General features: G+C 40.6%; 3 protein-coding genes across 3 annotated transcripts in view; all 3 read left to right on the top strand.

The window, feature by feature from the left end:
• The window catches only part of LOC117317528, a 14364-nt gene extending 13857 nt beyond the window's left edge, over positions 1-507 (top strand). Inside the window, exon 2 of the mRNA XM_033872343.1 lies at positions 1-507. This exon is cut by the window's left edge and continues 526 nt beyond it. Coding sequence (XP_033728234.1) covers positions 1-507 — 507 coding nt within the window.
• Positions 508-13844: 13337 nt separating this feature from the next.
• Positions 13845-31345, top strand: LOC117317527 (aspartic and glutamic acid-rich protein-like). Its single transcript, XM_033872342.1, has 4 exons — positions 13845-13861; positions 28830-30084; positions 30180-30728; positions 31061-31345. Exons 1-4 carry the CDS (start codon positions 13845-13847, stop codon positions 31343-31345), a joined length of 2106 nt encoding a protein of 701 aa, XP_033728233.1.
• A 29294-nt stretch (positions 31346-60639) lies between these two features.
• LOC117317327 (homeobox protein Mohawk-like) lies at positions 60640-130083 on the top strand. Its single transcript, XM_033872124.1, has 5 exons — positions 60640-61058; positions 107546-107868; positions 120966-121388; positions 124989-125046; positions 129442-130083. Exons 1-5 carry the CDS (start codon positions 60850-60852, stop codon positions 129533-129535), a joined length of 1107 nt encoding a protein of 368 aa, XP_033728015.1. The 5' UTR covers positions 60640-60849; the 3' UTR covers positions 129536-130083.
• Positions 130084-144179: the final 14096 nt, after the last annotated feature.

Below are 144179 nucleotides of genomic sequence, written 5' to 3'. Positions count from 1 at the left end.
AGTTCGCTAGACAACAAAGATGGCAGACTGGCGATTAGAGGGACGAGTTCGCTAGATAACAAAGATGGCAGACTCACGTTTAGAGGGACGAGTTCGCTTTACAACAAAGATGGCAGACTGACGATTAGAGGGCCAAGTTCGCTAGACAACAAAGATGGCAGACTGACGTTTAGAGGGACGAGGTCGCTAGACAACAAAGATGGTAGACTGGCGATTAGAGGGACGAGTTCGCTAGACAGCAAAGATGGCAGACTGACGATTAGCGGGACGAGTTCGCTAGATAACAAAGATGGCAGACTGACGATTAGCGGCACGTGTTCGCTAGATAACAAAGATGGCAGACTGGCGATTAGAGAGACGAGTTCGCTAGACAACAATGCTGGCAGACTGACGATTAGCGGGACGAGTTCGCTAGACAGCAAAGATGGCAGACTGACGATTAGCGGGACGAGTTCGCTAGACAACAAAGATGGCAGACTGACGATTAAAGCGGGACGAGTTTGCTAGAAAACAATGCTGGCAGATTGACGACTAGAGGGACGAGTTCGCTAGACAACAAAGATGGCAGACTGACGATTAGCGGGACGAGTTCGCTAGATAACAATGATGGCAGACTGACGATTAGACGGACGAGTTCGCTAGACAACAAAGATAGCAGACCGACGATTAGAGGGACGAGTTCGCTAGACAATGACTTTGTTGTGTCGTTATAATATTCAAGTTTTTTTTATTATTTCATTTTTGTCGCTGTGAAAAGACAACATTTTTATCGGAGAAATAAGGACATGGTATCTATCTTATCATCGGCTACTGACTATCACAGGGACTTGGGAATTTGTTAGACTGTAACCAATTCTTAAGTCCCTGTGCTGACTTGAGTCAGGTCCGTCGAGAATATGTTGACCAAAAGTGATGTTTACATGTAAATTAAATGGTCCTGATTTTCTATAGTGTTGAATAAAGGAAAGGTTCAATGATGATGCATTGTATTAAAGAGGCTTACCCGCAGACGGACCGGTAAACGGCACATCTCCGATCACTAAATAAACTTTAGTACACGTTTCTATGTGACAAAATTAGAGGCTTTCCGACTTTATTTCTTGAAAACAATTACAGAATATGTATTTAAAAGACGTTTTAAAACTCAACCTGAGAGGGAAATGTATGGAATATAACGGCAAATCTTCTTTGTAAATCGCCGCTGCCTTTGAAGTTATCACTGTGCGGCACTGTGCACGTGCTTGTTTCTTTGATGTGTCAATCAAATTAGACTTATTGCGGGTTGCGATTAAATAAATAATATTTAAAAATGAGGTTTTAATATCACTTTTCAGCGTTTTATAAGGAAAATAAAATGAAAAACTCAACAATTCCAACAATCTGTCACGTGTAAAAAATCTTTTTCTATTAGCCATTTTTTCTGATCTCTCTGCGGGCAAGCCTCTTTAATTAGTAAATACTGTGTCCTTGTTAGGGAATTGTTGATAACAAACGGTGGTTTGATTTTGTAAAATAAATAAGGTAATGAGGTAATTTCCGGATCATACCCAAATGTAGGTCTCTGTCAATGTATGAATAATGTGACATCTGGTCCACATACAAATTTAAATGTCATATTTAATTGACAATAAAATGTTAATATAACTTCTAATATACAATATAATGTTTACATTATTTCTTAATTAGCGATGAAATGTAGATATCATATCCGATACATTAAAAATTGTATTCGTCATGTCTAACCGAAAATGAGAAACATGATACAGAATGTTTTAGCATTTTTAATTAACAAGACACATCTGTGAGACTATAAGGAATTATAATTAAATGGTAAGGTCATTTGGCTTACAATAATTGGAGGTGGCTGAGGGGGTTACTAATGTACGAGTCAATTCGAAAAATCTTATTAGAGATTTGAGAGAGAATATAGACCCCCTCGTCTCGATTCAGGACAAACCCGTTGCGGCGTATCCAGATGGCATCCTTACCTAACATTTAGAGGTTTCATTTTGTATCGATCACTTTGAAATTTCCCTAGTCAAAGACAGGATTTTGTTGATCGGCATGATCTTCCGATTTTCTAAAGGCTTGTCTTGAGCTCGTATTGTTTCCCGTCCGACCGGGTACATTCCCTGACCTATACATAATGTTTAATAACCAAGTGTAATATACATGTGTGTCCGGGAATGGTGAGAACGAAAGGAGAGACACGTGTGCTCGGACATGGTAAGTACGAAATGAAAGACACGTGTGGTCGGATAGGCAAGTACGACATGAGAGACACGTGTGCTCGGACATGGTGAGTACAAAAGGAGAGACACGTGTGCTCGGGCATGGTGAGTACGAAAGGAGAGACACGTGTGCTCGGACATGGTGAATACGACAGCAGAGACAAGTGTACTCGGACATGATAAGTACGAAACGGGAGACACGTGCGCTCGGACATCGTGAGAGCGAAAAAGTATGACACGTGTGCCTTGGCATGATAAGTACTAAAGGAGAGTCACGTGTGCTCGACATGATTAGCACGAAATGAAAGACACGTGTGGTCGGACATGGTAAGTACGACATGAAAGACACGTGTGCTCGGACATGGTGAGTACAAAAGGAGAGACACGTGTGCTCGGGCATGGTGAGTACGAAAGGAGAGACACCTGTGCTCGGACATGGTGAATACGACAGCAGAGACAAGTGTACTCGGACATGATAAGTACGAAACGGGAGACACGTGCGCTCGGACATCGTGAGAGCGAAAAAGTATGACACGTGTGCCTTGGCATGATAAGTACGAAAGGAGAGTCACGTGTGCTCGACATGATTAGTACGACAGGATAGCAATGTGTGCTCGGACATGGTAAGTACGAAAGGAGAGACACGTGTGCTCGGACATGCTAAGTACGAAAGGAGAGACACGTGTGCCTGGACATGAAAATTAAGACAGTACAGACACGAGTGGTCTGACATGGCAAGTACGACATGAGAGTCACGTGTGGTCGGACATGGTAAGTACGAAAGGAGAGACACGTGCGCTCGGACATGCTTAGTACGACATGAGAGACACGTGTGCTCGGACATGATAAGTACGAAAGGAGAGTCACGTGTGGTCGAACATGATAAGTTAACAATGAGAGACACGTGTGCTCGGACATGGTAAGTATGACAGGAGAGACACGTGTGCTCGGACATGATAATACGACAGGAGAGACACGTGTGCTCGGACATGCTAAGTACGAAAGGAGAGACACGTGTCCTCGGACATGATAAGTACGAAATGAGAGACACGTGTGCTCGGACATGATAAGTACGACAGGAGAGACACGTGTGCTCGGGCATGGTGAGTACGAAATGAGAGACACGTGTGTTCGGACATGATAAGTACGAAATGAGAGACACGTGTGCTCGGATATGATAAGTACGACAGGAGACACGTGTGCTCGGACATGATAAGTACGACATGAGAGTCACGTGGTGGACATGGGAAGTATGACATGAGAGTCACGTGTGCTCGGACATGGTAAGTACAAAAGGAGAGACACGTGTGCTCGGACATGATAAGTATGACATGAGAGACACGTGTGCTCGGACATGATAAGTACGACATGAGAGACACGTGTGCTCGGAGATAGTAAGTATGACAGGAGAGTCACGTGAGCTCGGACATAATAAGTATGACAGGAGAGTCACGTGTGGTCGGATATGGTGATTACCAAAGAAGGGTCACGTGCTCGGCCTTGGTAAGTACGAAAGTACATTTAACCCAATGCGATATAATATTTTATGTAAACAGACGGACAATGAGTCAATGTTGAGTTCGAGTGGTTCACCAGGTTATTGAAATATTAGTGGACCACTGATAGGACTAAAGGTCTGTAGGTAACACATCTATTTATAACAATGATATCAAAAACATGATTACAGGTATGTATCTACATATTCATTCAGCTAAGTGTTGTTATTATACATATTATATAAATCCACGTGTTAGATGATACCACTAAACATATTTGTAAGTTATGTCTATAGGGCTGCTGACAGTAATGCTGCGGAATTCTTAATTAATAACGTATAATTAAGTTGCATACTTGTTCTTCAAACGACATGTAATTTGAATAAAATGAGCAGAAATCAGTAAATATAGGCTGACGTAATTATAGGGTACCAATTTACAGTATTGCACATTTCAATCCATGATCATTACTTTCGATACTGGAAAAATATAAATTAGTAATATCGACCTCCAGATACCACCAACATGAGGTCACCCAACCAGAGCCCAGGACTACATATCCTTGTCCACAGGCACAAGATGGCGATTCTGTCAGCTCACACGGTTCAAATCCTGATACATGGGGTAGAATTGAGTCTAGTAGATGTATGTGAAGAGAGTAAGTACTATTTTGTAGAGTGAATGATGAATTATGTAAGAGCGGATGCCTTTGTCCTTTAATGTATGTATACTATGTTATCCAATAAGTTGTAAAACTTACGGAATAAAGTTGAATTGAAGTTAAGATACTAAAAAGTCAAGGCGACGGTGGGAGATGGTGTTCTTAAGTTATGAAGTTTTGGATTTACTGTAATCTGAGTCTAAAAGATGTTTGTCAGAGGTCAGTTTGTCCTAATCGTAGTCTAAAAGATGTTTGTCAGAGGTCAGTTTGTCCTAATCGTAGTCTAAAAGATGTTTGTCAGAGGTCAGTTTGTCCTAATCTGAGTCTTAAAGATGTTTGTCAGAAGTCAGTTTGTCCTAATCTGAGTCTAAAAGATGTTTGTCAGAGGTCAGTTTGTCCTAATCTGAGTCTAAAAGATGTTTGTCAGAGGTCAGTTTGTCCTAATCTGAGTCTTAAAGATGTTTGTCAGAGGTCAGTTTGTCCTAATCTGAGTCTAAAAGATGTTTGTCAGAGGTCAGTTTGTCCTAATCTCAGTCCTAAAGATGTTTGTCAGAGGTCAGTTTGTCCTAATCTAAGTCTTAAAGATGTTTGTCAGAGGTCAGTTTGTCCTAATCTGAGTCTTAAAGATGTTTGTCAGAAGTCAGTTTGTCCTAATCTGAGTCTAAAAGATGTTTGTCAGAAGTCAGTTTGTCCTTATCTAAGTCTAAAAGATGTTTGTCAGAAGTCAGTTTGTCCTAATCTGAGTCTAAAAGATGTTTGTCAGAGGTCAGTTTGTCCTAATCTCAGTCTTAAAGATGTTTGTCAGAAGTCAGTTTGTCCTAATCTGAGTATAAAAGATGTTTGTCAGAGGTCAGTTTGTCCTAATCTGAGTCTAAAAGATGTTTGTCAGAAGTCAGTTTGTCCTTATCTAAGTCTAAAAGATGTTTGTCAGAGATCAGTTTGTCCTAATCTCAGTCTTAAAGATGTTTGTCAGAAGTCAGTTTGTCCTAATCTGAGTATAATAGATGTTTGTCAGAGGTCAGTTTGTCCTAATCTGAGTCTAAAAGATGTTTGTCAGAGGTCAGTTTGTCCTAATCTCAGTCTTAAAGATGTTTGTCAGAAGTCAGTTTACCCCGACAAAGAACAAAGAGCATCATAATGACGTCATTCTCACTGAAGTCATCGCTAATAAGATTTTCTTCTCACATATTATACATCGTTCGATTTCCTTACATCGACATCGTACACACAAAAATAATCCATACAGAGGAAAGATACTTACAAATCAGTTAATTAGATTACAAACAAAAACGGGAGATGGTTTCTGTTGTTGTTTAATTATAATTATGAAGTTTATGTGACTGTAGCGACCAGAATACAGCTGTACAGTATCTAGTGTTTATTTATCACAGTTACAGGGACATTAAACGGACATTAATATTCCTTCGTTTGGACATCAGAAACATATCTCCGAACAATGATTATATGAGTGTTTGTATCTACAAGTAATATTTGGTTTGGTTTATTTTGTTTAACGTCCTATTAACAGCTAAGGTCATTTAAGGACGGCCTCCAGTGTTTGCGACATGCATGCGTGTGGCGAGTGCGTATGTGTGTTTTGGGAGGCGGCGATATGTTCGTGTTAAGTCTCCTTGTGATAGGCCGGACCTTTTTGCCGATTTATAGTGCTACCTCACTGAAGCATACTGCCGAAGACACCCGGTAGCACACTACAAGTAATAAAATTAACGCCGAAATGTACAGGAAAAAGGCGTATCGTATACTAATACCGAATGTCACTGTGGTAATTAGTGATACTTCAGGGCGAATTAAGAATTTTCATGACTTAATACTCGAGGAACTCAGGTTTTTCTTGAGAGTAAAACCGTTGTATCAGTGTAAAGAATATAACTTTTACTATTTGGAAAAATGCAAATTTTCAAGTAAGTTTAATTTTGACGATCTAAACTTTCTTTAAACGGAGAAATAGCCCTTAAGTATCTCGATACTGTATTATAATATTTGGACATTAATTCTTCACCTGGGGTACACAGGTGAACATTATAACTATTTATAGAATATTCTATAAATGTTTGTCTGATAATCACGTGACAAGGAGAAGCCTGTCTGTCAACAGGTAAAGCATCTGGCACATTTCCGAGGATTTCAATTACACAAAGAAAATATTTCCATAAGTAATAACTATCATTGACCTTGAACTAGAGGTCTGACATACTGGACATTGACATAGAACTTCCATATAGGTATTATACAACGGAAACTCTTTTCTAAGCCATTTCTACGAGTTATTTGTAGCTTTACTTATCAATCGTATATTTAAAATTCGATGTTCAGTGTATAGGAACAATGACATCATATCGAGGTTTTACTGTAAATAAACAATGGCATTATATCAAAGTTATACTGTATATAAACAAGGGCCATTATATCAAAGTTATATAGTATATAAACGAGGGGCGTTATATCGAGGTTTTACTGTATATAAACGAGGGACATTATATCAAAGTTATATAGTATATAAACGAGGGGCGTTATATCGAGGTTTTACTGTATATAAACGAGGGGCATTATATCAAAGTTATATAGTATATAAACGAGGGGGGTATATATCGAGGTTTTATTGAATATATATGAAGGGCATTATATCAAAGTTTTACTGTATATAAACAAGGGCCATTATATCAAGGTTTTACTGTATATAAACGAGGGGCGTTATATCGAGATTTTACTGTATACAAACGAGAGACGTTATATTCAGGTTTTACTATATATAAAGAAGGGACATTATGTAAAAGGTATATATTTACTTTAAATCGACAGATATTGTACACATGTATCGAGCTTCTGCCATATATCAGCTGATTACATATGTTATTTAAAAGCCCTGAAAGTCACTGTGCATGGTAAACGTATCATGCCGGAAAGATAATTAGAAAAGATGTACATAAACGACAGCGAATCTCACAGCCAATCAATGGCGTGTTCTGCTACAACAAGATCATGTTAAAAGCCTTTGTTATTGAAACAGTGGATTCTATTACTGCGACTTTCTAACGGTGTTTCTGAGTGATAAACTTCATAATGACAGGATTTCCCAAATGAAAATTGCTTTTCTAATTAGTTCAACGCAAGTTTTTAGTATACTACATAAACTTTACACCTCCTCCGGGATTTAAACACAATAGGGTTACATCCGGGCAATCACACGTGCCGACGGTATTGTTAGCCTTTGTTCTGTGTACTGTATACTATAATAGATACAGTTGTATGTCCCAAGGAGTATATAAATACATACACGCATTCTTTATTGATGAAACTACAAAATGGTTCAGGACGTTATCTATTTTAAAAACGAATATTACTTTATTCTATCAAAACAATATTAACATACAGGTGCTTAACTTATATGTTACATCATTTGAATTTGTTTAAAACCCGTTTTTGTTTCATTCATTTAATCCTGGTTTCTTTCTCTGAGTGATAAATTGAAAAACCAAGCGAATGTTCTGGTGCCGTAATTTACAAATGGATATTTTTCACAAAATGCATTGGTTTGACATGTGGGCACTGGCTAAAAAAATCGTATTCCTGAAATATTCATTAACAAGATCTAGTAATCTGGTTGGTACCGTAGAAAATGGCTACGGAAAATCTGACCAATCAGAAACGTCCCCTTATATATATGTTCTTTGGGTTGTTTGGCAAAATGGCAGATAACAAACATGCCGACACATGCACGCATCAATCTTGGTACACCATTTCTGTTTTCCAGACGAAGAAGAGCTGAATTAATAAGAAGTGTTTTGTTTGGTTGATAAAGATATGAATAATAACGCCAAACCGAAAGGTTTCAAATCATTGTTTCTCTCGCTGGTCAACCACAAAAGTCACAGACCCCTGTGTTCAAGGCCACCTCAGTGTTTTTGAGACAAATCCACGTGTCTCTGTGTTAACGCTCATATTAGTGTTGTTAAAGCGACTTCATATGTCCCTTTGTCCAAGCCTACAGACTGTACCTGATCAGTATCTATTACGTGATCGATAGCTGGCAATTACACGTGTCTCTGTGTTCAAATTCACGCGCCTTTGTGTCAACGCCCAATGCAATGTTGTGGGGCAAATTCACATGTTAGAGATACTTTAGATTCTCTGTGTTCCGTCCCTCCTAGTACTGATGGGGCGAAATCACAAGTACCTTAGCACTAATTTCACACGCCATTGGGTTGACACATAAACTCCATGTCGTATGGCGGATTCACACGTCCCTGTCTCGATGCCCCTCCTCCCCTCCTCCCCACTCCTCCCCTCTCCTCCCTCTCCTCCCCACTCCTCCACTCCTCCCCTCTCCTCCACTCCTCCCCTCCCCTCTCCTCTCCTCCCCACTCCTCCACTCCTCCACTCTCCTCCACTCCTCCACTCCTCCCCTCCTCCCTCTCCTCCCCTCCTCCACTCCCCTCTCCTCTCCTCCCCTCTCCTCCCCTCTCCTCCCCTCTCCTCCTCCTCCCTCTCCTCCACTCCTCCCCTCTCCTCCACTCCTCCTCCCCCCCTCCTCCCTCCCTCCCCCCTCCTCCCCTCCTCCACTCCTCCCCTCCCCTCCCCCCTCCTCCCCTCTCCTCCACTCCTCCACTCTCCTCCACTCCTCCCCTCTCCCCCTCCTCCCCTCTCCTCCCCTCCTCCCACTCCTCCCTCTCCTCCCCTCTCCCTCCCTCCTCCCCTCCTCCTCCCCTCTCCTCCCCTCTCCTCCCCTCCTCCCCTCTCCTCCTCCTCCCCTCCTCCCCCTCCCCCCTCCTCCCTTTTCCTCCCCTCTCCTCCCTCCCCTCCCCTCCTTTCCCCCATCCCCCTCCTCCCCTTCCTCCCTTCCCCCTCCCTTCCCTCCCCTCCCTCCCTTTTCCCCTCCTCCCCCTCCTCCCTCCTCCCCTGAAAACCCTCCCCTCCCCCCCCCGGGTCCCCTCCTCCCCTCTTCCCCCCTTCCCCCCCCTCCCCTCCCCCCCTCTCCTCCCCTCCCCCCTCCCTTCCCCCCCTCCCCTCTTGTCTTCCCCCCCCTTCCTTTCCCTCTCCTCCTCCCCCCTCCTCCCCTCCTCCCCTCCCCCCTCTTCCCCCCCTCCTCCCCTCTCCTGCCCCCCCCCTCCCCCCCCCTCCTCCCCTCCCCCTCCCTCCCCCCTCCCCCCTTCCTCCCCCCCCCCCTTCCTCCCCTCCTCCCCCCCCTTCCTCCCCCCTTCCTCCCCTCCTTTCCCCCCTTTCTCCTCCCCCCGCTCCCCCCTCCCCCCCCACCCTCTCCCTCCCCCCCCCTCCCTTCCTCCCCCTCCTTTTCCCCCTTCCTCCCCCCCTCCTCCCCTTCCCGGTTCCCCTCCCCCCTGGGGCCCCCCCCCCCCCCCCTCCCCCCCTCCCCTCTCCCCTCCCCCCCTCCCCTCTTCCTCCCCTCCTTCCCCTCCTCCCCTCCCTCCACTCCTCCCCTCCCCTCTCCTCTCCTCCCCCCTCCTCCCCTCTCCCCTCTCCCCTCTCCTCCCCTCCTCCCCCTCCCCTCCTCCTCTCCTCCAGCCCCTCCTCCCCTCTCCTCTCGCTCCCCTCTCGCTCCACTCCTCCCTCCGGTCCTCCCCTCCCCATCTCCTGTCCCACTACTCCTCGCTCTCCTCCCCTCCCCCCTCCTCCACCCTGCTCCTCCCACTCCTCCACTCTCCTCCCGCCTCCTCTCCTCCCCTCCCCTCCTCTCCTCTCCCTATCCTCCCCTCTCCTCCCCTCCTCCCCTCTCCTCCACTCCTACCCTCTCGCCCACTCCTCCCCTCCCCTCCCCTCCTCATTGTTAGGGCTAATTCTGTTGCGCCCACCTTGGTGTCGTTTGGGTAAACCTGATATTTTAACATGAATTTATTTGGTTTATGATTAATAAGACTTTGGATTTGATGTAGTGGTGTAATCTGCTGGAATGTCTGCCTAGGACTCCGTATGAAAGTCTATTCCTTTATGACTTGTGTTAATATGTTGTATGTATGTATTTGCAGTATATGTTTTCGATCCGAAGATTAAATATTTGAATATGCTGTCGTGATTGGACCTTGTTATATGTATGGTTTATGATATATAAACGTGCCTGATGAGTCAGACTGTCGGCTAACATCAAAGGACATCGTTGATGTAGATAAGTAGACAAATATATATTTACAGCAGATGACGTCATACACCGCTAATAATCGATACCTACACAATTTACACTTTGAAGGTATAAACGTTAAATATCATCATCATCGCCCTATCATCTTGATTATAATTATATGTTTAGAAACATTTAACAAAATATTCACAACTCACCAATATTACATTTTAATGTATAGTACTTCCGGGTAAAAAAAATCAGATAGTGTATTATCGCACTACAATGTAAATACACAATATTCTGTTTGAATAATACAAAGTCCCAAATTGATAAGGTGACCGAGATTTTTAATATCGATCGATATACATTTAAATTAATCCTAGTTAACGTCTGGACATATCTACATGTATCACAGATGTATTTTCCCCAATGTTCCATGTATCGTTAATGTCAGTGTGGAGTTTAGGCTGTCTAGGGCCATTGGTATAATTAGATAGTAGGTAAACTAGATGATATAAGAAGGGTATGACCTTATGATACTAAACAAGGAGAAAGTAAGGAATCCGTCACGGCCCATCAACACTACCAAGGCTATTACGACTTAGATGTTGTGAATAAAAATGACAAAATAGCAATCACGCAACAGCTAATTCTTGATTTCAACTGATCAGAACTGCTCTTTGTTGGTGTATCATCTCAAAGTTTTCATCACCCTATCGATTTCCAGGTTTTCCTATTAAGGTCGGGTTTATGTCTGAATATTAACTAATAAATATTGCATGTTCAGCTTTCAGTTAAAATATTGAACTTTTAAGACTTTATCAAAATAATCAATGGATTAGCTACTTCATTATTAAGTTGAATGAGAACGGAACACTTAGACCTTGGATGGCCTGATGATGACAGAACAGCCCGCCCTGGGATGACCAGATGATGACGGAACAGCCCGCCCTGGGATGATCAGATGATGACAGAACAGCCCGCCCTGGGATGACCAGATGATGACGGAACAGCCCGCCCTGGGATGACCAGATGATGACAGAACAGCCCGCCCTGGGATGGCCAGATGATGACGGAACAGCCCGCCCTGTGATGGCCAGATGATGACAGAACAGCCCGCCCTGGGATGACCAGATGATGACAGAACAGCCCGCCCTGGGATGACCAGATGATGACAGAACAGCCCGCCCTGGGATGACCAGATGTTGACAGAACAGCCAGCCCTGGGATGACCAGATGATGACAGAACAGCCAGCCCTGGGATGACCAGATGATGACAGAACAGCCCGCCCTGGGATGACCAGATGTTGACAGAACAGCCCGCCCTGGGATGACCAGATGATGACAGAACAGCCCGCCCTGGGATGGCCAGATGAAAACGGAACAGCCCGCCCTGGGATGGCCGGATGAAGATGATGACAGAACAGCCCGCCCTGGGATGGCCAGATGATGACGGAACATCCCGCCCTGGGATGGTCAGATGATGACGGAACAGCCCGCCATGGGATGGTCAGATGATGACAGAACAGCCCGCCCTGGGATGACCAGATGATGACGGAACAGCCCGCCCTGGGATGGCAAGATGAAGACGGAACAGCCCGCCCTGGGATGACCAGATGATGACAGAACAGCCCGCCCTAGGATGGTCAGATGATGACAAGACAGCCCGCCCTGGGATGGCCAGATGATGACAGAACAGCCCGCCCTGGGATGGTCAGATGATGACAGAACAGCCCGCCCTGGGATGACCAGATGAGGACAGAACAGCCTGCCTTGGGATGACCAGATGATGACAGAACAGCCCGCCCTGGGATGGTCAGATGATGACAGAACAGCCCGCCCTGGGATGATCAGATGATGACAAGACAGCCCGCCCTGGGATGGCCAGATGATGACAGAACAGCCCGCCCTGGGATGGTCAGATGATGACAGAACAGCCCGCCCTGGGATGACCAGATGAGGACAGAACAGCCTGCCTTGGGATGACCAGATGATGACAGAACAGCCCGCCCTGGGATGGTCAGATGATGACAGAACAGCCCGCCCTGGGATGGCCAGATGATGACAGAACAGCCCGCCCTGGGATGGTCAGATGATGACAGAACAGCCCGCCGTGGGAAGTCCAGATGATGACGGAACAGCCCGCCCTGGGATGACCAGATGATGACAGAACAGCCCGCCCTGGGATGTCCAGATGATGACGAAACAGCCCGCCTTGGGATGGCCAGATGATGACAGAACAGCCCGCCCTGGGATGTCCAGATGATGACGAAACACCCCGTCCTGTGATGGCCAGTTTGAGACAGAACACTCCGCCCTGGGATGGCAAGATGGAGACAGAACAGCCCGCCCTGGGATGGCCAGATGAAGACGCAACAGCCCGCCCTGGGATGGCCAAATGGAGACAGAAAAACCCGCCCTGGGATGGCCAGACTGATGACAGAACAGCCCGCCCTGGGATGACCAGATGATGACAGAACAGCCCTCCCTGGGATGGCCAGATGATGACAGAACAGCCCGCCCTGGGATGACCAGATGATGACAGAACAGCCCGCCCTAGGATGGTCAGATGATGACAGAACAGCCCGCCCTGGGATGACCAGATGATGACAGAACAGCCCGCCCTGGGATGACCAGATGATGACAGAACAGCCCGCCCTGGGATGACCAGATGATGACAGAACAGCCCACCCTGGGATGGCCAGATGATGACAGAACAGCCCGCCCTGGGATGACCAGATGATGACAGAACAGCCCGCCCTGGGATGACCAGATGATAAGGGAACAGCCCGCCCTGGGATGACCAGATGATGACAGAACAGCCCGCCCTGGGATGACCAGATGATGACAGAACAGCCCGCCCTATGATGGCCAGATGATGACAGAACAGCCCGCCCTGGGATGGTCAGATGATGACGGAACAGCCCACCCTGGGATGGCCAGATGATGACAGAACAGCCCGCCCTGGGATGGTCAGATGATGACAGAACAGCCCGCCCTGGGATGGCCAGATGATGACAGAACAGCCCGCCCTGGGATGGCCAGATGATGACAGAACAGCCCGCCCTGGGATGGCCATATAGTGATTGAACTACATTTGTATATTGACTACTGTAACTACGCATTCTCTACCGAAAACAAAATCGTAAGATGACAGGATCTGCAATTTAACGGGCACTGGGTTCAGCTAATGTGGAAAACATGCGGAATGTCTGTCTTTCACATGATAATTGACTACTTGAAAATCGTATACACACCACATTTGTATCATCTAGTAAACGGTTTGTCATTATATTCATGTCAGGATATGAGTCTGTTTAGATTATCACGAACATTTCAAAACTTCTTTTTATAGGGATTTCGACATGGCGGAATGGTTCATGTAAGATGATCAGTTGTAAGATGTCGTCGATTGCAAGTTCGGGTCATGGCGATTCAAGAGTCGAGAACACCATGGTCCAGACATCGAGACAAACTCTATATACAACATGGTCCAGACATCAGGACAAACTCTATATACAACATGGTCCAGACATCAGGACAAACTCTATATACAACATGGTCCAGACATCAGGACAAACTCTATATACAACATGGTCCAGACATCAGGACAAACTCTATATACAACATGGTCCAGACATCAGGACAAACTCTATATACAACATGGTCCAGACATCAGGACAAACTCTATATACAACATGGTCCAGACATCAGGACAAACTCTATATACAACATGGTCCAGACATCAGGACAAACTCTATATACAACATGGTCCAGACATCAGGACAAACTCTATATACAACATGGTCCAGACATCAGGACAAACTCTATATACAACATGGTCCAGACATCAGGACAAACTCTATATACAACATGGTCCAGACATCAGGACAAACTCTATATACAACATGGTCCAGACATCAGGACAAACTCTATATACAACGTGGTCCAGACATCAGGACAAACTCTATACACAACATGGTCCAGACATCAGGACAACTCTATACACAACATGGTCCAGACATCAGGACAAACTCTATATACAACATGGTCCAGACATCAGGACAAACTCTATATACAACATGGTCCAGACATCAGGACAAACTCTATATACAACATGGTCCAGACATCAGGACAAACTCTATACACAACATGGTCCAGACATCAGGACAAACTCTATATACAACATGGTCCAGACATCAGGACAAACTCTATACAACATGGTCCAGACATCAGGACAAACTCTATATACAACATGGTCCAGACATCAGGACAAACTCTATATACAACATGGTCCAGACATCAGGACAAACTCTATATACAACATGGTCCAGACATCAGGACAAACTCTATATACAACATGGTCCAGACATCAGGACAAACTCTATATACAACATGGTCCAGACATCAGGACAAACTCTATATACAACATGGTCCAGACATCAGGACAAACTCTATATACAACATGGTCCAGACATCAGGACAAACTCTATATACAACATGGTCCAGACATCAGGACAAACTCTATATACAACATGGTCCAGACATCAGGACAAACTCTATATACAACATGGTCCAGACATCAGGACAAACTCTATATACAACATGGTCCAGACATCAGGACAAACTCTATATACAACATGGTCCAGACATCAGGACAAACTCTATATACAACAGTGGTCCAGACATCAGGACAAACTCTATATACAACATGGTCCAGACATCAGGACAAACTCTATATACAACATGGTCCAGACATCAGGACAAACTCTATATACAACATGGTCCAGACATCAGGACAAACTCTATATACAACATGGTCCAGACATCAGGACAACTCTATATACAACATGGTCCAGACATCAGGACAAACTCTATATACAACATGGTCCAGACATCAGGACAAACTCTATATACAACATGGTCCAGACATCAGGACAAACTCTATATACACATGGTCCAGACATCAGGACAAACTCTATATACAACATGGTCCAGACATCAGGACAAACTCTATACACAACATGGTCCAGACATCAGGACAACTCTATATACAACATGGTCCAGACATCAGGACAAACTCTATATACAACATGGTCCAGACATCAGGACAAACTCTATATACAACATGGTCCAGACATCAGGACAAACTCTATATACAACATGGTCCAGACATCAGGACAAACTCTATATACAACATGGTCCAGACATCAGGACAAACTCTATATACAACATGGTCCAGACATCAGGACAAACTCTATATACAACATGGTCCAGACATCAGGACAAACTCTATACACAACATGGTCCAGACATCAGGACAAACTCTATATACAACGTGGTCCAGACATCAGGACAAACTCTATATACAACATGGTCCAGACATCAGGACAAACTCTATATACAACATGGTCCAGACATCAGGACAAACTCTATATACAACATGGTCCAGACATCAGGACAAACTCTATATACAACATGGTCCAGACATCAGGACAAACTCTATATACAACATGGTCCAGACATCAGGACAAACTCTATATACAACATGGTCCAGACATCAGGACAAACTCTATATACAACATGGTCCAGACATCAGGACAAACTCTATATACAACGTGGTCCAGACATCAGGACAAACTCTATATACAACATGGTCCAGACATCAGGACAAACTCTATACACAACATGGTCCAGACATCAGGACAAACTCTATATACAACATGGTCCAGACATCAGGACAAACTCTATATACAACATGGTCCAGACATCAGGACAAACTCTATATACAACGTGGTCCAGACCATCAGGACAAACTCTATATACAACATGGTCCAGACATCAGGACAAACTCTATATACAACATGGTCCAGACATCAGGACAAACTCTATATACAACATGGTCCAGACATCAGGACAAACTCTATATACAACATGGTCCAGACATCAGGACAAACTCTATATACAACGTGGTCCAGACATCAGGACAAACTCTATATACAACATGGTCCAGACATCAGGACAACTCTATATACAACATGGTCCAGACATCAGGACAAACTCTATATACAACATGGTCCAGACATCAGGACAAACTCTATATACAACATGGTCCAGACCATCAGGACAAACTCTATATACAACATGGTCCAGACATCAGGACAAACTCTATATACAACAGTGGTCCAGACATCAGGACAAAACTCTATATACAACATGGTCCAGACATCAGGACAAACTCTATATACAACATGGTCCAGACATCAGGAACAAACTCTATATACAACATGGTCCAGACATCAGGACAAACTCTATATACAACATGGTCCAGACATCAGGACAAACTCTATATACAACATGGTCCAGACGTCAGGACAAACTCTCTATATATAACATGGTCCAGATATCAGGACAAACTCTGTATACAACATGGTCCAGATATCAGGACAAACTCTATATACAACATGGTCTAGACATCAGGACAAACTCTATATACAACATGGTCCAGACATCAGGACAAACACTGTATACAACATGGTCCAGACATTAGGACAAAATCTATATACAACATGGTCCAGACATCAGGACAAACTCTATACACAACATGGTCCAGACATCAGGACAAACTCTATATACAACGTGGTCCAGACATCAGGACAAACTCTATATACAACATGGTCCAGACGTCAGGACAAACTCTATATACAACATGGTCCAGACATCAGGACAAACTCTATACACACCATGTTCCAGACATCCGGAATTTTTTTGTCTCCATAATAAACTATTGTATTAAAATTAACACTATTTAGATGTCAAAAATGTGGTTTAGATGACAACAATCTGATATACTTAGAAATAACATTTCGTATGTAGTGCACAAGGGCCATAACACGTATCATGCACGCGCTGCCGACAATATAACGACATTCCTAGTTTGTATAGTTAATAGCACGATATCAGCTATATTACCACATAAGAAAGTTGTGGATATAAGACCTCGGTTGAACTCGTTGTGAAAGCCGTCCAGCATAACATGCTGACAGTCATAACGAGTACAGACCAAGCCTAATCGTATGCATACCCGCACGGGGAGTTCGGCAAGTCTCACATCAAAGTCTACTGAATAATTTACTGCTGTAGTTATTTTAATTTCAATTGGTAAAATGATGATGTGTATACCCTGTGATCTGGTAACTTGTTATTTGTGTATTCGGTAGGAAGGACACATCATGTTTTTATGTTGCTTTACGTGTCTCCAAATATTGTTGTCAAACACACTCGGGGGTCGGAAGTAGGCATTGGACCGTCAAATCCGCCAGAACATAGCAAGCTTGGTTATCTGCTTGAAAACGAGATTGATCTAAGGTGCTACTTTCTTGGTACAATCAAACCAGACAGATATCATATGTTCAATAAACAACGAAGTAACCCGTTCTTATTTTGTACCAAAATTTTTTTGTTTAGCTTTAAAGATGTATTTATTATTATTATTTGATATCTTAACGTTAAGCTGACCATACTTGAAGCGTATATAAACGCAATTTTATTGCTTCGACTGTAGTTCTATGAAGGGCTGTATTTAGAATTGATGTTTTAACATACAAGTATGAAACAATCGGTTCCGGTGAATGATTTCCTATATTACATTATAGATCTGCTTTTTTTCAAATTACTTTTCATTATATAGGACCCAGTAGATCACAGAATGTCATATACCGACATGATATCAAATATAGCATGGAAAATGGCCTCAAACATTCCCGATAGTTATTGTGTTTCAGTTTCCTAGAAACCCATTATGATACAAATTACGTCATGGAATGATTGTCAGCTTGAAATTTCATAAGTATTTTATTATCATTTTTTATTTAATGGTAAATATATTGTTTATTAAGGACGTATGTCATATTTGTGATCTGTTTTAGAGTTAACTCCCTTTAAGAGTTTTTAGTGTAGCATTCGTTGTACATAAATGCACAATAAACTCTTTATATAATTACGTATAAGGTAATATTAAAACGTTATAAAATCGCATTCTCATACAATCAATACATAAAGTCACGGTTTGTTTGCCGGATTAATCGACCAGGGAACAGCCAGGGTCATATTGAGGCGGGGTGTCCTTGTAGTAGTTGGTGACTACGTCACTTAACAACATCCGGGAGGCCCGTCGAATGCCATTCAGAGCAATTCGTGTAAAGTGTTTTGCCAAAGGACACAACCACGACAGCACAGACTGGACTGTTTATCGGCTTCCCGAGAAATAAACCAACACGGGGAGGGACAATATTCGAATGACGTCACGCTGTCGTGTCCTTGACATCCTCATTGATGTGCAGACTTATGCCAATCTCTGATAGTCCAATATGGTCCCTCATTCGCTATGTTCACATTGATAATTACTAGGTTTAGTCATTATTTTCTGATATCAACAGTTTTCATTCTTTTATATCAGATTTTGATTTTTTTTTTTTTTTAATATCAGAAATCAAGAATTCATTTTGATGTCTTGATATCAGAAAATATCTGCTTATTATCAGAAAAGTCGATTTTTACGAGTTCAAGACCATGTTTTGATATATAAAAAATCATTACATGTATCTGAAATATGTTGATATCAGAAAACGGAAACGCAATATTTTAATCTATTCTGAAACCGAGCACAACATTGAAATTATAACGAGATGTGGAGCTATACCCATTTACACATACATGTGGGGACCTGTTTTCAGCGCTGATTATGACACCAGCTGCATGTACCAGCTAAAGAATGTCTATGATCTAGTTGGCGACCAGGTCGATATGATCGACTTGGAGACGTATACCTGTATACCATGGTTTACTCAAATTCGATTGGTCAGTTATTCGGTGTGGGTTAAACTCTTTTACAAAATTAGTTTGCTTTCTTGATTTTGTGGTCCGTAAAATCTAAAGATTTCTGAAATGTATTCCGTTGTTTAAGTTTAAGGCTAGATAATTGTTTACATTAGTATGCGCCACGTAATTAAACTGTACTATGTAACTGTAAATGCGCGTAGTGCATGTTGTCCAGTCATCCGTATGTAAGTTTCGTAAATAAAAACCGCAATACATACCACTCAATTAGATCTCCGAATGTCGTATGTCGTATGTCGAGGTGTACAATATTCGATTTCTGAATGTCGTATGTCGTATATCGAGGTGTACAATATTCGATATCAGAATGTCGTATATCGTATGTCGAGGTGTACAATATTCGATTTCTGATTGTCGTATGTCGTATATCGAGGTGTACAATATTCGATTTCTGAATGTCGTATGTCGAGGTGTACAATATTCGTTTTCTGAATGTCGTATATCGAGGTGTACAATATTCGATTTCTGAATGTCGAATGTCGTATATCGAGGTGTACAATATTCGATTTCTGAATGTCGTATGTCGTATATCGAGGTGTACAATATTCGATTTCTGAATGTCGTATATCGAGGTGTACAATATTCGATTTCTGAATGTCGTATGTCGAAGTGTACAATATTCGATTTCTGAATGTCGTATATCGAGGTGTACAATATTCGATTTCTGAATGTCGTATATCGAGGTGTACAATATTCGATTTCTGAATGTCGTATATCGAGGTGTACAATATTCGATTTCTGAATGTCGTATATCGAGGTGTACAATATTCGATTTCTGAATGTCGTATGTCGTATGTCGAGGTGTACAATATTCGATTTCTGAATGTCGAATGTCGTATATCGAGGTGTACAATATTCGATTTCTGAATGTCGTATGTCGTATATCGACGTGTACAATATTCGATTTCTGAATGTCGTATATCGAGGTGTACATTATTCGATTTCCGAATGTCGCAAGCCGTTTGTCGAGGTTAACAATATTCGATTTCTGATTGTCGCATGTCGTATATCGAGGTGTACAATATTCGATATCTGAATGTCGTATGTCGTATGTCGAGGTGTCCAATATTCGATTTCTGAATGTCGTATGTCGTATATCGAGGTGTACAATATTCGATTTCTGAATGTCGTATGTCGTATATCGAGGTGTACAATATTCGATATCTGAATGTCGTATGTCGTATATCGAGGTGTACAATATTCGATATCAGAATGTCGTATATCGTATATCGAAGTGTACAATATTCGATTTCTGAATGTCGTATATCGTACATATCGAGGTGTACAATATTCGATTTCTGATTGTCGTATATCGTATATCGAGGTGTACAATATTCGATATCTGAATGTCGCATGTCGTATGTCGAGGTGCTCAATATTCGATATCTGAATGTCGTATGTCGTATATTGAGGTGTACAATATTCGATTTCTGAATGTCGTATATCGAGGTGTACAATATTCGATTTCCGAATGTCGCAAGCCGTTTGTCGAGGTTAACAATATTCGATTTCTGATTGTCGCATGTCGTATATCGAGGTGTACAATATTCGATATCTGAATGTCGCATGTCGTATGTCGAGGTGTACAATATTCGATATCTGAATGTCGTATGTCGTATATCGAGGTGTACAATATTCGATTTCTGAATGTCGTATATCGTGTATCGAGGTGTACAATATTCGATATCTGAATGTCGCATGTCGTATGTCGAGGTGTACAATATTCGATATCTGAATGTCGTATATCGTGTATCGAGGTGTACAATATTCCATTTCTGAATGTCGTATATCGAGGTGTACAATATTCGATTTCTGAATGTCGTATATCGTACATATCGAGGTGTACAATATTCGATTTCTGATTGTCGTATGTCGTATATCGAGGTGTACAATATTCGATATCTGAATGTCGCATGTCGTATGTCGAGGTGTACAATATTCGATATCTGAATGTCGTATGTCGTATATCGAGGTGTACAATATTCGATTTCTGAATGTCGTATATCGTGTATCGAGGTATACAATATTCCATTTCTGAATGTCGTATATCGAGGTGTACAATATTCGATTTCTGAATGTCGTATGTCGTATATCGAGGTGTACAATATTCGATTTCTGAATGACGTATATCGAGGTGTACAATATTCGATTTCTGAATGTCGTATGTCGTATATCGAGGTGTACAATATTCGATTTCCGAATGTCGCAAGCCGTTTGTCGAGGTTAACAATATTCGATTTCTGATTGTCGCATGTCGTATATCGAGGTGTACAATATTCGATATCTGAATGTCGTATGTCGTATGTCGAGGTGTACAATATTCGATTTCTGAATGTCGTATGTCGTATATCGAGGTGTACAATATTCGATTTCTGAATGTCGTATGTCGTATATCGAGGTGTAAAATATTCGATATCTGAATGTCGTATGTCGTATATCGAGGTGTACAATATTCGATATCAGAATGTCGTATATCGTATATCGAGGTGTACAATATTCGATTTCTGAATGTCGTATATCGTACATATCGAGGTGTACAATATTCGATTTCTGATTGTCGTATGTCGTATATCGAGGTATACAATATTCGATATCTGAATGTCGCATGTCGTATGTCGAGGTGTACAATATTCGATATCTGAATGTCGTATGTCGTATATCGAGGTGTACAATATTCGATTTCTGAATGTCGTATATCGTGTATCGAGGTGTACAATATTCGTTTTCTGAATGTCGTATATCGTATATCGATGTGTACAATATTCGATTCCTGAATGTCGTATGTCGTATATCGACATGTACAATATTTGATTTCTGATTGTCGTATATCGTATATCGAGGTGTACAATATTCGATATCTGAATGTCGTATGTCGTATATCGAGGTGTACAATATTCGATATCTGATTGTCGTATATCGTATGTCGGGCTACCCGACATAAAAAGTTCCCTCGTTGACAAGTGAAAACATCTTGATCATGCTTTACGAAAGGGAAATCAATAAATGAATAACTCATCGCTTGACCTTGAACTTTGACCTGGGGTCCTTGGCATTAAGTGTGTTCGAATCAGCCAGTCGACAAGGCGGGTTTAGTTAGACATAATAAGTCATTTGTAATTTGGTCAGTTTTTAACGGGATCCAGATTCCACGTGTCGAAGTGAAGAATGCGATGATGGTTCAATTTTCAACGGCATTCAGGGTCGATATTCTTAATTTTGTTTGTTTTTTTGTTTGTTTTTTGTTTGTTTTTTTGTTTGTTTGTTGTTTTTTGTGTTATTTTTTTAATGTTTTGTTTTTTATTCGGCATAGCCGTATAATATTCTTTTGGCCTCGGATATGACGCGACAGGTGGCGTTACTGGTCAAGATGAAGAATGTGATTGGTCAATGTAGCGGTAAATGAAAAATGCAAATATGCAGTTAAAAACGAAACAAAGTTAAGATTGAATGCAAGCTGAATAAGTGGATGTACCTTTCAAAATTATATTCCTGATTCAAATGCAGTCTTATTATCACCAAAAATCATTCAAACTGATATAATTTTATCATCTGTACTAAAACGCATTAGTTCGTTGATTTATTTCACCAGCAGTTTTTCATTAAAACCACCAGCATTAAAACTATGCCGTTTATCTTTTTTTAAAGATATTTCTTGTTTTTTTTTTTTTGTTGTTGTTTTGTTTTTCTTTTTGAAACAGGCAGACAGAACATTAAGCTCAGTTTTAAATGAACATGATATAAAGAGATAATTTCCAATCACGTTCATTCACACTCTGTCATATCTCACCATTTCGAGGTTTTTAACACCAGGTATTGGACGCCAGATTATCGATGTAGTAAAATAAATGTTCTTTTTTTTCAATACAGTGTGTAATAGAAATGTAGGTATTTTCTTCAGGCTTAAAAGTAACACCAAGGGAAAAACAAGTAAACTATCGTTACTGGAGATTAAGTAGTACTTGACATTGAATGAAATGTGATATTTAGATACATGTAGATTTGCGTATCGGCCGTTCAGTACATTATGTATCACAGGGGCTCGGTTTCGAGATATATGACATCATTAAACAACCACAGCACTAGATAGATTAAGTACCATCTACATTCTAAAACCTTTTTTTTATACATCGATAAACATTATTTCAATCGTTTGAGCAGAGACATATATACAGAGAGATTAGTAACATCGCTATTTCCCCGTACACGTATACGTAGTGGCTCCCTTTATTCGTGACCACTCAAGCATATCCCTTATCGAGAGCGTCTTGTCTCCTATCAAACACACGCGAGCGCAGGTAAATCGGGCTATGCGCATGTGTGTATCGTAGTATTGGAACTTATTCGACATGTTCTGGTTAATCCGCCATTACGTCAGACCAAAACATCGTCATTTTAAATACACACAGAAAGCACATCGTTTCATTTTGGCCACTACAAAAGTTACCACATTAACCAAAAAGTATCATACTTATGGGATATAGTCTTATTGGTCATGCACATTGTTGCCATTTATCCGTATTTTCTAAAATCCATTTGGTCCTATTCGACATGTCCAAGTTTGTAAATAGCCGCCATTACGTCAGACCAAAACATCGTCAATTTTAAACGCACACAAAAAGCACATCGTTTTATTTAGGCCACTACAAAAGTTACCACATCAACCAAAAACTATCATACTTATGGGATATAGTCTTATTGATCATGCACATTGTTGCCATTTATCCGTATTTTCGAAAATCCATTGGGTCCTATTCGACATGTCCAAGTTTGTAATTAAGCCGCCATTACGTCAGACCAAAACATCGTCAATTTTAAACGCACACAAAAAGGACATCGTTTTATTTAGGCCACTACAAAAGTTACCACATTAACCAAAAACTATCATACTTATGGGATATAGTCTTATTGATCATGCACATTGTTGCCATTTATCCGTATTTTCAAAAATCCATTGGGTCCTTTTCGACATGTCCAAGTTTTGTAATTAAGCAGCCATTACGTCCGACCAAAACATCGTCAATTTTAAACGCACACAAAAAGCACATTGTTTTATCTAGGCCACTACAAAAGTTACCACATTAACCAAAAACTATCATACTTATGGAATGTGGTCTTGATTATCATGCACATTGTTGTCATTTATCCGTAATCTCGAAAACCCCATAGGGACTTTTCGAAAATTGGAGATTCCCGCCGTTCTTTCCTGCGTTGTGCTTGACTTTCACACTCAAAATACAAACACTTAGACAGCAAATTGTGATATATTTCATATTGATGACACTTCTGCACTTTGATATTAATAAAATTAAAGCACATAATTGGATCTTGGTGATGATTTCAAATAGAAATTATCGATAATTATGTTTCTAGTTTTCAAGTTTTCTCCAATATGGCGTCTAGTGAAGACTGAACCGAGCTACCGCAAAGGATTGTGGGAAGGTCAGGGACCACTATGTAAACACAAGGGCAAATAGAGAGCTGCCAATCTCTGTATATATGTCTCTGGTTTGAGGGACGAATCAGAATGATATTATTTTCTCCTATGGCTAATGCGTGCCGCTAGGTGGCGCGGCTGTAGTCCGAATTTGCAAGTGCTGTAGCACGGTATGGTCATTCAGAGCGACCACGGTCAACACGTATAAATACAATGTTAGGTATTAGTGAGGGCAGTGTTTGTAAATACATGTATATCATAATGTTAATAAACTCAGTCCGGGCGTGGTCAGTCCGGGCGTGATCCCGCCTTAGTCCGGGCGTGATCCCGCCTTAGTCCGGGCGTGGTCCCGCCTTAGTCCGGCGTGGTCCCGCCTTAGTCCGGGCGTGGTCCCGCCTTAGTCCGGGCGTGGTCCCGCCTTAGTCCGGGCGTGGTCCCGCCTTAGTCCGGCGTGGTCCCGCCTTAGTCCGGGCGTGGTCCCGCCTTGCTCAGTCCGGGCGTGGTCCCGCCTTGTTCAGTCCGGGCGTGGTCCCGCCTTGTTCAGTCCGGGCGTGGTCCCGCCTTAGTCCGGGCGTGGTCCCGCCTTAGTCCGGTCGTGATCCCGCCTTAGTCCGGGCGTGATCCCGCCTTAGTCCGGGCGTGATCCCGCCTTAGTCCGGGCGTGGTCCTGCCTTAGTCCGGCGTGGTCCCGCCTTAATCCGGGCGTGGTCCCGCCTTAGTCCGGGCGTGGTCCCGCCTTGCTCAGTCCGGGCGTGGTCCCGCCTTGCTCAGTCCGGGCGTGGTCCCGCCTTGTTCAGTCCGGGCGTGGTCCCGCCTTGTTCAGTCCGGGCGTGGTCCCGCCTTGTTCAGTCCGGGCGTGATCCCGCCTTAGTCCGGGCGTGGTCCCGCCTTAGTCCGGCGTGGTCCCGCCTTAGTCCGGGCGTGGTCCCGCCTTAGTCCGGGCGTGGTCCCGCCTTGCTCAGTCCGGGCGTGGTCCCGCCTTGTTCAGTCCGGGCGTGGTCCCGCCGGGTTCAGTCCGGGCGTGGTCCCGCCGTGGTCCCGCCTTAGTCCGGGCGTGGTCCCGCCTTGCAATTTATATCATTGTTGAGTTATTATTGTGTTCTATAGGAGAACCCCGATTTTTATAAGGTTTTAGAATGTATACGAATACTCAATGTATAGTGTTGTGGTTGTTTACTGATGTCATGTGTTACTCTGAATCCCGACACCGATCCCCTGTGATATGTATAACACGTTGAACGCCGATTGTGTATACCGGGGGCGATGAGTAGGATTCAGTTCCCGGTGACTGGAAACCTCGTTTCTGACCTCTGTAAGTTAATGGAACATCTGTAAGTTTATTTGGTGAGCACGAAACAACATCGATCGTCCGCTTCAGTATAAAGATGAAAAATTATAACGATCCATTTCCTGAGAAATTCGTGATTAATTACAAACATCAGGTATACAAATAAACCCGATTTAATTGTTAACCGACTCTACTATCCTACAGAGTACGCGTGCCCTTTTCTTATCAAAAATGGCCGCCTCTGTGACCTTGTCCACCAACAGTCCATGTCTGAGTTATGCGTGCGTTTGTAATCTACTACCAGATAAACAGCGTGCCAATGACCTTGGACTTTGGTTATGAAGGATTCTCACACCGAAGTTTATAGATTTATGCTCATTATGAAATTAAAATCCGTGACACAACCTCTATTTTTTATTCCTATGTTTGTTTTGATTATTACGTTTTTTTCTGATGATATATAATTTTCCTCGACGTTACTTTGAATCTAATTATGTAGTTCTAAGTTCTGATATCTTTAAACATGTAAATTTTCTAATTGTTTATTAATCCTGATATTTTCAAAATGTTTATAATTTGTTTTGTTTTGATTGCTTATGCTTCATGGTGATTTTTAATTGTTTAAGATTCATGTTGTTTTTCTAATTGTTTATGATTCATGATGTTTTTTAATTGTTTAATGTTTATGTTTTTTTAAAAGTAGTTATAATTCATGTTGTTTTTTTGTTTACCTGTTTATGATTCATGTTGTTTTTCTGATCGTTTATGATTCATGTGGGTTTTTTTTAATTATTATTTATGATTCATGTTTTGTTTTAATTGTTTTTGCTTCATGATGTTTTTTTTTAGTTGTTTAATGTTCATGTTTTTTGTAAAGAAAGTATGATTCATGTTGGGTTTTTTTTATTGTTTATGATTCGTTTTTTTTTAATTGTTTATGATTCATGCTTGTTTTTTTTAATATTTTATGATCAATGTTTTTTTTTAATTGCTAATGTTTCATAGTGTTGTTTTAAATGTTTATTGTTCATGTTGTTTTTTTAAGTATTTATGATCCATATTGTTTTTTAACTGTTTATGTTTCATGATGTTTTTTTAATGTTTCTGATTCTGTGGTTTATAATTTTGGATGGTTCTTGGGTTTTTTTATTGTTTACAATTAATGTCTTTTTAATTGTTCATGATAAATGTTGCTTTTTAAGCTGTTTATGATTCATGATTTTTTATAAAGATTTTTTTGTTTATATGTGTGGGTTTTTTTTGTTTTTGTTTTTGTCATGATTTGGTTCAGTTTTATGTTTATCATCTTTAACTGTATCGTCTTGTTTCTCGTAAACAGATTGTATAAACCTCGCAACAGTGGGCGCCTGTTTTATCATAAGGTACAAAGTCCATCCGTCATCGGTAGAAAATTTCCTCACACATGACGGAAGAGATAGAGAATTCACAATCCAAACACAGAGACTTACTTTGTATATATATATATATATATATATATATCCTCCATACATTTATGTGAGGATCCAGTGTTATCTGGATTATACTGTTTATATTACTTCTTTGACCCATATACATATATATATATATATCAATGTGTCTTTAAGTCCCGTTAAATGACAATTTTCCTAAAAAAAAAAAAAAAACATTTGTCATAATGTCTACCATCACACTGGAGGCTAAATCTTATATACATGTACAATGCATTGGGCATCATATTAGTTATTTTACAGATAGTTGATCAATTATTTTTAAAAAATCTTACATAAATCATTCAAAGGTTGCTTTTATCACCGTAGACACTTTAAACATCGCCATACTAATGAGCATCTATATTTTATCAGCAGTAATGATAAGTGTACATTTGTGACCTTGACCTTCACGAGCTGATGAGTCTGATACGTGAAGGACCACTCAACCATCGCTATGTTTGTATCCGATTACATGTCAGTTACCACCTGTCATTTCATTCTCATCAAAACATGAAATCGACATGTACATGTTTACAGAATCGGCAAGGTCGAATATAGCAAAGATAAGTCAGCTTTTTTATTACAAAGTAAGATGTGTATGTTATACAAAGTCGTGTTAGCTTGATATTATATAAGTTATGTAAGCTTAATGTTATACAAAGTCTTGTTAGCTTGATGTTATACAAGTTATGTAAGCTTAATGTTATACAAAGTCTTGTTAGTTTGATAATATACAAGTTATGTAATCTTAATGTTATATAAAGTCTTGTTAGTTTGATAATATACAAGTTATGTAATCTAAATGTTATACAAAGTCTTGTTAGCTTGATATTATACTTAGTCTTGTTAGCTTGATGTTATACAAAGTCTTGTTAGTTTGATAATATACAAGTTATGTAATCTTCATGTTATACAAAGTCATGTTAGCTTGATGTTATACAAGTAAGGTTAGCTTGATGTTATACAAGTTAGGTTAGCTTAATGTTATGCAAGTCATGTTAACTTGATGTTATACAAAGTCTTGTTAGCTTGATGTTATACAAAGACATGTTAGCTTGGTGTTATACAAAGTCATGTTCGCTTAATGTTATAAGAGGTCTTGTTAGCTTGATGTTTGACAAATCATGTTCGTTTGGGTCACTACGACGAGTGAGTGGGGCGGGGATGGCAAGGATTTGTAAAAGTGAGATTTGTGGATGGTTAGAAGAGAGAATGGAAGGAGTGAGTGAGGAAGGATGACTTTTACTGATCGATAATGTAGAAGACAGCATGTAGAGGACGATCATGTAGAGGACGATCATGTAGATAACAATCATGTAGAGGACGATCATGTAGAGGACGATCATGTAGAGGACTATCATGTAGATAACAATCATGTAGAGGACGATCATGTAGAGGACGATCATGTAGATAACAATCATGTAGAGGACGATCATATAGAGGACGATAATGTAGAGGACTATCATGTAGAGGAATATCATGTAGAGGAATATCATGTAGAGGACGATCATGTAGAGGACGATCATGTAGAGGACTATCATGTAGAGGACGATCATGTAGAGGACGACCATGTAGAGGACTATCATGTAGAGGACTATCATGTAGAGGACGATCATGTAGAGGACGATCATGTAGAGGACTATCATGTAGAGGACTATAATGTAGAGGACGACCATGTAGAGGACTATCATGTAGAGGACTATCATGTAGAGGACGATCATGTAGAGGACGATCATGTAGAGGACGATCATGTAGAGGACGATCATGTAGAGGACGATCATGTAGAGGACGATCATGTAGAGGACGATCATGTAGAGGACTATCATGTAGAGGACGATCATGTAGAGGACGATCATGTAGAGGACGATCATGTAGAGGACGATCATGTAGAGGACGATCATGTAGAGGACGATCATGTAGAGGACTATCATGTAGAGGACGATCATGTAGAGGACGATCATGTAGAGGACGATCATGTAGAGGACTATCATGTAGAGGACGATCATGTAGAGGACGATCATGTAGAGGACGATCATGTAGAGGACGATCATGTAGAGGACGATCATGTAGAGGACGATCATGTAGAGGACGATCATGTAGAGGACGATCATGTAGAGGACTATCATGTAGAGGACGATCATGTAGAGGACGATCATGTAGAGGACTATCATGTAGAGGACGATCATGTAGAGGACGATCATGTAGAGGACTATCATGTAGAGGACTATCATGTAGAGGACGATCATGTAGAGGACGATCATGTAGAGGACTATCATGTAGAGGACGACCATGTAGAGGACGATCATGTAGAGGACTATCATGTAGAGGACTATCATGTAGAGGACTATCATGTAGAGGACGATCATGTAGAGGACGATCATGTAGAGGACGATCATGTAGAGGACGATCATGTAGAGGACGATCATGTAGAGGACTATCATGTAGAGGACGATCATGTAGAGGACGATCATGTAGAGGACGATCATGTAGAGGACGATCATGTAGAGGACTATCATGTAGAGGACGATCATGTAGAGGACATCATGTAGAGGACGATCATGTAGAGGACGATCATGTAGAGGACGATCATGTAGAGGACTATCATGTAGAGGACGATCATGTAGAGGACGATCATGTAGAGGACGATCATGTAGAGGACTATCATGTAGAGGACGATCATGTAGAGGACGATCATGTAGAGGACGATCATGTAGAGGACGATCATGTAGAGGACTATCATGTAGAGGACTATCATGTAGAGGACGATCATGTAGAGGACTATCATGTAGAGGACGATCATGTAGAGGACGATCATGTAGAGGACGATCATGTAGAGGACGATCATGTAGAGGACTATCATGTAGAGGACGATCATGTAGAGGACGATCATGTAGAGGACGATCATGTAGAGGACTATCATGTAGAGGACGATCATGTAGAGGACGATCATGTAGAGGACGATCATGTAGAGGACGATCATGTAGAGGACTATCATGTAGAGGACGATCATGTAGAGGACGATCATGTAGAGGACGATCATGTAGAGGACGATCATGTAGAGGACTATCATGTAGAGGACGATCATGTAGAGGACGATCATGTAGAGGACGATCATGTAGAGGACGATCATGTAGAGGACGATCATGTAGAGGACGATCATGTAGGACGATCATGTAGAGGACGATCATGTAGAGGACTATCATGTAGAGGACTATCATGTAGAGGACGATCATGTAGAGGACTATCATGTAGAGGACGATCATGTAGAGGACTATCATGTAGAGGACGATCATGTAGAGGACTATCATGTAGAGGACGATCATGTAGAGGACGATCATGTAGAGGACGATCATGTAGAGGACGATCATGTAGAGGACGATCAAGTAGAAGACGATCATGTAGAGGATTATCATGTAGAGGACGATCATGTAGAGGACTATCATGTAGAGGACGATCATGTAGAGAACTACCCTGTAGAGGACGATGATGTAGAGGACTCATGTAGAGGACGACCCTGTAGAGGACTATCATGTAGAGGACGATCATGTAGAGGACTATCATGTAGAGGACGATCATGTAGAGGACTATCATGTAGAGGACGATCATGTAGAGGACTATCATGTAGAGGACGATCATGTAGAAGACGATCATGTAGAGGACGATCAAGTAGAAGACGATCATGTAGAGGGCGATCATGTAGAAGACGATCATGTAGAGGACGATCATGTAGAGGACGATCATGTAGAGAATGATGGTGATGAAGAAGTTGATGAATAACACGATGATGTAGAGGACACTGATATAGAGGACGATGGTGATGAGAAACATGGTGATAAAAATGGAAACATTTATTATTCATAGTTGAATATGGTGAAAAGAGCTTGGACGGATGAGAGATATCGTAAATCACGTACAAAAAGTAGGACAGAAATCAAAGTTTGATCTATTATATTTTACTCGCCTTTAAATTCATTTCAAAATCTTGTATTAAATAACTCGTTTTACTTGTCCTGTGTATAAGGTAGAAATGACTCATACCTTTATCAAAATCATTGTTGTCAGACATGAATTGGTTTTTTACGATGATTTGATGACTAGATTTAAAGTCACTTTAAAGTCTAAATGAATATGTAATGAACCCTAAAGAGTCATACATAAATTCTTCAAAGTATAGATTTATTTTTTTATTTTATTTATTTGGATATTCGTGAATAACACACAAAGATCAGTAAAACATTTCATGAGCAAATTGAAAGGCTGGCCATCATTTTGGCAATTTGGTCGTTTTCTTAAAATTTGATGTTTTTAAGTTCTTTATACAAGTGACGATAGCCGTCCAATAAACGCTTACATACAATTATGGCATCCAGGGTAATTGCAGTAATGTGCTTTAATGTATTTACAGCCATTTGGTCGAGTGTTATTACATCTTATTTCATTCTCTGCCTTGCATGTGTAACATATCGGCAAATGTCGTCATTTTCCGGAAAGGAGATCGTTTACGAAAATTGACGACGGTTCCCGAATAAAATGATTCCCTTTGCTTAAGATTGTCTCGAATTCTCAGTCATCATAATTATATTTAAGGATTTGCGAGTACAATGTACATAATTAATAGATTCTCTGTAGACAGGATAATATATTAACATGTATATTTGGCATACATAATGCGTATGTTCACATTGTGAAGATGTCATTTCCGGTTATGGTATTTTTTTTACGATATTTTCGCACAGGGGCTAAAATGACAATTACATGCATTAAGAAAACATCAAATAACACGAGAGAAATATAATCGCAAATTTGAATCCAGAAGGAAATAGATGATACTCGTACTTGGCAGAAAGAATATCATTATCAGGATGGTTGGACAACGAACAGGTAGTAAAATTAGAGAGAAACAAGAAATATCTTTTAAAAAGATAAACGGCATAGTTTTAATGCTGGTGGTTACAATGTAAAACTGCTCGTGAAATAAATTAACGAAGTCATTATACGTTTCAGCACGGATAGCAAACTTATATCAGTTTGAATCAATTTTGGTGATAAGAAGACTGCATTTGAATAGGAATATACTTTTATTAATGTTTCTCATTTGAAAAGATACATCCACTTATTTAGCTTGTATTCAATCTCAACTCTGTTTCGTTTTTAACTGCATATCTGTATTTTGCATTTACCGCTACATTGACCAATCACATACTGCATCTTGACCAATAACGCCACCTGTCGCGTCATATCCGGGGCCAAAAGAATAGTATATGGCTATGCTGAAAAATCAAGAACGGGAACAAGTTGGTCAGGGGGTTCTACATGTACCACTGATATACTCCGACGAGTATTCACAATTATTTTTTACAAAGCCTTAAAAGCTATGCAAGAAACAGTAAATATTTGTCAGAGTAGATTGACGGGTCTGTGATATAGCTGACTAGTAAACTGAACCATCTAGTCAATATTTCCGGATATACCGTGGCACGTCAATTGATTGAATGATTTAATAAACAGATATTCTATGGTGAAGAGCATGAAATTTTAAATGAAATTCTCGTCGTTTTGTCTAAAATAACTGTGAATATCTTCTTCTCATTAATAAACATTTATTTGATTTTCTTATCGCGATTCAAATTTCCTTTGACTGAAAATATAAACACTCAGTAACAGTAAATCCTCCAACGCTATTTTCAGAACTTAAGAATGAAACCAGCATACGGATTTGTTTATCTTATTTAACGTCCTATTCACGGCCAGGGTCATTTAAGGACGTGCCTGGTTTTGGAGGTGGAGGAAAGCCGGAGTACCAGAAGAAAAACCACCAGCCGAGTACCAAGTACCGAGTAACTGCCCCACGTAGGTTTCGAACTCGCGACCTAGAGATTGAGGGCTAGCGATAATGTGTTGGGAGGACCTTAACTACTCGGCCCCATGGGACTCCGCGAAAATAAAGTTTTCTCTAAAATCAACTACTGCAAAGAATGACTTTCTGACAGAAATAAAATATCTTTATTGAAATACAATTAATACATTAATACTGTAGGGTATTTTAATCAGATAACACGTGTAATGAAAGAAATGCTGACAGTTGTTTAGTTTAAAGAAATACTTCCTTGAACACATTAGTCACAAGTGAGAGAAGTTTAATGTCATGTATCCTAATTCTTCACTCGGGAAATAGATACTGGAAACCTCCGACCAGGACACACGTATCTCAGTATCATCTCAATCACATATTGTGTCATATTTTATTTTAAGGGGAAATACTTGTGAATTATTTCCTGTTGGTGGTCGTTATATCACAAAGATAATTTAGAGAAAAATATTTTGAACATATTCATATCGCTGATATAAATATTTAATTAAGATTATGATGCCTGGTGCAAAATATGTTAAGTTAGATTTGTTTATGACGATCCCTATCTACAGAAAAGAAAACAAAGCTTTTTTTTGAAAAGTCATTACGGAATCTTTTAGTTAATAGTGGAACACTTCGCTTCCTTGACGACATTATCAGTTGAGATGCCCGGATGTGTTGGCAAGCACGTTTGCAATTACTATATCCAGTATCAAGTATTTCTTCGGTTATTGACGTCAACTATAATCTGATATGTATTTGGACAGATATTGGAAAACATGTCTACAAATAAGAAGAAATTGTACAGGTATCTTGTTTGACGGATTTCTTTTCAGGCAGGCTATTTTCAAACTTTTTAGTTATAAAATATTCACAGATATATAGGTACTGCCTACTGCCAGCTATACTGCCTACTTCGTCTTGCCAGCTATACTGCCTACTTCGTCCTGCCAGCTATACTGCCTACTTCGTCCTGCCAGATACAGTGTGTATACTGCCTACTGCCAGCTATACTGCCTTCTGCCAGCTATACTGCTTACTGCCTACTGTCAGCTATACTGCTTACTGTCAGCTATACTGCTTACTGTCAGCTATACTGCTTACTGCCAGCTATACTGCTTACAGTCAGCTATACTGCTTACTGCGTATTGCCAGCTATACTGCTTACTGTAGACTGTCAGCTATACTGCCTACTGCCAGCTATATTGCTTACTGCGTATTGCCAGCAATACTGCTTACTGTCAGCTATACTGCTTACTGTAGACTGTCAGCTATACTGCTTACTGTAGACTGTCAGCTATACTGCTTACTGTAGACTGCCAGCTATACTGCTTACTGTGTACTGCCAGCTATACTGCTTACTGTCAGCTATACTGCTTACTGTAGACTGTCAGCTATACTGCTTACTGTAGACTGTCAGCTATACTGCTTACTGTAGACTGTCAGCTATACTGCTTACTGTCAGCTATACTGCTTACTGTAGACTGTCAGCTATACTGCTTACTGTAGACTGTCAGCTATACTGCTTACTGTAGACTGTCAGCTATACTGCTTACTGTAGACTGTCAGCTATACTGCTTACTGTAGACTGTCAGCTATACTGCTTACTGTAGACTGTCAGCTATACTGCTTACTGTAGACTGTCAGCTAGACTGCTTACTGTGTACTGGTAGCTATACTGCTTACAGTCAACTTTGCTTATTGCTTACTGCCAGCTGTACTGCCTATTGCCAGCTATACTGCTTACTGCCTACTGCCAGCTATACTACTTACTGCCTTTTACGTGATGCCAGCTTTACTTCTCATTTGCTATTTACTACCTACTGCTCGCGAGGTTACGTGGTCAGCGCTCTAACCGACTGAGCTATCACGGCCTCCTCACCTGAGGTTACGTGACCGGCGCTCTAACCGACTGAGCTATCACGGCCCCCTCACCTTAGGTTACGTGATCAGCACTCTAACCGACTGAGCTATCACGGCCCCCTCACCTGAGGTTACGTGGTCAGCGCTCTAACCGACTGAGCTATCACGGCCCCCTCACCTTAGGTTACGTGATCAGCACTCTAACCGACAGAGCTATCGCGGCCTCCTCACCTGAGGTTATGTGGTCAGCGCTCTAACCGACTGAGCTATCGCGGCCCCCTCACCTGAGGTTACGTGACCAACGCTCTAACCGACTGAGCTATCGCGGCCCCCTCACCTGAGGTTACATCGCCGACACTCTAACCGACTGAGCTATCGCGGCCCCCTCACCTGAGGTTACGTGGTCAGCGCTCTAACCGACTGAGCTATCGCGGCCCCCTCACCTGAGGTTACGTGGTCAGCGCCCTAACCGACTGAGCTATCGCGGCCCCCTCACCTGAGGTTACGTGACCAACGCTCTAACCGACTGAGCTATCGCGGCCCATTCACCTGAGGTTACGTGACCAAAGCTCTAACCGACTGAGCTATCACGGCCCCCTCACCTGAGGTTACGTGACCGGCGCTCTAACCGACTGAGCTATCGCGGCCCCCTCACCTGAGGTTACGTGACCGGCGCTCTAACCGACTGAGCTATCGCGGCCCATTCACCTGAGGTTACGTGACCAAAGCTCTAACCGACTGAGCTATCGCGGCCCCCTCACTCGAGGTTACGTGGTTAGGTCTCTGAGCTAGCGTGGCGGTACTAGGGGCAGTTAGCAGTGGAGTTAAAGCTGTGAGTACACAGTATGTACAATGTAGTTAGCAGTGGAGATATAGCTGTGAGTACACAGTAGGTACAATGTAGTTAGCGGTGGAGTTATAGCTGTGAGTACACAGTAGGTACAATGTAGTTAGCGGTGGAGTTATAGCTGTGAGTACACAGTAGGTACAATGTAGTAAGCAGTGGTACAATGTAGTTAGCAGTGGAGTTATAGCTGTGAGTACACAGTAGGTACAATGTAGTTAGCAGTAGAGTTATAGCTGTGAGTACACAGTAGGTACAATGTAGTTAGCAGTGGAGTTATAGCTGTGAGTACACAGTAGGTACAATGTAGTTAGCAGTGGAGTTATAGCTGTGAGTACACAGTAGGTACAATGTAGTTAGCAGTAGAGTTATAGCTGTGAGTACACAGTAGGTACAATGTAGTTAGCAGTGGAGTTATAGCTGTGAGTACACAGTAGGTACAATGTAGTTAGCAGTGGAGTTATAGCTGTGAGTACACAGTAGGTACAATGTAGTTAGTAGTGGAGTTATAGCTGTGAGTACACAGTAGGTACAATGTAGTTAGCAGTGGAGTTATAGCTGTGAGTACACAGTAGGTACAATGTAGTTAGTAGTGGAGTTATAGCTGTGAGTACACAGTAGGTACAATGTAGTTAGCAGTGGAGTTATAGCTGTGAGTACACAGTAGGTACAATGTAGTAAGCAGTGGTACAATGTAGTTAGTAGTTGTACAATGTAGTTAGCAATGGTACAATGTAGTTAGCAGTGGTACAATGTAGTTAGCAGTGGTACAATGTAGTTAGCAATGGTACAATGTAGTTAGCAATGGTACAATGTAGTTAGCAGTGGTACAATGTAGTTAGCAGTGGTACAATGTAGTTAGCAGTGGTACAATGTAGTTAGCAGTGGTGCAATGTAGTTAGCAGAACGCTGTCGCCGATGGAATTCCATACAAAGGGAAGACGAATTCATATACTTTTTATTCTGGTTTTCTGTTGAGAAATCTCGTTCCATATTTCAAATCTCTTATATAAACAAGATGAGATTCAATCACGGGTTGTACCATACATTAAATACATGTACAGTGTAATTAAGATCCACTCTCATGATTTCCGTTCTCATTTGACCTTGACATTGCCAGGTCTTTAACCCAAATAAACAAATCTATTACAAATTACACATGAATGCAATCCACGTTATGGTCTCAGCGGGGCGTTTTCTATTTCCTGGGGTTATATACACCGTAAGGCGTGGCTGATGCTCGCTAATATGTCTGACGGGCCCGTTGTCATCAAAATGTTTCTTTTCATATGTTAGGACATTGCCAGAGAGCTACGAGGTTCCGAATTCAAGAAACCATTTTCATTCACGAGCATAAGATTTGTGCCCAATCCTACTTTTTTAAACTGGCTTCAGTCAGAAAACAACCATCTACAAGAAAACTTTAAACATTGGAAATAATATCTCACTTGGAGTCAATCCCTAATTCCCTCCAAAACATTAATCAGATATCAGGTTTTATGACAAAAAGTATTTGAACCTGAGCTTAAAATGTTTTTTTAATGAGTAATAATTCATGAATGCGGGTCGCGGATTCGACCACAGAATTGGAAGACGGTTACCCTTCCAAAACTCGTAGTCCAGTTCCAAGGGTCTTCATGTGTTATTGATTTTGAATAATTAGAATTTTCATTTTCTGTTCGCGTTCGAATTAAGTGAGTGAAAACAAAGGTTATCATTAAAGACTATTATTGTATGACGTAACTGGGCATGCGCACTTGAATCGATTAACAAGCCGTATAAATGTTGTCGATGGAATTTTAAAATCTCCAAAAAATAACAACAACAAAAATCAGAGAATATCGAAATTATAATCAAACCGTAATCATAACACAGAATCGATAAAACGCGGGCTAATATGAACAAAAATAAGATTTATATTTGCACGAGACCATAGGAAAGGTTCACGGATAATAGGACCAGGTGTCCCAGGGGTGTTAGCGTCCCCAGTTCTATGGACCACACCCGCCATACATATCATTCTCAAAATTACCGCTTACATGGTGACACCCACACCACAAAGCATGAAAAACATCGAGCACGGCTGACTGCATATCGCATAAGGAAATATAATATTTCAAATGATATCATGATGTCAACCAGTTCATTTCCCTAAGGTCGTCATCAAGCTATGAATATTTAAAGTTTTCAGTAATAGGCCGTATGATACCGTGTAAATATATTGTATCGGTGAATGCACGCAAAAAAAAGTGTTACGGAGCAAAGATAGGTTTTTATCATCGACTCTGCATTACTTTACGTCACGAAATATTATTATTCATTTGATAGCCATTTTTGCTGATGTCAAGCTGTTTATGTGTTTCGCGAAACTCGCGGCTACGCCCAAATACTTTAAACGGCAGAGGAGAATTTAAAATTTGACGGAGAGGATAAACGTCAGCTGACGTGTGTTATGTCGGCTTAACATTATTTAAAATGAAAATCCTTCCAAACAAAGTACTCAGCGAGGCTACTCAAGTGTTTCATGAAGCTAATACGTAAACGTTATTGATAAGGGGATCCTTATACGTTCTGTGAGGTCAGACCGTACATAGAACGGTCCCTACTTCAGACTTATACGCTTGCAAGTTCGTCTGAAATAAACAACAATTAATAGACAATATCTTAAAAAATCAACAATAACATCAAATTAAAAAAAAATCTGAATTAAAATTATTTCACGAAAATTATTAGAAAATTTATTATTGATTATTAACGAAACGTTTTCCTAATTTGCTTGAAGTTTGATATCTCAATAAAAATCGGGGAAACTAACCAGACTTTACACGCTTCATACAAAGACGCCTTACTTCTCCAATAACACCGTGTTATTGAAAAGGCAAAAGGCAACACTTTTTTAGAGTTAAAAGATATTTTTCCAAGTACATATAACTTGTTGATGTGTTTGTGGTGTATGTGAGGATTCCGTGTCGTGCGTTATTGCGTTGTGATCAGAACTTATAACAAGCTTCGTGATGTGTATTGAGTCTTTGTTGTCTATAAATATACATGTTTACTCATCAGTATAAGTGTAAACAGGTACTTGTAGGTATACGATAGGTACAAGCTATTGACCAATAAGAACTGTTTGATATATAGACTGTGTACTCATCATCTCCTATTGAAGTATTACGAATTGTCTATGTTGATAAATATACACAGAATGAGGTAAAGAAGAAAACAAGGAAGAAGACAAAAGATATCACACAAGTTAATGACTTTTATGCACCAAATGAATTATGAGGAATTTTGTTGATTTCGAAATACCTTCTCTGTTTCCCGAATGGCCCCGAAGGCCACGTAATGTAATTAAGCGGCTATAACTGTACAAAATTACTGTTGGGAAATATAAAAAAGAAATATATATCTAATCAAACAAAGACTTTCCCAATTTGATGAAAGAAACCGCAACCGTGTTTTGTAAGAATGGAAATGTTACCGCTAATACGCAGAAGGCTGCGCGGACTGATACTCGCACCACGTGACTTCATTCGGCCTTTTCCGTGTAGCACCAACCGAGGTGAATAGTATTATAAAACTAGTAAACATATATTTACAGTACTTTTTTAATGTATATGCTCGTGTATCTATAAGAAGAAATCAACGTTTAATGATTATGGAATTTACAATCATATTCGCTTCAAGTGTTATCGCTTTGGGGTAAAATGGTGTTATGGTGGCAAGAATGTTTAACGATAACGAGAATTGATGCCAAAGTTGTATTATCGAATATCAGGGCAGCTCTATCAAACGCTGCGCTAACGATTATTCAACATAAGATATCTAGTATGGCATTGCTATTTTTTTCGATCATGAACTTTCCGTTTCTTGGTTGTAAAATCCCTGTTGCGCAACATACCTATCGGAATATTACGATTTCTAAACCAGATGTCGAACACTGACAGATTTATATTAACATAAAGTATTAAGAGGCATGGTTGCCCTCAATGAATCAATATTTTTTTGTAAGAGCGCTCCCATCCCTTATCCATGTTCATGGTTCACGTGTAAATATTTCCTCTCCCATGGTTCACGTATAAATATTCCCTCTCCCATGGTCCACGTGAAAAAATTCCCTCTCCCATGGTCCACGTGAAAATATTTTGTCTCCCATGGTCCAAGTGTAAATATTTCCTCTCCCATGGTTCACGTGTAAATATTTCCTCTCCCATGGTTCACGTATAAATATATTCTCTCCCATGGTGCACGTGTAAATATTTCCTCCCATTGTGCACGTGTAAATATTTCCTCTCCTATGTTCCACGTGTAAATATTTCCTCCCATGGTGCACGTGTAAATATTTCCTCTCTCATGGTCCACGTGTAAATATTTCCTCTCTCATGGTGCACGTGTAAATATTTCCTCTCCCATGGTTCACGTGTAAATATTTTCTCTCCCATGGTTCACGTGTAAATATTTCCTCTCCCATGCTCCACGTGTAAATATTTCCTCTCTCATGGTCCAAGTGTAAATATTTCCTCTCCCTTGGTGCACGTGTAAATATTTCCTCTCCCATGGTCCACGTGTAAATATTTTCTCTCCCATGGTGCACGTGTAAATATTTCCTCTCCCATGGTGCACGTGTAAATATTTCCTCTCTCATGGTCCAAGTGTAAATATTTCCTCTCCCTTGGTGCACGTGTAAATATTTCCTCTCCCATGCTCCACGTGTAAATATTTTCTTGGAACATTTTTTTTGTCCATGACACTTTCAATTCGGCCTTGTTTATCTATTTATTTATTTTTTATTTATTTATTTTTTTATTTTTTTTTATATAGCCCTATCTTCCACAAGAATACAAATCTAAGCTGGCTTTCAAATTTTGATAAGTTTATATACCAAAACCAGAATGTTTTATGTTAAAATGATATTGATAATTCCCAATTAGGTATTTGGATATGATCATACCATCGACAGTGTACAACTCTGTGTATATAAACCCAGGGCAGACAAGATACACGATCACAGTGATGTATCCCCGTATTTCAACAGCTGTCACTCACAGACGGTAATCACTGATTTCATAATTCCTTTAAAGATAAATAGCTTAATTCCAGGGATTATTTTATGTTGATATTCATCAAATTACCAAGATATCTAGGTTATCTACAGAGTTAAGGAAATTACAATAATGGCCATGGTTATCATATTAATCTGTCTAACTAACGATTCTATCTATATGAAATAACTATTTTTATTACTAAGTGAAATGATCAGGCGGAAAATAACTGTTTTTAGATAGGAAAAAATTGGACATTAACAAGAATTTAAAAATCAGATGTAACAAACTGAAACTTGACCACAGTCGTTGAGGACTGCTATTAAATGTTGAAAAAAATATTTAATGAAAATTAGGTGGTTCAGATTAATGTTATTGATGGTGTGATTCAATTAAGTTTAGGAAATATAAGTGCGCGTGTTTTTAGGGACCTGTCATTCAACCAGTCGAGATGTTAAAGGCACATGTCTGACTCACGAACGTCGAACTCACAAAGGTCGAAAACATCTTTAGGACCTCAAAAACATGGCATCTGTCTAATTGATTCTACTATCAGCAGATACATGTAGCTCTAACGATTTATCCAGAAGTTCATTTCTCCCGTGAAGTATGCACGTGAATGCACGTGCTAACACACTCCCGCATTTAACGTATATAAAAATTCGACAAATGACAGACGGAAATAAACTTTATGACCATCTACACTTGGACCTTATTTATTTGCTGCTAAACCGAAAAAAAAGCGATATTATCCGATAAGTACTCCAAAAACTAAAACTGCGGAACTGGAGACAAGTAAACTAAAAACTGCCGAACTGGAGACCAAGAAACTAAGAACTGCCGAACGGGAGACCAGTAAACTAAAAACTACTCAACTGGAGACCAGGAAACTAAAAACTGCCGAACTGGAGACCAAGAAACTGAGAACTGCCGAACTGGAGACCAGTAAACTAAAAACTGCCGAACTGGAGACCAAGAAATTGAGAACTGCCAAACTGGACACCGGTAAAGTAAAGATTACTCAACTGGAGACCAGGAAACTAAAAACTGCCGAACTGGAGCCCAGTATAGTAAAAACTGCCGAACTGGAGACCGGTATAGTAAAAACTGCCGAACTGGAGACCGGTCAAGTAAAACTGCCGAACTGGAGACCGGTAAAGTCAAAACTGCCGAACTGGATACCGGTAAAGTAAAAACTGCCGAACTGGAGACCGGTATAGTAAAAACTGCCGAACTGGAGCCGGTAAAGTAAAAACTGCCGAACTGGAGACCGGTATAGTAAAAACTGCCGAACTGGAGACCGGTAAAGTAAAAACTGCCGAACTGGAGACCGGTAAAGTAAAAACTGCCGAACTAGAGACCGGTATAGTAAAAACTGCCGAACTGGAGACCGGTAAAGTAAAAACTGCCGAACTGGAGACCGGTAAAGTAAAAACTGCCGAACTGGAGACAGGTAAAGTAAAAACTGCCGAACTGGAGACCGGTTAAGTAAAAACTGCCGAACTGGAGACCGGTATAGTAAAAACTGCCGAACTGGAGACCGGTAAAGTAAAAACTGCCGAACTGGAGACCGGTAAAGTAAAAACTGCCGAACTGGAGACCGGTAAAGTAAAAACTGCCGAACTGGAGACCGGTAAAGTAAAAACTGCCGAACTGGAGACCGGTATAGTCAAAACTGCCGAACTGGAGACCGGTAAAGTCAAAACTGCCGAACTGGAGACCGGTATAGTAAAAACTGCCGAACTGGAGACCGGTAAAGTCAAAACTGCCGAACTGGATACCGGTATAGTCAAAACTGCCGAACTGGAGACCGGTAAAGTAAAAACTGCCGAACTGGAGACCGGTAAAGTAAAAACTGCCGAAGTGGAGACCGGTAGAGTAAAAACTGCCGAACTGGAGACCGGTAAAGTAAAAACTACTCAACTGGAGATCGAGAAACTGTTCACTTTCCTTTTTTGACGCATTGACATGACATCATTTACGTATGAGGGCAAGCAGGCTGTGTCAAGAGGAGTTAGGTGGAGGTTTGGTTGGTTTGGAGGTGGGAGAGGGGGTATTCGGAGAGAAAATGTGTGAAGAAAGAGGAAAGAGAGAAGAAGACAGCATACTAAATGTTGTCGCCTCTTCCGAATACACCCCGTGGAAACGTTTTGGGCTAGTACTATAAACAGGATAGCTCATAACTCGCAGTAAATAGCCAATTACAAATATAATATGTACATTTGCTTTGAAATCATCTAAATAACAATGAAATAGTTTTTCATTGATACAGGCGCCTTAATTTCAAAGTGTGTTTTTTTCTTCTACGTGAAAGTATTTAAAACATTGTACTCAGACTTGAACCACCTGCTACTTACACTTTGTAATGTGAGACACGAAATATTCTTTCTCTTTTTCGTATTCACATCAGAAATAGCGTATAGTACTTTACATAATTCTATTATAAATCACAATAGTACAAGGGTATAGAATCTCCCTCGACACCGGGATCAAATTACCGTTGTCACCGGGTTCACGAACTCTCTTTATTCAACAGAACACTACCGAGAAAGGTCGGAAATTGAGAGCTTTTTGTCAGTGATTCACACTTTTCAATAAATTCGTTTAGAATAACATTCTATAGAAATATCTTTTTCTTCCTTTTCAACTAACATAGATGTAAATCATAATCTTTTTGTGTGCCAAACATTATTGTATGCGTGTGTCAATCAGCGTCAGAAGAGATTATTTTATTTACAGTGTGGTCCTCATTTAATCAGCGAGAGGCCTATAGGAGAGACGCTAAATGGTCGTAACTGACAGGAGTTGTAAGTCAATTACTCTAAATAACATAATAAAAACCCGGTATATCTTTTTCCATGTCACCATCGCCCGTCACATTGTTGAGTGAATCCTATGACTTCTGATGTTTTACTGGCATTTCAGAAATCGAATATGGCCGACTAACGTTAGAACTCCTTCCATGGTGCAAATACCGTGATCTAGATGGAAATCACACATATATGGAAACATCGATCATTTTTCGAATTAAATACAGGTCCTGCATTTATTCAATAATCCATCATTGGCAATATAAAACAACTAGTAACCACACTTATTTACAGCACCACAGAATAAAACCATCTTCCACAGCATCATACCCGAAACAGCTATTACCCCAAAATATAGACTGAAGGAAAGTAACCAGCCGATGACTTCTCTTACGTGTAGGGAGAGTGTGGAAGGGAAAAGGGAAAGTACAGAAGGAAGTAAACAACCAACTTCTTTTTTTAAGTTTCATAAAATTTTATTCAATATTTACAGATAAAAACGTCATGTGACATTCTCCCAAGACCCCTTGTTTCACTGGACAGCCGGTAAACAACCAACTTAAGTAATAAAGTACCAGTCAATGGCTTCTATATCTTCATACAACTTCCCACACATACTCGCTACATTCACACATATACACTAGCACACTTTTCCATTCACAATGGTGCACATAGATTAGCATAAACTGTTTTCAATACAAAATACACAACCGTATAATTACCTGCAATCATTCCCAAACTAAATACATACTCCCATACTACATATATTTTATATTCTGAGTATATATATTCACATTCACAATTAATAATTCAACTATAATCCAACAAAATACTCTCATACATACACAAATATATACTTCGGCTAGGGGACACAACTCTCAAACAAAGGTACATACATTATGTATCTCAAAATCCATTGCCGTTACACATGAAAACTTTTTATAAATAGGTTAAAACAATACACTCTGAGTTCCAAAACATTGTGCTGCCTCTGATTTTCTCGTCCTTCACATCGTTGGACTTGAGCCTGTCTCGTCCTTCACATTGTTGGACTTGAACCTGTGATCTTTTCGTCCTTCACATTGTTGGACTTGAGTCTGTGATCTTCTCGTCCTTCACATTGTTGGACTTGAACCTGTGATCTTTTCGTCCTTCACATTGTTGGACTTGAACTTGTGATCTTTTCGTCCTTCACATTGTTGGACTTGAGTCTGTGATCTTCTCGTCCTTCACATTGTTGGACTTGAACCTGTGATCTTTTCGTCCTTCACATTGTTGGACTTGAACCTGTGATCTTCTCGTCCTTCACATTGTTGGACTTGAGTCTGTGATCTTCTCGTCCTTCACATTGTTGGACTTGAGTCTGTCCCGTCCTTCACATCGTTGGACTTGAGCCTGTGATCTTCTCGTCCTTCACATTGTTGGTCTTGAGTCTGTCTCGTCCTTCACATTGTTGGACTTGAGCCTGTGATCTTCTCGTCCTTCACATTGTTGGACTTGAGTCTGTCTCGTCCTTCACATTGTTGGACTTGAGTCTGTGATCTTCTCGTCCTTCACATTGTTGGACTTGAACCTGTGATCTTTTCGTCCTTCACATTGTTGGACTTGTGTCTGTGATCTTCTCGTCCTTCACATTGTTGGACTTGAGTATGTGATCTTCTCGTCCTTCACATTGTTGGACTTGAGTCTGTGATCTTCTCGTCCTTCACATTGTTGGACTTGAGCCTGTGATCTTCTCGTCCTTCACATTGTTGGACTTGAGTCTGTCTCGTCCTTCACATTGTTGGACTTGAGCCTGTGATCTTCTCGTCCTTCACATTGTTGGACTTGAACCTGTGATCTTCTCGTCCTTCACATTGTTGGACTTGTGTCTGTGATCTTCCCGTCCTTCACATTGTTAGACTTGAATCTGTGATCTTCTCGTCCTTCACATTGTTGGACTTGAGCCTGTGATCTTCTCGTCCTTCACATTGTTGGACTTGAGTCTGCGATCTTCTCGCCCTTCACATTGTTGGACTTGAGTCTGTGATCTTCTCGTCCTTCACATTGTTGGACTTGAGTCTGTGATCTTCTCGTCCTTCACATTGTTTGACTTGAACCTGTGATCTTCTCGTCCTTCACATTGTTGGACTTGAGTCTGTCTCGTCCTTCACATTGTTGGACTTGATCATGTGATCTTCTCGTCCTTCACATCGTTGGACTTGTGCCTGTGATCCTCTCGTCCTTCACATTGTTGGACTTGTGCCTGTGATCCTCTCGTCCTTCACATTGTTGGACTTGAGTCTGTGATCCTCTCGTCCTTCACATTGTTGGACTTGAGCCTGTGATCTTCTCGTCCTTCACATTGTTGGACTTGAGTCTGTGATCTTCTCGTCCTTCACATTGTTGGACTTGAGTCTGTGATCTTCTCGTCCTTCACATTGTTGGACTTGTGCCTGTGATCCTCTCGTCCTTCACATTGTTGGACTTGAGTCTGTGATCCTCTCGTCCTTCACATTGTTGGACTTGAGCCTGTGATCTTTTCGTCCTTCACATTGTTGGACTTGAGTTTGTGATCTTCTCGTCCTTCACATTGTTGGACTTGAGCCTGTCATCTTCTCGTCCTTCACATTGTTGGACTTGAGCCTGTGATCTTCTCGTCCTTCACATTGTTGGTCTTGAGTCTGTCTCGTCCTTCACATTGTTGGACTTGAGTCTGTGATCTTCTCGTCCTTCACATTGTTGGACTTGAGTCTGTGATCTTCTCGTCCTTCACATTGTTGGACTTGAACCTGTGATCTTCTCGTCCTTCACATTGTTGGACTTGAGTCTGTCTCGTCCTTCACATTGTTGGACTTGATCATGTGATCTTCTCGTCCTTCACATCGTTGGACTTGAGTCTGTGATCTTCTCGTCCTTCACATTGTTGGACTTGAGTCTGTGATCTTCTCGTCCTTCACATTGTTGGACTTGAACCTGTGATCTTCTCGTCCTTCACATTGTTGGACTTGAGTCTGTCTCGTCCTTCACATTGTTGGACTTGATCATGTGATCTTCTCGTCCTTCACATCGTTGGACTTGAGTCTGTGATCCTCTCGTCCTTCACATTGTTGGAGTTGAGTCTGTGATCTTCTCGTCCTTCACATTGTTGGAGTTGAGTCTGTGATCTTCTCGTCCTTCACATTGTTGGACTTGAGTCTGTGATCCTCTCGTCCTTCACATTGTTGGACTTGAGTCTGTGATCTTCTCGTCCTTCACATTGTTGGACTTGAGTCTGTGATCCTCTCGTCCTTCACATCGTTGGACTTGAGCCTGTGATCTTCTCGTCCTTCACATTGTTGGACTTGAGTCTGTGATCTTCTCGTCCTTCACATTGTTGGACTTGATTCTGTGATCTTCTCGTCCTTCACATTGTTGGACTTGAGCCTGTGATCTTCTCGTCCTTCACATTGTTGGACTTGAGTCTGTGATCTTCTCGTCCTTCACATTGTTGGACTTGAGTCTGTGATCTTCTCGTCCTTCACATTGTTGGACTTGAGTCTGTGATCCTCTCGTCCTTCACATTGTTGGACTTGAGCCTGTGATCTTTTCGTCCTTCACATTGTTGGACTTGAGTCTGTGATCTTCTCGTCCTTCACATTTTTGGACTTGAGTCTGATCTTTTCGTCCTTCACATTGTTGGACTTGTGAAATATTCTGTGTGAAGTAATGATGAGTTTTGATCTATGGCCATATGACTATTATTACTGTATATGATCTGAAGCTTCTTAATAGTTGGACACAATACTGCATTATATCCCTAAGTAGATTACAGAGTGACGTCACCAGTTCTACAGCGAGTGATTAGAGAAAGGTCACGTGACCAAATTGGATCATAGTTCGGCCGTAGTGTGGTGTTGTATATTATTGAATGCTATTAAATTATCATTTTGAGAATGTGACTGACATAACACGGCACGTTTTGCTGCTGAAGCGGGAGACGTTTACCATTCCGGGACGCCTAGTTTTATTCTTCCTGTCCTTGATAATGCACTCTATGCAAATGTAACATTTGGTCATATCTTGCCCTCGTTTTGACGATATCTAGTCAGAATTACGATTTCCGTTTATACTCGTTAGTATGCATCTATGATTTTTTTTTTATTCTATAATTTTTTCTGATTCTATAATTTTTTTCTGATTTTATATTTTTTTCTGATTCTATAATTTTTTCTGATTCTATAATTTTTTTCTGATTTTATAATTTTTTCTGATTCTATGATTTTCTTGATGATGATCCAAACAGTGCTGAAATACAGTCGAGTATATGAAGATCGGTTCTAAAATCCTACTGAACCTGAAATTAGAGGTTTCTCGTTCACCAATTACCAATACTCATCGTGAATGTTTTCTCTGTTAAAAAATCGGGTATAGAGACCATCACAGCTGTATTTCTATATGAAATTTATACTAGTATGTCTATCAATATCTTTTTTTATAAAACCCAAGGTAAAATAATACCGGGTCAGTATGAAATATATATGTGTACATGTATCGAGGTCCTCGTGACCTTGAACTTATCGATTACTTGTACTATAAATAGAACAAATGTGGATATACATATTGTATAAGCCTTGTCGCTACGTCACAATCAATACACAAAAACAAAGAGGTTACCTGTTTGTGTTGCAGGTGTAGAGGATAAAAAGTGTAATGCATTACATAAAATGATTTTAGAGTGAGCAGATTATTCGTCACGGTCGACAGGACAGGGTGATACAGGAGCTGTCTGTGATTACACGTCACGGTCGACAGGACAGGGTGATACAGAAGCTGTCTGTGATTACACGTCACGGTCGACAGGACAGGGTGATACAGAAGCTGTCTGTGATTACAGGTCACGGTCGACAGGACAGGGAGATACAGAAGCTGTCTGTGATTACACGCCACGGTCGACAGGACAAGGAGATACATGAGCTCTCTATGATTACACGTCACGGTCGACAGGACAGGGTGATACAGAAGCTGTCTGTGAGGACACGTCACGGTCGACAGGACAGGGAGATAAGGAGCTCTCTTTGATGACACGTCACGGTCGACAGGACAGGGAGATAAGGAGCTCTCTTTGATTACACGTCACGGTCGACAGGACAGGGTGATACAGAAGCTATCTATGATTACTCGTCACGGTCGACAGGACAGGGTGATACAGAAGCTGTCTGTGATTACACGTCACGGTCGACAGGACAGGGAGATACAGAAGCTGTCTGTGATTACACGTCACGGTCGACAGGACAGGGAGATACAGAAGCTGTCTGTGATTACACGTCACGGTCGACAGGACAGGGTGATACAGGAGCTCTCTCTGATTACACGTTACGGTCGACAGGACAGGGTGATACAGGAGCTCTCTATGATTACACGTCACGGTCGACAGGACATGGAGATAGATAAGCTTTTATTTAGAACTACTTCATACTTACTTTTTTTTAAATTATGTCAAACAATATTAAAAAATTATACATGGCAAAATCTTATTTCGACGTTATCAATTAAACGAAACAATAAAGAGATACTGATCTAGGTCATTTGGTCAAATTTTGAAATCTAGGTCAAAATTGGTCAAATCTAGGTCAAATCCGGGTTAAAGCTAGACAAATGTAGCTCAATTGGTCAAATCTCGGTCAAATCCGGGTTAAATCATACACTGAAAATGAAAACAAGGGAGATCCCATCGGAACTCCAAAGAGAAATAAAAAGGGGGGGGGGGGGGGGGGGGGGGGGGGGGGGGGGCATGTAAGATTGCATCGAACGTTTGAAGTTCATTTTTAATTACTGCTGGATACAAAAAGCCAAGACGTTCTGTTGTTTCGGCCGGTAGTATATTATACACTCCGTCCAGCTCCCCCTTCACCAACTATAGGAATCGGTAACAGCATAATGTTTATAACGTAACGCTTTTAAAACGCTTTTAAAACAGAGAGAGAAACATTTCACTTCATTTTCATTGCGCTATTGCAATGGTTGTAGATATTGAATATCCAATGGGTTTTCATTTCATTTTCTTTTTGTTTTACAGATTTTTTTCAATTATTTATTTTTTAATCAGTGATAGGTTAAATTCAAATTTTGAGCCCTGGCGAGTTTCATAAAATATCCGATGAAATAAAACTTATCTAAGATACTTTATCCCATACGTAAAAGAACTTACATCTTGACAGGTTTTAATGTCGGAAGAACCTGCGACATTTTGGATTCAGGACGTAATTTTATTGTCCATATTCTGACCATCACAATCGATTACTGAATACAGCAACTAAAAAACTCCAGGGCCCAGTTGTTCAAAAGTTGATTAGCTTAATCACTTGATCAGTGAAAATTTTATTTCGCCTTTACTTCAGAACCTCCTTGTGTGTGTTCCTTAAAATAGGCAAATAGGAAGAAACTGAGGTGTGTTATAGTTTCACAAAATTTTGTGATGTTAGTTGTACCAGAAATTATTCTATCACAATTTTAAGATTGTTGTTAAATTGTGATTAGCTTAATCACCTTTTGAACAACTGGGCCCTGATAGTTAACATTAATGACGGAGTGAAAATATTACATGGACGAATTCATAAAACAGCAGGCCGATTATAATATAAAACCTTTCTACGGCAATACTTTGGATACGACGATCATTGAGTCCAGGAAAAAAGGGACGTTTATATGATACACTTTGTGACAGAACACTTTATCTGAAGATTAAGCGCTGACCATTCTGTGAAAGTAATTGCCCGTAAAAATGTTGAAAGTCGATTAAGTGCACGTGTACTACTGGGCAGTATAAACTTTTGACCTACAGCTGTCGAGCAATGTCCAGAATCTATCATTACTAGCCACATGCTGCTGGGGAATCGGCCATTTAAGGGGCTGTTTATCACATTGAAGATTAATATCATCGTATTTAATGTCCGCTTGGAACACACTAGTGATAGCGTAGTTAATTTTGATATTTCACATTATAGAGAGTTTAGTTAATTTTGATATTTCACATTACAGAAAAGTGAGATTTAGTAATCATAGGTGATATTATAGAGTTTAGTTAATTTTGATATTTCACATTATAATATCACCTATGCTAACTAAATCTCACTTTTCTGTAATGTGAAATATCAAAATTAACTAAACTCTATAATATCACCTATGCTAACTAAATCTCACTTTTCTGTAGAGTTTAGTTAATTTTGATATTTCACATTACAGAAAAGTGAGATTTAGTTAGCAAAGGTGATAGTATAGAGAGTTTAGTTAATTTTGATATTTCACATTACAGAAAAGTGAGATTTAGTAATCATAGGTGATATTATAGAGAGTTTAGTTAATTTTGATATTTCACATTACAGAAAAGTGAGATTTAGTTATCATAGGTGATATTATAGAGAGTTTAGTTAATTTTGATATTTCACATTACAGAAAAGTGAGATTTAGTAATCATAGGTGATATTATAGAGTGTAGTTAATTTTGATATTTCACATTATAATATCACCTATGCTAACTAAATCTCACTTTTCTGTAATGTGAAATATCAAAATTAACTAAACTCTATAATATCACCTATGCTAACTAAATCTCACTTTTCTGTAGTGTTTAGTTAATTTTGATATTTCACATTACAGAAAAGTGAGATTTAGTTAGCAAAGGTGATAGTATAGAGAGTTTAGTTAATTTTGATATTTCACATTACAGAAAAGTGAGATTTAGTAATCATAGGTGATATTATAGAGAGTTTAGTTAATTTTGATATTTCACATTACAGAAAAGTGAGATTTAGTTATCATAGGTGATATTATAGAGAGTTTAGTTAATTTTGATATTTCACATTACAGAAAAGTGAGATTTAGTAATCATAGGTGATATTATAGAGAGTTTAGTTAATTTTGATATTTCACATTACAGAAAAGTGAGATTTAGTAATCATAGGTGATATTATAGAGTTTAGTTAATTTTGATATTTCACATTACAGAAAAGTGAGATTTAGTTATCATAGGTGCATGATATTATAGAGTTTAGATAATTTCAGTTAGTTTACTGTATAAAGTGATATCAGAGATTTTGTGTATATTAATATTATAAGATTTTGATTTTAGCAATATTATCAGAAATTTTGTGTATAGTAATATTATAAGATTTTGATTTTAGTATTATTATAAGAGATTTTGTGTATAGTAATATTATCAGAGATTTTGTGTATAGTAATATTATGAGAGATTTTGTGTATAGCAATATTATGAGAGATTTTGTGTATAGTAATATTATAAGAGATTTTTTGTATAGTAATATTATCAGATATTTTTTGTATAGTAATATTATCAGAGATTTTGTGTATAGTAATATTATAAGAGATTGTGTGTATAGTAATATTATAAGAGATTTTGTGTATAGTAATATTATCAGAGATTATGTGTATAGTAATATTATCAGAGATTTTGATTTTAGAAGTATTATCAGAGATTTTGTGTATAGTAATATTAGAAGAATTGCTGCGTTAAGTAATTTCATATTTTTTGTATAGCATTATGTTTTAATAGATTTCGAGTTTACTAATAATATAAGAGATTTGGTATATAGAAATATTGTCAGAGAATTAGTGTATATTTATACATTTATTGTAAGAGAACTTGTGTATAGTTATATTATAAGAGAATTTTTGTTTAGTAATATCAATAGATATTTTGTGTATTGTTTTGAATTTGTGTATAATTGTATCGTAAGAGAATATGTGTATAATTAAAATATAGGAGATTTTGTGTACAGTCATACTGTAAACGATTATGTGAATAGTGATATTATAAGAGAATTTTGTGTATACATGTAGTTATATCATCAGAGATTTTATGTATAGTGATGTTATGAGATTTTGTGTATAGTTGTATTATAAGAATTTTAACATTAAAGTTCTTACCGTACTTTGATTATATGATAATAATCCTTTGTATAAAGCTTTATTGTAATACTTATTCAATTTTTTAAGGCACATTTCTAATAACATAAGTAATTGGATAGCAGGAACAGACATACATACTGGTTTAGCACTGTAGAGTATTAGATTATGATTGATGTAAGGTCGTTCTAGTCGGGTATAACGACTGTTCTATTTATAGAACAGTTCTTCGTATAACGTCAGTAATCAGCTGACAAAAAGGTTACAAGATTTCCATCTTCTGACTAATCTAATTTCAATTTATATAGACACATCTCTAATGCAAATGTAAATGCACATTAGAAGACTTTTAGAACTACAAACTCTCAGTACTTTGATTATTTTAGTGTGGCCGTGTGTTACACCATGCAGTGCCAAAATGTCACAACAAACCGCTTTATAAAATAGGCCACTTCTTTCTGTTCCATCGAGTGGATTCGTTTCTACCTGAATGGATAATTTAACTATCAATAAGCGAGTAAATCTGTACATTGGCAGGTGAAACTGTACTGCCGTAAACTAAGTATAATATATACATTCTGTCATAACCTGGCCCGGGCGTGCTTGCGTAACTGTAGCACTATTTACTGCCATGCACTGGTCTCTGATACAGGTGGCCTTTATGACACCTTATCTGTGTCAAGTTACTAAATATAGAACACGCTCATTATCGGATTCAAAATAATACTTATGTGATACATGATACACTACTAATGGTTTTAAAGTGTTTCAGAAAAAAAAACCGTACAAATCATGATCATATCTAAATGATTTGTAACACGTGAGCACGTGTACATGTATATACACATATACATCCCATGTATTTATACAGTATTCTTTCTGTTAATACTTGCACACCATTGTCCGTCCTTCAGACATTTAAATGTATTTTAATTTTTTTCACTTGCGTATGAAGCCGTTGCATAATTGATTTATTGCATCCGTACACAAAAATGGCGAGATGGTTCATTGCTTCAACACATGGAACGCGCGTGCAAGGGTTTTAACTGTATGGTATCCAGGACAACCCACATCGCGTAGTCTTGGACATTTGTTAGCGCCAAAACTAGTTTCGATTACAAGTTAAATGCAAATATGATTATTATGACATTTTGGACAATTGAAGTATTTCATTATAGTACTTTGTACATGAAGGATGTGATGTTTCTATTTCACTGACGAGTTTTAGAGGACGAAATAGCTGTATTATGTGGAACGAAACAGTTGTATGACATATATTGGGATGGGGTGGTAATAACGAACCTATTGGGGTACCAACTGGGGCCGGGGTGGTGATAACGGACCCTATTGGGGTACCAACTGGGGCCGGGGGTGATAACGGAACCTATTGGGGTACAAACTAGGGCCGGGGGGTGATAACGAAACCTATTGGGGTACCAACTGGGGCCAGGGTGGGATAACGGAACCTATTGGGGTACCAACTAGGGCCGGGGGTGATAACGAAACCTATTGGGGTACCAACGGGGGCCGGGGTGGGATAACGGAACCTATTGGGGTACCAACTGGGGCCAGGGTGGTGAAAACGAAACCTATTGGGGTACCAACTGGGGCCGGGGGTGGTGATAACGGAACCTATTGGGGTACCAACTGGGGCCGGGGGTGGTGAGAACGAAACCTATTGGGGTACCAAATGGGGCCGGGGTGGTGATAACGGAACCTATTGGGGTACCAACTGGGGCCGGGGTGGTGATAACGGAACCTATTGGTGTACCAACGGGGGCCGGGGTGGTAATAACGGAACCTATTGGGATACCAAATGGGGCCGGGGTGGTAATAACCGAACCTATTGGGGTACCAACTGGGGTCGGGGTGGTGATAACGGAACCTATTGGGGTACCAACTGGGGCCGGGGTGATGATAACGGAACTTATTGCGGTACCAACTAGGGCCGGGGTGGTAATAACGGAACCTATTGGGGTACCAGCTGGGGCCGGGCTGGGGATAACGGACCCTATTGGGGTACCAACTGGGGCCGGGGTGGTGATAACGGAACCTATTGGGGTACCAGCTGGGGCCGGGGTGGTGATAACGGAACCTATTGGGGTACCAACTGGGGCCGGGCTGGGGATAACGGACCCTATTGGGGTACCAACTGGGGCCGGGGTAGTGATAACGAAACCTATTGGGGTACCAACTGGGGCCGGGATGGTGATACCGGAACCTATTGGGGTACCAACTGGGGCCGGGGTGGTAATAACGGAACCTATTGGGGTACCAACTGGGGCCGGGGTGGTGATAACGGAACCTATTGGTGTACCAACGGGGGCCGGGGTGGTAATAACGGAACCTATTGGGGTACCAAATGGGGCCGGGGTGGTAATAACCGAACCTATTGGGGTACCAACTGGGGTCGGGGTGGTGATAACGGAACCTATTGGGGTACCAACTGGGGCCGGGGTGATGATAACGGAACTTATTGCGGTACCAACGGGGGCCGGGGTGGTAATAACGGAACCTATTGGGGTACCAGCTGGGGCCGGGCTGTGGATAACGGACCCTATTGGGGTACCAACTGGGGCCGGGGTGGTGATAACGGAACCTATTGGGGTACCAGCTGGGGCCGGGGTGGTGATAACGGAACCTATTGGGGTACCAACTGGGGCCAGGCTGGGGATAACGGACCCTATTGGGGTACCAACTGGGGCCGGGGTAGTGATAACGAAACCTATTGGTGTACCAACTGGGGCCGGGATGGTGATACCGGACCCTATTGGGGTACCAACTGGGGCCGGGGTGGTAATAACGGAACCTATTGGGGTACCAACTGGGGCCGGGGTGGTGATAACGGAACCTATTGGTGTACCAACGGGGGCCGGGGTGGTAATAACGGAACCTATTGGGGTACAAACTAGGGCCGGGGGTGATAACGAAACCTATTGGGGTACCAACTGGGGCCAGGGTGGGATAACGGAACCTATTGGGGTACAAACTAGGGCCGGGGGGTGATAACGAAACCTATTGGGGTACCAACGGGGGCCGGGGTGGGATAACGGAACCTATTGGGGTACCAACTGGGGCCAGGGTGGTGATAACGAAACCTATTGGGGTACCAACTGGGGCCGGGGGTGGTGATAACGGAACCTATTGGGGTACCAACTGGGGCCGGGGGTGGTGAGAACGAAACCTATTGGGGTACCAAATGGGGCCGGGGTGGTGATAACAAACCTATTGGGGTACCAACTGGGGCCGGGGTGGTGATAACGGAACCTATTGGGGTACCAACGGGGGCCGGGGGTGGTAATACGGAACCTATTGGGGGTACCAAATGGGCCGGGGTGGTAATAACCGAACCTATTGGGTACCAACTGGGGTCGGGGGGGTAAAAACCCAACCTTTTGGGGGGTCCCAAACGGGGTGGGGGGTGGTGAAAAAGGAACCTATTGGGGGCCCAAAACTGGGCCGGGGTGATGAAACGAACTTATTGCGGTCCCAAACGGGGGCCGGGGGGGGTAAAAAGGGAACCCTTTTGGGGTACCATGGGGCGGGGGGGGATAACGGCCCTTTTGGGGGTCCCAAAACTGGGGCCGGGGTGGTGATAACGGAACCTATTGGGGTACCAGCTGGGGCCGGGGTGGTGATAACGGAACCTATTGGGGTACCAACTGGGGCCGGGCTGGGGATAACGGACCCTATTGGGGTACCAACTGGGGCCGGGGTAGTGATAACGAAACCTATTGGGGTACCAACTGGGGCCGGGGTGGTGATAACGAACCTATTGGGGTACCAACTGGGGCCGGGGTAGTGATAACGAAACCTATTGGGTACCAACTGGTGTCGGGTGGTGATAACGAACCTATTGGGGTACCAAATGGGGCCGGGGTAGTGATAACGAAACCTATTGGGTACCAACTGGGGTCGGGTGGTGATAACGAACCTATTGGGGTACCAACTGGGGTCGGGTGGTGATAACGAATCTATTGGGGTACCAACTGGGGCCGGGGGCCGGGTTCGGGGGCCGGGGTTGTGATAATAGATGATTCAGAGATGGCAGCGAACTTCTAACACCATATTGTACAAGGAAGTAGAGAATATTCCGGTGAGATCATAGTAATTACAGTAAATAGAACCTTAGAGCATACAATGGCTATGTATTAATTAAAAATGACTTAATATCAATTAGAAATGAATAAGTATTCCTTAAATATGAAATTATTTAAATGCAATGCATTAATTACAAGCCAAGTTGTCGACTGCACTGAGGGTTTAGTGGCCTAGAAGTGAAATGTAACAGTTTGGTTTGTCAGACAGCTTTGTAGATGGCCATATGGACTCACTGACCTGCAGCGGTTCTATTTTCAACACCTTCAGTGCAATGACGTAATAAGTGCCAAGTAATATTGCAATATCATCAATTTGATTGTGTATCTCTCACATTTTTGTGCAAAGCCATTTAGCGTACAGTTCATGCTTGCCATACAATGCTATTTAGCGTATAGTTCATGCTTGCCATACAATGCTATTTAGCGTACAGTTCATGCTTGCTATACAATGCTATTTAGCGTACAATTTATACTTGACATACAACGCTTTTTAGCGTTAAGTTTATACTATATTTTTTATGTTTTGTTTGATGCTTTCTTTATAAATGATGATTTCTATTATTATGGGGTTTTTTATTCTCTCTTTATAAATGACTTTCTATGTTTTTGATGTGCTCTTATAATATTCTTCTCTGTGCTTTGAACGTAACGTTTGTCAGACAATATTCCGTGTTTTATATAATGTTTTTCGGCATAGTCGTATAATATTCTTTTGACGCCGGATATGACGCGACAGGTGGCGTTACTGGTCAAGATGAAGTATGTGATTGGTCAATGTAGCGGTAAATACAAAATGCAGATATGCAGTTAAAAACGAAACAAAGTAAAGATTGAATGTAAGCTGAATAAGTGGATATATCTTTTCAAATGACACATAATAAAATTATATTCCCGATTCAAATGCAGTCTTATTATCACCAAAACTGATTCTAACTGGTATTATTTTGTTATCCGTGCTGAAAAGCATTAGTTCGTTAATTTATTTCGCCAGTAGTTATACATTATAACCGCCAGCATTAAAACTATGCCGTTTATCTTTTTGAAGATATCTCTTGTTTAATGGTATTCTATGCTATGTTTATAGACTATTTTAATAAATAGCATATGCTATGAAAATTTAATGTTATTTGTAAGTAACGACATATAAATGATAAAGAAATGATGAATTTATTGTTTTTAAGTGTTAACATTTGTAAACATGTTTTTTTAAGGGTTAACTGTAATATTATTTTTACGTTATTGAGCAATAACACAAAAAACTGGGATGCACTTTGAATAAACCGCGAACGGTTTATGAAAAGAGTACACCCCAGTTTTTTTTTGTTATTGCTCAATAACGTAAAAAAATATTACCGTTAACCCTTATAATTTCATTAACAACGATAAGAAACATTTTCATTAAGTTTAACATGTTTATTTTGCTCCAGATATTTAAAAACACATCGATAAATACAAAATCCCGTGAACAACGATTACTCCGCTGACGTCACAGTATAACTGAAAGTAGTTCCTTTTATTTTTTTTATGTTATGATATGATAACATAATTTTTTTAGCCAATGAAAATGCTTGTTACATGCAAAAATTAAATTATTTTACAATATATTGATATACATGTATATTAATCACGCGTGTTGACCCTGATGCAGTAGGCTGGCCACCAGACACTAATTTTTATTCGTACAACAATTGTCAAACTAAATTCTAATATCACCTTATCTCTCCCTGGTTTGAAACGTAGATCTTCTAGAATCAGACCAAAATGATAAAGCTCAATTCTATTTATAATTTTAATATTCTCGAGACAAGGGGGGTTGCCTACAAGCATGCGAGGGTTGTCATTGTGATGGAAAACTAGGATACCCGGAGATGCTACATAATTTATATAATGGCAATACAAAACACAGTGTTAGTTTTGTGTAATGTCTTTTCGATTATAACTTATGATATATGTATATATAAGTATTATGCTATTCCTTGTTTTAGCTCGAATGCCCCGCCAGAGGCCCGGTGATAAGTCGAGCGTAGCCCAGTTCAATCAGCCGTGGGTCTCCGACGATGGCTGTGATGCTGTTTAGAATATATTACCAAGTTGAAGTCAATAATCACAATTAATATCATAGCCGAATCCAAAACATTTTTCTTTTCTGTAATAACGGTTGAAGGTGATATATATGGGGTGATTCCGTTACGATATCACCAGGCTATTGTGTTGACCTTGGGACTATTGTGTTGACCTTGGGACTATTGTGTTGACCTTGGGACTATTGTGTTGACCTTGGTAGGGGACACTTCCAGGACTACTGTGCTGACCTGTAATAATTCGTTAAGGATGTTTGGTCTGGTGTAAATACAGAAAAATTATCAGCTTTATTGGTAATGATATATATTACTTATGATTCCATATATCCTAGTCATACATGCTCACAATATCCTAATGTTCTGTGAGTCCATATCTTAATTCTTACGGATTTGCGGTAAACCGACACTGTAAATAGAAAGAGTATGAGACACGTGTTTACGTGCGTGACCCTTTGTGACCTCACTAGGATGATTTCTAAAGTTACTGTAAACATTTAGTAGTGTGTCGATAAGTAATTGTTTAACAATTCATTGCCATGCAGCTTTTTGTCTGAAAGATGTTCTGCTTTATCATCAAGACAGAGAAAATTGCTGTTTGGAATCTTGCAGAAAATTCAAATATAGTAACATGATTTGATTATAATGAAAGATACATCCACCAGCCATGTTCGCCATGCTTGTGTGTTTTTCCCTCGTCCTTGTACTTCACGTGTTCTAATTAACGCGGACTTGTATCTAATATACATCCGGGTATTCACGACACGATGACAATAATGATGGCCAAGTCTACATTATTTTAAGTTTGTTTAAAGTGATTCCGTTTTTACCACTTTTGGTTTCCTACATCACCGAACACTCGTAAAGGAGGAACTATCCGTACGAAACCGTTACACAACTGTTCAACATTCGCTGTATATCAACATGTGCTTGGCATGCTTGTTATAGAGACATACTGTTATCGATTTTCTATTATAAAAAAAAAGAACATTAAAGTAAATTAAAATTTCGACGCGACTGTTTAAAATGACAAGCACTTGGCCCGCTCGTGCTCTCGAGGCAACCTGTAGTTATATATGATATCTATCTAGCAATCGCTCTGTGCTTATACACACATGGAGACCAGTTAGCACATCTACGCGGGTTCCCTCGGAACGTGTGTACTAGAAAAGCCAGCAACTGATTGATTTATACAGGCGAACTGTGCTAGATGTTGATAAATAAGCCGAGTGGCCTGTGTTTCTCTAGCACGGTATCATAGCTATCGATGTCTCCAGATCGCTGATGGATGGACCAGTAGGGACCATAGAGACCATACAACCTTAAACCTTTAAATAAAACGGGGCAGATTTCAACAATTCAGGATGAACACGTTCTGCTACGCAATAAAGCTTGGCGTTAAAAGGGCAAGGTCATTTTTCTGTTGAGCTTACGATCGCTATTTCTGTGTATTGCCACGTTCCAGGGGTGAATGTGCACCAATCGAATTTGCCGTCGCATACAGCAGCTCGTTCTCTTTGTTCTCCGCCGACAGTCAGATGAAACAGGCCCGGTGATTGGCTGTTAATGCATACTGTAGGTTATATTTAAACTAACACATGCGAAAGATCTGGGCTGGTGTAGTGCCGGCAAAAGTGTATATGTATACACACAGTAAACATGTCCGTACGGTCTGACAGTGTCGTGTTGGAATAAACAAACCGCACCTTTACTATGCTCTTTACAAATGTTCAATTTTCGTGTTGAGTGATCTAATTGTGCAGGGTAATCTGCATATGATATTCTTTGGAATTGGGAACATATACAAGGAACCATGGCCGATCCAAGATCAGATTTTGGGAAATGTGTGTCGTTGGATTCGGAAAGTATCCCTTTAAGACCCGGATTAAAATCCAACAATCAAATGGCTAATACCGATTATTCCGCCTCTGACCCCCCGGGTCGACGGCCAGAGGCTTTTTCCGTCCCGGGGGTGGATGCACCACCCCTATCTAGATTAAACCTCAGGACAAGATCCCGCAGGTAAGTTGTGACGTCACTGATGTACATATGTAAACCTGTAACACATTAAAACCAAGTTTTAAACATGAAGGTATATATTGAGACACTGAACATTTCCCTTTGATGAAGTAACTTAAACAGACATATATATATATACGTACATCTATCGTGTAAACACCGCTATCCATGCCTTTATGTTATCCAAATTGTAGGTCAAACTAATTTATAGCTGTCCAGCGGTCTAGAACCATTGTACGTCTTATAACCGGCACACAAAGCGTATAGGTCTCCGATTAATATGTTTATGTTGGTGAATAGGTCTGACACTTAAAAATATTGTAACGAAAAGGACAAATATTGATGTCGTCTTTGGTAGGGACGACGTTACTTATGTATACGAGGTATGAACATGATCTAGTACTCGGGGAAACATCGGGGTCATACAGACAAGTTCTACCACCAAAACATTGATATGTTAACACAGTTTGATTGTTCTAATTGATAATGCAATTACTATTGTTCTCTGTGAGCTTTGTGAAATATAGAAGGTTAAGGTAAATTAATATTACCCTGTCTGTGTGAACCTTTAGGTACAGTAACATTACCCTGTCTGTGTGAACCTTTAGATACAGTAACATTACTGATGTCTGTGTGAACCTTAAGGTACAGTAATATTACCCTGTCTGTGTGAACCTTTAGATACAGTAACATTACCCTGTCTGTGTGAACCTTTAGGTACAGTAACATTACTGATGTCTGTGTGAACCTTTAGGTACAGTAACATTACCCTGTCTGTGTGAACCTTTAGATACAGTAACATTACCCTGTCTGTGTGAACCTTTAGGTACAGTAACATTACCCTGTCTGTGTGAACCTTTAGATACAGTAACATTACCCTGTCTGTGTGAACCTTTAGGTACAGTAACATTACTGATGTCTGTGTGAACCTTTAGGTACAGTAACATCACCCCTGTCTGTGTGAACCTTTAGATACAGTAACATTACCCTGTCTGTGTGAACCTTTAGGTACAGTAACATTACCCCTGTCTGTGTGAACCTTTAGGTACAGTAATATTACCCTGTCTGTGTGAACCTTTAGGTACAGTAACATTACTGATGTCTGTGTGAACCTTTAGATACAGTAACATTACCCTGTCTGTGTGAACCTTTAGGTACAGTAATATTACTGATGTCTGTGTGAACCTTTAGATACAGTAACATTACTGATGTCTGTGTGAACCTTTAGGTACAGTAACATTACCCTGTCTGTGTGAACCTTTAGGTACAGTAACATTACCCTGTCTGTGTGAACCTTTAGGTACCGTAACATTACCCTGTCTGTGTGAACCTTTAGATACAGTAATATTACTGATGTCTGTGTGAACCTTTAGATACAGTAACATTACCCTGTCTGTGTGAACCTTTAGGTACAGTAACATTACCCTGTCTGTGTGAACCTTTAGGTACAGTAACATTGCCCTGTCTGTGTGATGTCTGTGTGAACCTTTAGGTACAGTAACATTACTGATGTCTGTGTGAACCTTTAGGTACAGTAACATTACCCTGTCTGTGTGAACCTTTAGGTACAGTAATATTACCCTGTCTGTGTGAACCTTTAGGTACAGTAACATTACCCTGTCTGTGTGAACCTTTAGATACAGTAACATTACCCTGTCTGTGTGAACCTTTAGGTACAGTAACATTACTGATGTCTGTGTGAACCTTTAGGTACAGTAACATTACTGATGTCTGTGTGAACCTTTAGATACAGTAACATTACCCTGTCTGTGTGAACCTTTAGGTACAGTAACATTACCCTGTCTGTGTGAACCTTTAGATACAGTAACATTACCCTGTCTGTGTGAACCTTTAGGTACAGTAACATTACCCTGTCTGTGTGAACCTTTAGATACAGTAACATTACCCTGTCTGTGTGAACCTTTAGGTACAGTAACATTACCCTGTCTGTGTGAACCTTTAGGTACAGTAACATTACCCTGTCTGTGTGAACCTTTAGGTACAGTAACATTACTGATGTCTGTGTGAACCTTTAGGTACAGTAACATTACTGATGTCTGTGTGAACCTTTAGATACAGTAACATTACCCTGTCTGTGTGAACCTTTAGGTACAGTAACATTACCCTGTCTGTGTGAACCTTTAGGTACAGTAACATTACCCTATCTGTGTGAACCTTTAGGTACAGTAATATTACCCTGTCTGTGTGAACCTTTAGATACAGTAACATTACCCCTGTCTGTGTGAACCTTTAGGTACAGTAACATTACCCTGTCTGTGTGAACCTTTAGATACAGTAACATTACCCTGTCTGTGTGAACCTTTAGGTACAGTAACATTACCCTGTCTGTGTGAACCTTTAGGTACAGTAACATTACCCTGTCTGTGTGAACCTTTAGGTACAGTAACATTACTGATGTCTGTGTGAACCTTTAGGTACAGTAATATTACCCTGTCTGTGTGAACCTTTAGATACAGTAACATTACCCCTGTCTGTGTGAACCTTTAGATACAGTAACATTACTGATGTCTGTGTGAACCTTTAGATACAGTAACATTACCCTGTCTGTGTGAACCTTTAGATACAGTAACATTACCCCTGTCTGTGTGAACCTTTAGGTACAGTAACATTACCCTGTCTGTGTGAACCTTTAGGTACAGTAACATTACCCTGTCTGTGTGAACCTTTAGATACAGTAACATTACCCTGTCTGTGTGAACCTTTAGGTACCGTAACATTACCCTGTCTGTGTGAACCTTTAGATACAGTAACATTACCCTGTCTGTGTGAACCTTTAGGTACAGTAACATTACTGATGTCTGTGTGAACCTTTAGATACAGTAACATTACCCTGTCTGTGTGAACCTTTAGGTACAGTAACATTACCCTGTCTGTGTGAACCTTTAGGTACAGTAATATTACCCGTCTGTGTGAACCTTTAGATACAGTAACATTACTGATGTCTGTGTGAACCTTTAGGTACAGTAACATTACCCCTGTCTGTGTGAACCTCTGTCTGAGCCTAAGATAACCAGCCCCTTTTAAATAAAATACCGTGGTACCTTTGCAATAGTTCATTAGTTGCATTGGTGTTCACCTGTTAGAGTTAAATTTGGTTGAGTGCAGTTTAACTGTCGATATATTGTTTTCGAAACATTGACAACTCTAGAGGAAGAGTTTTATCGTGCCACATAGTTGTGTGGTTTTCCTGTGTGATAGTGTGTCCGGGGATATCCGGCTCTACACGTCTCAAACTTATTTTCACCTCAGGACAAGGACGTTTATAAGTGTGTTCTTTTGTTTTTTGCGCATGGTCTATCCAGTAAACTAAATGTAGTGTTTAGTATTTTATATTTAGCTGATAGCGACAGTTTTGTTAGAACTTGGACGGTTCCGAATGAGAGTAGATTCACAAGACCGTCTTGGAGATCATTCATGGAATTGTAAATAATGAGATGCCGGTCTTTCTTCATTTCGGACAATTGTTTGAAGTTTTACTGAAGATGGTGACAAAAATGTGACAATGATGAGAACCCCAGGATCATGGCACAAGTGCCCATCTTATGGTCCATATAATGATACATAATAAGGGCCGTGTGTTGAAACAGTTTACCTGTTTATTACTTGCTTGTTCATAAGATTCATGCACATATTATAAAAAAAACATATTTGGCGTATCAGGGGCTACTCACTTAAAAAAAAAACAAAAAAAAACTCATGGAATATGTTACAAGTCCCTGTGGCGAAAAGAGGTCCATCAATGTTCCTAGATACAGAGGTGGTAGGTCAGTATTGTAGTGTTATAGCAGGAATACGAGGGGTCGAACTTCAAGGGGAAAATACTGACACATGTGAGGTTGACATTCAGTGTCTGTGACACCTGTTTAGTAATGGTGACAGGTTGACATAGTGTCTGTGACACCTGTTTAGTAATGGTGACAGGTTGACATAGTGTCTGTGACACCTGTTTAGTAATGGTGACAGGTTGACATACAGTGTTTGTGACACCTGTTTAGTAATGGTGACAGGTTGACATAGTGTCTGTGACACCTGTTTAGTAATGGTGACAGGTTGACATACAGTGTCTGTGACACCTGTTTAGTAATGGTAACAGGTTGACATAGTGTCTGTGACACCTGTTTAGTAATGGTGACAGGTTGACACAGTGTCTGTGACACCTGTTTAGTAATGGTGACAGGTTGACATAGTGTCTGTGACACCTGTTTAGTAATGGTGACAGGTTGACATAGTGTCTGTGACACCTGTTTAGTAATGGTGACAGGTTGACATAGTGTCTGTGACACCTGTTTAATAATGGTGACAGGTTGACATAGTGTCTGTGACACCTGTTTAGTAATGGTGACAGGTTGACATAGTGTCTGTGACACCTGTTTAGTTATGGTGACAGGTTGACATAGTGTCTGTGACACCTGTTTAGTAATGGTGACAGGTTGACATACAGTGTCTGTGACACCTGTTTAGTAATGGTGACATGTTGATATACAGTGTCTGTGACACCTGTTTAGTAATGGTGACAGGTTGACATAGTGTCTGTGACACCTGTTTAGTAATGGTGACAGGTTGATATACAGTGTCTGTGACACCTGTTTAGTAATGGTGACAGGTTGACATAGTGTCTGTGACACCTGTTTAGTAATGGTGACAGGTTGACATAGTGTCTGTGACACCTGTTTAGTAATGGTGACAGGTTGACATAGTGTCTGTGACACCTGTTTAGTAATGGTGACAGGTTGACATACAGTGTGTGTGACACCTGTTTAGTAATGGTGACAGGTTGACATACAGTGTGTGTGACACCTGTTTAGTAATGGTGACAGGTTGACATAGTGTCTGTGACACGTGTTTAGTAATGGTGACAGGTTGACATACAGTGTCTGTGACACCTGTTTAGTAATGGTGACAGGTTGACATAGTGTCTGTGACACCTGTTTAGTAATGGTGACAGGTTGACATACAGTGTCTGTGACACCTGTTTAGTAATGGTGACAGGTTGACATAGTGTCTGTGACACCTGTTTAGTAATGGTGACAGGTTGACATACAGTGTCTGTGACACCTGTTTAGTAATGGTGACAGGTTGACATAGTGTCTGTGACACCTGTTTAGTAATGGTGACAGGTTGACATAGTGTCTGTGACACCTGTTTAGTAATGGTGACAGGTTGACATAGTGTCTGTGACACCTGTTTAGTAATGGTGACAGGTTGACATAGTGTCTGTGACACCTGTTTAGTAATGGTGACAGGTTGACATACAGTGTCTGTGACACCTGTTTAGTAATGGTGACAGGTTGACATACAGTGTCTGTGACACCTGTTTAGTAATGGTGACAGGTTGACATACAGTGTCTGTGACACCTGTTTAGTAATGGTGACAGGTTGACATAGTGTCTGTGACACCTGTTTAGTAATGGTGACAGGTTGACATACGTGTCTGTGACACCTGTTTAGTAATGGTGACAGGTTGACATACAGTATCTGTGACACCTGTTTAGTAATGGTGACAGGTAGACATACAGTGTCTGTGACACCTGTTTAGTAATGGTGACAGGTTGACATACAGTGTCTGTGACACCTGTTTAGTAATGGTGACAGGTTGACATAGTGTCTGTGACACCTGTTTAGTAATGGTGACAGGTTGACATAGTGTCTGTGACACCTGTTTAGTAATGGTGACAGGTTGACATACAGTGTCTGTGACACCTGTTTAGTAATGGTGACAGGTTGACATAGTGTCTGTGACACCTGTTTAGTAATGGTGACAGGTTGACATAGTGTGTGTGACACGTGTTTAGTAATGGTGACAGGTTGACATAGTGTCTGTGACACCTGTTTAGTAATGGTGACAGGTTGACATACAGTGTCTGTGACACCTGTTTAGTAATGGTGACAGGTTGACATAGTGTCTGTGACACCTGTTTAGTAATGGTGACAGGTTGACATACAGTGTCTGTGACACCTGTTTAGTAATGGTGACAGGTTGACATACAGTGTCTGTGACACCTGTTTAGTAATGGTGACAGGTTGACATAGTGTCTGTGACACCTGTTTAGTAATGGTGACAGGTTGACATAGTGTCTGTGACACTGTTTAGTAATGGTGACAGGTTGACATACAGTGTCTGTGAACACCTGTTTAGTAATGGTGACAGGTGACATAGTGTCTGTGACACCTGTTTAGTAATGGTGACAGGTTGACATACAGTGTCTGTGACACCTGTTTAGTAATGGTGACAGGTTGACATACAGTGTCTGTGACACCTGTTTAGTAATGGTGACAGGTTGATATACAGTGTCTGTGACACCTGTTTAGTAATGGTGACAGGTTGACATAAGTGTCTGTGACACCTGTTTAGTAATGGTGACAGGTTAACATACAGTGTATGTGACACCTGTTTTAGTAATAGGTGACAGGTTGACTAGTATATGGACACCTGTTTAGTAATGGTGACAGGTTGATATACAGTGTCTGTGACACCTGTTTAGTAATGGTGACAGGTTGACATAGTGTCTGTGACACGTGTTTAGTAATGGTGACAGGTTGACATAGTGTCTGTGACACCTGTTTAGTAATGGTGACAGGTTGACATAGTGTCTGTGACACGTGTTTAGTAATGGTGACAGGTTGACATACAGTGTCTGTGACACGTGTTTAGTAATGGTGACAGGTTGACATAGTGTCTGTGACACCTGTTTAGTAATGGTGACAGGTTGACATACAGTGTCTGTGACACCTGTTTAGTAATGGTGACAGGTTGACATACAGTGTTTGTGACACGTGTTTAGTAATGGTGACAGGTTGACATACAGTGTCTGTGACACCTGTTTAGTAATGGTGACAGGTTGACATAGTGTCTGTGACACCTGTTTAGTAATGGTGACAGGTTGATATACAGTGTCTGTGACACCTGTTTAGTAATGGTGACAGGTTGACATATAGTGTCTGTGACACCTGTTTAGTAATGGTAACAGGTTGATATACAGTGTCTGTGACACCTGTTTAGTAATGGTGACAGGTTGACATAGTGTCTGTGACACGTGTTTAGTAATGGTGACAGGTTGACATAGTGTCTGTGACACGTGTTTAGTAATGGTGACAGGTTGACATAGTGTCTGTGACACCTGTTTAGTAATGGTGACAGGTTGACATAGTGTCTGTGACACCTGTTTAATAATGGTGACAGGTTGACATACAGTGTCTGTGACACCTGTTTAGTAATGGTGACAGGTTGACATAGTGTCTGTGACACCTGTTTAGTAATGGTGACAGGTAGACATACAGTGTCTGTGACACCTGTTTAGTAATGGTGACAGGTTGACATACAGTGTCTGTGACACCTGTTTAGTAATGGTGACAGGTTGACATAGTGTCTGTGACACCTGTTTAGTAATGGTGATAGGTTGACATACAGTGTCTGTGACACCTGTTTAGTAATGGTGACAGGTTGACATAGTGTCTGTGACACGTGTTTAGTAATGGTGACAGGTTGACATAGTGTCTGTGACACCTGTTTAGTAATGGTGACAGGTTGACATAGTGTCTGTGACACCTGTTTAGTAATGGTGACAGGTTGACATACAGTGTCTGTGACACCTGTTTAGTAATAGTGACAGGTTGACATAGTGTCTGTGACACCTGTTTAGTAATGGTGACAGGTTGACATAGTGTCTGTGACACCTGTTTAGTAATGGTGACAGGTTGACATAGTGTCTGTGACACCTGTTTAGTAATGGTGACAGGTTGACATACAGTGTTTGTGACACCTGTTTAGTAATGGTGACAGGTAGACATACAGTGTCTGTGACACCTGTTTAGTAATGGTGACAGGTTGACATAGTGTCTGTGACACCTGTTTAGTAATGGTGACAGGTTGACATAGTGTCTGTGACACCTGTTTAGTAATGGTGACAGGTTGACATAAGTGTCTGTGACACATGTTCCTATTTCAATCTTCCTCTTGTTGATTGTATATGTTGAAGGTTTAAACTATGTAGGTTTATAAATGGATACTTTTCATCCATATTTTAATATCCGACAGACTGGAGACGTGTCACAAACTTGTTATAGATAGCCTCTCCTTCCCTTTCACTCACACCTTTCTATTCCATCTGTTCGTTTTTGTGTCAACTGTTAACTATCCCTCGATTTGGCGCCAATAACAGAGCTACTCTACCTCATTACATTTCAAATCAGGTCAACGACCCATTTTACTTACTCCGCGTTTTAAAGTACGTTTTTAACCAGAATCTATAAAAAAGATATAAAAATGGAAATTTAAACCCCTATCTATTACTTAGGACAACAAAAATGTCCGGAAAATATTTATTAGGGATCACCATGGCTTCAGATTTTATAAAGGAAGAACCCGTGGTGACACCCTTTTAACCTGCGCCGCAAGACCAATATCAATTAATTAAATGGAGGTAATTTGTTGACATTAGTTATTTCCAAAATTTCCGGAAATAAGAGTAAACTAACATATAAATTTGTATATCTTTATTATAATTTACTTTAATATCCGTTTTGTATCAATATCATATACACGAATATGTAAAACATCCATATTTTACTGGGACTATATAAACGTTATGCTTCTCTCTGTACGGGTCCGTCAAACAAGCTGTATAAAGTAATGTTATTGTGGAACACACAGGTGAAAATATAGTACGCTGTATCTTCTTGTTTGTCACTTGGATCATTACACAGTACGTCCCTACCCACGCTAGCTATTTAATTAAAAGTGTCTGATATTGTTTTTGAATGTACATGTATCCAAATAGAACGTATATTTACATACACCAACTTCGTAATCATTTGCCAACAGCTTTTATTTTTTTATAGCACGCCCATATATCAGATAGACTTTGCAATATTCTAAATTGATTACTGTTTTGTAAATCTACAAACAAAGGTAGAGTAATTACAATAGTCACGTGACGTGCACACGATAGAACACAAACAACAATAAAAGTCATATATCAACAACAATTCAGTTAGGACACTCATTGACCGTTCCCCGATCAGATTTTTTCCCTCTCATTAATCAAAATGCTTTGAGCATGAATTGTTTGTCAGCCCATCAGAATTTGTTCTTTGTTTTAAATCCTCATTTCCTAAGTTTCAGTGATTTTCAAAGGGAGTTGATTCAATATAATGATACGGTAATTGTATGACATTGCAACATACGGGTTCCATGCATTAAAAGAAAGATATTGTAGTATATTTCATAATTTCCAAAAATAGATTTTCCTCTCTGAGAAATCTTAGGCTCGCGTATTTCATCAGATGACCAAAACAAAACCCGTCCGTACAGACCCTCAAATAACAGCCCCTCTCCCTCCTTACACCCAACAAAACCCTTCCGTACATCGTAACGACTAGCTAGTCCAGACAATGTATAGCCATCAATTCCTTTCCATACACGTGTTTTTCTCCGTTGACTTTATAACACGTGAATGTTCAGATGTTTACTCAGACACACACACACGTGTGTTTAGACGTCGCACAAAAAAAGTAAAATCTTTCAAATGGCGGAATACAACAAATCATATATACTCGTTTAGACTTTTTCCAAAGTCTTTCAACAAACTTATTAACAGTTGTTGAAGTAGCGTTTCTATCAAACATCAAAGTCTGACTATAAATTCACATAACCTCTGAATAGTTTACGTAGATCGCACTCATAAAAACGCTCGTCATTGGGTGTTAGGGAGTTACCGAATGGTGTGTCAGGCTCGCTTTGTGCAATCGTTACATGTTTAAGGTCGTCTAACGATTTACAAGTTAAAGTTTAGGTCTAGATTACGACTCAAATCGACAATGACTGACTGGTACAATATGTCTGATACAACAGGCGATTGTCGTTAGCTATTCTTTGGGAGTTTTTTTTCCCTGTTGGACTTAATGACTTCAGAACGACTGTATGTGACATGCTTTAGACTTCCAGCACAATGCCTCCCGACTTTAAAGAGAATAAGACAATATACTGTTGGTATATATACACAAGTCTCTCTAAAAACCTGCTTCATAAATAGTTTAAATGCACCTTCAGTTTATTTAAGTGTCCAATGTATTCGTGAATTATTTATGAAAAGTATCTTTAAAAAGATAAACGGCATAGTTTTAATGCTGGTGGTTATAATGTAAAACTGCTGGTGAAATAAATTAACGAAGTCTACTTTTCAGCACGGATAACAACATTCAGTTTGAGGCCTTGTTGGTGATAACGAGACTGCATTTGAATCAAGAATATAATTTTATAAGGTGTTATTTGAAAATTCAACTTGCATTCAATCTTAACTTTGTTTCGTTTTAACTGCACATTGACCAATCACAGACTTTATCTTGACCAGTAACGCCACCTGTCGCGTCATATCCGGGCCCAAAAGAATGCCGAAAAATGGTACATGTATAGTTGATTTACAACAAAGATATAATCAATACCTAGATATACATCACGGTATTATTTAGATAATGTCATTATTTACGTGTGTTGATACTGACGGGTAGGATTTCCCTGTCAAGATACAGGTTATCTCAAATTCGACAAAAAAAAAAAAAAATTGTGGACGCGTTTTATGTCAAATTCGACCACGGAGATATTTTCAAGATATCTGAGATGAGACTGAATTATAATATGTAGGTGTATTAGTGTATGTAACCGAGTTATCCGTGTTATCCGGAACTAGCTGTCTGGACGGTGCTTCTATCACTTTTACAAGAGGGTTGGGAAGTCTTATCAACTTTATATGATAAGGATCCAAAATTATATTTCTCAGAAAGCTTGTTGGAATATTAATGTCAACCATTAACTGAACGATTGCGTGTAGTGGACATTAATGAGTTTATGAATATACATGTATATAAGACACAGATATTGGTTTTTGGTTGGCCGTTTAAAAATGTTGCAATTTCGTTTATAAAAAAAAATGATTTTTGAATTGTTAAGCTAACAAAACTTTAAATAAATTGTTGTTTGTGGAGCTGGGATTCTCTGATGTGTGGCGAGTATTGAAACACATATGACTGACGTAGAATCACGTTTGCAAACTTCCACATTCTAATCCGGATACCAGTAACCTGTTCCGTCTCTAATACTACAATGTACGTTATCAGGTAATGTTCGTGTAACATCCAAACTCTGAAACTTGGCACTAACCCTCAACCCACTGTACGTATGTGTGTCCGATACCTAAAATGCATAGACGGACTCTGTGGCTGGGAATTCGTCCCTGTGCATATTCCCATTTCCTATAGATAAGCATGCTGAAATGGAGATGTATCATTCAGGATGTGTAACGATAAATTTTCTCAAATTCACTTGCAACTTGTCAAAAAGAGCCGGTTGAAGCTCGTTCAGATCATTACCGTAAAAAAACCATCAAATGAGCAACCTTATATGAAACGCCATTTCCCAATGTTTTGATCTGCAGAAATAAATAATAATAATAAGTCGACATTAAACCACGCTTCCCACGACTATCAAAGAGCATGGAGAGTAATTTGCCTTTTTTACACGTGAGTAAAGGCTGGTGACGTAAACGATGTAAGTACGCCGATCATAACAGCTAACAACGAGCAGGATGTTTATGCAGGCGATAAATTGACAGAGCGGCCTTCACCCTGGGCGGATAGTATTTAGGCAGATGGTCAGTGCACGCAGACGCATATATTGTATAACACTGATAGGGATCCACACAGGCGTAACATATATATTAATGCGAAACTCGATCCACCATCACTGACAGGGATCCACACAGACACAACTCAATCCACCGTCACTAACAGGGATCCACACAGACACAACTCGATCCACCGTCACTGACAGGGATCCACACAGACACAACTCGATCCACCGTCACTGACAGGGATCCACACAGACACAACTCAATCCACCGTCACTGACAGGGATCCACACAGACACAACTCAATCCACCATCACTGACAGGGATCCACACAGACACAACTCAATCCACCATCACTGACAGGGATCCACACAGACACAACTCGATCCACCATCACTGACAGGGATCCACACAGACACAACTCAATCCACCGTCACTAACAGGGATCCACACAGACACAACTCGATCCACCGTCACTGACAGGGATCCACACAGACACAACTCAATCCACCGTCACTGACAGGGATCCACACAGACACAACTCAATCCACCGTCACTGACAGGGATCCACACAGACACAACTCAATCCACCATCACTGACAGGGATCCACACAGACACAACTCGATCCACCATCACTGACAGGGATCCACACAGACACAACTCAATCCACCGTCACTGACAAGGATCCACAAAGGCGTACCTATTCTGCATACCACCTGCCTCTAACGCAATTTGTCCTTCGAATACTTTTTCGGTTACAGCCCCCTGTCTTTACAAAATACTTTTCCTTTAAGACCTCTGCCGCTGTAGAATAGACACTTGTATTGGTCACTCGGTGTCAATGGTCAGTATGACATGCCTTACACTGACAGCGTAGTGGTCAGTTTGTGTTTGTTGGCGAATGTGAGCTGGAGGCCTAGGCAGGTTGAAGGTCGTACATGTACTTATACATTATTATCGCCTAGTTGTGCCTGCTGATAAAATCTCATGCAAGCATTATCGATTTATTGACTAGTTTTGCCGTGTTAATTAAAATTCGATAAATGACTTGACCAGTATAGCTTTCTGTACACGACTATAAAACAAATAATTGATTTCAAATTAGAAGCTTGACTTATTACATTATTGCACTCTTACATAAAACAGAGCATTGATCTCTATCCACGGCTTTTAATGAAACAACGCCAGGATATCAACCAGGGACACTAACCTTAAAATGCACGGTTACCAGTAGTCCCCTAAACCAGTCCCATGTGGTAACTAGTGGTTACCCGCCTTAGTTCCGCCTGGTTACTAGTAGTCCCTAACCCAGTCCTATGTGGTAACTAGTGGTAACCCGGCTTAGTTCCGCCTGGTTACCAGTAGTTCCCTAACCCAGTCCCATTTGGTAACTAGTGGTTACCCGCCTTAGTTCCGCCTAGTTACCAGTAGTCCGCTAACCCAGTCCTATGTGGTAACCCACGTCAGTTTCGCCTGGTTACCAGTAGTCATCTACCTTATCTGGTAACCACTAGTTACCTTCCCCAGCCCCGCCTGGTTACCAGTTGTCAGCCCACCTGTTAATACGTACATACAAGCCTCAAGCTCAGTGCGACATTATAATTATAATTTTTTTGTTTTTATTTTCTCTTTATTACTAAATCCGGTGACAGTATCGTGAACATCTCGTGTTATTCATTAGGTGCGATAGCGATATTTACAGGTAATTATAGCTCGTAAACACATTCCATGTGAACTATGAGAGTATCTTTTTGAGACAATGCTCTCTTGTTTCGATTATAAATGATATTTATTTTATCAAGTACCGCCGATTTCACCAGCATTGACATTCGTTCATCACTGAGTTTGATGGGGAAACCATGCGCAGGTACGCTGATCGATGTCGAACAGATAAAATAGCCCATATGTTCTAACTCTCAGCTGATATCGATTGCATGGTGATTAGTTACAGTTCTTTAGCTTTAGATAACTGGGAAATGGCTGTATAATCTTTAGTATGTAACTTCAGATAGCTGGGCAATGGCTGTATACTCATAAGTAAGTAACTTCGGATAACTGGGAAATGGCTGTATAATCTTTAGTTAGTAACTTCAGATACATGTAACTGGACAATGGCTGTATAATCTTTAGTACATTTGTAAGTAGCTTCAGATAACTGACCAATTGCTGTATAACCTTTAGTAAGTAACTTCAGATAACTGACAATGGCTGTATAATCTTTAGTAAGTAGCAGTCTGATTATACTATCAGGTAAACACGTGTACCAATGACACCGGATATTGTTACTTAATTGGTGTTTGTTGATCACAAGTGTAAATAACGTTGTTGACAGATTATCTGAGAATGTTTGCACGCGCTATCATCAGACCAAACGAAAATAACGACATGTTTCTTGTCATAACATTGATGGATTTGCGATACAGTCATCATGCTAAGAAAGTGATTTTTAAAAGATTTCCGTAATCCACTTTCAGGGTTTCAGTTTTCAAATTTTCGAAAATTCCATTATATAGATTTTCCTCGTTTTTTTGGTATATTGTGGTCTAAGGTTTTATTACATAATATTTACAGTCTTTTCCATACTCTATATTGAAAAAATCCGGTCTAAAAATTTCTACACTTCTGAGGTTGTGATTTGTATGTAATAAGTTGATACAGTATATTGAGTGTCCGGACTATAGAGGTTTTCTCCTATAGACAATACGCTGTGCTCTCGGCTGCAGCTTGACATGACCTGCTACACAAAACCAGTTTTCCTTGTGTCAGCAAATTTGTATAAAATGTGCACGTCGGCTAAAAGGACACATCTCATACTTGAACGTTCCGTTTGAGGTGACGCATCACCTGACAGAGTTTTTGTATGAATTTGATGTCAAGTTTCCCCTCCGAACCACCTGCTCAGCGTTTTGTTATTCTGTGGGAAGTCGCAGTACTGTCGCCCTAGTTCCTTTTATATTTTATCCTGAATAACATTTAAAGGAACACTTAACATGTTTTTTTTATTATTTTGCGATTTTTTCGTTTTTTATTAAAATTTTCTTACAACCAGAATGAAATTTGATATGTTTGTTTTCTATTAAGGAAAAGTGCGCTGGTGACAACTTTATATTGAATAGCAGTCTCGATACCGACATGATTACAAAATAGCGGATGTGCCTTTAACGTACACGTTCGGATCCAATTTGCCTTTAGTCTAAACGCCCGGAATTTAATACAAAATAGCGTATTCGCCTTTAGCCTAAACGGCCGGAATAGGATCTTCAGAATGAAGGAAACGTGTAAATGTTTCAGGGTTTCAAAGTTTGTCTTGGTTTATCAATCTAAACATTTTACAATATCATGTATAATTCTGTTGAACAAATTATTCTATTCAGAAAAAGTTAAATTATGAGGGAAAATAGAAATAAAGGGGAAAATACTGATTGATAGTATTTTTTATCGATAAAAATGCATTTAAATTTTATTTTTTTGGAACCCGAGCAGTATTTTGTCGTAATGATAAGTGAGTTAATCTAGCTGACCACGTGACTGTTTCCGAGTAGTCATTCCAAACTAGTGTCACGTGGTCTACGGAAAGGAAATAAAAAGATCAATTCTAAAATAAAAAAAAAAGAACATTGACATTTATCGCGCATTCTGCCACAGCAGATAAAAATTATTCCATGGTATAATTGATCAAAGGCAATGCCTTGGAAATCAAATTACTGCTTCAAGACAAGATTTACGATATTTGAAGTAATACGTCTCAAAAGTCATTACCAAAAACCACTAACGACGTCCCAATGCTTTAAATATGTCATGTTTGAAATTAAATTCTGTGGTGAAAAGTCGAAAATCTTCCATTAATTAAACTCTGTCCTTTGTGTAATTGTTTCCGACACGTTCCAAAGCTGGAACTAGCTCCAATGGAAACACTATAGTTGTACCAGATTTAACGACTACAGTTTAAAATTTACTAAAGCTTCCATGATTAAAATTGACTTAATGTATTTAGAGATGAATATTGTTTTTCTTTAAGTCGAGTAATCCTATTTCTTATATTACGCAATGTCCCTCAATGCGGATCGCGGATTAAAATTTCAATACTGTTGATTTCTTTATACGGATTATGATCGCATTAAAATAAAACTGTTGTGTACGAAACAATTTACCAACTCAGGTCTGATCGGTAAAACGTTAAGTATCGAGCTCATATTTCTCACGCAGCTAATGCTCAAACATAACAATTTGTATTAAAATAAGCTGAGCGTGCACTTTTAATGTTGGCAGGTTGACACAACTTAATACAAATCTATATCTCTCCCGTGGTACCAAGCCCAAGCAGACTATTACCAGAAATATCAAATCCAGATTTAAACTCAAACTTTGGAAATCGTTCAATTTGGATAACAATCAAACTCTTTATTAAATTAAGATATTGCATACACAGAAATCGATAACGCCAAATCAGGGGGGAAAATCATCATCTAGCGAGATCTAAACGAGAGGCAGCGAAGAAATAAATCCTAAACTTAAATTAGAATTCTCTGATCGGACATTTCTAAACCAAAACCGTTTCAAGAAAATTCGATCACAACAAAAGAAACAGCAACTGCAATAAAACAACACACACAAATAAAAAACAATAGATACTTCAGACAAATAGAAACAACATCTACAACAAAACAACGTACACAACTGAAAACAATAGATACTTCAGACAAATAGAAACAGTATCTACAACAAAACAACGCACACAACTGAAAACAATAGATACTTCAGACAAATAGAAACAACATCAACAACAAAACAATGCACACAGCTGAAAACAATAGATACTTCAGACAAATAGAAACAACATCTACAACAAAACAATGCACACAGCTGAAAACAATAGATACTTCAGACAAATAGAAACAACATCTACAACAAAACAATGCACACAGCTGAAAACAATAGATACTTCAGACAAATAGAAACAACATCTACAACAAAACAATGCACACAGCTGAAAACAATAGATACTTCAGACAATTAGAAACTAAGAGTGTATTGGAACCTAAGGAAAGAAGCAGATGACACCTCCCCAAAATGAATAGATTAGTAAACAATGACGTAGTAATGTTGTTTTGACAAGGTAATCATGTATTTCAAGTATTCCCCGTCAACGTGTGAAGGAGAGTAAATAAGTCATGAATATTCATAACAAAAACACAAATACGTAGGCAACAACCATTAGATAAAAAAAATGTTTATCGTGAATAATATCGCCTCTTTGTCGCCTTCATTGAACTTTTCAGCGTTTTGGGTTTATGGTGAGACTAACAAAGTTTCAAAAGCTTTCGTCATGTCTATATTTAGAGTAGTTATTGGTTTCGTCAGCTTTATAAATAGAATCAAGATCGACACAGGAAAAACTGTGTGGAATGAAATCTGACATAAAAGTACAGGCTTATCTGGCTGTTCATTCCTGTGATAAAAGTACGTCCTTTTAAAATGATTTACAGAATACGAACATTGTGTGTTTTTGGTATTATCCGTATTTATTTAAAACATATAAATAGTTTAGAAGTTCAGCGCGCGCTGTATTGTGTGACACTAATGATTTAGTTCGGATGATATTTATTGGATTGTGCCACCACAGTAGAAATTGAGATTTAGATAGAGTTTTGAACCAAACATAACACAAACTGCATCATACACCTCTCATTCTAGGCGTATGCATTTACTCTCAATTTACATCATAATGTAGGAATGAAAATACAGAATTAAGGAATATAAAAAAATACCTGTATCCTGAAATCGATGCTATAGATATTTACTGCATATGTTTATACATATTGAATGAAGGCTTGATACGTATAAGATAAAATTTGTCCATGAACCCTGAGATAGGCGGGAGATACTTGAGCGCTGACGTTCAATATCTAAGTTTGTATAATACCATGGCAATACTACTAATTAGATATCTATAACATAAACACTTTTGTTTCATGCTAAGTCATCATAACAAAACGCAGCATCGACGCTGACAGCTGTTCAATTTATAGCCATGTTTTCGCACTGTAAACAATTCAATACAGACAGCATAAACAATTAGCAATGGCAACGAATGTGAATTTTTAATGGCATACGTTCGGAAGCCGATTTTAATGACATAGGTTCGGAAGCCGATTTTAATGGAATACGTTCGGAAGCCGATTTTAATGACATACGTTCGGAAGCCGATTTTAATGACATTCGTTCGGAAGCCGATTTTAATGACATACGTTCGAAAGCCGATTTTAATGACATATGTTCGGAAGCCGATTTTAATGGAATACGTTCGGAAGCCGATTTCAATGACATGTTCGATAGTCGTTGTTGCCTTGTGTTCCCAACTTTATCAGCTTACTCGGCTAGTTTTTAATGGAATCAACAACATCCAAATCGAGACAAAACTCGTACGTTTCTGGACTGACTTGTCTCAGGCTATAAATAGTCTTTTCATCGTATAAATTAGGTCCAAAATTTTATTTGTTTCAAGCTTTTAAGTTATTGTTTGATTAACGGTAAAGCTTAAATTGTCCAAATACATTGATGTGTACAAGTAAATGCACAGACGGTTGGAACATGTCAAAATAGGTCGATCAATTCTTATAAATATTTAAAAACGCAAAAAGAAACTTTGATCAGAATCAACGTTATTTTTCGCCTGACAGATAACAATAAGATATACATATTTTGACTCGAGAGTGACTTGTCAGTATGAATTGTTAATGAACCTGTAGATAAATATTAAATGTAAGTACATAATTACGTACCTAGTATAGACAATAGAATACAAACGACACCAGTTTGTACCGGAGACTGCCACACTAACGATATTACCAGTATTATCTGACTTAATTTAATTTGTTAAAACAACGTCAGAAAACAACATCTTAATCAAAACAACGTCAGAAAACAACATCTTAATCAAAACAACGTCAGAAAACAACATCTTAATCAAAACAACGTCAGAAAACAACATCTTAATCAAAACAACGTCAGAAAACAACATCTTAATCAAAACAACGTCAAAAAAATCAAGCAAAACAATGTGAGAAAAAAAAACAATATTTTAAGCAAAACAATGTTAGAATTGTCTTTAACCAAAACAATATCAGATTTTGTTTTGTAATCAAAATAATGCCAGAAAAACAAAATAATATCATGATTAGCCATTCCTTATGGATTATAAGATATCTTGTGTGTGGAATGATAAATGGTGTCCTCGGTTTTGGCGTTGGGAATTTCTCGTTTTGGTGAAGTAGAGTATCAACGTCTGTGATACTAGTAATAGACATGTACATAGGTATAGCCAGAGTGGGAATATCACGTATACACAATTACATAAAATCATCCTGTCGGGGGATGTCAGTTTAATAGTAGACTGATAAAGTCCTTCACCTCTCAAACATGTGTTTCTTCTTTCATAAACATGCCAGTGCCCTATCAGTATGGAAAACTAGTTTTCAGATGAAAAGTTGGCACGCTTGCCAAATACCCAGCACCGTGTAAATTTGTCTACAGATATACCCTGTTCCTGTAGTCTCCGCCTACCGGGTTCCAGTTCATTTGACCCGTGCATTAATTGAGTTCACTTTTCGAAAAAGTACACGTGGTTTCACTGTAAAGCTTCTATTTGTTTCAAGCGTACATTATAGTTGCATGGCATTTTATGATTTTAAATGTCATAAATGCATTAGGAAAAGTCCAACACCCCACCTCCCTACGAATAAATAAAATAAATAAATAAAAATGAAAAAAAAAATGGAAGCTCATCATCTCTATTTGCTTTGGTGTCTCCTCAGTTCCTGTTGTTGTCTTTCCTTTAGTTTTGGTGTCTCCTCAGTTCATGTTGTTGTCTTTCCTTTAGTTTTGGTGTCTCCTCAGTTCCTGTTGTTGTCTTTCCTTTAGTTTTGGTGTCTCCTCAGTTCCTGTTGTTGTCTTTCCTTTGGTTTTGGTGTCTCCTCAGTTCCTGTTGTTGTCTTTCCTTTAGTTTTGGTGTCTCCTCAGTTCCTGTTGTTGTCTTTCCTTTTGTTTTGGTGTCTCCTCAGTTCATGTTGTTGTCTTTCCTTTAGTTTTGGTGTCTCCTCAGTTCCTGTTGTTGTCTTTCCTTTATTTTTGGTGTCTCCTCAGTTCCTGTTGTTGTCTTTCCTTTAGTTTTGATGTCTCCTCAGTTCCTGTTGTTGTATTTCCTTTTGTTTTGGTGTCTCCTGATGTCAAGTGAAGCTCATCTTCCCTAGACGGAAATTTTATCTGATCTATCATATCTTGTTTCCTTATTTCCTTAAGTAAATTTATTTCATAGCTTTTAGAACAAAGGTCACAAAACACTTATTAGTCGAGTACTCTTTACTGCCTGACGTTTATACAGTCATAAGTCAAAATTTAGTCATAACGATCATTTACTTTCAACTGTTTTACAATCCGCGTCTGCATGACTCAGCCGGTAAATATAGAAGACACAGGTCATTTCCCTCCATTATACTCGTATATTACATCTGTATGTGTGTAACTCGAGGCCCCTTTGATGTAGTCTATCTACAAAACAAGATTTAATCGTCATATTGAATACTTATTCAAACAAGTTTTTATATTTTTTGTCATCAGTCGTTGTGAGCACGTAATTATTTGTTTCGACGTAAAAAAAAAAACCAACAACAACAAAAATTGTGTAGAGAGATACATGCAACTCAACTAACTCGTTTGATTTTTAATTGATCTTTATTTTTTTAACGATTTTTAACAAGGTTGGGTTTTCCTTTTGATGTGCTCATCTCACAAAGTCAGCATATGCATTCGTTATAGAACTTGTACATCAATATCAAAATCTACATTGTTGTATGTTTCGTGTTGTATTTCGTTTTAATTGGAGTTATATGACGACAACCCTTGTACATGTCTACCACAGGAAGCTAACTGTTAAATACAAACAAGTATTAAAATTTTAAGAAATAGGGGAAATCTTTAGGAACACATTCTCATCTGATTTAGAATACATGTAACGGTTTTGTTTCAAGGCAACGTTTCTTGTGGGTAATCTTTTGTTTATTATAATAAAACAATGATTTTTTTACACATCCCTAAGTTACATTTATGGCCTAGCAAGACAACCCTGGTATTTAAGTGTAGTTAACATGGTTAAACATATACCGTCAACAGGACGCTCGTTAAATAGGATTACGGGCGTGCGTATCCCTTGCGGTTGACAGGAACGTTGTCCCTGAGCTCGCGCTGTGTGTAGAGATCAAGGTCAAGGCTCTTTCCTCTTTCCTCTCACGAACAAATCCTTAGTCATCAGTTTGGGTCGTGAACCCCTTATTATTGTCGGCTCCAAGATCTAACAAAGGACAATGGCTCTCGTGAGGAGATAAATACAAAGCGTTCTAATACCGCGAGAACACTGAAACAAGCATATAAACACTGCTACAGTACTTCCATGTCGGGCGAGCACTGTTGATGCTTTTTGTAAATATTTAAAAGTCTTTTCTAAATAAACACCGGTAATATCACAGTTTTACGTTCACTAACGATATAAGTTGGATACATACCCTTGACGATACATAATTTCTGCTCGAGAGTTTATATTATGGAAAACAGTTTGAAAGGTCGCACCAGGTCAATAATTTACACACGTCTTGAATAGTTCTCCATAATCTTATAATGATTTAATTACGGAGTTCAATGAACATTTCTATTGACATATTTGTCTATTTGTTTTTTTCTTCATTTCCCTTGGTGATTGTGTTGTTTTCTCTATTCGTTGGTCGGCTGATATAGTACTTTCGTGTACTCTGTCCAAGGTGTGTATTAGAATTATGTTTTTATTGAAATCATTGTAACGTTTTTAAATACACGATTCTAGAATATAAACTAAACAGAAGTGTTGGGAGGGAAGTAGATAGTCTTGTCTTATTACAGACACTTTTAGTAAATAATCTGAATAAGTTTCCAGTTTATCAATCCACGAATGAATATATCATGCGAATTGTTTTATATCTAAGTCCTTGATTGAACTATACTTCCGGTTACGGGCGGATGCATATCCGTGGTCGGGTGGTGGAGTGTGTATCACGTATATATCAATACGCCCTTAGTTTTCCGGACAAGTGATATCAATATGGAAGAGAAATATCGATCATACATAGGAAGTTGTCTGTCAATTTCACCGAACTTGGTGCTATCGATCATTGACCTATACTGTGTACAGTACGGGGCGTTATCACAGGGCCGTTCTAAGACAGAAAAATAACAAACATTTTGTTTATTGCCACGTTAAAATCATGTTTTTTTCTTCGTAACTCTGTTTCTATAAAGTAATATAGTGCTTTACAATTTAAAATAAGGGAAGTGTTCAAAATTGAACATCAAGGATATGTCGGTGTTGTGTGTTTCGTCTTTTGTTTGTTTGTTTGTTTGATTTACAGAAATAAACACCACCATACTTCGTCAATATAAACACATGCGTGTTCATAACCCATCTCCCTACAAAACATACAGCATATTTTTTATTCTAATTATTTTGCCCGTTCTCTCTCTTTAATACATTAGTTCTGTATTTAGTAAAGTGAAATGTATTTAGGAGATTAACTATTGTGTTAGTATATGCACGCGATGCGTTTGTTTTCGACAAATCCGTGCGGTCTGTAATTTGTAACAATCTGTATACAAAACTCGATGGGGGAAAGTCACGCGTGTTTCTCATCCTCGTGATTTCCTTTTTGGCATGGCTTAAATCTTCCACCATCAGGGCCGTTATCCAGATGTATCATACGAAACTATCGACTCTCATTCAGATGTCAGATGCGAAACTACCGACTCTCATTCAGATGTCAGATACGAAACTACCGACTCTCATTCAGATGTCAGATACGAAACTACCGACTCTCATTCAGATGTCAGATGCGAAACTATCGACTCTCATTCAGATGTCAGATGCGAAACTATCGACTCTCATTCAGATGTCAGATACGAAACTATCGACTCTCATTCAGATGTCAGATACGAAACTACCGACTCTCATTCAGATGTCAGATGCGAAACTACCGTGTTTGCTACGTTTGCACGCAGAATTAAACGGAAGTAGGTCGTTGGGTCAGTGCTATTTTTTTATACTATAATTCAATTTCTCGCCAACTAATCTATTGAAGCAAAATAGATATTGCCCCTTATCAAATTTCCGAAAATAAGTCTAAACAATAATCATCTATTTATCAAAGGTTTCTGGAATATGAACGTGCCAAAAATCCAGTACAATGCTCCATGAGGCACTTACCCGCATTTCTGAGTACAATGTATTTGATATGTTAGTCCGAGCGTACCCATCATGCGCTGTAGAATTCGCCATCAATCTCTAACAGTTTGACCTACTTTAAGTACAAGTCGGTAATCTTTTTAAAATATCGATGTACCTTTTTGTCCTCAATCTGACACGATTCGTTTAAATTACGGTGTTCCTGTTTCAAATCCGTTCACCTGTATTGTAGTTGGTACCCTGTCACGTGAGACGGTTTGTGACGTTGATGTACAAATGGACGTATACTATATATGATGTCAGACAGAAATGCAACCATCTCCGGGATATGTAGTAACACAATCGACTTAATTAATTTAATGTTATAACAAATGGTTTTTAAATTTAATTTAATGTTATAACAAATGGTTTTTAAATTTAATTTAATGTTATAACAAATGGTTTTTAAATTAATTTCTTCATTGGGTTTAATTTTTGAAATATCACAAATATACACATACAGAGCTGTATCTTTAAATTGAATAGAGTGCACGTTGTTTAGTCTGAGCTCTTGATGTAGAAGTCAGGGATTCAGCTTCAGCAATCAATTCAAATATATTTTTTTTCTACCTAAACAGATCTTCGAAAACCTTCTACAACTAACTAAACAATACAGAAACTAAATTATTAGGCACCTAGTCACTGTATCAGGGGGAAATCTCAAAGCCAGAGTTTGTTGTAAACAATAGGGGTTGTTTCAAAAGAGTATACCGTACATCAGTCCACACTAACCTTTTGAGACTATCCCTGTACTACATATAATAATTATCCTTTTGAGATCACCCCCATATTAACAGTTCTGAAATCTGGCGCCATATTTTCTGTCGCGTTCATCATATGCCGTTGCCGCTCCCCCTGGGGAACGACTGATGCCGCTCCCCCCGGGGTACAGCTGGTGCCGCTCCCCCGGGGGTACCGCTGGCGTGTGCTTTACCAAACAAGCTGACTCATCAACTTTATGTCCCGTGGCGCTAAAGATAAATCTGACTAGGTCGTGAAAAATATCGCCTTTCTGAGAGTTATTGTGTAGATAGATGTCTGCCCGGGGCGGGACGATACTGTATAGTTAAATACAATACACACAAGTGCCGGGTCGTATCTCAACGTCAAAGCAAATCTGTTTGTATCGACTCGGCCCCTTAACCTCGGTTAAAACCACCAATATTTTATAAAAGGACAAAGTTTGTATTTTTGATATTTAAATAGTGTTACTGTGAAACCTGTAATTACTGATATAACGGGGGGGGGGGGGGGGGGGGGGGGGGGGGTGATATATGTGAGGTGTGTCGGTATGTGAGGTGTGTCGGTATTCTCAGAGCTCTGTATATGTGTGTCATTAGTCGGCTGTAACATTTCGTCAATGTCACCAAGACTTTAATTATATTACAGGGTGTCGTCAAGGTTACGTGTAGTAGTTTTAAAGGCCTTTGTCATTACAAATCAGAATCGGTTAAAGTTATGTATCGTGTGAAATCATATTTGCCAAAGTATTATATTGAGAAATCACGTCTACAACGTAACTAGTACATTCAAACGAATTCCTAGAATATATCAATACATATATATATATATATAACCATCAACTGAACGCTTGTAACATGTGAATAAATCTATTATAACCGAGTTGCGCCGGCTGGGTCAGTTGATACAAACACTGAATCTGTGATATATTGACTTGTGTAAGTCTATCTACTTTGACGCGGACCTCCGGATATCAATGTACCGGGAATCACTGTAACGATAGGTTTATATCATCTTTAGAACCTTGTATAGAATCCGGGATTGTTTTGTCTAGAGTCCTCTCGTATGTAAACATGGACATCGATTTCTCGGCTCCAGGCACGAACTCTGTTAATTTCTTGTGTCATTATTTGCTAAATTCTCTGTTTAGATGTATGTCTGTGTATCGATATTAGCGAGGACCTATCAATATCGCCCCCGTTGCCTGGAGAGAGGTTGCTTAATTGCTTTGATTCACAGCAGGAAACGCTAAAGAATGCCTTCTATAATGTATTCATATTGTAACTTTATTCAAAGCGGAACCGTAAAATATATGCTTACCTGAAACTATTGTCGTGTTTTAAAAAACAAACCTTCGAAAAAAGTGAAAATATTCAAGCATCGGTTGTGCTTTGAAAAAATGTACATATTTGCATTGTTTTATGTATTCAATGATACAGTTATTCATTCTGGAAATGTGACGTCATTTCCGGATAAGCAAAACACGTTCAAAGACACAATCGCTACGTCTCGGACAATTCCGTAAACGTGCCGAGAATGAACGGAACTGACCGAGACGTGTCGATTGCACGAACAATTGCACTCGTAACACGTAATCATATATTTTTCTCATGGGCTATTTTGTGTTGGCGTATCAATTTTCTTTGTCTTACATGTTAACCTATCGCTTGACTCATTAGGGACTTGACATTTGTTGACATTTCAGAGACTGAATATTTGTCGACTTTTCAAAGTCTGAAAATTTGATATTCCAGAGGTTCGGCATTTGTGTACATATCTGAGTTTGTTTACATGTCGGAGACTGCGTGCTATCTGTTTACATATCGTAGATTGGATCTGTTTGACTTTAAAAGTTTTCTATAAATACAATGCAATTAAGAAATCATGATTTGGGATTTGGGAAATATCTATCCTAGATATTGCGCTTAACTTCATTTCTTCATACACCTTTTAATAACGCCGACCTTGTGAGTTTTCAGATACCCCTGTCCCTTGTTTACTGCGCATGCGCTTTCAGCATGTTTTTATAATCCCTCAAGCGTAGATCATGGATTTATGTCGATTCGGCTCCTTCGGCTACAAATACAGCAGAAAAGAAGTTAATGTGTGTGTATGTATAGATCTATTAGTGTGTTTCGACATGAATTATTTATAGACATGTAATCGGAATACATGTTTTATGTGTAATGTGTCACCGTGCTGCAGAGTGGAACAGACAATGCACGTGGCTTTAAACACCTTGACGTGGTATTGATAGGCCGTGATAAGTCGACGGTACACCTTTAAGTTGTAACAGCAATCAACATTTTAAAGCGACGTGTTCGCATGCATGACGAAAGTGTTTATTTTTTTAAATCGGAAAACCAGGTTTTCCCGCCTTCTTTGAATTAATATATTCGCTTTTCAGGAAAATCTGTGCTACCAAAATTAAAATTTAAGCGGTAAACCGTGAAATTAAGGCTACGAGAATGTTACTAAATCCACCAGGGCAGTGTAATTCCTATTATACGAATAGCATTGCCTGGCACAATATCTTCATACCTGACAAAGTTGCGCATAAATTTGCATAAGAATTAACGAAAAAGGTCCGGCGCTACAGTAAAAACGTTAGTTTGCCTAGATAATCTAGTTCGTTTTTTATTAAAAAAAAAGACAAGCACACATCGTGAATTGGGATACCTCTGTAAAATGTAACTGAAACGAGAAAGTTCGGAGTTTGAAAGGAGGGGGTTGATATAATATACAATTAATAGCTTTTCGTGAGGTGAATAATGAAATCCATCAAACCATATGAAATACTATTAAATACACACACACACGCACACACACACACATATATATAAATCTTTATACAATCGTTGACATTTCGGGAGGTGAACTTTAAAAATATTTAACCCAGAAACTATAACATATAGTAACCGAAACCATGTTAACAGATGAATTCTTTTTAAGTGGTTCCGGATACGATTACATGTAGTTTTCGTGATAACAATTACCTCTGCACGTGAAGAAGTAGCGTGACACGGATGTGTATACGTTTATACGTCCGGTTGATTAAAGAAGGACACTGAATGCCGTGTCTTGTATGAATTGGTATCTGCCAATAGCGTTGTCACGTGATTAAAACAAAGATAGAGTTTCTAAAATACGATAGTGATACAAGGTGGAAAGAGTCAGCCTTTTCTGTATGCCCTGTCCTGGTTTATATAAGTAGATACCCATCTAATACTGGAAGTCTTCATTCTCAGCTGACGTTTTGGTTTATTTTGGTTATTTTGTTTAATGTCCTATTAACAGCCATGGTCATTTAAGGACATGCCAGGTTTTGGAGGTGGAGGAAAGCCGGAGTACCCGGAGAAAAAAACCACCGGCCTACGGTCAGTACCAGGCAAGTGCCCCACGTGGGTTTCAAACTCGCAACCCAGAGGTGGAGGGCTAGTGATAAAGTGTCGGGACAACTTAACCACTCGGCCACCGCGTCCCCTTATCTCAGCCGACGACGATATAAACTATCACGGCCTTTTCTGAGTTCTGTTTTATTAATAACAAACTCGAATTAACGCATTGAGCGGTGTGTTATTGTGTAATGAGTGGCGCGTGCTTCATTAGACCCCGAACGTCCCTATTTTCCGGATAAAAGATTAAAACTCCACGTTCACGTATTATTTTCCAGATGACTAGAAAACAGTTTTCACATTTGTTCTGGATATTTGCGTCAAAAAATAATTAAAAAAAAATGAAATCGGAATATCAAATACTTTTCTTTTATCTTACCTTTTCGGAATGTTAATGTTTATAAAAATTTTCCGTTTTCGGATTTTTCCATTTTATCAAAACCCTTCGGTCGAAGACGCGAGCTCGGATTACGAACATATAGATTATTGAAGGTGTTCACCTCGTGTAAACTATTGGGAAACCTCTCAGAATTCGTCCAAAGTATCATCGTACAACAGTTTGAAAGTTGACTAGACTTCATAACTAGCTTGTTTGGCAATGGATCTATCCCGTGTCACAAAGTTAAAATTGTTTCATAAGCACAATGTCATCAGCAGCTATTTTTAGAATTCAATAAAATTTAAAAGGCCCATACAAAGGTCTGCTACGTCTTAACAAATAAATGTTTAACACGTCCTTGACCCACCGGCTTAGTCATACATTGTGTGTATAGCTACTTCTGACTGGTGTACGAACACGTCACTCTCAAAGAGAATAAATTGTCTCTGAAATTCTTTTGTCAGTGATATAATTATTGGTGCATGTCATTGTCTTTTCGGAAACGTGGGTAGAAAAAAAAGATATTCTTATCTTTTGGATTAAAGACACATGTCTGTTTAGCGAAACCTGACCCCTCCGTTTTGACAAATTTTGATACTTATTTTCGATCTCTGTGTTGCTTCAGTAACGTGTAATTGGAAATAAGTGGCACAGCAAGGTATTCGTTCGTTTGTTGTGGACAGTTAAAGACATGTTGTGGCGAAGTATCTTTGTAGTAGCTGGTGACCACCTCAGTGAGCAACACACAAGACCCATACTATCCAGAGTCATTGGGGCAATGTGCATCTTCAAAGTAATAAAGAATTTAACTTGAACTTCAAAGGATACAGCCGCAACAAGATGGCTTATGATCCCAGCATTTTGTGATCCACGATTCGCTTAATTGACAATAAAATTAAGATACATTGATTAAAAAAATAATTTTGATTTTCGTAAATAAAACAATAATGACATGTGGTAAAATATGTAAAAATCCTAATTTCGGCGTGGAAAAGATCTGTAGTTAGGTCTTAAATTGCATTTCTTTGTTCAACGTGACACATGCATTATTAAGGTACAATGTACATATGAAAGGTCTAGCTAGCGTATCTTTAAATTCTCACCTCAAAACTTAACAAGAATTAAAACAAGCTGTTTTTAGAGACTCTCGCAATATTCCGTCTGCTCAATTTCAGTTTGAACTCAGTTTGACCGGAGAGCAGCGTGTCAGGTAACGCCCAGTACCAACTACTTATGAATCGATTAATTGATTGGTATATAATTATTTGTAGGCGCTCTCATTACGCGGATCAGCGGTTTTTAATGCTTGTCAAGTAGGGGACTGTTATGGTAGTATGAAGATAGCACGCCTTCTATATTTTTTTAGGATAACTGCCCTGGAAGAAACTCTCCGTCCAGGGTCATTCAGTATCGAGCATTGTCACGTTTGTCCCACCCCCTCTAAAGCGACAGTGTGACAACGCGAATGTGCCGAAATCAGCTACCGTAGAATTCAAAGGCATGCTACCCGCATCTTTTGATTTCTTTTTAAATACTTGTGTAAATGAAGTAATGAAAATCAATGTGTTAACGAAAGGAAAATACCATTTGTTGTTAACATTATTGCATTTACAAGCGTTCAATATGACAAGGTTTTGTTTTCAACAACCAATATCTCTCCACTGGTTTTATCGAGTTTGGGTAAAAGTTATTTCTAAAATCCCTATTTAGTAGAATTACCTCCCTCACATGTAACTCTTTTGCTTAGTCACCAGCAATGAATCGGAAACATTTTATTAAAGATTCAAGTACATCGATATTAAAAAGATACGGTATATACAGACGTTAACAATGCATGTCCTCTTACTTTAGATCTTTTGTAGACAGAATAAACACCACATGCCTCCTTAATGAAACATAAGATAAACAAAAGTGTGTATATTTCCTCGGCAAGGTTATCATTTATTATAGCGTACATCCTTGAACTGCTGAGCATAGAGATAACAGTAGTTCATTACAGACTTCACGTTCCAAACACTTCATACGTCTAAAAAGAGAGAGAAAGTTATGTAATGTTTTGATTGCCGATTCTTGATTCTTGTGAATGTATATTCTTATTAGAATTTGAAGGTTTTTTTGAAGCAACAATTATCCAAACCCTCATACATTTGAAAAAAAACCCAACAAAGAACGGTAAATGGAAACATTGTTTATAATGGCGCCTGAACATGTGTTCCCGCTCTCTGTTCCCGCCTCGCTGTGTTCCCGCCCTGTATTCCTACTGTCTTCCCGTCCTGTACTCTCGCTGTGTTCCCGCTGTGTTCCCGTCCTGTACTTTCGCTGTGTTCCCGTCCTGTACTCCCGCTGTGTTCCCGCTCTGTATCCCTACTTTATTCCCGCCCTGCCTTCCCATCCTGTTCTCCCCTGTGTTCCCCCTGTGTTCCCGTCCTGTACTCCCGATGTCTTCCCGTCCTGTATTCCCGCCCTGTATTCCTACTGGTTTCCCCTCTGTTCCCGCCCTGTACTCCCGCTGTGTTCCCGCCCTGTACTCCCGCTGTGTTCCCGCCCTGTATTCCCGCTGTGTTCCCGCCCTGTACTCCCGATGCCTTCCCGTCCTGTATTCCCGCTGTGTTCCCGCCCTGTACTCCCGATGTGTTCCTTCCCTGTACTCCTATTGTGTTCCCCCTCTGTTCCCGCCCTCTGTTCCCGCCCTGTCTTCCCGTCTTGTATTCCCGCCCAGTGGTTCCTCTGTGTTCCCGTGCTGGTTTCTTACTATCGCCTACAGAAACATTGACGTAGTGTTACTGTAAATACAGATCGCCACAGTAAATCACTAAATCTTCAGCATTTACCTTTACTTTAAGTGTCAAATACAGATCCCCAAAGAAGATCACTAAACCTTCAATATTTTCTTCTAATCTATTTCTTTTTACCTTGCGATAATGGTATGCATTGTATTGAGTTCACCTGTTGACACTCGGCAGCGAATGCCTTAAATTGTAAACTCTGCGTGACGTTGTCCTGATGATATGAAGTGAAAGAATTTATATTCAATGGGTATCTTTAAAATCCGATCTCGTATTGCTGTAAAGTGGTAATCCTGTCTCTTACACAGGTCAATATAGTCGGTCGCTTTATACAGGTGATCGCCTATTAGCTGGTCGGTCGGTAATCTGGTCTCTTACACAGGTTATAGAAGACAATATAATTGGTCGCTTTATACAGGTGATCGCCTATTAGCTGGTCGGTCGGTAATCTGGTCTCTTACACAGGTTATAGAAGACAATATAATTGGTCGCTTTATACAGGTGATCGGCTATTAGCTGGTCGGTCGGTAATCTGGTCTCTTACACAGGTTATAGAAGACAATATAATTGGTCGCTTTATACAGGTGATCGGCTATTAGCTGGTCGGTAGATAATCTGGTCTCTTACACAGGTTATAGAAGACAATATAGTTGATCGCTTTACACAGGTAATATTACTAAGTTAAAGAAGTCGGTCGTTTAATACGGGTGGTCGGTTGATAAAGCTGGTCAGTTGATAGGACCGATCCCGGGACATCTTGCTACTGGTGTCACGCTAAACCGATCCCAGCTAATGCGGATAGTATTTTACCAGGGTTAAATACTCCCCCGCCGTGGAAAAACTCGTTCTCGACTTTGAATGAATAACGCGATGCTTCCATAAGTAAAGTTAAGTCTAATTCCCGAACCCCTACGTGGGCGCCACCCACCAACTGACAAACATTTTAATATCCAACATTGTCAGTTTCAATTAAATTGTCCTTGTCACATAGTATGCAAATTTCAAATTTATTTGAACGAACGATGTTGTGATCATAACAAAATAATAAATTAAGAAAGAAACAAATAAAGGAACGAAAAATAAAGTAAACAAATGAATGAATAAAACGAACGAATGAAATCAAGCAAGCGAACATCACAACGACAACAAGTGTAAATGTGGTTTGAGCTAATGTCGATGATAAATGTTTGCGATAACATTGATTGATTGTGATAATGTTTGATTGTCTCCCCTTGGAAGTAGATTCCATGTGTTTACCAATACCGATACCAGGTAGCAATGTCCAGTTGTGTCCTCCGCGCCGTATCAGTGCTGAATCGCGTCCCCTTTTATTAGGTGTGAAGGTCCTGATATACCGCCACTTCAATGTTTACCCTAACACTCACGGTCAGTGAACCTTTGGCCAGAGAATGTCCGGCCGAAACTGACCACGTCCAAGACTCGTGAGTGCGTCCTATTATGTTATGTCCCGATAGCAACTCGACAAAAACTTTCAAAACCTGTATTAGGAGCTATAGCTCAATTGGCCGGACATTTAACCCCGTAACTGACCAAGGTCGTGTAACTGACCATAGCTGAGAACATTGACCGCTGTGTTATAAAACTGGCCGGATTTTCCTTGGTCGCTGTCCGCTGTGGCTTACACACCACTAGTGTCTGTCACGTGACTCGCTAACTTTCTATCACTTCATGTTCGATCACCCCCAACTTTCGTAAATAATATATGTGAACATTGATTACTCCAAAATCGTCATAAATTTATGTGAACATTAATTATTGCAAATTTCGTCATCGATATATGTGTAGGTTTGTGTGATATCATCTGGGCATGGTGTGGATGATTTCAAATTCAATCCATCACAGCATTTCTCGCAGAGGAAATCTTCTGTATGAGGAGGTAGGTTATGTATCATATACACCTAAGCTATATCTTTATAATAAGAATTGGTCTATAAATATCTAGGCAAATATCCCATTAGCATCACCAGAAATAATGTAATTAAATTCTTATAAACCAATCGTGTTCATCATAGATATTCTAAGGGAAAGTGTTTCATAAATCGACAAATCGATAGAAATTCGAGCACTGAATAAACATGAATGGAAACCTCGAGTGTCATTGACCAGGGTCCAAAGGTCACAGTTGAATGGTCTGCTTGACCACTGCTGAGCAGCGTTATCGACCCAATGTGCACAGCTGTTGGCCATTACAACGCGTGTAACAAGACAAAATTGGCCGGTTATGTTAGCAACACCGTACGTGCGGAGACAATTTCATATAACTAATCTATAATGGGATCGAGATTATCTCGTAGTGATCATGTTTTCTCCGCATTTTTCTATCCAATCGTTAACAATAAATCCGCATGTTATCCTCTTCTAAAAACCTGCCTTGCACCCGTTATAAATTCCATCTGTACCAAAGTCAGTTCGTGTTCGTGTGAAGCGTGGTATCATCATAACATGTTTTATTATAAGAAACCTGCCAAGAGAAATTTCTCTGGAAACACATGTGCGAAGAGAAACAAAACCACGTGCGTATTATAATTAGATTTATGGGGTGAACGTAGAGTGTTCGCCATTAAACGTGATACGGCACGAGGAAAGGTTTCTGTCTATTTTTACTTCCTTCCTCAGCATTGTGCCAAAAGGATTAAAACTTTCTTGACCAGACAGTGACCGTTGACTGACCGTACAACCTTGGCCCGACTATCTGCTAAGCGTACACACGAGAAGATACCTGTTTTATATCCGTCCTCGCCTCGTACATCAAACAGAGATTACAGATTCCAGACTGCATGCTTTCAAAGATTAAAAACCCCGTACTATGAACTGGTCCAATAGATATTACTCGTCGGTATTGTCTCCCAAGAGACAACGGTAATTGGCCATGAACTCCCGACACCTAGTGTCAAATGAGTCTCATGATAGCTTGGAGCTGGCAAAATACGAAACTATCGTAATCGGATCGTGTTTTGATAATGTGAATTCCCATGGAAACAGCACGCATGGGTTGTTTTAATTCCGTGTAAACCTGTTGCATCGTGTAAGGGGCGAGCTAGAGCAGATACGAATCGACTGTTGTTAATTAGTGCTCAGTATTTTTCTGAAGCGTAAAAATTACAAAGGGTTTAGTTACACCCCTCTCTCAGAGTTGATCAAATGTTCAGTATATACTATAAGTAATCATCATGCTATTTTCTATTGATATTGAGAAAATGCCCAACTTTAAACCGAAGTGTTCCGAATGGAGATCAATTAAGTTTCGAAGCACTTCGAAAGCATACGTTTTCTTATTTTTGTCTTGAATTCATTTCCAACTCGGTTTCATAATGTAGCAAAATTCATTATCTTGAATTTGATCGCCGCAAAAGACTGCAGGATGCAAAAAATATTTTAGTTTATCGAATGAACAGGATTGATATACGTGTACTTTGGACCGCAGTGAAATTGTGACGTCCCGTATCTCACTTCGACAATTATAATTTATACCGTTAATTATCGATAATAAATCAAATCACGCCGACCCATTAAATCGAGAAAAACTACTTTTACATGAAGCAATTTTCGTTCATCTGTCGGTATCAAGTTTCCATACTTTGTGGAACATCTCCGCTCATTCTTTTGGGTTTGTCGATAAATTACTTTCTAGTTGGAATATTTTGCCTCCATATTTCACCATTAGAACTCTGTGTTTTTTTGGGAATTGGCAATTTGACCATAAAATCGACGAAATGATTTAGCGAAAGAGCCCTGGATATTTAAACCTTGGTGATGGATTTTACATTGGTTCTCCGTACCTGGGGAAATTTGTTATAATCAATTAGCAGCGAGCGGTCCAGTTAAATTGAGCAAATGATTACTTCAGTTGGGAGGGATTTTGGAAAAATTGTTTGCAGGGAAATTCAATAACTATCAATTAACTAGAAAAAAATCGATCGACCGGAAGGTGCCATGCTCTGACGTCAGTCGGCTCGCCGCCATCTTTGATTTTAAAGAACGTGTCTTGCAATGATATCCATTTGAATGTTCAGTTCTAATTTCATCGTTGTGGCTAAGTATCGTGACGTCACAAAACATAGTAATTATAATAGAAAACATAATAATGATAATGATGATAAAAAACAAATATTTATCTTAACGTCATAATGGTAGATTAGATGTTGATACTTTAATTATTCTTCACGTGATGTGCACGTGACTGTTTACTGTCATTTTCTATGACTATTTTTTGGTCTTTGTGAAGCACTTTCCTCGTACCGTCGACAGAACGAGGATATGTTTTGTTAGAAACACAGAATGGAACAATTCCAAAATAATAAAAATAGAGATAAAAACGTGAGCATATCCGAGTATCCTGCTACAGGTTATCAACACAGGGTGGATGTGGATATATGGATGGATGGGTGGGGGAATTAGATGGGAGGGAATCGATTGACGAAGGATATAATTTACATCTTGCGCTGTTGTAAACACTAATATCACGCCTCACCGATTTCTATACGCCGCGCAGTAACATGTACCTATATATACATAAAGATAAGTTTTTACATCTGGGTTTCCATGCATCAGTGATTTTACAGGTAAATTTACCTGGAGGAATGAGCTGAGGCGATAATGTTATTACCGCCATGAAGATTTCGCTGATTCGGCACTTTCCTGTCCACACATGTTTATGTCCGTGTTTGGACCAGAATTTAGTTATACTACATGTACATGGACGTATCCAAGAAACCGCAGCTACATGTAAGTAAGGTCGATTTTTCAAGGTCAAAATGTCAAAACCTCGTCCTGCCGGAATGCACGTGACAATTAAATGTTACATGTATAACATGGACCATGTCTCCAGGAAACATTTATAACATGAAAACGGTTACAACTGCCTCTTTGGCTTTGTTTCTGTAATTATTTCATTTCTTAAAGATGTCAGCACACCTAGGTGTTATAGAAATCTATTGACGGTAAATATAGAAACTAATTACAGTGGCGTCAGAAAAACGTTTCAATACATCTTTACAGCTGGCAAACATGACGAGATTTAATAAAAATGAAAGAGACTTATTACTCACACAAGCGTCACACGTGACGTCAGACTGGAGGTTTAAATATTTGCCAGACGTCAACATTCAGACGTGGAGTTGTATCAATATTTTCTATTTCTTTCTACACTACCTAGCTGTATAGTATTAAAGTTTCGACAGTATCGACATGATGGACCGTTGTTTTGTTTTGATTGACTAGTGTTCATGGCAACTTGGCTATTACGTCTTCGCCAATTTATATGAGTAGTGGTGCATTATGGGTAAAGAGGAAGTAGTCAACATTGACCCAGTTGACGATCTGGAGCTACGCGAGGCCCGTGATAATGAGTTGCGTAAGGCTGACTTCTGACAGATGTTCGCGATGTGATACTTACTGAGGATACTGATATACCAAGGGTAGCATGTTCTACGCGACCCAAACACAGCTGCGGGATATACACATTAGCTCTGTACGTCAATGAAAAAGTCCTTGGCTGCGTCGGAATAAAATAATAACCCCATTTTGTATGGTTTGGCAAGCAAGGTATACTATCTCACCTTAACACAACATGGACTCGTCCTGATTAAATGATGGCGGCATTTTCATTATTCAAAATAGGGAAGATAGGTATAATGCCTGGTCTGGTAACTTTTATTAATGATATACGCGGCCTTGTTTATATACTGCTGTTACATCGAAACGGCGTTTGAAGAATACATAAAACTCAAATATGTAATAAATATTTTCATTTGTAGGACGTTCAACACTGCGTTTAAAGACGAGGTATTGCCAAGATTCGGCATTAAGAAGTAAAAGGTATACTTGAAAAAGAAAACTTTAAGAAAAATATAGATCCTCAATGTAGGCAGCAGATCTATGTTAGTCTGTTCAATACCACTAAACAGAAGGCATAAACTACTGAATTCTGTACGTGATTTTCACATTAGTCGCCTCATATGAGTATTCGGACCGACAGAGGGCGCTCACATTGCTACGAGATTAACAGATGAAAAAGTGATGAGAATGTTGTCCGACGGGGCCGCTAGTGAGCATATTGCTCGATAGGGGGCGCTAGTTGGCGATGAGCATATTGCTCGATAGGGGGTCGCTAGGTGGCGGTGAGCATATTGCTCGATAGAGGGCGCTAGTTTGACAATGATCAGAGATTGCCCGATAAGACGCTAGTTGGCAGTAAGCATGTTGACCATCATGGGGGCGCTAGTTGGTAGTGAACATAGTGTCCGATAGGGGGCGCTAGTTAGCTATGACTATAAGCATGTCGCATTAGAGGATTTTGATTATAAAACTGTCCGACATCAAAAACAAACTGTTATCGCAACACAACAAATCATAACTGCACTGGTAATGCACACGTAAAGAGGTTGGGCACGTGTTTTTGATTAAAACGGAATGTATTCACACAGGTTTCTCTCCTCGCCGAATCAACTGCACGTGCTGGGAGTGTGTCTATTCCTTTGATTCATATTTGCGTTCCCCGATTGACGTAAATTATCCATAAATGAAACGTATTATACATTATTTTGTTTAATAAACATATATTAGAAGTAGGGGAGGTAATTGAGACGTTTGTCGGCCAGCTCACATCAATAGAACAAACACGCATTTATCTTCCTGATGGGAGTGATTTTACACAAGATTTTGTTGTAATCAAGACTTCAAATAATAGCGAAACATGATTCAGATGAAGGAAAATGATTAAATCAGACTTATACAATTTATTTTGAATCTAGCCAAGAAGAACGAGATTTTTAATCTGGACTTTTTTATTGAGTTTTCTGATAGAATTATGCCATCTTTTGTTTGGAATTCGGAAAGTTTTGAAACAAAACGGTTCGTACACATATTCAAACTTTAATGACGTAATGGGTAAATTGAATGCTGACAACACATAACGATACATGTTTGAACGATATGGCCGAGTGGTTAAGGTGTTCCGACACTTTATCACTAACCCGCCACCTCTGGGTTACGAGTTCGAAATCCACGAGGGGCAGTTGCCTGGTGCTGACCGTAGGCCGTTGTTTTTTCTCTGGGTAGTCCAGCTTTCCTCCACCTCCAAAACCCAGCAAGTCCTTAAATGATCCTGGCTGTTAATAGGGCGTTAAACAAAATAAAAAAATAAACCTATTGAACAATCTATTTATAGCATAGCATGCTAATATAGAAGTTAACATATGCAAACCAAATAATAATTTGACGATTTGTTCCAATATTTAGAAGTCGTATTGATTGTTAGAATTTCTTGATAAAAATAATGTTTTCCTATCTTACGTTAATACAGGTATGCCGAGATTGAACATCTGGGTCCACCTTTCTGGTTGTGACGTGCATGACGTATCATCCGTCATTTTCCCAGCCCTGATATATCACTTGAGTCGTGAATACACCAAACTGATCGGCATGCCTGAACAGTCTGATACTCTCGCACATGCGAGATTTGTACGATGTTCGCCGAGATTTGATCCGTTTGTTAGGTTTATGATATCGATGACTGGCATCTTTTCTTGTCTGAAAATGGAAGTACATGTCGGTAAAGAAAAAAAGAATACTGGTTGAGTTTTAGGTAAATTATAGTCTCGTTCATGCGAGACTTGAGGTTTTCAGACGAAATTCAAAGTACATGTACTTGCTGATTTTCAAGTAAATGTATTAGTTTTGGTTTGCACGAGATATGTGTTTGATTGACAATATTTCAGATAGTTGTCGAGCTGTATTCAAATCATATTCTCGCTGGTCTGAGATGTGATTTTTTGGCAGACGAGATCTTAGACACATGCTGAGTGGTAAATGATTGAAAGCGACAGGTACATGTTTTGATTAGAGGAAATCAAAGAAAACCACCGACATGCAGATTCATCATATCAGACTGTCGGTATGATTTATGGCGATATCGAACTTGGTGAGTTCAAAGGTCATAACTGTACATGTTATACAATAGATACCGCCTGTCGTTTGACGTTCATTCAATCTTACTATGGACACTTTGAGAAAAACGGAATCTACCCTTTCCTTTCCGTCCTACTTCTTACTTTTATTTCTACAATGTACTGTACGTATTGGTGTATATATAAGTAAGTACTAGGTACGATATTGTATGTACCTGTGTGCCTATATAGGTAATCATCCCCTGGGGTCTCATTTACACTCGATCGCCTTCAAACTTGATATACTAATCCATTATTCCATGTAAGAACACAAGACCAACATCGAATCCATTGGTAACAATCACCGAGATAGCTCTTGTAACCATGGCAACATGCCCTCTAATCAGTGGCGTTCAGGAACATAATAACCTCCGGTTCGAGATTATTCCTCCTCTTCCGGTGACTTTTAACAATGTACAGATTTCGCTATGGTATCAAGTGTACCTGTTACCGGAAGTGGTGTTTCTTTTTCTGGATGTCGCTTGCGGCTTTTTGTTCTGTTAAAGAGGCCTTATAAGGTAACCATGTATTCTCGGGCATTTGTTTGGCAATTTTGATCCTGCTGTCTTTTTGTCTAGTTGCAATATAATTAATATTTTTTCTGTACACACAAGCAACATACATATCGCCCTGGTCAGATACAGGCTGCTTCAAAATCCCAGACTGGGTATCTGGGGGACTGGGGTCTAGAATAAGCTGATCGAATGAACTAGACCCATACCCAGCTATTGTGGACAATTCCGTTTTTATATTCAATCCAGCACATGGTAAGTGAATGCTAAATTGCGCGTGGATATGATCTTATTCCGGCGTGACCTTCAGGGGTCATCAGAACTGCAACGTAAGCCACTCTACATGCGCTATTGTTAATTATTTGTGCGATACAAACAAAAATTGCGATAGGACTGCGATAACTGGTGATATAACGAAACACCGAGCGGAATTCCAATTAAGTGAAAGTGTGAACTGAATATTAATGAAAGCCAGTGTCGTTAATCGATCGTGTTCCATCAAGCCTGAATAAGTCGACGCTATCAAAATAGCATTAACGTTCAACTAAATGCGCCATATCTGCGTCAAGGTCGGCACAATAGAAATGGAGGGCTTGTCATTATTTTTCAAACAAAGAGGCCTTTCTTCGACAACATTTACTGCAAAAGTAGTTCAATTATCGTCAATCAATCATACGAAATCTTTTATTTCTAACCCGTAGTCCCGTGAGTCTTATACACAGGGGACTTATTGTAGATGTCCATCTGTCCAGCTTTATCAGTATATGAAGTCGGTCAATAGATCGTCAGCTGACTTGACCAGTGGTCAGTTAGGTCGTCCACCTCCGGGGCTTTCAACGATACACACACATGAATATATATATATACTCGCTGACTCAGCTAAAATATCCCAGTACAACCCGGTCAAAGTGTGTATTAGTAGCTGTTACAGTTGTGACGTAAGTATGTTCTAAATACGTGATAAAATATCCCGTTAAGCATGTGATCCGAAGAAAAGTGGCAAGATAATCCCGTGTATGTTTGTTTATTTGTTTGTTGTTCACTGTAGATCCTTAATTTGGATATCCAGTTTATAATTAATAAAAACATGAAAGCTATCGAGGCGTACTGAGCTACATTACCACGCGGACACTGGTATGATCTATTTTTAGACACACAGTCCGTACATGCATATGCATTGTTTTTGAATCATTCGTCAATAACGCTCTGCGTTGAAAGCGCATGCCTCAAAAAGTGATAATACAATGTAGGTGTTTCAGCGCATGTCATAACATGGCACTTCACGTGGTGGGGTCAAGCGCCATCCACACCAAGATTACCACACCGTTCACAGGTAATCGCTAAAATCGAAAGGTCAAGGATATTAAGATAAATCACCTCGCACTTATCAAAATAAATTACTTTAGAACGTGACTGTGACTGAATACCAAGCTATTTTGCGAGTCATTGTAAAACGATTTGGTCGCTTTCCTCTTATCACAACAAACAATGAACGGTTGACGAGGTTCGCTACCCGCGGAGACATGGACCTTCTGTACATAAGCCCGTGCTTTACCTGAATAAGTCTGTCGTTATATGTGATTTGGAGTTTAAGGCCAGCTTGTAACTGGAATAGAAAACACATACCGACTACGTACGGGTTGACCAAGGAGATGGCACGGGGGTATATTATTTACTTATATTGGTAGGGATATATTATTTACTTATATTAGTGGGGGTATATTATGTACTTATATTAGAGGGTGTATATCAGCGGGGATAAATAATTTACATATATGGCGATATGTTATTGAATTACATGGAGGCATCATGTATGTTTTATAGTATGGAAGGCCGAATATGGAATATCTTATGATGCCATCTTGACGACCTCTTTTGGAAAGAGCTGTATATCAGAACTTGTGTATGATACGACTCCTAAAGAGTTTCATTATCGACAATTTGACTTGTATTAAATCTAATGATAAACTAGGTATTTGGTACTGACATGTGGATAGATAACGCCGATTTTAATGAACACGAATTGATTGTACACTAAAGGGAACTAACTCCATCTGTCACTGGTACACTAAAGGGGACTAACTCCATCTGTCACTGGTACACTAATGGGGACTAACTCCATCAGTCACTGGTACACTAATGGGGACTAACCCCATCAGTCACTGGTACACTAATGGGGACTAACTCCATCTGTCACTGGTACACTAAAGGGGACTAACTCCATCAGTCACTGGTACACTAAAGGGGACTAACTCCATCAGTCACTGGTACACTAAAGGGGACTAACTCCATCAGTCACTGGTACACTAAAGGGAACTAACTCCATCAGTCACTGGTACACTAAAGGGGACTAACTCCATCAGTCACTGGTACACTAAAGGGAACTAACTCCATCTGTCACTGGTACACTAAAGGGGACTAACTCCATCAGTCACTGGTACACTAAAGGGGACTAACTCCATCTGTCACTGGTACACTAAAGGGGACTAACTCCATCAGTCACTGGTAAATCATGAAGGCACCATACAGTCTTAATTCATTAAAAAAAATCATGCATTTTGAAATATTACTCAAAAACAAAAGCTGAAAACTATGAAATTGGAATGGTGTTGTCACTGATATATTTTAATGTCTGTGTTATCCGAACTTTATTTAAAAAAATTGAAATTGTAATGTATCGTATTGTTAAGATAACTGCTGTTTAAAATGGTTCTTTCTACTGTCATCCTGTCTGATTTGTAGATAATCTTAATCCCCCCCCCCCTTCCCCCCCCCCCCCCCCCCCCCCCCCCCCCCCCCCCCCCCCCCCCCCCCCCCCCCCACACACACACACACACACACACACACACACACACAAATTAAACTAAAAAGAGGACCAACAACTTGTATTTGATGTTAATCGTAGTCCCGTTTTCTAACTCGCTATCATATTGAATGTATTGATGACAATGACAAAGCGGTTGGGATTGTACTATGTAATCTACCACTACATCAAGTTCACTGCATTCAGATGATAATGTTGTTAAATGTCGTTACCACGTGTCAAACCACGTGACTGTAATGCTTAATTCAATAACCGAAACACCAGCCAACTCTGAGTTTCCGGAATCAGGTCTGTATCTAGATTTACCTTTACTAAACTTCTATATTCAACGACACGAAACCCAGTTATTTAAATGTAGGGCGCCATCTTCATAAAACTCGTTTTATCCACAATTTTATCACACTTCGCCTGCCTCCAATACTAATCAACGATCGTCCTCTCATCTTTATGACATTCGATCCGGATTTAATTTCCCGTTTTTTGGTTCTATGTATAATAAATTACCTCTCCGTCTCCTCCCATGAGCTTGATTATAGGCCTGTGCGTGGAAACTTGTATTTAAAAGCTCGAATTCCTTAAATTCCGAATGCAATGTGTTTCGCAATTTCTTCAACCCTCCATATACGCGGCACAATTAAACAACCGCTTGCTTTTCTCTGTTTCTTTCATTTTCAAGTGTAATTAGCATTATTAACGTATTTCAACTTTTAGTGATTACAGGAGATTTATCTTACACTGAACTGATCTGATTTCCTCTCTTGAGTGAAAAAACAACCTTCTAAGGTTTACAGATAAATGAATTAATAGGTATCTGTCGCCAACATTTTTGAGGTCTGGAATGGAGACTGCTAGAATGATTTCCGGAAACAGTACGGATCAAAAATTGTAAAGCAGATGTATGTTAATACTACTGTGGACAGACTATAGTCCGAAATAACTGATGATTTTTTCCTGTTAACATGTATCACGGACATTTGTATAGACAGAACACATTATATTATCGTCCCAAAAAAATCATCCCTTGTTTGTAACGTCGCTTTTGATTGGCTGGAAGATCTGCGTAGTAATTTGTCACAGGAAACAGTCCGTGAAAGAAAGCGAAAAATCTCATATCAAGGTAGATACACTTGTAAGCATTAAGTTGAATTATGTTTTAAGTGATGTATGATGTTCCGTTAAAGCCAAATTTCCAATATCGCTTCTTCGCTCCTTCGACCTAAACGCGAAGGAGCAAAAACACGATCGAAGGAGCGAAAACACGATGACGAAGGAGCGATATTGGAAATTTGGCCCTAACGGAATACCATAGTAATGTGACTATAAACGCACACATACACAAACGAGTGTTCTCTAAGTGAACCAGATAAAATCATCAAATCAATTCGTTAAAAAGTCAGCTAAAATTTATTAGAACGTTTTAAAAAGCACACAAACAAGTGTTTACAAATCCACAATCATCTGCATACACTTATCACGTCATTAACTCGAGATGATACGCGCATGCGCAAAATTATCACTACTTGATGAACCCCTGTTCGAGTTAATTATTATACAGCTGTTTCCAGCTCAATCACAGAAACAGCTGACATTAGTATATATAGATACAGCTATCCCCGAGTACAGAAAGGTCAGTACCATATAGGTGTGAAATAAACACGCATGCGGGTTATGACTTTATGACCGATCCTAGCGATATCAAACTCAGTAGAACGTGTGGTGTGTTCTCGGCATATATTGATTCACGTGTAGATACAGCATAATTATATTTTTTATGACCATTGGGTTTTACTTTATACACCATTAAAAAAGTATGGTCCTAAAATACCAATATGACGATGTCGTAAATGTAAGAAGTTTGTTTAATCATCTACCATCAGCAAATGTAAGGAAATGGTTTAGTCGGTCCAACATCATAAATGTAAGGAACTGGTTTAGTCGGTCCGACATCATAAATGTAAGGAACTGGTTTAGTCGGTCCGACATCATAAATGTATGGAACTGGTTTAGTCGGTCCGACATCACAAATGTATGGAACTGGTTTAGTCGGTCCGACATCATAAATGTATGGAACTGGTTTAGTCGGTCCGACATCATACATGTAAGGAACTGGTTTAATCGGTCCGACATCATAATTGTACGGAACTGGTTTAATCGCCCCGGCGTCAAAAATGTAAGGAATTGGTTAAAGTGCTCCGACAACATACAAAAATGTAAATGTAAAGAGTTGAGTTTAATCGGTAGACCGGGCGGACGTACGTTGTACATGGATGTAAGGATCTGGTTTAGTCGGTCCGACATCATAAATGTAAGGAACTGGTTTAGTCGGTCCGACATCACAAATGTAAGGAACTGGTTTAGTCGGTCCGACATCATAAATGTATTGAACTGGTTTAGTCGGTCCGACATCATAAATGTATGGAACTGGTTTAGTCGGTCCGACATCATAAATGTAAGGAACTGGTTTAGTCGGTCCGACATCATACATATTATAAGGAACTGGTTTAATCGGTCCGACATCATAATTGTACGGAACTGGTTTAATCGCCCCGGCGTCAAAAATGTAAGGAACTGGTTAAAGTGCTCCGACAACATACAAAAATGTAAATGTAAAGAGTTGAGTTTAATCGGTAGACCGGGCGGACGTACGCTGTACAAGGATGTAAGAATCTGGTTTAATCGGTCGAACATTATAAATGTAAGGAACTACTTTATCGCTCTGACATCATAAATGCGAGGAGTGGGTTCAATCGGGCGGACGACGGAAATGTAAGGAGGTGTTTTGGCAGGAATTATAATTAAAGTTGCGGGTTTGTAATAAACTGATTTGAGGATTACAAGTGTATAAACCACCCCAGCACTATAATTTACGTAAACCTCATTTTCATCACAATGTAATAAAAGTAATAAGCTGCTGAGAAATGTATTGTGAAAGGATTTAACTGCGGAATAAGTTGACGTAATAACATCTCTGGGTACACGTCACCTCACGTACGTGTAAAGGACGTGCAGACAATAATCAAGTTATTTAAAGGTATACCAATGTCTCAGTACAGTGGAACGTGTGGGAGTTTGTACCGGCTAAACCAGACACCTTGGTAAATACAGTTCGATTTTAATTTTTTTTAGATTAAATATATATACATGTAACACGAGTATGATATTGTGTTCATGTCAGATCCGGCAGCCCGTCCGTCCGTCCGTCCATATCTGTATCTGTCCGGACGGTCTATGTCAATGTACAGTAATCTGTCTATTTAACCGCGTTTGACGAATTAGTTTTAAACTTCCACGCTCTTTCATTCTCCATTTAATTCGTATACACACATAATGATCTTACTTTACTGACTTGATTTTTTTAATTTATATAGTCTCGGGAAGTTGTTTACAAATAAAAATATGTATGATGAATTATAGGACTCATTTGTAACATGATGCGACATATCCTTTGAAATTTTAACAAATTAGATTTTTACACAAATCATTATACCTCAAAACTGCTCTGCACTAGGATGCCTTAAGCTAAAATTATGTATAATTTGCATATGTTGAACTGAGTACGTTGTAAGCTCTGCGTTCAAAAGGATTAAGACCGTAGTTTAGAGAGTTTCATTTCATAGCCCCACTTAAAACAACATCAATTTGACGTTACGCAGATCGCTTGCGCAACATGCAAAGATAATTATACACGAAAATGGCAAAATTCCAAGGGAAACGTTCATAAAGCCAATTTTATAAAGAGCGCGCGGATATATTTTTAACTGCAATGTTTAACAGCTTTCCGGTAAGAAAGGGCTGACGAAAACTGCACTTTTCTATGAACTTGCAGATTATGTCTTTCTTGGATATTATTTGTCGGGCAAGCCAAAGTACAAAATGTACTTTAAGCATATAGAGGAAATTTATTCAATTTTGGCTCTAATGCATTTTAAATGTCAGAGAAGAATTACATAGAACTGTGATAACCACAAACGATGCAACATCATTTTTCGATGACGTCATTTTATAAATAAAATCATTAGCAATAATATTCTGTAATTATCAGCTCTTACCTGGAAGCCAAGTTTTGCTTAAAACTGATTTGAGGTTAAACCTGTGTAAACAGAACTTTGTAAAGACCGACGAGGTTGTGAAATGTGAAACCTGTGTAAACAGAACTCAGTAAAGACCGACGACGTTGTGAAATGTGAAATATCTGTAAATAGAAAATGCAAAGACCGACAAAATCGTCTGTTACGAAGACCGTCAGTCTACACAGGTTCAAATTTACACTTGTTATTGTGGGCCCTTAAATATTGTGTTCAAACTGATACTCATGGTACAACAAGTTTTTCATTAGCTTGGAATGAGCATAGATCATTTAAGAGGGTTGCTATCGGCATCGGAATAGTTTATTGGAATAGTTTATTGGAATAGTTTACTTGAATTATTTATTCATTTGATAATCTATAGTCATAATGATTTTTTTTTAATTATATCTTCATTTATATTCATTTAACTCTCTCTCTCTCTCTCTGTCTCTGTCTCTCTCTCTCTCTCTCTCTCTCTCTCTCTCTCTCTCTCTCTCTCTCTCTCTCTCTCTCTCTCTCTGTGTCTCTCTCTCTGTCTCTCTGTCTCTCTGTCTCTCTGTCTCTCTCTCTCTCTCTCTCAAATATGTAAATAAAATATATGTCATCTTGTAAAAATAAATGTATTATATGTATGTAAAATTATATAGGGAAAGGGCTTAATATAAGTTTGATAACTTGTGCCCAATTCCCATGTATATATTAAGATACAATAAAATATGTTTAAATCAAATAAAAGAATAAATCAAAGAGTGTTGAATTAAGAAATTCACAAAGGTCGCTTTACACAGGTTATGTTGTTGTGTCGGGTTCAGTTTAAACTATGACTGATATATTCGTCTGTTTTATTTATCTTTGTTTACTTTTTCTGTCTTTTCAGTAACATCAAATTTCAAATGAAAGTGCGACAGAAGAGACAAACCATGCAAAACATGACACGCCCCTTAAAACAATGGCTATGTGATCACCGAGGGAACCCGTACCCTTCAAAACCGGAAAAGGAAATCCTAGCACGAGATTCTCGTATGTCTCTCGTACAAGTCTCGAACTGGTTTGCAAATGCGAGACGGCGATTGAAGAGTACAGTAAAAGGCGATGACGTCACATGGTCTAAACGGGTCAAGCTCTACAACAGCCGTGTCACGGGAAATGCTGAACTATTGAGTGTTAGTTCAGACGACAGTCTGTTTGATTCAGACGAAGGTGAGTATTTTCGATATGTTGATCTACGCTTTACTTCGGATTACAATTTCTGGGAAAAAAGATCAAGATTGAAAGAAAAAGAAAACATAATGTAACCAAAGATTCCCCACGAAGTACCCACTCTTCCTTTCTTATTTGAGAATCCTAAATCCTAAAAATCCTAAATCCTAATCCTAAATCCTTCTTGGTTCTTTATCCTTGTTGTAATGGCCGAAGTAATGACGAGGAAATGAAGGGTAACGTCCCGTGTTAACAAGAGGTGACGTGCTGCTCTCCTCCGGACAAGAGTCAAAATACATAGACACAGTCACGTCTTTTAAACTTACATAGATATGACGTCATATCCGCAATTTAATCGTAGCCGTCACGGTGTTGAAATATAACAACAATTTATGTATGTAGGTTTACGTGCGTGAGGTCTTGATATATAGATTGATCACGTGACTTTTTTTATGTCTGCCATTAGAGTGTCCATTAATAGCACAGCAAGGAAGTTTGGTGCTTAATCAGTTAATGAGCACATTTGTTTTTTTAAATGAGTTGAATTAAGAACCACTTTATCGTGTGTTCCAAAATATAAATACGGTTATCCGAATCTTTGAAGCAACTCTTGAATGAAATAAAGCGTGTGATATACTTAGATAAAAACATATCGTTGTATGCAAGAATTATATTGGAAATAATTTGACAAAGTAAACGTAGTATAATCATAAGTTGTTTGTAATACAATACGGTAGACTCCATTAAATCACTTTACCTGAATATTGTTTACCCGGGTTTATTGGAGTGTGTATTCGATCAAACCCGTCTGTAGGCCATAAAACTAGTGTTGTGAAACCCGCCACAGTGATAGATTGTTCAAGCTCTTCAATTAACTGCGGCGTTGAAAACGTTCTCTATTATCGCCGCGGAAGCTTATTTTTCATGGGCTGTCGTGCGTGAGGCGTCGCGGAGTGATATGATAGTGTTAAGAATAATAACATATTGATTGTGTGTTAGTGTGTTTAATATATGGTCTGTTACGACTCCGTGTCAGGGTAAAAATCATTTACCACGCTAAAAAATACCAGCAGAATCCTGTTGTTTTGACAGTAGTGGCTTCGTGATGAATGCCTAGAGGGCTTCCGAACGGTCTCTCCCGGAATCTCATGACATTCTCGCGAACTCATTTGTTTAGTTTCGGAGATTAAGAACGGACAATTTCGAAAACACTAAAGAATCAGGACGGCGAGGCCTCCATTGCTAAACGCGAATGGTTTCCAAAGGCAAAAACGTAATTCCTTCTAGAACAAAGAACTGCCATTTTAGTACGTGGTCCTAAGAATCTACTGATATATTTATATTTTTTTAAACAAATGAAATTTTTGCTGGATCTGTACTTACGATTCCACTTGTGTGTGTATCCTAAATCAAGATCTTTTTGGCGGAAATGACTTTGTGATGTGAAATGCATTTTCATTTCAATGTTTTACTGTGAAAGAACAAATCTGAAAAATATCAATAATTCTAAATCAAAATTTCAGAAGTTATAAACCGTGTAATATCTTTCACTTTTGGAGGGTGGTTAGAGTGAAAAGTATGTAACATTTGGTGGTTGTTTCTATGGTCACGTGACTTCTGCATGATGATGAAAATGTCTTAGCGCGAGATATAGATGTATAGATCTAAGGGCTAAGACATTTAAACCCGATTTTCGACACGATATGGTACATGTAGTATACATCACAGAAAACCTATCTTAATTAAAATAGCAACCCCACTGGGTCCTTCAATTAAACATGTGAATATTTATTCTGTTAAATCTGTGAAAATCGGCGAAAATGGAATCATGTTATACATGTGTAAACTTTTAAAATGAAAGAAGAATTGTGTGCATTTATGTTTAACATAGGAAAATGCCTGTGGTCGAACCTGTATATTAAAACTGAATCCGCTCACGTTTAGCATACTAATACAAAGTTTCCTGTCTTTGTTATCGGAGAGGAATTGCAATATATACCCGGGTATAAGTTATCACGCCATATTTCAACATTAAACCCCACTACAGCACGATTGGATCTGAACGCTCTGGCTTCTGTACCCAAGCCCCCTGGTTAGAGGTTTAAAGGCCAGTCTTGACATTTTGAATATAAATAGCCATGAAGAAGTAATTTAGCTTTGTAGCCCTTCCACAGCGATAATTCAAATACAACCTTATCGCAAAAAGGAATTTTAAAAATCTTAATAAAAAAGATTGATATTCAGGTAAAATTGTTGTGATTTATTCTGAGTTAATTCATTATTGAGCAAGAAAAAAAAAGGGGTTGAGATTAAGGTAAAAATGCAGAGATTTATCCTAAAATTAAATTTGTGATTGAGTAAAGAGTAATGCTAGTTTAAATCGGCTAGCCTATCAATTAAAATCCGGATAGTGGGGCCTGAGTTCGAGAGTATTTAAATCAGATGCTAGACTGCTGATCAGAGTTGTGCAAACTCTTGATGAGATTAAGTAAAGTACAAAAGTGCCTGGGTCAAGGTTATACAAACGCTTTGTTAGTTTCGTTCAACTATGCACGAGGCAGTTCAAAGCTTAATTGTAAAGATTTCAAGACGATAAATGACTCCATACAAACACAATTTTGGTTCCTCGTACTTTTAACAGAATAATGTAATTCTGTATCATTCGTACATAATAACAAGTTATAAAGAAACAGTAATAATAAAAGTTGAATTATTGATTAATAAGAAATATTGAATTACCGTTCCTATACAGTCGATAGAAATCTAATTAAAAAACGTGTGCGTAATGAATAGATTTTCAGCTGATTGCACTTATCTGAAGAATTTTTATATGTATATAGCATGCTTAGTTATCGTAATTAAAACGTATCCTTCATGTTTCTGCACTGTAACCCTGTTCTGTGTGTGATTGATATCTATAAATTACCATGACACACAATCTATGTCGTGGTACAAGACAGGTACATCGAACACTGCTTCAAATGAAATCAATATTCCATTGATAGTAATTTTCTTTTGTACTTTTTTCAATAAAATATGCAAAAACATATAAGTTCAAGTTAGATTTAAACCAAGACAAAAAAAAGGAAATAAAAAAAAAACCTCATTTATCGAAATCTTTGAAAAATTAGCTTTTTCAGCGAACAAAATATCACTGTGTTTATTGTCAGCGGCATAAAGGTTAGCGAGTCGGCTTGCGGGCCGGGGTAATCATTCCTATCCGAGCTGACATTGTGCTCTTATACAAAAACTTACCCATCTTTATAAACGTAAAAGCTTTGGATCTCAAATTATAATTGAAAAACAAGCTCAATATTGCGGAAATGGGGCGACTGAAAGGAATTCAGGTTCAGTATTGACTACAGTAGTGATTACTATGGACAGTCAACGTTTCAATAAAGCATCATCGGCCTGTATACTATACATTGGTCACCTGTACACAAAGGCCACCTGTATAAAAAGGTCACCTGTATAAAAAGGTCACCTGTATAAAAGGTCACCTGTATACAAAGGCCTACTGTAAACAAAAGCTAACTGTATGCAAAGACCATATGTACACAAAGGCCACCTGTATATAAGGGCCACTTGTATACAAAGGTCACCTGTATACAGGGGCCACCTGTACAAAAGGGCCATCTGTACACAAAGACCCCATGTATACACGGGACACATATAAACAAAGGTGGCCTGTATACAAGGGTCACGTGTAAACAAAGGTCACCTGTATACAAGGATCACGTGTAAACAAAGGTCACCTGTATACAAGGGCCACTTGAAAACAAAAGTCGCCTGTATACAAGGGCCAGCTGTCCACCTTTACACAGAAGCCGTATTTTATTAATGCTACGTCATTGTGAGCTCTATATATCGACCTTTGTAAAAAGACCACATTCATTTAAACAAGAAATAATCTGGTCTAGCACGAGTTCCACACACGACCTACTGCACGGACTGTTTTAGAACTGGAAAGTCGCAATCAAATAAATATGATAAAATAAATATGATGAGGTTCTTATGCACGGGCCTAAAAAAATAGGAGGATTAAAAACTATCAATGATAGACATGTCAAAATGTGTCACTCTGAAGTTGAACAGGAAGCAGCGTCTTGTCCCTCTGTCAGATAGACGACAGCGTGTCAACCTCAGCCACAGTCGACAAGATAAAACACGATTCGGATCCGGAATGTGAATATGATAATTCATGATTCGGATCCGGAACGAGAATGTCCGGCCGATATAACAGTCAACACAATAATACACGACCTGGACCGGAACCTGAATATCGGACAGATACTGGATAGTCGACATAATACTAGTAATGCATGACTTGGATCCGGAATGAAAGTATCCGGCCGATACCGAACAGTCGACATAATAATACACGGCTCGGATCCGGAACGTGAATATCCGGCCGATACTGAACAGTCGACATAATAATACACGGCTCGGATCCGGAACGTGAATATCCGGCAGTATTAATGCGGAAGCATGGTATGACCTGTTTTATAAGTTACCACTCCAAGAGAGAAATCTTCCCTGATGGTATTGGTTGATTTGGGTTTGTTTTTATAGGACATGCAATATAACCTACTAACACGAAAACAATGTAGATACCAAGTACATGTGAGATATACCATAACGATATCGACAAGCCGAACTAAGGCGTCTACACGTCAAAGTGGGATTCAGTATGGGTGATTTCTGTTTTGAATGGTGTTCACGGTTTGAAAACTTTGCCAATTCAGTCAAAACGTGTTGACTTTAAGTGTTTGCGTTCGACAGATTTTGTCATTATACCTGTGAGTTTTTGTTTATGAACTAGGTTTATTTTCATTGTATCAGAGGGGTTTTTTTATGAAATAGACAAGTTTGGAATTTAATTTATAATTGGAGCCTAACGCCGAGACCAGGATTGGCCTCATAATGGGATCGTATCCTAAAACGTCATCAATTGATGTTATTTCACAATTGGAACGTGTCATCAAACTTAAAGAAAAATAAACAACAATAAAAAATTAAAAAATGGCGGGAACAAGAGCAAAAAGCAAAACAAAACAAAACAAAAACAACAAACAGACATCGCTGCTGTATGATATTATAAAACATTCGACAAATAACCATCGTTGGTCATTTTCATCACTTTGAAATTCACGCGTTATGTTTCCTCTGATGGTTGTGGGCTCCTTTAACGCTGTACGTCGCTTCTAAACCCACTAAGTAGGTATTCCATCGATTAGGGATCAACGTATTCGTAATAATGTCGAAATCTATATTTCCCAGGATGAGTCACCAATTGTTTTAGAAGTAAGATGTATATCTTCGCGGAAGGATATACCAACCATATTGATCTGTGATACGGTTTTCTTCCCCAGTTCGGAGATAGCCTAGGAACTAAGTTATATATAGAATTGAAATCAGGATATACACTGTATGTATGGATGGTGGGAAGGTTGCCAACCACTTGATAGAACATCATGTCATATCCTTCAGTAGCTTTCTTATGGATTAATAGAGTTTACTCTGGGGTCGTGATCCGGGACTTTTTTCTGACTTTAATGACTACTGTCGATATGTTCTAACTAACATATAGTCAGTGTCGGATTAACAGATGGGTTGGGAGGGAGGAGATTTTAATAGATTTTTCTAACCTAAATTCCTTCAACCCTCCCTAACTTGAAGGTATTCTTATTTGTAACTGGAAGGAATTAGGCCAAGCTAATGAGGGTTGGAAATAAAGGGTATTGGGATCGCTGAGAGGGGGGGGGGGGGGGGGGGGGGGGGGGGGGGGGGGGGGGGGGGGGGGGGGGGGGGGGGGGGGGGGGGTCCTGGGAGAGGAGGGAAGGGAAGGGGTAGAAGATTTTAATAGATTTTTCTAACCTAAATTCCTTCAACCCTCCCTAACTTGAAGGTATTCTTATTTGTAACTGGAAGGAATTAGGCCAAGCTAATGAGGGTTGGAAATAAAGGGTATTGGGATCGCTGAGGGATTGACTGTAGAATAATGAGGGTGAGGAATGAGGGATGTAGGGATGGCTGAGGGATTGACTGTAGGATGGTGAGGGCGGGGACTGAGGGATGTAGGGGTCGCTGAGGGATTGAGGGACCGATGACGAGGGTGGGGATTGAGGGTGTTGTGAAAACTGGGTGATTGACTGTAGAATAATGAGGGTGAGGAATGAGGGATGTAGGGATGGCTGAGGGATTGACTGTAGGATGGTGAGGGTGGGGACTGAGGGATGTAGGGGTCGCTGAGGGATTGACTGTAGGATGGTGAGGGCGGGGAATGAGGGATGTAGGGATGGCTGAGGGATTGACTGTAGAATAATGAGGGTGAGGAATGAGGGATGTAGGGGTCGCTGAGGGATTGACTGTAGGATGGTGAGGGTGGGGGGGATGAGGGATGTAGGGATGGCTGAGGGATTGACTGTAGGATGGTGAGGGTGAGGAATGAGGGATGTAGGGGTCGCTGAGGGATTGACTGTAGGATGGTGAGGGTGGGGGGGGATGAGGGATGTAGGGATGGCTGAGGGATTGACTGTAGGATGGTGAGGGTGAGGAATGAGGGATGTAGGGATGGCTGAGGGATTGACTGTAGGATGGTGAGGGGGGGGGGGATGAGGGATGTAGGGATGGCTGAGGGATTGACTGTAGGATGGTGAGGGCGGGGAATGAGGGATGTAGGGATGGCTGAGGGATTGACTGTAGGATGGTGAGGGTGGGGAATGAGGGATGTAGGGATGGCTGAGGGATTGACTGTAGGATGGTGAGGGTGAGGACTGAGGGATGTAGGGATGGCTGAGGGATTGACTGTAGGATGGTGAGGGTGAGGAATGAGGGATGTAGGGATGGCTGAGGGATTGACTGTAGGATAGTGAGGGTGGGGAATGAGGGATGTAGGGGTCGCTGAGGGATTGACTGTAGGATGGTGAGGGTGGGGAATGAGGGATGTAGGGATGGCTGAGGGATTGACTGTAGGATGGTGAGGGTGGGGAATGAGGGATGTAGGGATGGCTGAGGGATTGACTGTAGGATGGTGAGGGTGGGGAATGAGGGATGTAGGGATGGCTGAGGGATTGACTGTAGGATGGTGAGGGTGGGGAATGAGGGATGTAGGGATGGCTGAGGGATTGACTGTAGGATGGTGAGGGTGGGAATGAGGGATGTAGGGGTCGCTGAGGGATTGACTGTAGGATGGTGAGGGCGGGGAATGAGGGATGTAGGGATGGCTGAGGGATTGACTGTAGGATGGTGAGGGTGGGGAATGAGGGATGTAGGGATGGCTGAGGGATTGACTGTAGGATGGTGAGGGTGGGGAATGAGGGATGTAGGGATGGCTGAGGGATTGACTGTAGGATGGTGAGGGCGGGGAATGAGGGATGTAGGGATGGCTGAGGGATTGACTGTAGGATGGTGAGGGTGGGGAATGAGGGATGTAGGGATGGCTGAGGGATTGACTGTAGGATGGTGAGGGTGAGGAATGAGGGATGTAGGGGTCGCTGAGGGGTTGACTGTAGGATGGTGAGGGTGAGGAATGAGGGATGTAGGGATGGCTGAGGGATTGACTGTAGGATGGTGAGGGTGAGGAATGAGGGATGTAGGGATGGCTGAGGGATTGACTGTAGGATGGTGAGGGTGGGGAATGAGGGATGTAGGGATGGCGGAGGGATTGACTGTAGGATAGTTGAGGGTGAGGAATGAGGGATGTAGGGGTCGGCTGAGGGATTGACTGTAGGATGGGTGAGGGTGGGGAATGAGGGATGTAGGGATGGCTGAGGGATTGACTGTAGGATGGTGAGGGGGGGGACTGAGGGATGTAGGGGTCGCTGAGGGGTTGACTGTAGGATGGTGAGGGTGGGGAATGAGGGATGTAGGGATGGCTGAGGGATTGACTGTAGGATAGTGAGGGTGAGGAATAAGGGATGTAGGGATGGCTGAGGGATTGACTGTAGGATGGTGAGGGTGGGGAATGAGGGATGTAGGGATGGCTGAGGGATTGACTGTAGGATAGTGAGGAATGAGGGATGTAGGGATGGCTGAGGGATTGACTGTAGGATGGTGAGGGTGGGGAATGAGGGAAGTAGGGATGGCTGAGGGATTGACTGTAGGATGGTGAGGGTGGGGAATGAGGGATGTAGGGATGGCTGAGGGATTGACTGTAGGATGGTGAGGGTGGGGGAATGAGGGATGTAGGGATGGCTGAGGGATTGACTGTAGGATGGTGAGGGTGGGGAATGAGGGATGTAGGGATGGCTGAGGGATTGACTGTAGGATGGTGAGGGTGGGGAATGAGGGATGTAGGGATGGCTGAGGGATTGACTGTAGGATGGTGAGGGTGAGGGAATGAGGGATGTAGGGATGGCTGAGGGATTGACTGTAGGATGGTGAGGGTGGGGAATGAGGGATGTAGGGATGGCTGAGGGATTGACTGTAGGATGGTGAGGGTGAGGAATGAGGGATGTAGGGATGGCTGAGGGATTGACTGTAGGATGGTGAGGGTGAGGAATGAGGGATGTAGGGATGGCTGAGGGATTGACTGTAGGATGGTGAGGGTGAGGAATGAGGGATGTAGGGATGGCTGAGGGATTGACTGTAGGATGGTGAGGGTGAGGGAATGAGGGATGTAGGGGTCGCTGAGGGATTGACTGTAGGATGGTGAGGGTGAGGAATGAGGGATGTAGGGATGGCTGAGGGATTGACTGTAGGATGGTGAGGGTGGGAATGAGGGATGTAGGGATGGCTGAGGGATTGACTGTAGGATGGTGAGGGTGGGGACTGAGGGATGTAGGGATGGCTGAGGGATTGACTGTAGGATGGTGAGGGTGGGGAATGAGGGATGTAGGGATGGCTGAGGGATTGACTGTAGGATGGTGAGGGTGAGGAATGAGGGATGTAGGGATGGCTGAGGGATTGACTGTAGGATGGTGAGGGTGGGGAATGAGGGATGTAGGGATGGCTGAGGGATTGACTGTAGGATGGTGAGGGTGAGGAATGAGGGATGTAGGGATGGCTGAGGGATTGACTGTAGGATGGTGAGGGTGAGGGAATGAGGGATGTAGGGATGGCTGAGGGATTGACTGTAGGATGGTGAGGGTGGGAATGAGGGATGTAGGGATGCTGAGGGATTGACTGTAGGATGGTGAGGGTGGGAAGAGGGGTAGGGGTCACTGAGGGATTGACTGTAGGATGTGTGACTGAGGATGTAGGGATGGCTGAGGGATTGACTGTAGGATGGTGAGGGTGCGGAATGAGGGATGTAGGGATGGCTGAGGGATTGACTGTAGGATGATGAGGGTGGGGACAATGAGGGATGTAGGGCATGGCTGAGGGATTGACTGTAGGATGGTGAGGGTGAGGGAATGAGGGATGTAGGGATGGCTTGAGGGATTGACTGTAGGATGGTGAGGGTGAGGGAATGAGGGATGTAGGGATGGCTGAGGGATTGACTGTAGGATGGTGAGGGTGAGGAATGAGGGATGTAGGGATGGCTGAGGGATTGACTGTAGGATGGTGAGGTGTGAGGAATGAGGGATGTAGGGATGGCTGAGGGGATTGACTGTAGGATGGTGAGGGTGAGGAATGAGGGATGTAGGGATGGCTGAGGTATTGACTGTAGGATGGTGAGGGTGAGGAATGAGGGATGTAGGGATGGCTGAGGGATTGACTGTAGGATGGTGAGGGTGAGGAATGAGGGATGTAGGGATGGCTGAGGGATTGACTGTAGGATGGTGAGGGTGAGGAATGAGGGATGTAGGGATGGCTGAGGGATTGACTGTAGGATGGTGAGGGTGAGGAATGAGGGATGTAGGGATGGCTGAGGGATTGACTGTAGGATGGTGAGGGTGAGGAATGAGGGATGTAGGGATGGCTGAGGGATTGACTGTAGGATGGTGAGGGTGGGGAATGAGGGATGTAGGGATGGCTGAGGGATTGACTGTAGGATGGTGAGGGTGGGGAATGAGGGATGTAGGGATGGCTGAGGGATTGACTGTAGGATGGTGAGGGTGGGGAATGAGGGATGTAGGGGTGGCTGAGGGATTGACTGTAGGATGGTGAGGGTGGGGAATGAGGGATGTAGGGATGGCTGAGGGATTGACTGTAGGATGGTGAGGGTGGGGAATGAGGGATGTAGGGATGGCTGAGGGATTGACTGTAGGATAATGAGGGTGAGGAATGAGGGATGTAGGGGTCGCTGAGGGATTGACTGTAGGATGGTGAGGGTGAGGAATGAGGGATGTAGGGATGGCTGAGGGATTGACTGTAGGATGGTGAGGGTGGGGAACGAGGGATGTAGGGGTGGCTGAGGGATTGACTGTAGGATAATGAGGGTGAGGAATGAGGGATGTAGGGATGGCTGAGGGATTGACTGTAGGATGGTGAGGGTGAGGAGTGAGGGATGTAGGGATGGCTGAGGGATTGACTGTAGGATGGTGAGGGTGAGGAATGAGGGATGTAGGGATGGCTGAGGGATTGACTGTAGGATGGTGAGGGTGGGGAATGAGGGATGTAGGGATGGCTGAGGGATTGACTGTAGAATAATGAGGGTGGGGAATGAGGGATGTAGGGATGGCTGAGGGATTGACTGTAGGATGGTGAGGGTGGGGAATGAGGGATGTAGGGATGGCTGAGGGATTGACTGTAGGATAATGAGGGTGAGGAATGAGGCATGTAGGGATGGCTGAGGGATTGACTGTAGGATGGTGAGGGTGAGGAATGAGGGATGTAGGGGTGGCTGAGGGATTGACTGTAGGATGGTGAGGGTGAGGAATGAGGGATGTAGGGATGGCTGAGGGATTGACTGTAGGATGGTGAGGGTGAGGAATGAGGGATGTAGGGATGGCTGAGGGATTGACTGTAGGATGGTGAGGGTGAGGAATGAGGGATGTAGGGATGGCTGAGGGATTGACTGTAGGATGGTGAGGGTGAGGAATGAGGGATGTAGGGATGGCTGAGGGATTGACTGTAGGATAATGAGGGTGGGGACTGAGGGATGTAGGGATGGCTGAGGGATTGACTGTAGGATGGTGAGGGTGAGGAATGAGGGATGTAGGGATGGCTGAGTGATTGACTGTAGGATGGTGAGGGTGAGGAATGAGGGATGTAGGGATGGCTGAGGGATTGACTGTAGGATGGTGAGGGTGAGGACTGAGGGATGTAGGGATGGCTGAGGGATTGACTGTAGGATGGTGAGGGTGGGGAATGAGGGATGTAGGGATGGCTGAGGGATTGACTGTAGGATGGTGAGGGTGGGGAATGAGGGATGTAGGGATGGCTGAGGGATTGACTGTAGGATGGTGAGGGTGGGGAATGAGGGATGTAGGGATGGCTGAGGGATTGACTGTAGGATGGTGAGGGTGAGGAATGAGGGATGTAGGGATGGCTGAGGGATTGACTGTAGGATGGTGAGGGTGAGGAATGAGGGATGTAGGGATGGCTGAGGGATTGACTGTAGGATGGTGAGGGTGAGGAATGAGGGATGTAGGGGTGGCTGAGGGATTGACTGTAGGATGGTGAGGGTGAGGAATGAGGGATGTAGGGGTCGCTGAGGGATTGACTGTAGGACGGTGAGGGTGAGGAATGAGGGATGTAGGGATGGCTGAGGGATTGACTGTAGGATGGTGAGGGTGGGGAATGAGGGATGTAGGGATGGCTGAGGGATTGACTGTAGGATGGTGAGGGTGGGGAATGAGAGATGTAGGGATGGCTGAGGGATTGACTGTAGGATGGTGAGGGTGAGGAATGAGGGATGTAGGGATGGCTGAGGGATTGACTGTAGGATGGTGAGGGTGGGGAATGAGAGATGTAGGGATGGCTGAGGGATTGACTGTAGGATGGTGAGGGTGGGGAATGAGAGATGTAGGGATGGCTGAGGGATTGACTGTAGGATGGTGAGGGTGGGGAATGAGGGATGTAGGGATGGCTGAGGGATTGACTGTAGAATAATGAGGGTGGGGACTGAGGGATGTAGGGATGGCTGAGGGATTGACTGTAGGATGGTGAGGGTGGGGAATGAGGGATGTAGGGATGGCTGAGGGATTGACTGTAGGATGGTGAGGGTGGGGACTGAGGGATGTAGGGGTCGCTGAGGGATTGAGGGACCGATGACGAGGGTGGGGATTGAGGGTGTTGTAAAAACTGGTTGATTGAATGTAGGATGATGAGTGTAGGGAGGGGGTTGGGATTGGTGGGAATCGAGATCGCGACAATGAGGGTTGACCTGATGATGAATGAAGGGTGAGGATGAGGATAATCTAGTAAAGCTGTGCTTGAAATACATTTGATGAGGACGAGGATATATTTGACGAGGACGAGAATACATTAAAAACGCTTCACGTGTAGCGGTCAATATGGATCGAGATCGGTAACGGTGACCTGGTTAAGGTTTTTTTGTGTCCTTTTAATGGATTCCATCAACGGTGGTTATTTAGTGTCGAAGTTTGTAAATTAGAACAGATTCGCGAGGCTGTTACGGACCTCAATCAACTACATACTGGGCCACATGCACGACGAAGGCGTTGATTGCAATGACATTTTAGAAAGTACACTCGACCTTCACCTATCGACATTTTGATTTGTTGAATAATCTTCCCAGTAGTAGAATAATGCCACGGGAAATTACCCGAAACATGGCACGATCGCTTTCTGGGAAATTAGTAACGCCATCAACACATGGGTATTAGCAGATAATTCACAGTATACAGTTAATGTTATCTGTTGAGGTGGATATAAGAATTTGTTTACCAGTACAATGTTATTATGTACTCTTCCATAACGTTAATGTTTTACAAAAAATCTCCTTGTTAGTATCATAATTTTCTTAGAGACAGAGTATTTTCATTGAAAACGTCGTATCGTGCACACACTAAAATATAGCTCACGTGACCAGTTAGGAAGCGCCTTCTAAGACAAATAAAATACGGGATGGCCCGACCGGAAGTAAAGATTCTCAATGATTCGTTTTAAACATTATTCCCCAAAACAAACCATATGTACATTTGATTGCTATGAATGTTAAACTTTATTTTGAATTTGAAGTCATTTACAAAGCGTAAAGTTAGGTATAAACTGTTTTTTATCATTTCACTCCTTTCTGTTTTCAGACGAAAGCCGCCGTTTCCACACGTCACATTCGAATCAGCCGGAAATGACGTCAGAACCAATGGAACAAGATGACGAAGAGAGGGAACTGGTGCCCTCGCGATCTCAGACACCGACAATGAGTCAGACGGATTATTATTCTAGCCTTACACAGTTAAAGCCCCCTCTAGACGCAGGATCTCAAAATAAACCCTACAAACAGACAATTTTACAAAGGTATCTCTCAGATACGTACCGAAACAGGAACGCGGGGCAGCGATTGGATCAACGCATGCACCACCGACTTGATACTATGGAAATGACCGCATTCAACAAGACAAGGTCGCGAAAGCCATCAGGATCGATCGGGTCACGTGACTATGAAGAAATGTCTACGTCATCAGGGGTTTCCATGAACGAAAGTCATCAACTACCAGTGTTTGATGGTAAGTTACACTCTGATGTGTCTAGAGTTATGTCCCCTTGTTTTGTGTTGAATTGCTTTCATATAGAAAGGTCTTCTTAGGGAGGGGGAAACATGTCCGACGAAAGGGGAAATAGGAAGGAAAAACAGAAGTGTTAACAGATATCAGGTTAATTTACATATTTGATTGCCAAGGACCCGTATGTAGGCAGTATAGTGTATATAGATCAACCGTAACCTTTAACGACCGCGACAACAGAAACTATTTCAGAAATACACTTCCTCTAGAAGCGTTAGCGGAGTTTGATATGTTTATTTGTAGATACGAACATGTAATTCTTGAACTGTGATTAGGGGGTTATAGTATTGACGGCCGATTTCTTTATAAAATTGATTTCAATAAATATAATGGTGTTTCTTCCTTCTATGCAACACGATCATTATGAAAAACTCTCTATAAATACCTGATTAAATTTTGAAAATCACGACCATGGTTCATGTCTCCGTCTGTTCATGGCTTATGTCATCGATTTGTAATATAACATAAAACATTCAGGTTTACCTGTTACACCGACTCCTTGATTGTACCATACACAAATTTATGTTCTATGTCATCTGAGAATCGTAGATCAATAATTTATTTCGACTGACATGATCAATAGTGTGACCTCGTCAGCAGAGGTCGCTCTCACTACAGGTTATATAAGGAAACTTTATCTTCAAGTTTCGTTATGAATATTCATGAGTTTTATACATTTTAATTTTTAATACTCCTTTAACATGATATACCATATGATATTACAGTGTGTTGGCGCCCAAACTTGTTATCCGATTTTTTTCCTGAAAATGAAGTTTGTTCATTCCTGCTATATACAGATGTGCATTTAATTAATACATATAGCTTTAAGTTATAGAGGTGTACATTTAAATATGATATATAACTTTATAGAGGTGTACATTTAAATATGATATATAACTTTATAGAGGTGTACATTTAAATATGATATATTACTTTATAGAGGTGTACATTTAAATATGATATATAACTTTATAGAGGTGTACATTTAAACATTACATATAACTTTATAGGGGTGTACATTTAAATATGACATACAACTATGTAGACACTTTTTTTCTCTAAGAATAGATTTCCAGAAACTTCTTCTTCTTCTTCTTCTTCTTCTTCTGTCAGATTTTATTTTATGCTAATTAGCTGCCTGGTCTGTGTAACTGTCAGATATATACGTATCTCCAATCCTCCCATAAGAAAAGCTGTACAATAAGAGAAGCATGGCCTATGTTATCGGAATAACAATCAGATTTTATCGGCTAGATATCGCCACTAGGGCGAGACTTTATTTCCCGGATGACGTCACGACATTGAATCGCCAGTACTTGACTAAGGCGTCGCACTGTAGTGTGACGATAACACGGTGATCAAATCACGCGACCAAACAACACCGACTTATACCGGAAAAGGGATTTCTTATCAAAGGGACCTTTATTCCTGAGCGGGTACAAATATGTTATGGGAATATAGTTGTTCGTTCAAAAGTGATCCGAGTCCCCTGTGTGTAACTGCACTTATAGTACTAGGTAGGGGTAATAACCGCAATACCTATTTAATAGTTGAGTCTCCATTTGTCTACTAGTTTCAACCCCATGGCAGGATCTTTATCAGGATTGCAATTATAGTATCTATGAACACCATAATACGGGGGGAAATTGTTGTTGTTGTCATTGTCGTCGTTGTTGTTGTCGTCACTGTCGTCGTCGTTGTTGTGGCGTCGTCGTCGTCGTTGTCGTCGTCGCTGTTGTCGTTGTTGTCGTCGTCGTTGTTGTCATTGGTGTTGTCGTCGTCGTTGTTGTCATTGGTGTTGTCGTCGTCGTTGTTGTCATTGTTGTTGTCGTCGTCGTTGTTGTCATTGTTGTTGTTGTCGTCGTCGTCGTTGTCGTTGTTATTGTCGTTGTTGTCGTCGTCGTTGTTGTCGTTGTTATTGTCGTTGTTGTCGTCGTCGTTGTTGTCGTCGTCAATGTTGTTGTCGTCGTTGTCGTCTTCGTGGTCGTCGTCATCGCTGTTGTCGTCGTCGTTGTTGTCGTTTAGATAGACGGATGTCATGGGTTAGAGTAAGAACGTCATGATTTATTGGTCGTCTACCTATGAGATCATCTTCTGACTAAACCAAATAAAATCCTTTTTACATGTACTTTACGTCAGAAATCGAACGATCTTTAAACATATGCTAATGATATAGGATGTCGTTCGATGTTCTATGTTTTCTGGAGGTTTAATCATCGTACGTCACCTGAGGAGTAGCTGGCTAGGTCTATTGAATCCCACTACTCCTCTTTATACGTCATCGTCACCATTACAGTGAGGACACTATGTACATAATCAAACTATTTATCCCTAAGTTAAACGTAATTAACTCATTATAAATAAAGTAATATTCTGTTATATATCGCCGTGCACAGCGACAGAACTTATTATAAATAAACAGACATTTTGTGATATCCCAGCCGTAAACAGCGACATTTTTTCCTGACGTTGACCTCAGATTTCAATTTTACTGAATCATGATCTGACCAATCAAATGACCACAGTTTGTGTTACTGAATCATGATCTGACCAATCAAATGACCACAGTTTGTGTTACTGGATCATGATCTGACCAATCAAATGACCACAGTTTGTGTTACTGAATCATGATCTGACCAATCAAATGACCACAGTTTGTGTTACTGAATCATGATCTGACCAATCAAATGACCACAGTTTGTGTTACTGGATCATGATCTGACCAATCAAATGACCACAGTTTGTGTTACTGAATCATGATCTGACCAATCAAATGACCACAGTTTGTGTTACTGAATCATGATCTAACCAATCAAATGACCACAGTTTGTGTTACTGAATCATGATCTGTCCAATCAAATGACCACAGATTTCAATTTTACTGAATCATGATCTGACCAATCAAATGACCACAGTTTGTGTTACTGAATCATGATCTGACCAATCAAATGACCACAGTTTGTGTTACTGAATCATGATCTGTCCAATCAAATGACCACAGATTTCAATTTTACTGAATCATGATCTGACCAATCAAATGACCACAGTTTGTGTTACTGAATCATGATCTGACCAATCAAATGACCACAGTTTGTGTTACTGGATCATGATCTGACCAATCAAATGACCACAGTTTGTGTTACTGAATCATGATCTGACCAATCAAATGACCACAGTTTGTGTTACTGAATCATGATCTAACCAATCAAATGACCACAGTTTGTGTTACTGAATCATGATCTGTCCAATCAAATGACCACAGATTTCAATTTTACTGAATCATGATCTGACCAATCAAATGACCACAGTTTGTGTTACTGAATCATGATCTGACCAATCAAATGACCACAGTTTGTGTTACTGGATCATGATCTGACCAATCAAATGACCACCGTTTGTGTTACTGAATCATGATCTGACCAATCAAATGACCACAGTTTGTGTTACTGGATTCCATTTCCTTCTTCAGACCTTATTATCACCTTATGATCCGGTCATGCCTAAAATGTATTTATTTATTTATTTATTTATTTGTGTTTACAGATAGTATCGATGACCTTGAGGCAGCGGCTCGTCGCAGAAGAATTTCTGGAGACATCAGGTAATTATCACAGAGTCACAGTCACAGTTAGGAATTTCGACTAGAAATGAAATATCTTAGCTTGAGTTACTTCCCTTGATATCGACAGAATGTTTCTTATTAACTTAAAATGTAGTTGTTTTTCTGTTCATCAGAAAAATAAATAAATAAATAAATAAGAACGGAATCAAATTCGATTTTCGATAAAGGAATTAAAATATAAAAAAAAAATAATGATACATATGTCTAAATTAACAACAATATTTAAACAAAGGACATGCATTAAAATGGATTCTTGTCCGCATTAACCGAAGTTTTAATTGATATCTAAATGACTGATATTATATACTGGTATATAAATGATTGACACTGTATTGAGAACTTATTTTGTATATAATAGTTTGCCCAAATGCAGTTTTGCTTATAAAATTATGAGTGAAAAGAATCGTTCAAGTCAAATCGTGAACAGTCAATGTTCAGCCAGCTAAGTTTATAACTGTAAGAATAATAACGTCTTTAGATTGAATCACACAGCTATAAATAGCTCTTTTATACAGATGTGCAGTTACACTCGAAAATTAAACTCAAGGTTATAAACTGTAAACGGCTTTTATATAATCCTGTGTGGATTCAGCTGAAATTCCAGTTCTGTGATATCTCAAAGATTCACAGTTCTGTGATATCTCAAAGATTCACTGTTCTTTGTATTAAAACAGACATCGCTGAATAAAGATAAAAAGATTGACTTCTTAGTGTCCTTCATTTGACATTCCGTTAATCGTATCAGCGTGTTACACTAACACCCCACATACAACGACCTTCAAATGCCTTTCAGATCTTTTAAACTGGCTATGAAATGAGCATTGTATATTTCCCCTAAAACGTTAAAAAAAATCTTTAAAGCGTATGTTTCAAATGATAAATGATAAATTTAAATTTTAAATTCTAAATCTGTCTTCTCCCACCTGCCGTAGGCCTCCAGATAACAGTATACGTATGATAAGTATTCACAGACATACCGTACGTTGGTAACGCACTGTATTTAAACAAAGAATATACGTATAAAAGGAAACGGAGTTGTTTTATAAGTATATTTTATTGTTTTCTCTGTGAGAAGCACAATTTACAAATGTGTCCGTCATTACGCAAACTTTCATCATGGCAAGTTTGAATGATACATTGAAGATTTTCACTATATTTATATAAAATTTTAATTAAATTTAAATAAATATTTTTACAACATTCAACCATTGAAATTACGCAATGAAATGTACATTTGTATGAATGAGGAGCTGTCAATAATGTTTTTCTTCGATAAAGTACAAATTAGTTGTCGAGATAGTCAGTCAGATAAACCAAGAATGTCACCCTCTGTATGGTTTTCCAACATAACTACCAGGTGGTCTGACGAAGGTCTTGGCCAATATCACTGGATTGTTGATTCGACTATCCTGTAGAACTTCATAATTAAATCATTAGTTTGTCAATACCTTCCCTAGTTAGTTCAGGAATACCTGATATGTGTAAAAGGCGTGTCAAATATTCTTTTGCTTTTTCTTGGAAAAAAGACGACGCTTTCCACATTTTATTCATAAAGTTAGTCACCAGCTACATCAATGACACCTCTGCCTCATATTGACACTAGCTACCTTAGGGGTTTAACCGGGAAATTGACAACCACAAAAACACATTGTTTCACCAAACTTTATATCAAATATAGATAAGCAGGATATATCCATATATACACTATGTAAGGTTTACAAATCTGAACTACCCGGTACACAGATATCGATTTTTCGCCAATAAAACGAGTTTCAGAAATAATCAGCAGGATTTCATTTAGACTTTACAACTTGTCACTTGTATTTAGAAAACGACATGTTTTAAAAAAGAAAGTGCTCGTCAAATTAAATTAGTTACAAGTTAATGGCCGGAGGTGATATCGCCTGGCGTTGTTTTCCCAGGAATAAAATGGATCGTAGATCTCCTCTGATTAGTGTCTCGTAACAAACAAACGAAGACTGACACCTTTTATAGAAACTTTCGACAAATATTTTTCTTCATTTACTATGACGTTCAAGGTCAAATTCTTCGTTCTACTAAAACGTGGCACGTACATGTATATCCTCGGACATGCGATGTTAGTTTTTTGTTTGGTCGTTTGTTTTAAACTTAACACTTCATTATCTGGTGGACTGGTTTGATTTTCATATGGATATTTGACTCGATAAATCGAATTTTCAGGTCTGAAAGTTATCGATTTGACACTGATTTTTCTTGGCCTTAAGTTTGCTACTTTAAAGTTGAATGTGCTGAATACAAAAAGTACATATTGACATCAGTTTATTATTGAGTACATTACTGAGTACGTCGGAGACACGCCACGCGTCGGCACAATTAACTCCTGGTACATTACTGAGTACGTCGGAGACACGCCACGCGTCGGCACAATTAACTCCTGGTAAATTATTGAGTACGTCGGAGACACGCCACGCGTCGGCACAGTTAACTCCTGGTAAATTATTGAGTACGTCGGAGACACGCCACGCGTCGGCACAAATAACTCTGGTAAATTACTGAGTACGTCGGAGACACGCCACGCGTCGGCACAATTAACTCCTGGTAAATTATTGAGTACGTCGGAGACACGCCACGCGTCGGCACAGTTAACTCCTGGTAAATTATTGAGTACGTCGGAGACACGCCACGCGTCGGCACAGTTAACTCCTGGTAAATTATTGAGTACGTCGGAGACACGCCACGCGTCGGCACAGTTAACTCCTGGTAAATTATTGAGTACGTCGGAGACACGCCACGCGTCGGCACAATTAACTCCTGGTAAATTATTGAGTACGTCGGAGACATGCCACGCGTCGGCACAATTAACTCCTGGTAAATTGGGAATTTATTAAACGTCGAGGACACAGCATGCTATCACGGGGGACATAGAACGCTAACGTGGGGGACATAGCACGCTGACGTGGGGGACACAGCACGCTGACGTGGGGGACATATCACGCTAACGTGGGGACATAGCATGCTATCGTGCACGTGGGGGACATAGCACGCTGACATGTGGGACATAGCATGCTAACGTGGGGGACATAGCATGCTAACGTGGGAGACACAGCACCCTGACATGTGGGACATTGCACGCTAACGTGGGGGACATAGCACGCTAACGTGGGGGACATGGCACGCTAACGTGGGGGACAAAGCACGCTAACGTGGGGGACATGGCACGCTAACGTGGGGGGGGGGGGGGGGGGGGGGGACAAAGCACGCTAACATTGGGGTCACAACATGTTATCGTGAGGGACACATCACGCTAACGCGGGAGATATATAGCACACTGACGTACGGACGCGGCACGCTTCGGTATAAACTCCTGGACGATCTATAGAACCCAGATGATTTTTTTACCACTCACCTATTGAGGTGAGATAAAAGAAGGTAGTATGTAGGATTTAGGTCAGTGAATTGAGGTGGAACACTAACCCATTACGGAGAATGCTTTGGTCGTTTTGGTCATTAAACGATAACTCAAAGTCTCGATGGAATCTAGTTGACTGAAGATAAGTAGAGAAAATTTACGTAATTGCTTCAAATTGGTGCCAAGTGTCATTTTTTACGCAACAGCGAAAAATAGGTGTCGTTAAAAAGTGACATTTATAATTTCGTAATTTCCATTTACCGATCTAGGTTACGTATGTATACAGTAGTGTACTCCGATACCCTGGCCGTTGACTGGTTGCTGCCGGTGATATCAGATTATGCTCGTTATTATAACATTAAATCTACATTGAAATCAACATCACTATTTATATCATCGTTAGTCACCAACAAAGGTGAAGGTCTCGATAGTGATATCCCAACCGCGGAGGTCATTTTTATAAAAAGAAATCTGGGACGGACATACAGCTATTTCACTATTCGGAATCAGCGTATGTGGAAATAAAACATAAAAAATGAGGTAAAACATACAATAAAAACATTTCAGAAAACGGAATCAGGATATAAAAAAAATATAAAAACTGACATATGTTTAAAATAGATAAGGAAATAAAAGATACAAACAAACAGTCATACACCTGAATAGGCAAATCAGAAAAAATTCGAGCAGTTGAACTCTGACCTTCAAATCCTAAACTTGAATATTTTGTCAATGGAAGTAGCTCAAATAAAGATAAAAAAAATATGATACTGGAAATACTGTATGTCGAAATTTGTACGCGAACTTGAATAACTATTAAATGCAGAGTACTTATTCATATTTGTATGGAAAAGATAGAGATTTGTACTGGTAGTAAGATTATAGTCGTTTTGATTGATGCTATTCATCTTTATTTTCGTATTTTTTCAGTTGAAAGACAGAGTTAGTAACTTTTTTAAATGTTTATTTTCGTATTTTTACAGGGAGAAGACAGGGGATATTCGATTCGATGAATACAGTGCAGCTATGGTGTTGACCTCGCTTAGGTCGCGTACAATGTTCAACTCATTCAATTAACGGACATCGGCTGCAGAGGATATTTTTCATTAATAGATTATAAATATATTATATATATACATTATATATATGTATATCCCTCCCTTTTGTTACATGCATTCATTCCAGATGCATCCATTGTGCCTACGATATTACCGTATAGAGTTGGGGGTCTATTCATAGTTAATTTTCGTACTTTACGTAAGAAAGACATTATTACTGACAACAGAGACCTCTGGCGACCACTTTATTCTTATGTTTTCTTGTTAAAATTCTACGCACAATTGTGATGGGAAAAATTTAAAATGTTAGTCTTGGTCATTGTTGTGTTTGTTATTTACACTACAATATGATACAAATACGGCAAACATTTCGGTGACCAAGATTTTAATGTAGTAAGATGGCGTTGGAAAGAGACCGAACTGCATTATGAGGCTGAGTATGAACGAATGATGGAGGTTAGAGAAATACTGGATGTAAATGTTGTTTTCCATGAGAGTGTGAGTACGTGCGTGATATTGAAGTAATCATTGAAGTTTTGTCTCTCATTAAAATTTGAAAAATAGAAACCTCTGATTTTTTATTTATTTATTTATTTCAAAAACAGATATCGACATTGACAGAAAAACGTCGATATGGTTATAACTCGAAATAGACAAAACGAAAATACAAACAAAATATATGCATTGGTAAGATGAACATTGCAAAGTACACGTGCTAGAGGAATCCAGACTCACATGACAACATCTTTTATGCTTTCAATAACAACATTGCTACACCATTATTTTCTTTTCGGCCTATTATGAATTTTTGATAGCTCGTAAGTGAGGTACTATATCAAGGTTTCACTGTATGTAAACGGCTGAAATTACAAATGTACCTTACATAACCGATATCATATCGCGGTTTATTATAATTAACAAGTGCGATTATATCGCGGTTTACTGTAAGAAACTTGACCCCTGGGCGTATTGAAGGTAAGAAACTTGACCCCTGGGCGTATTGAAGGTAAGGAATTTGATCCTTAGGCGTATTGAGTGTAAGAAACTTGGCCCCTAGACGTATTGAGGGTAAGAAACTTGACCCCTAGGCGTATTGAGGGTAGGAAACTTGACCCCTAGGCGTATTGAGGGTAAGAAGCTTGACCCATGGGCGCATTAAGGGCAAGAAGATCGACCCATGGGCGCATTAAGGGTAAGAAGCTCGACCCATGGGCGCATTAAGGGCAAGAAGCTCGGCGCATTAAGGGCAAGAAGCTCGACCCATGGGTGCATTAAGGGCAAGAAGCTTGACCCATGGGCGTATTGAGGGTAAGAAACTTGACTCCTAGGCGTATTGAGGGTAAGAAACTTGACCCCTAGGCGTATTGAAGGTAAGAAATTTGATCCCTATTCGTATTGAGTGTAAGAAACTTGGCCCCTAGGCGTATTCAGGGTAAGAAACTTGACCCCTAGGCGTATTGAGGGTAAGAAACTTGACCCCTAGGAGTATTGAGGGTAAGAATCTTTAGCCCTTGGCGTATTAACGATAGACCATCAGCAAACTTTTGTTCTTTCTGAAGACCACAGTAATTATCATTGAATTATATAGAACAAAAATATTAATTACGTAGAACACAGATTAATTACTTAGAACACACAGAGTGCGCACAAAACATGAAAAGGATATCTCTTTTTTTTGCACTCGCAGTAAATGACGGAACCAAGGCCAAATTCCAAGGGGCTCCGAAATGCACTTCCGTACACTCGTGTTGGCCGGAAATAGAGGAATTTACGTCATCATGTGGAGTGTTCTTTCACAGTAACACTATAAAGACAAGTACACATGTCATTTTAACAGCGGGATACATGGTACAGTCGTCATGGTGACACATATAGGTACGGGGACACACCTACTCCGTCATCAACATCCATCTTATCTACTGAATATTGATGTCATGTAGTATAATATTTCTATAGTCATACATTCAAAGACTGTCGTAATAATAAGCCGCAATTACTATATGTGTTGCTTTTAAGCAATACTTAATGTAAAGTGACTAAATTTCAGTTTCACTTATCTACATTTTATGAACGCAATTTTTGCAAAATTTTTTGAAAATGTACTACCGTAAACAGAGTCCAATGTCTTTCAAACCTTGTGATTGCTAACATTTACAAGTACACGTTCCAAGATCAAAAATATATCTATAAGATCTAAAGACTTTCCTTTCTGAACTCATTGTAACTGTTGGGATCTTAAGACTTTCCTTTCTTACCTCACTGTGACTCTTAAGATCTTAAGACTTTCCTTTCTTAACTCACTGTGACTCTTAAGATCTTAAGACTTTCCTTTCTTAACTCACTGTGACTCTTAAGATCTTAAGACTTTCCTTTCTTAAGTCATTGTAATTCCTGGGATATTAAGACTTTCCTCTCTGTCCTCATTGTAACACTTGGGATCTTTAGTCTTTTCTTCTTTCCTCATTGTAACACTTGGGATTTTTAGTCTTTTCTTTCTTTCCTCATTGTAACACTTGGGATTTTTAGTCTTTTCTTTCTTTCCTCATTGCTCTAACTGTGTGTGCTTTGTTTTCTTACTCTATGTGTCTCCTTTACATCCGTCCTCATATGTCCCTGGCTGTTGGTGTCTCCTTTACACCCGCCATCATATGTCCCTGGCTGTTGGTGTCTCCTTTACATCCGTCCTCATATGTCCCTGGCTGTTGGTGTCTCCTTTACATCCGTCCTCATATGTCCCTGGCTGTTGGTGTCTCCTTTACACCCGCCATCATATGTCCCTGGCTGTTGGTGTCTCCTTTACACCCGTCCTCATATGTCCCTGACTGTTGGTGTCTCCTTTACATCCGTCCTCATATGTCCCTGGCTGTTGGTGTCTCCTTTACATCCGTCCTCATATGTCCCTGGCTGTTGGTGTCTCCTTTACACCCGTCATCATATGTCCCTGGCTGTTGGTGTCTCCTTTACAACCGTCCTCATATGTCCCTGGCTGTTGGTGTCTCCTTTTACATCCGTCATCATATGTCCCTGGCTGTTGGTGTCTCCTTTACACCCGTCATCATATGTCCCTGGCTGTTGGTGTCTCCTTTACAACCGTCCTCATATGTCCCTGGCTGTTGGTGTCTCCTTTTACATCCGCCATCATATGACCCTGGCTGTTGGTGTCTCCTTTACACCCGTCATCATATGTCCCTGGCTGTTGGTGTCTCCTTTCCACCCGCCATCATATGTCCCTGGCTGTTGGTGTCTCCTTTACACCGTCATCATATGTCCCTGGCTGTTGGTGTCTCCTTTACACCCGTCCATCATATGTCCCTGGCTGTTGGTGTCTCCTTTACATCCGTCCTCATATGTCCCTGGCTGTTGGTGTCTCCTTTACACCCGTCATCATATGTCCCTGGCTGTTGGTGTCTCCTTTACACCCGTCATCATATGTCCCTGGCTGTTGGTGTCTCCTTTACACCCGCCATCATATGTCCCTGGCTGTTGGTGTCTCCTTTACATCCGTCCTCATATGTCCCTGGCTGTTGGTGTCTCCTTTACACCCGTCATCATATGTCCATGGCTGTTGGTGTCTCCTTTACACCCGTCTTCATATGTCCATGGCTGTTGGTGTCTCCTTTACACCCGTCATCATATGTCCATGGCTGTTGGTGTCTCCTTTACACCCGCCATCATATGTCCCTGGCTGTTGGTGTCTCCTTTACACTCGTCCTCATATGTCCCTGGCTGTTGGTGTCTCCTTTACACCCGTCCTCATATGTCCCTGGCTGTTGGTGTCTCCTTTACTACCGCCATCATATGTCCCTGGCTGTTGGTGTCTCCTTTACATCCGCCATCATATGTCCCTGGCTGTTGGTGTCTCCTTTACATCCGTCCTCATATGTCCCTGGCTGTTGGCGTCTCCTTTACATCCGTCCTCATATGTCCCTGGCTGTTGGTGTCTCCTTTACATCCGTCCTCATATGTCCCTGGCTGTTGGTGTCTCCTTTACATCCGTCCTCATATGTCCCTGGCTGTTGGTGTCTCTTTTACACCCGTCATCATATGTCCATGGCTGTTGGTGTCTCCTTTCCACCCGTCATCATATGTCCATGGCTGTTGGTGTCTCCTTTCCACCCGTCATCATATGTCCATGGCTGTTGGTGTCTCCTTTCCACCCGCCATCATATGTCCCTGGCTGTTGGTGTCTCCTTTACACTCGTCCTCATTTGACCCTGGCTGTTGGTGTTTCCTTCACATCCGTCCTCATATGTCCCTGGCTGTTGGTGTCTCCTTTACTACCGCCATCATATGTCCCTGGCTGTTGGTGTCTCCTTTACATCCGCCATCATATGTCCCTGGCTGTTGGTGTCTCCTTTACATCCGTCCTCATATGTCCCTGGCTGTTGGCGTCTCCTTTACATCCGTCCTCATATGTCCCTGGCTGTTGGTGTCTCCTTTACATCCGTCCTCATATGTCCCTGGCTGTTGGTGTCTCCTTTACATCCGTCCTCATATGACCCTGGCTGTTGGTGTCTCCTTTACACCCACCATCATATGTCCCTGGCTGTTGGTGTCTCCTTTACATCCGTCCTCATATGTCCCTGGCTGTTGGTGTCTCCTTAACACCCGTCCTCATATGTCCCTGGCTGTTGGTGTCTCCTTTACACCCGTCATCATATGTCCATGGCTGTTGGTGTCTCCTTTCAACCCGCCATCATATGTCCCTGGCTGTTGGTGTCTCCTTTACACCCGTCATCATATGTCCCTGGCTGTTGGTGTCTCCTTTACAACCGTCATCATATGTCCCTGGCTGTTGGTGTCTCCTTTTCACCCGCCATCATATGTCCCTGGCTGTTGGTGTCTCCTTTACACCCGTCATCATATGTCCCTGGCTGTTGGTGTCTCCTTTCCACCCGCCATCATATGTCCCTGGCTGTTGGTGTCTCCTTTACACCCGTCATCATATGTCCCTGGCTGTTGGTGTCTCCTTTACATCCGTCCTCATATGTCCCTGGCTGTTGGTGTCTCCTTTACACCCGTCATCATATGTCCCTGGCTGTTGGTGTCTCCTTTACAACCGTCATCATATGTCCCTGGCTGTTGGTGTCTCCTTTTCACCCGCCATCATATGTCCCTGGCTGTTGGTGTCTCCTTTACACCCGTCATCATATGTCCCTGGCTGTTGGTGTCTCCTTTCCACCCGCCATCATATGTCCCTGGCTGTTGGTGTCTCCTTTACATCCGTCCTCATATGTCCCTGGCTGTTGGTGTCTCCTTTACACCCGTCATCATATGTCCCTGGCTGTTGGTGTCTCCTTTACACCCGTCATCATATGTCCCTGGCTGTTGGTGTCTCCTTTACACCCGTCATCATATGTCCCTGGCTGTTGGTGTCTCCTTTACACCCGTCCTCATATGTCCCTGGCTGTTGGTGTCTCCTTTACACCCGCCATCATATGTCCCTTGCTGTTGGTGTCTCCTTTACATCCGTCATCATATGTCCCTGGCTGTTGGTGTCTCCTTTACACCCACCATCATATGTCCCTGGCTGTTGGTGTCTCCTTTACACCCGTCATCATATGTCCCTGGCTGTTGGTGTCTCCTTTACACCCGTCCTCATATGTCCCTGGCTGTTGGTGTCTCCTTTACACCCGCCATCATATGTCCCTGGTTGTTGGTGTCTCCTTTACACCCCCATCATATGTCCCTGGCTGTTGGTGTCTCCTTTACACCCGCCATCAAATGTCCCTGGCTGTTGGTGTCTCCTTTACATCCGTCATCATATGACCCTGGCTGTTGGTGTCTCCTTTACATCCGTCATCATATGTCCCTGGCTGTTGGTGTCTCCTTTACACCCACCATCATATGTCCCTGGCTGTTGGTGTCTCCTTTACACCCGCCATCATATGTCCCTGGCTGTTGGTGTCTCCTTTACACCCGTCCTCATATGACCCTGGCTGTTGGTGTCTCCTTTACACCCGCCATCATATGTCCCTGGCTGTTTGTGTCTCCTTTACACCCGCCATCATATGTCCCTGACTGTTGTGGGGACGTAAAAACCCTAAGACACTATAACTTTCATTATATACACCAGGAACATTTTTGCTTTTAATCTCCATGTTACTTTTTTTTTCTATTGCTGTTTTTTATTTGTTTTTTTTTGTTTTGCTTAGTCCCGAGTTTTTTAATTTCAACATTTAAGCTTGGTCAATTGTTGATTATCGATGTTTCGGAAAGCACTACCCTTATAGCTCTGGATGGCATGCGACGCGCTTCCCGCATGTTGTTCAAGGAGGTAGCCACAAACTACTACAGGAATATCCCTGTCTCAAAGTTTCCATGGTTGTTGACGGAGCGATAAACCTAGCAAACAAGCAAACATTACAAACAAACAAACAACCTAAGCTTGGAGCGTGACATTCTTGATACTTGGCAGGCCGACTGTTGATTCTCTATATCCACATTTGCTATGTTCAGAGCGATGAACCCACGGGGCGATTTTTAAAGATACACCGTCAGTACTTGGCCGACTTTGAAGAATTATCCCCAGATTGTCTCACCTTAACTGACAATTGATGTAATATTTACGTCCGTGTTGAATAAAGCATCCTCGAGTTGATGTCGACATTAGTTAATTACGTCACTCTAGATCTAAGGAACTGGAGTGCGTGGGAGTCCATTTCTGTCAGAGAAGGGTCGCAAAAACGGATTAACTCTGACGTCATCTACTTTCAGTACATGCTGTCATGGCGCATCTGTCAATTCCTTGCAGTGCGTTCATCAATCAATGAAATATACATGTTATGTAACGTCAGTGAGATGAGATGTCTCATATACGATCGTGCGACTGAGGCGGACCTAACAAAACTGTTTATGATGGATCTGTACACTTGTAAATAGGCGTAAACAAATGTTCTGCGCGTCAAGGTGAAGGTCACTGTTCAAACTGCAGCTGTTGCCGATCGTTCCGCCTTATTGAACTGACGACCTCGGATACATTACGGCGACACCCAAACCTGCTTCGGCAGACTTAAATCTTCACAATTTATCAAAACGAACTGTTAACATATATGTATTTTCGTTTATTCTGATCCTAATATGGATTTTGACAATAGGTTACACTGCTATACGAATAGAAATGGGAAAACTTAAGACAATATTTGTCACGAAACAGCATCAGTATCATAAAGTCTATTTCGTAAATGGAGCATTCGGTATTTGAAAATTATGAAAAGCACATACATTTGTACTTTGCATAAAACATTTGTACAGTGTTAACATAAACATGTTGACCTCGCTTGTAAAACACGAGTAACAATATACATATGTACAATTACAGTCATTCGACAAGGTCGATACATGATTGTATTAACCTGGAAAAATATAATAACCGAGTACGAAGATTTAATCATAGCACAACTTCCAATGTGATAATTTGAATTAGAAACACATTCAGTACCTTGATTAATCACATTCAAAATGTCCGATTTATTGTTTGTTTATGTTGCGATTGCGTGCTAGATCGTGGATATTGATGGACAATCCCAAGGGGCGTAATTCAGAATCTAGTTTTATAAGTCCTTTTTGCGCGGCCGCTGATTGGATTATTTTATTTGGATCATGTGGCACTGTTTTAGCTAATCGGGAAGTGTAAAAATATCATTTTATGATAATGAAGTTTATAAGTCCGCTGTGAATTGTATTGTATTATCTTGTATCGGGGTACGGAAGATGTTAAAGCGACATGAGGAACTGTCGACGTTTGTCTAGTTCGACACACGTTTGTCTAGTTCGACACACGTTTGTCTAGTTCGACACACGTTTGTCTAGTTCGACACACGTTTGTCTAGTTCGACACACGTTTGTCTAGTTCGACACACGTTTGTCTAGTTCGACACATGTTTGTCTAGTTCGACACACGGTGACGGACTAGGGCGATCGCAATAACTTGGGACTAAGTCGTAGATAACAGTGTCCGCACAAATGTCTAAAATGTCAAACTTCAAAAAACTACTTTAAAACGAAAACCTCCAAAAGTTATATCTAAAGCGAAAACCTTGAAAAAAATACAGTTTTAAACGTAAACCATCATAAACCACTGTCTAAAATCAAAACCTTAAAAAAAACAAATGCCTCAATTTGAAAACTGCACAAATCTCTTTTTATAACGGAAACTTTCAAAACCTACTGTCTCAAAGACAACATCCAAAAATCACTGCGTTCAATGGAAACCTTACAAAAATATTCTCTAAAATGGTCACTGCAAAAACGTTATGTCTCAAATAAAAGCCTTCAAAAATAACTGTCTACAATGGACACCTTTAAAACCTATTGTCTACAATGGACAACTTCAAACCTATTGTCTCAATTGACACCTTCAACCCCTACTCTCTACAATTGAAACCTTCAGGACACCAGGACTGTACCTTCACTGTAGATAGATCGGACACCAGGACTGTACCTTCACTGTAGATATATCGGACACCAGGACTGTACCTTCACTGTAGATAGATCGGACACCAGGACTGTACCTTGACTGTAGATGGATCGGACACCAGGACTGTACCTTGACTGTAGATATATCGGACACCAGGACTGTACCTTTACTGTAGATAGATCGGACACCAGGACTGTACCTTCCCTGTAGATAGATCGGACACCAGGACTGTACCTTCACTGTAGATAGATCGGACACCAGGACTGTACCTTCACTGTAGATAGATCGGACACCAGGACTGTACCTTCACTGTAGATATATCGGACGTCAGGACTGTACCTTTACTGTAGATAGATCGGACACCAGGACTGTACCTTCACTGTAGATATATCGGACGTCAGGACTGTACCTTCACTGTAGATAGATCGGACACCAGGACTGTACCTTCACTGTAGATAGATCGGACACCAGGACTGTACCTTTACTGTAGATATATCGGACACCAGGACTGTACCTTCCCTGTAGATAGATCGGACACCAGGACTGTACCTTCACTGTATATATATCGGACACCAGGACTCTACCTTCCCTGTAGATATATCGGACGTCAGGACTGTACCTTCACTGTATATATATCGGACACCAGGACTGTACCTTCACTGTAGATAGATCGGACGTCAGGACTGTACCTTCCCTGTAGATAGATCGGACGTCAGGACTGTACCTTCACTGTAGATATATCGGACACCAGGACTGTACCTTCACTGTAGATAGATCGGACACCAGGACTGTACCTTCACTGTAGATAGATCGGACGTCAGGACTGTACCTTTACTGTAGATATATCGGACACCAGGACTGTACCTTCACTGTAGATAGATCGGACACCAGGACTGTACCTTCACTGTAGATAGATCGGACACCAGGACTGTACCTTTACTGTAGATATATCGGACACCAGGACTGTACCTTCACTGTAGATAGATCGGACACCAGGACTGTACCTTCACTGTAGATAGATCGGACACCAGGACTGTACCTTCACTGTAGATAGATCGGAAACCAGGACGGTACCTTCACTGTAGATAGATCGGACACCAGGACTGTACCTTCACTGTAGATAGATCGGATACCAGGACTGTACCTTCACTGTAGATAGATCGGACACCAGGACTGTACCTTCACTGTAGATATATCGGACACCAGGACTGTACCTTCACTGTAGATATATCGGACACCAGGACTGTACCTTCACTGTAGATATATCGGACACCAGGACTGTACCTTCACTGTAGATAGATCGGACGTCAGGACTGTACCTTCACTGTAGATAGATCGGACACCAGGACGGTACCTTCACTGTAGATAGATCGGACACCGGGACTGTACCTTTACTGTAGATAGATCGGACACCAGGACTGTACCTTCACTGTAGATAGATCGGACACCAGGACTGTACCTTCACTGTAGATAGATCGGACGTCAGGACTGTACCTTCACTGTAGATATATCGGACACCAGGACTGTACCTTCACTGTAGATAGATCGGACACCAGGACTGTACCTTCACTGTAGATAGATCGGACGTCAGGACTGTACCTTCACTGTAGATAGATCGGACGCCAGGACGGTACCTTCACTGTAGATAGATCGGACACCGGGACTGTACCTTTACTGTAGATAGATCGGACACCAGGACTGTACCTTCACTGTAGATAGATCGGACACCAGGACTGTACCTTCACTGTAGATAGATCGGACACCAGGACTGTACCTTCACTGTAGATAGATCGGACACCGGGACTGTACCTTCACTGTAGATAGATCGGACACCAGGACTGTACCTTCACTGTAGATATATCGGACACCAGGACTGTACCTTCACTGTAGATATATCGGACACCAGGACTGTACCTTCACTGTATATATATCGGACACCAGGACTGTACCTTCACTGTAGATAGATCGGACACCAGGACTGTACCTTCACTGTAGATATATCGGACACCAGGACTGTACCTTCCCTGTAGATAGATCGGACACCAGGACTGTACCTTCGCTGTAGATAGATCGGACACCGGGACTGTACCTTCACTGTAGATAGATCGGACACCGGGACTGTACCTTCACTGTAGATAGATCGGACGTCAGGACTGTACCTTCACTGTAGATATATCGGACACCAGGACTGTACCTTCCCTGTAGATATATCGGACACCAGGACTGTACCTTCACTGTAGATAGATCGGACACCAGGACTGTACCTTTACTGTAGATAGATCGGACACCAGGACTGTACCTTCACTGTAGATAGATCGGACACCAGGACTGTACCTTCACTGTAGATAGATCGGACACCAGGACTGTACCTTCACTGTAGATAGATCGGACACCAGGACTGTACCTTTACTGTAGATAGATCGGACACCAGGACTGTACCTTCACTGTAGATAGATCGGACACCAGGACTGTACCTTCACTGTAGATAGATCGGACGTCAGGACTGTACCTTCCCTGTAGATAGATCGGACATCAGGACTGTACCTTCACTGTAGATATATCGGACACCAGGACTGTACCTTCACTGTAGATAGATCGGACGTCAGGACTGTACCTTCTCTATAGATAGATCGGACACCGGGACTGTACCTTCACTGTAGATAGATCGGACACCAGGACTGTACTTTTACTGAAAATATATATCGGACACCAGGACTGTACCTTCACTGTAGATAGATCGGACACCAGGACTGTACCTTCCCTGTAGATAGATCGAACACCAGGACTGTACCTTCACTGTAGATATATCGGACGTCAGGACTGTACCTTCCCTGTAGATAGATCGGACACAAGGACTGTACCTTCACTGTAGATATATCGGACGTCAGGACTGTACCTTCCCTGTAGATAGATCGGACGTCAGGACTGTACCTTCTCTATAGATAGATCGGACACCGGGACTGTACCTTCACTGTAGATAGATCGGACACCAGGACTGTACTTTTACTGTAAATATATATCGGACACCAGGACTGTACCTTCCCTGTAGATATATCGGACGTCAGGACTTACCTTCACTGTAGATATATCGGACACCAGGACTGTACCTTCACGGTAGATAGATCGGACGTCAGGACTGTACCTTCCCTGTAGATATATCGGAAACAAGGACTGTACCTTCCCTGTAGGCATATCGGACACCAGGACTGTACCTTCACTGTAGATAGATCGGACGTCAGGATTGTACCTTCACTGTAGATATATCGGACACCAGGACTGTACCTTCCCTGTAGATAGATCGAACACCAGGACTGTACCTTCACTGTAGATATATCGGACGTCAGGACTGTACCTTCCCTGTAGATAGATCGGACACAAGGACTGTACCTTCACTGTAGATATATCGGACACCAGGACTGTACCTTCCCTGTAGATAGATCGGACGTCAGGACTGTACCTTCTCTGTAGATATATCGGAAACAAGGACTGTACCTTCCCTGTAGGCATATCGGACACCAGGACTGAACCTTCACTGTAGATAGATCGGACGTCAGGATTGTACCTTCACTGTAGATAGATCGGACACCAGGACTGTACCTTCCCTGTAGATAGATCGAACACCAGGACTGTACCTTCACTGTAGATATATCGGACGTCAGGACTGTACCTTCCCTGTAGATAGATCGGACACAAGGACTGTACCTTCACTGTAGATATATCGGACACCAGGACTGTACCTTCCCTGTAGATAGATCGGACGTCAGGACTGTACCTTCTCTATAGATAGATCGGACACCGGGACTGTACCTTCACTGTAGATAGATCGGACACCAGGACTGTACTTTTACTGTAAATATATATCGGACACCAGGACTGTACCTTCCCTGTAGATATATCGGACGTCAGGACTGTACCTTGACTGTAGATATATCGGACACCAGGACTGTACCTTCACTGTAGATATATCGGACACCAGGACTGTACCTTCCCTGTAGATAGATCGGACACCAGGACTGTACCTTCACTGTAGATATATCGGACGTCAGGGCTGTACCTTCACTGTAGATAGATCGGACATCAGGACTGTACCTTCACTGTAGATAGATCGGACACCAGGACTGTACCTTCACTGTAGATATATCGGAAACAAGGACTGTACCTTCCCTGTAGGCATATCGGACACCAGGACTGTACCTTCACTGTAGATAGATCGGACGTCAGGACTGTACCTTCCCTGTAGATAGATCGGACACAAGGACTGTACCTTCACTGTAGATATATCGGACGTCAGGACTGTACCTTCCCTGTAGATAGATCGGACGTCAGGACTGTACCTTCTCTATAGATAGATCGGACACCGGGACTGTACCTTCACTGTAGATAGATCGGACACCAGGACTGTACTTTTACTGAAAATATATATCGGACACCAGGACTGTACCTTCACTGTAGATAGATCGGACACCAGGACTGTACCTTCCCTGTAGATAGATCGAACACCAGGACTGTACCTTCACTGTAGATATATCGGACGTCAGGACTGTACCTTCCCTGTAGATAGATCGGACACAAGGACTGTACCTTCACTGTAGATATATCGGACGTCAGGACTGTACCTTCCCTGTAGATAGATCGGACGTCAGGACTGTACCTTCTCTATAGATAGATCGGACACCGGGACTGTACCTTCACTGTAGATAGATCGGACACCAGGACTGTACTTTTACTGTAAATATATATCGGACACCAGGACTGTACCTTCCCTGTAGATATATCGGACGTCAGGACTGTACCTTCACTGTAGATATATCGGACACCAGGACTGTACCTTCACGGTAGATAGATCGGACGTCAGGACTGTACCTTCCCTGTAGATATATCGGAAACAAGGACTGTACCTTCCCTGTAGGCATATCGGACACCAGGACTGTACCTTCACTGTAGATAGATCGGACGTCAGGATTGTACCTTCACTGTAGATAGATCGGACACCAGGACTGTACCTTCCCTGTAGATAGATCGGACACCAGGACTGTACCTTCACTGTAGATATATCGGACGTCAGGACTGTACCTTCCCTGTAGATAGATCGGACACAAGGACTGTACCTTCACTGTAGATATATCGGACACCAGGACTGTACCTTCCCTGTAGATAGATCGGACGTCAGGACTGTACCTTCTCTGTAGATATATCGGAAACAAGGACTGTACCTTCCCTGTAGGCATATCGGACACCAGGACTGTACCTTCACTGTAGATAGATCGGACGTCAGGATTGTACCTTCACTGTAGATAGATCGGACACCAGGACTGTACCTTCCCTGTAGATAGATCGAACACCAGGACTGTACCTTCACTGTAGATATATCGGACGTCAGGACTGTACCTTCCCTGTAGATAGATCGGACACAAGGACTGTACCTTCACTGTAGATATATCGGACACCAGGACTGTACCTTCCCTGTAGATAGATCGGACGTCAGGACTGTACCTTCTCTATAGATAGATCGGACACCGGGACTGTACCTTCACTGTAGATAGATCGGACACCAGGACTGTACTTTTACTGTAAATATATATCGGACACCAGGACTGTACCTTCCCTGTAGATATATCGGACGTCAGGACTGTACCTTGACTGTAGATATATCGGACACCAGGACTGTACCTTCACTGTAGATATATCGGACACCAGGACTGTACCTTCCCTGTAGATAGATCGGACACCAGGACTGTACCTTCACTGTAGATAGATCGGACACCAGGACTGTACCTTCGCTGTAGATATATCGGACACCAGGACTGTACCTTCACTGTAGATAGATCGGACGTCAGGACTGTACCTTCACTGTAGATAGATCGGAAGTCAGTGCTGTACCTTCACTGTAGATAGATCGGACACCAGGACTGTACCTTCACTGTAGATATATCGGACGTCAGTGCTGTACCTTCACTGTAGATAGATCGGACACCAGGACTGTACCTTCACTGTAGATAGATCGGACACCAGGACTGTACCTTCACTGTAGATATATCGGACGTCAGGACTGTACCTTCACTGTAGATAGATCGGACATCAGGACTGTACCTTCACTGTAGATAGATCGGACGTCAGGACTGTACCTTTACTGTAGATAGATCGGACATCAGGACTGTACCTTCACTGTAGATAGATCGGACACCAGGACTGTACCTTTACTGTAGATATATCGGACATCAGGACTGTACCTTCACTGTAGATA

This window comes from Pecten maximus, chromosome 19 (assembly GCF_902652985.1).
Source record: "Pecten maximus chromosome 19, xPecMax1.1, whole genome shotgun sequence".
In the NCBI taxonomy this organism is placed as follows: Eukaryota; Metazoa; Mollusca; class Bivalvia; order Pectinida; family Pectinidae; genus Pecten; species Pecten maximus.
Note: the sequence above shows the minus strand (reverse complement) of the source record. Positions and strands in the feature narration are given on the sequence as shown.

Excerpts from the sequence above, each read along its gene's own strand:
- LOC117317527 (XM_033872342.1), top strand. Across the intron at positions 30,085-30,179 it reads ATCATGTAGAGGACTATCAT|GACGATCATGTAGAGGACGA; the intron begins GTAGAGGACGAT and ends TATCATGTAGAG. Across the intron at positions 30,729-31,060 it reads ATCATGTAGAGGACGATCAT|AGGACTCATGTAGAGGACGA; the intron begins GTAGGACGATCA and ends ACGATGATGTAG.
- LOC117317327 (XM_033872124.1), top strand. The coding sequence starts at position 60,850 with ATGGCCGATCCAAGATCAGATTTTGGGAAATGTGTGTCGTTGGATTCG. Across the intron at positions 107,869-120,965 it reads TCTGTTTGATTCAGACGAAG|ACGAAAGCCGCCGTTTCCAC; the intron begins GTGAGTATTTTC and ends TTCTGTTTTCAG. Across the intron at positions 125,047-129,441 it reads AGAATTTCTGGAGACATCAG|GGAGAAGACAGGGGATATTC; the intron begins GTAATTATCACA and ends GTATTTTTACAG.